Source organism: Aptenodytes patagonicus, chromosome 3 (genome assembly GCF_965638725.1).
Source record: "Aptenodytes patagonicus chromosome 3, bAptPat1.pri.cur, whole genome shotgun sequence".
Lineage (NCBI taxonomy): Eukaryota > Metazoa > Chordata > Aves > Sphenisciformes > Spheniscidae > Aptenodytes > Aptenodytes patagonicus.
In genome coordinates, this window is record NC_134951.1 from 40,545,238 (window position 1) to 40,689,416 (window position 144,179).

The 144,179-nt window shown below is 40.3% G+C and overlaps 2 protein-coding genes across 7 annotated transcripts; one reads left to right on the plus strand and one right to left on the minus strand.

Moving 5' to 3' along the window:
• Positions 1-14,359: 14,359 nt before the first annotated feature.
• On the minus strand, positions 14,360-75,670 carry IBTK (inhibitor of Bruton tyrosine kinase). 3 transcript variants are annotated; one of them, XM_076333137.1, is made up of 29 exons: positions 75,515-75,670; positions 66,638-67,305; positions 62,908-63,004; positions 61,375-61,499; positions 60,260-60,370; positions 58,853-59,023; positions 57,587-57,704; positions 55,593-55,773; positions 54,266-54,389; positions 51,750-51,927; positions 50,051-50,225; positions 48,608-49,204; positions 47,179-47,265; positions 46,126-46,208; positions 45,982-46,019; positions 44,142-44,238; positions 43,649-43,750; positions 42,578-42,695; positions 40,870-40,930; positions 40,006-40,133; positions 38,094-38,206; positions 37,303-37,451; positions 36,386-36,549; positions 34,474-34,566; positions 33,141-33,293; positions 26,348-26,500; positions 18,056-18,124; positions 17,823-17,955; positions 14,360-15,747 (listed from the first exon to the last, which is right to left on the minus strand). In XM_076333137.1, exons 2-29 carry the CDS (start codon positions 66,959-66,961, stop codon positions 15,622-15,624), a joined length of 4,068 nt encoding a protein of 1,355 aa, XP_076189252.1. In that variant the 5' UTR covers positions 66,962-67,305; positions 75,515-75,670; the 3' UTR covers positions 14,360-15,621. The 3 variants fall into 3 exon arrangements, with proteins under 3 accessions (XP_076189252.1, XP_076189253.1, XP_076189251.1); XM_076333138.1 differs by having other exon boundaries at positions 33,141-33,290; positions 50,051-50,228; XM_076333136.1 differs by having other exon boundaries at positions 50,051-50,228.
• Positions 75,671-104,477: 28,807 nt separating this feature from the next.
• On the plus strand, positions 104,478-140,466 carry TPBG (trophoblast glycoprotein). 4 transcript variants are annotated; one of them, XR_012994870.1, is made up of 3 exons: positions 105,357-107,087; positions 110,506-110,566; positions 140,420-140,466. XR_012994870.1 is itself a non-coding variant. In XM_076333140.1 (2 exons), exons 1-2 carry the CDS (start codon positions 104,478-104,480, stop codon positions 106,562-106,564), a joined length of 1,329 nt encoding a protein of 442 aa, XP_076189255.1. In that variant the 3' UTR covers positions 106,565-107,266. The 4 variants fall into 4 exon arrangements, 2 of the variants coding, with proteins under 2 accessions (XP_076189255.1, XP_076189254.1); XM_076333140.1 differs by lacking the exons at positions 110,506-110,566; positions 140,420-140,466 and adding an exon at positions 104,478-104,503 and having other exon boundaries at positions 105,262-107,266; XM_076333139.1 differs by lacking the exons at positions 110,506-110,566; positions 140,420-140,466 and adding an exon at positions 104,822-104,871 and having other exon boundaries at positions 105,262-107,266.
• Positions 140,467-144,179: the final 3,713 nt, after the last annotated feature.

Genomic DNA, 144,179 nt, shown 5'->3' on the forward strand with positions numbered 1-144,179 from the left:
TTTCCTTTCTATTCAAGCAAGCTTTCTGGTACCATATAATTTATACTTACTATCCAAATATCATCAGACAACCTTAACCCAGTCCTTGGTATTGTCGTTATTACTGCAAGGCAGTGTTTCAGTCAGTCTTGCATAACGCATTAAAATACAGGCAACTTCATATTTTCCTCCCTCTCAGCCTGATCCAAAATGTGTTAAACTGATAGGAGAATGCCAGGAACGTTGTAAAGGCTCAAGCTTGACATATTGCACCTACAACCATAGCGCAGCTGAACTCTATCACAGCTGCATCACTATAGAAGAGTACACAAAGGAGCAGCCAGACTTTCTGGAGATTTTCAAGGCACAGATACTTTTAGGAAAACAAGGCAGTCAAGCTGGTATCTGATTTGAATCTGGGAAGCTACAAGAGAAATATGTGTATAACTAAATAGGATGTAGGACACTATGGATTCATTTTCCACCCCTGTCTCACACTTGAACTTCACAGAACTTCAGCTTTAGCTTCTCTCCCCATTAACTGCTCAATAAGGCTAAGAGGAATTTAACATCCAGTAACTGAAATTACTCATCATTACACTGTCAGCACTGGACTCAAAAAGATGTTATTAAAAATGTTAGAAATATTTAGACAAGAGTAAAAGTCAAAAAGCCAGTTCTTGATTCTATTGGATGTCAGCATATTGCTCCAGAGTGCAAAGCAGCATTACAAACACCCAACCCTGAGCTTAGTGATGCCACTTCTAATGAGTTAATTAAAGAAATGTTAAATACCTATTCATAAAATCTTCTTTCTTCCAGAATGGACATTGATTAATTAGTTCTCAATAAATAGAAGATCATCAGCTCTTATTCTATGATAAATCTTTCAACTGCAATGTGTTTGCACTCTCCTGTGCTACCCACTGCTATGAGCTGTTAGTAATGTTTCCGGAATGAAAACATGGAACTGTTCCTGTCTCTTCCCAAACTGACAAAAATGAAAGAGTGGCATTGCCAACAGTTTTTACCAGATCCCATCATCCTGGCTGAAAATAAGTGTACAAATAATAATAATGCAAGGCATAACTCAATCCTACTCCTACTTAAGTTAAACAAATTTTTCTCCTTTGACTGAAGTGGGAAGACTCTTCATATGCCAATACAGAACCCTAACCAGAGCAGATGGCTCTATACCTCTCATTTCTCATCTGTAACTTCATTTGGAGGGGGGAAGAAAGGGGGGGGCGGGGGGCAGGGAGGGAACAAAACAGAGCAGAACAAAACAAAGCAAACCAAAACAAACAAAGAACAGGTCATGAACCCAAAAAAACAAGTCATGATCCATACATCATAGTTTAGTGAATGTCAGTGTTATTTCTGGCCATAAGCCATCATAGGCTCTTTTGGAAGGACAGGCAGGGGAGACAAAGAGGGGGTGTCACCCTCTCTGTCAATGACCAGCTGGAGTGCGTGGAGCTCTACCTGGGGATGGATGAGGAGCCGACCGAGAGCTTATGGGTCAGAATTAAAGGGAAGGCAGGGACAGGTGACATTACAGTGGGGGTCTGCTACAGGCCACCTGACCAGGAAGACCAAGCGGATGAGGCCCTTCCATTCATCTCCCAGACAGATAGGAGCAGCCTCACGCTCACAAGCCCTGGTCCTCATGGGGGACTTCAACCACCCCAACATCTGTTCAAGGGACAACACAGCAGGGCATAAGCAATCCAGGAGGTTCCTGGAATGCGTCGATGATAACTTCCTTCTCCAAGTGGTAGAGGAGCCAATGAGGAGAGCTGCTGTGCTGGACCTTGTTCTCACCAACAAGGAGGGGCTGGTGGGGGACATGAAGCTCAAGGGCAGCCTGGGCTGCAGTGACCATGACATGATGGAGTTCAAGATCCTTAAGTCACCGAGGAGGGCGCACAGCAAGCTCACTCCCCTGGAATTCAGGAGAGTAGACTTTGGCCTCTTCAGAGATCTGCTTGGCAGAGTACCATGGGACAAAGCCCTGGAGGGAAGAGGGGCCCGAGAAAGCTGGTTAATATTCAAGGATCACCTCCTCCAAGCTCAGGAGCGATGCATCCCAACAAAGAGGAAGTCAGGCAAAAACGCCAGGAGGCCTGCAGGGATGAACAAGGAGCTCCTGGACAAACTCACACACAAAAAGGAAGCCTACAGAGGGCGGAAGCAAGGACAGGTAGCCTGGGAGGAATACAGAGAAATTGTCCGAGCAGCCAGGGATCCAGTTAGGAAAGCTAAAGCCCTGAGAGAATTAAATCTGGCCAGGGACATCAAGGGCAACAAGAAAAGATTCTATAGGTACATTGGGGATAAAAGGAAGGAGAGGAAAAATGTGGGCCCTCTCTGGAACAAAAAGGGAGACCTGGTTACCCGGGACACGGAGAAGGCGGAGGTACTCAATGAATTTCTTGCCTTGGTCTTCACCAGCAAGTGCTCGAGCCTCACCGCCCAAGACACAGAAGGCAAAGGCAGGGACTGGGAGAATGAAGAGCCGCCCACTGTGGGAGAACATCAGGTCTGAGACCATCTAAGGCACCTGAAGGTGCACAAGTCCATGGGGCCCGAGGAGATCCACCCGCGGGTCCTGAAGGAACTGGCAAATGAAGCTGCTAAGCCACTATCCGTCGTATTTGAGAAGTCGTGGCAGTCCAGTGAAGTTCCCACTGACTGGAAAAGGGGAAACACAACTGCCATTTTTAAAAAGGGAAAAAAGGAAGACCTGGGGAACTACAGGCCAGTCAGTCTCACCTCTGTGCCTGGGAAGATCATGGACCAGATCCTCCTGGCAGCTATGCTAAGGCACATGGAGGACAGGGAGGTGATTCGAGACAGCCAGCATGGCTTCACCAAGGGCAAGTCCTGCCTGGCTAACCTAGTGGCCTTCTATGATGGAGTGACTACATCAGTGGACACAGGAAGGGCTACAGATGTCATCTATCTGGACCTCTGTAAGGCCTTTGACATGGTCCCCCACAACATCCTTCTCTCTAAACTGGAGAGGTATGGATTTGACGGGTGGACTGTCCGGTGGGTGAGGAATTGGTTAGATGGTCACATCCAGAGGGTAGTGGTCAACGGCTGAATGTCCAGATAGAGATTGGTGACAAGTGGCATCCTGCAGGGGTACGTATTGGGACCGGTATTGATTAATATCTTCATCAGTGACATAGACAGTGGGATCGAGTGCACCCTCAGCAAGTTTGCAGATGACACCAAGCTGAGTGGTACGGTCAACACGCCAGAGGGACGGGATGCCATCCAGAGGGACCTGGACAAGCTCAAGAAGTTGCGACAGGACAAGGGGGAATGGCTTTAAACTAAAGGGGTAGATTCAGACTAGATATAAGGAAGAAACTTTTTATGCTGAGGGTGGTGAAACACTGGCACAGGTTGCCCAGAGAGGTGGTGGATGCCCCACCCCTGGAAACATTCCAGGTCAGGTTGGAGGGGGCTCTGAGCAACCTGATCTAGTTGAAGATGTCCCTGCCCACAGCAGGGGGGTTGGACTAGATGACCTTTAGAGGTCCCTTCCAATCCAAACTATTCTGTGATTCTATAAGCAGTCCACAGTTTACAGGTCCATGTTACACAGCAGAATTTTTAAGTTTGTTATTTCCACATAACCACGACTACCACGTAAGTTGGGGCTGATCATGATTCTTCCATGCAAAAAGCTTGTGAAGCGGTAGTCTGAAGGAGCTAGATTTTACAGAGAACTATTTTACTAAAAAAAATGGGTTTTCAAAATATTCTTCTACTTTGTAGCCAGAGACTACTAAAGCAAACAGCCTTACAGTCCTTCAGGAGAACCCAGTTAGGCAAAGCCAAAAACCCTACAAAGAAACAGCGATAAGTATGAATGTGATAAAGCAAAGCATTGATTTCCAGTCCACTAAATTGCTCCTTTCAAAGGCATCTACCTCCTTACCTTGGCTATATGGGGAGATTAAGTTCCTGTGTTTTCCTTGCCTAAAAATAGCTGATGCAGAAATCCTCTTTTCAGAGCTCCTTATCTCCAGTATACCCATCTTACAATAGTACTGGTAAGTCCTTCCTGAAGTAGATTGCCTTCAATAGCTCATAAATTAATTTCCTTTCCTATTTAACATTCAACACATTTTGTGCTAACAAAGCTTTAAGAGCTTGCTGGACTTTCATATTTCTGTCTCTGCAGTAAAGGCTTCTGAGAATCTCGTCAAGACTGCACTGCAAACACAGAATCACAGTAATAGCAATACATATTTTACAGGATTATACAATTAATGACATGGTAATCTGCTTTAAGCTACTGTTTAAGGATAATTCTGACAGTGTCAACATTCCTTAGCCACAACTCCATTAAGCAAAACTGAGAAGGACATATAAAAGCAGATGTGGGGGGAGGTGGTGAACAGAGAAAGCTCCTTTCCCACTCATGAAACAGCTGAAACATGCAAGCAAAGCCACCGGCAGTAAGTGAACTCTGACAGCTTTTCCCCTAACTAACATCTCACTAACACAGAAACATGGAGGCAAGTAGGTCGTGAGGCCTCAGGTGAATACAACCAGTAAAGACCCATTTGATCATCAGTGGTGTCCCATCCAAACTGTGGGAAAGGAAAAGGCAAGATGGTATATCCCCTCAATGGAGAGAAAAGGGAACACTCTCCTCAGCAAATGAAGTCACATGAACTAACGGTATTAGTTATATTCTACTTACCTGTTCTACTCATGTATTTCCCCAAATTTAGGACCATTCCCCTTCAAAAATCCCACTGAATGCAGTCTCTAAGCACTCAAACTGGAAAGCTTGCCCCTTAAAAGTTCCTAGACAGTCCAAAGGCATGGACATTTAAGTTTCCTTTGGCGAGATAACTAGTTTGCCAAGAGGGACCCCTAGACCACAGATGTGGCTGTTGTGACTGTCAGCACCATGTGACAGAAAGGTAATAGGAGAAGACAGCTCTACGCTGACCACTGGCAAAACAAGACACAACACAGAGGCTGGAGGCCTCAGTTCTTGCTTAGATGCAAGCAACAGAATCTGTATTACTCAGCTTACAATACAAAAAAAAAAAAAAAAAAAAAATCAAAAATCAATCTCCACAAAGGTCACAGAAATGTTCAACACACCTGGAAACAGAAGGCAAATGAGAGGTTCACCTTGAGGTTCCCAGATGATGAGGCAGAGTACGCCCTCAGCAAGGCTGCAGATGTCACAAAACAGGGAGGAGTGACTGACACAACAGAGAGCTGTGCTGCCATCCAGAGGGACCTCGACAGGCTGGAGAAATGGCCTGACAGGGACCTCATGAAGTTCAACACAGGGAATTGCAAAGTCCTGCCCCTGGGAAGGGACAACCCCGTGCACTAGGACAGGCTGGAGGCTGACAGACTGGAAAGCAGCTTGGCGGAAAAGGACCTGGGGGCCCTGGGGGACTCCAGGTTGAACGTGAGCCAGCGATGTGCCCTTGTGGCAAAGAAGGCTGACAGCCTCTTGGGCTGCATTAGGAAGAGTGTTGCCAGGGGGTCGAGGAAGGTGGTCCTTCCCCTTTACTCAGCACTGGTGAGGCCACATCTGTCATGTTCTGGGCTCCCCAGTACAAGAGAGACATGGACATACTGGAGAGAGTCCAGCCAAGGGGCTCCCAACCTCAACCACCCTGTGATTCTGTAATTTTACTCATTACCATTGCAATAGCAGGATGAGTAGCAGCTATCAGTATATCACAAATAACAATAGCATTTTGATACTACCTGAGGTTGCTCTAAGCCTGCCCATACCCTCCAATGGCATTTCTAATAGTGGCTCAGCTTACAGCAGGTGGAGGTCTCAGCTAGAAATTTCATGGTGGCTTTCTGTGTCTGCACGTGTGTGTATGCGCATGTGTGCATGCATGCAAATACTTATGCATGACAACAACGCAACAGAGATATAGGAACACAGTACTACACAAACAAGAACAGAAAAAAATATTCATTATCAAGATAATACTGACAAGAGGAAAATATTTGGTTGTTATATGTTCAAAACCAGAAAAAAGTCCTTGTAACTTGCACTTCTAACCCCCTTTTGAGCTCAGCCCAAGTTGCCACAGGTGCATCTCAGCAAGATCGGGGGTAGATAATGAAGTCTGCACCGCGGGCTGCTGCACAGGCACAGAAATACCCAAGCATTCCACAAGGTGTTAAAGGGTTAGTAAGGATGTATCTATGGGCTAACATGTTGTAAAAAGTGACTTCATGTTGTAAAAAAGTTTGCACCAGGTCAGTAGTTACCTTTATTTTACAATGGACTTAAAACCTTCGTTGCAGCATGCCACCACTACTGCATATCACTTGAGACAGAAGAAAACAGAAAAAATATTAGGTTTATAAAGCTGTCGTGGGGATGGACTCCACTATACCCAAGGTAGGAGCTGCCCCTTGATAGACCAGTATGCTTCTTGGTTGATCCCTTTGCCTCAGTCCCATCAGAGTCAGCAAGCAACTCCTGTATTTAAAACTGAAAGCATCATAGCTTTCAGAAGAAAACTACTAAAATATTCACAAATCGACAGAGCCCATTTGAAACATCTGGGACTGCAGCCGTTGTGCAGAGGCTATCAGCACTACAGTCACAAGGAGAAAGGCACGTTTGAGAGCCAGTACGTAGCTACGATGCCTCTGCTCCAGCCGGTTTTTTGCTACTGTGTTTTCATAAAGCCTTTTCAGTACTTAGTGTAAATCTTACTCCATATAGCTCCTTTTTGGAGGAATTTTTTAAATCTCATCCCCTTAATGAGCTAAATTTTTATCATCAAAGCAGGAGATTTGCTCATGCTCTAAGTTACATGAGGTATAAAAGCACAACCCAGGAGAAATTAAATTCAGCTTCAGAACTACATGAACTTGGACGTTACTGAAATTGAGGTGGTAATTTCAGGCTCTGAACAACGTAAAAAAATGCACAGCTTAATGACTGCTATGCAGGGAAGGCTTTTATATGGGAACATTAGGAATCTTTGGGTGCTGTTTATACCAAGTCCACTCTTCAATAAAAAACAAAACATCGCATACACATTTTGTCATTGCCACTTACGGTGAAAGCCTTACAATTTCTGCGGCAGTTGGTGCATTTCTAACATATCCAATAGCACTTCGCAGAATAAGTTTGCACTGCACAGTATTACATAAATCTTCACATCTCCTTGTCCACCAAAGCTTTATCAATACTACGCCTTCAGTTACTGCTGCTCCTTCTGAAGCTGCAAAGGAGCAGGGAGAAAAGGGCTGAGTAAAACCTGGGTTTGTTGTTTCTAGGCAAGAAGAGGTTGGAAATTGTGAGATGAAAATGAATATAGGGCAGCATAAACAATTGCAGCTTGCAACTCACAATGAGTTTTCAGAATTCCAGCCAAAACTTCCTTTTTGATGCCATCAGCCAGAAGAGAGCGCGCCCTGGGAGTACAATTTCCACCTCTGTCTGCTTGCGTCACTGCCCAGCCCTGATGGGATGCTCTGAAAGCTCACACACATCAAATAATATCATGTGCTTTGAAAAGTAACCATATAGCTCTTTTTCCCCCCGAGCAATCAACTTAGGCTCATGCTTTTTTATTTTTATTGTACTGTTTTGCCATTTCCCTGTCTCTCTGCTGGCACGAGCACAGTTCTCACAATGAAGTGCTGTGCTGCCATCAACGACATTTAGCAGAAGTGGCAGGGTCCCCTTCAGAACAAACCTGTAACATTAGGCAAAAAACAGCCCTAGAAGCTCAGTCACACTGCAAGGCAGTCACAGCTGATGAATCACAATGACTAGCGAGAGCTGAGCAGGACCAGGTAGCTTGTATTCCCCGTGCAGTGCTCGTGGCCTCTTCACCTACTATACAGGGATTATAGCCAGGCTCGTGCAGCAGGTACAGCTGCTGTGCTTAAAGCAAAGGGCACCTGGCAACCTCTTGCCTCCAGCCACATAACCTGTGAGACAGGCAGCTATTTCCTTGTAGTCAGGGTTCACTGGCTGGCAAACGTACGTGACATATTCCTGCGGAATTACAGGACCCTGAAATGACTAGATGGGAAAGCAAGACTCATCTTCTACTTTAATGGCACTTCAGTCTGAGGAGACAGAGATCTATAAATGGTTTACCACTGTGAGAAATTAGTTGAGAATCCAGCCTCAGGTGTTGTATTCTCTGTATCTTCCTGGAATAAACATTTAAGGGATAGGAAGAAAAAAGAAAAAAAAAAAAGGTAAGAAACCTTAAAGTATTGAGAACCATAAAAAAAGCTTTTAGGTCAATTTTCCCTGCTTACCTTCTTATTTGAGAATGTTTCATGAAAATTATGATTTTTTTATTAGGAGAGGAGAGAGAGCTGACTTTCAGCTTTCCCCCAGCTGTACATTATTACTTCAGAGCAAATGCAGCGGGCCTGTTTAAGTGTGCTCTTACATAAACTTGCTTTTTGTTTGCTTGTTTGCTTGCTTATCTGGTTTTTATGTGTGCGATATCCTGCATGCAAATGAAATAAGAAGAAAAACCCGAAACCATAGGCAGGCTTTTAACAGTTTCATTCCCTTTGATACCTGAAAAGCTCATGCAAGATTTGGAAGAATTGACCACTAATATTACAAGTATGTATTTTTAAAGTGATTCTATAGATCAGTAAAGAACTCATTTAAATGGAGAACAAGGATGAGAGTGTGGTTATCTGTTCTGAACCATCACTTAACTGAGACCACGTGACCTTCCTGGATCACGTTTCCCCTCAAAACCCTTAGCTGCAGTTGAACAAGAACACTATTCTCCCACTCTGTGAGATTACTGATCCTGTAGAGGAGCTTGATTTTGACTGGATTTTTCCAGTGAAAAGCATCCTCCAAGAAGGGTCACCCAAAGACAACGCACTCGCACAAAGCTTATGCTTTTCACAAACTCCTGGTGTTCCCATGAAAACATGAACCAAGAAGTTCTCCTCCCTCTTTGTCAAGGTTGAGACATGCAAGTTCAGGCATGTGCTCTGGGAAATGGTCTTCCCTTGCTGGGGAAGAGCCAGCCAAGGCAGGCACCGGAGCCTGGAGAGAACTTCACTGACCAGTCTTCAGGAGCCCAATCCAGGATCTTCACACTCCCTTGACTCAACAGCCTGACTCCTTACTGTCTATAACAGCAGCTTAGTCACATAGCACCTACCCCGAGGCCCAATTTCAGGTTTCAGGCTCTCGCTGAAATCTATACACACCACATCAAAAGAGAAAACTGTTAGCATTTCAGGAAATAAAACGTGTTTTAAGCAACACCTTGATAAACTTAGTTAAATTCTTCAAGGCTGACCTACAGGGCAGTTTCAACTTGTATTAGCATTATGTATTAGTACTAGTTACTGTTAATCCTTATCTGAAGCCCTTGCAAGAGTTTGCTCAATTTCTTTTCTCATTTTATTCAAGTGATGAGAGAGAAAAAAGGGGAAAAAAGACAGGCCACGCTAAAGAAATAGCATTCTATATGTGCTTCTGGGGGGGGGGGGGGAGGGGAAAGTCAGAATCTTTGCTGGAAGAACGAAGATAGCTCACCTGAGGGGTAGCTCCATCTCTAGGAGATTCTCATTTGTTCACACCCAACTCCCTTCCTCCAGGCAAGGCCTTCAAGGCTCCTGGTGCTGCAGCGCTAGTGCAACATGAGTAGTAGTGCAACATGCAGGCAGGTATCTGAAGGCTGCTACAAAAATGGGGGGGGTTTGGTGCCTTTGTATATACCATAGTGCAGGAAATAGTTGCTTGGAAAATAAAAACTTTCTAGGCAGAGTTTGTGTCAGACACCACTCTCCCATCCAGGAAAAATCTCACCCAAGCCATTTGAGTTACTCCCCGAACTTGGGAGAATTCCTTTGCTGCACCATTACTAAAGACTTTTTCATTTAAAACATATAATGTATGTGTGTGAATTTGTTGGCCTTCCACAATTAGTAAGTCCTTTCTCAAAGTTAGACACCTAAAACAACACTGCAAAAATAGTTCCAGAAGGAGCACAAGTATTCCAGGCTACTTTAACCTAAAAAGCAGGTAACAGGGTGGTGGGGAGGAAAAAGCATACGAGATGGCAGTGGAACATGTCTTTTGTTAGGCATGGTTTCTCGCAGCTCCTGTACGAAAACCTTTGTCTAGATAGCAATGTGAATGAGAGCAAAGAGTAGCCATTCAAGACGACATGGCAATTACTACTTTGGACAGATACGCTGTTCCACTGCCTACTCGCAGTGCAGGCGTAGGCACCCAACTTACCACTGGAATCACCACTGTGAGACTCTAGAAAGATCCTTTTCTAAGAAAGTTTACGCTCTGAGGCTCGGAACTCGCTTGGCTGTCACAGGCACCCTTCTGATCCTGAATCTACAGATCCTGCCTGTAGCATTCCTTCAAGAGCATTCATAGAAACATTCTCTACATTGCTCTCATTGGGTTTAAGCATTTGCAGACACATGAGTACAGTAAAAAACAGAGTTTTGGATTCTACAGTACTGGTCAGTGGTCAGAAAGATTTCTGTATTCCAGTGCACAACTGGCCAGATACGTCAGGTTCCTTCCCTCTTGGCAGTTCTGAGGTTTGCCACAGCTAGAACCTTGACAGGAGGGACTCACCTTTTGGATGCCTCATCAAGATCTCACTTGACCAGGGTGAAGTGCATAGGATTTTAGAGAGGGAAGAATTTCCCTTCAGTTAAACTAACAGGCTCTTTGGTGGAGTTCTACAGACTTTTCTTGGAGTACAATGGGAGGAATCCATTCTGAGATCATTTGATACCTTCATTAACCAGCTTCCCCATACTGCAAAGGTCTTCAAAAAAGACCTTGCCATTCTCTGATGGCATCATGCAAGTCAAGGGTTAAGGGTTAAAGTTACTTTATTCCAATATACATTTTTTACCTTTATATTTAGAACAAGATCTAATAATCCAGTATCTCTTTTGACTTAAGTTGTCATTACATTAGAGCAAGCGATTCTTCAGGCATGGGAGAGTTCAGATTGCTAGGGGGCTGCAGAACATTATTCCAATAATAGAACAATCGATGAACATCTCAAGTTGACTACTGTCAAGAGAGCTCGAGGAGTCACTTTCTGTATCTTTTCCTTATTGTAAGCATTTTAAAAAAAAGGGGGGGGGGGGGAGGAAGGGGGACAAAAAATCATTTAAAGTGCAAAAACTTAAAGAAGTTCAGTTCCATAATTTCACCATAGCAGAAAACTACAGTGGAGCCTTTGTGAATACTTTCATTCCAGAATCTGTAACTGAAATTTCCTGTTGCCACCTGTAAATGACTTACCCAATTGGGGGCAGGGGGATTCAGTTAAAATGCATATGGTAGGAAGGTATCATCAAGATTTGTACCACAAGCTAAATTAGTAATTTAGTAGTTTTTTGTCAATGCTTTTCCATGAAGAGTTGCAAAATCAGTCCTTATACAAAGATTCCACTCAATGATACTCTACAGTCAATTTATTCACTAAAAATAGCCTCTCTTCTTCGGGAACAAAGGCAGTTACAGGTTCTCTAATTGGCTGAAGTCATCTACTTTTCCTGCATTTGCATTTCAGTACACAACGCAGAAAAGTTATATATTCCTCAAATGCCTTGACACAGTGCCTATAACAGCAAGTGCTGAAGACACTGCAGTATTATCGAAATACTAGGTGTAATTTTGTCTCCATTTTAATGTGAAAACATTTTCAAGTTTTACTTGTCCCTCCCATTTTTTGAAAAGTGACTGAAGCTTGAGATAATGAATGACAAAGGAGAAAAGACAAAATGCTTACCGTTGTTCAAGAAACCTGGTTTGGAGGTTGGTCGGTTGGTTTGTCTTTGAGATATAACAAATATTTCACTAGAAACCTTTTGTTAACTTTATATTTCTTAAGCCAGCTAGCTCTAATACATACATCTCCTTGAAATTATATACCAATATGCTAAATATTGTTTTCACCGCAAACTCTGAGGTGTTGCTTTATGTTCATTAGGACCTGGGAATTCCACCCTTGACTTCACAACAAGTTTTGTTAGAGACACTGTTTTGGTGCATGTTAAAGGAGTTAACAAGCCCAGAAATAACAAGACTTTGTTAGAGCTAATCGAGCAAAGATGGAATTAATGTTTAGCATTTCACGAAAGGCCACAAACTCGGGCATCTGAGCTACAAAATGCCCGATTTTTCGTGTTGATGCAAGGTTAACATATGCACTAGGTGGCTGGATTTCTGGATGCTGTTGCCCAAACCCTGAATATGTTCCTCACGCAGACTGGATGCAAAAGAGGAGTTGCACAGACAACTAAAACGTGATGTTACTTTGTATGCAAAGTTTGGGTACGGATACCTGACAATAACAACTTAAACTATGATTTCAGCATATCACTGTTTCACGTAAAAACAATTCTAGCAAGTTTCAATACCTAGAAAATCCTCCCCGTGGGATTTTTATTTTTCTAGGAAAAATAACCAGAAGAAATCAAACTACAAATATTCACTCAGCTGACATATATAAGATCTCTAGCCAGATTAATGGTTATACTTTTATCTCCCTATACGGTTATTAATAGATATACTTATTTCCTTGGTCTTAGGAATTCTGATAGACTAAAACAAAAAAGTAGGATTATAAAAAGAAAAGAGTCACATCATTTTGAAGGCAGTCTCATAAAAATCCATTAAGAGAAAAAGCCAGTGTAATGTCCACAGGCACATTTCCAAAGATCATTAAAACCAGCAGACACCCACTTACCATTGAATGTAGTGAGTCACAAGTCTCAACTCATTTCACTAGATGAATACCGATCGACTACTATATAGTAAACAGGGATAAACAGAATTGTTTAGGCTTTAAAACTCTTAAAATACCCCTAAATATTTTTCCAGAAGACATCTGGTAAAATAACGCTCATGGTGAGCATGGACATACTGGAGAGCCCAGCGAAGGACCACAAAGATAACTGGAGCATTGACATATGAGAGGCAGAGAGAGCTGGGACTGTTCAGCCTGGAGAAGGCAAGGTTCGGGGGGATCTTACAATGTGTGTAAGTACCTGATGGAGGGGCAGGGAAGAAGATGGGAGACAGACTCTTCTCAGTGGTGCCTAGTGACAGGACAAGAGTCAAGAAAGGGCACAAACTGACATACAGGAAATTCTGTTTAAATATAAAAATGCCTTTTTACTGTGAGGATGGTCAAACACTAGAACAGGTTGCCCAGAGAGCTTGTGGAGCCTCTGTTACTTTGGAGATACTCAAAATCTGAGTGGACAGGGCCTAAGAAACCTGCTCTGACTGAGCCTGCTTGAGCAGGGGGGGTTGGACTGGGCAATCTCCAGAGGTTGCTTTCAATCTTGATGATGATGCAATTGTCAAGTCTATACAAAAAAAAAAAAAAAAAAAAAGATTGACCTCACATTAGTACTGGGAAATGATAGTTTTCCATCAAAGCAAAGTATGGAACTGAAGGAAATTTAACGTTCTACCACTTCCACAGAAAGACATTTACATCTGTCGATGCAACTGCCTTGTTCTCAATTTTTGTTTGGGTTTTCCTGTGTACCGTAAAGCTATCCCCAGAGCATATATCCAAGGATTTAGAAATTTTTGTTTCTGTTTCCACTATTATTTGAAATTTTTAAGTATGCTTCAGACATTTTAAATTCCGTTAATTTCCAAGTTTTAAGGAAGTCAAATAAAAATGGAATCTGTACGTTTACAGAGCTTTGTGTGACACATTTTAGCCTTAAGCTGTTCTAACACAACAGTTTAAAAAATGTTCTCAATTTCAGAAGAGTGGTACGCTGATCATCTTTCACTTTGTTTTGTGAATATTAAGTATAACCAATGACAACCTATAAGCAAACTGCAGCAATAAACCCAGAACTTAAAAGTAGCCAGGCTCCTTGGCACTGTGGAAGCACGAATCCTCTTATAATGACAGGAGAATGACGTTTTAAACAGCATATTCTAATCAATTTGGGGGAAAAAAAAATGAAAATGCAAATTAGCAACTTCACAATAATTTTATATTGGAGAACAAATTGGGTTCACACCTGGAAAGGCCCACTGCTTTTACAGCTATTTCTCACAGTACATAAGCTTTCTTTTAATTCAGAAGGATAGTTTCAGCAGGCCCTAAGGCCCTGCAGTGCACCAAGTAAAGCACTTAATGCAAGTATTCTCATCAGTATAGTGAATGAATCACTAGTAGAACTTAAAATAGAATTAAAAGCTACATCTTCCTTTGCCTGTGTAACTTCAAAATGCCTACAGTTCTTGTTTCATACACAAAGAAATACTTCTGGATTACTCTATAGTTACCTAAAGTGTTGATTATATATAGACAGCACATAAAAGTATACTAACTTTGTGTAAATCAAGATTTTATGGTTTATTGCATTTGTTTACAATTTTTGTGGGGCATTTTTTGGTGTAGCTTGACCTGAAACCATTGGAGACATATCTACATAGGTTTTTTTCAAGATTCTTTTATCACACAGTGATCAATTCTCTACATTCATTTTCTGTAGCTCTCTCAATTCCAGTTTTCCAGAGTTCGTGAGTACTGACACTACTGAAAAAGTACAAGTTCAAACACACCTATACAAACAGACAAACTAGACAGAATACTGCAGATAAGGCTACTTTTTTTTTTCTTTTCTTTTTTTTTTTATATATATATATAAATTTGTTTAAACCAGGCACAGAGAACTTTGGAACACACAATACTGAAAGCCACCTATGATAATCTTTGAAGGTTAGGTGTTTGCAAATTCCAGTCAAGCATTCGTCCCTATAGCTTTAACAATGAATACACAGATCTTTTAGTTCCTCAGCACTTCAAGTGAATTGTATCTTAAACACAGTGGTTCTAAAACTGTACCATATTTACCAGAATAAGACTATAGATCAGCTAATTAAGTGCCACCACGTTCTACTAAACTGTGTGCTTTACTTCACAACAGAGCTGACTGCTCAAAGGCCAGTCTCACAACAGTGAAAAAACATGCACAACTGAACTGAGAGCAGGCAACGGCAGGGCACTTAGGTACAGCATAGAGGTTCATCGTGGAGCACGACAGTAAAAAGTACCGGCCACAGCAATCGGAGAACCAGTACTTACACACATAACTTAAGGAAAACTGCATTATCAAACTGTACTTTTACATGAAGTTCAAGCACAAGCTTTTTCCAATAATCCCAATTTGCCAGAAAGCTCTGAAGAACATACCCACCCCCCAAACTTTAAAGATGTATAATTCTGCACACTCAATTCCACATTAAATCACAAAATAAGCACTTGCTTTTCAGCCACCTGTGAATTTAACAAAAACCCCTCATAATTTAAGATTAGCAAATGCATTTCCAATCTGCAGCTTCATGTAATGTTACTAATAATATGTCTTGTTAAACAAATTCTCTCAAAACATACATACAATATGTGGGTAAAGGACACAGTGCACACGTTATTTCCATTCTCTCTAACAAATACCTAGTGATTATGTGCAGTGTTTTAATGCTGATGTTAAAAATTACATGTGATTCCTGTTCTTCCAGTCCCATTTTACTTATAACAAGAATTAGAACTTCAGAAGTGCACATACAACACGGACTGTGAAGAGTACAAATTAGTGCTTGTTCCACATAGGTGCTGCTATAGGTCCCTGCGGAGCCCTTTCAACAGTCACAAATTCATCAGGGTTGTTAAAAGCTTCATAGTGGATTAATAAATCTTGAATAGCACACTCCTCGATCTGGAAGGAAAAAAGAACATGTATGTCAGTGTCAGATCTACATTTAAACCTGTAGCACAGCTATGAACTGGCTTTACTGGTCCTGAATTCATGACTTCTTCAGACCTCCTAATCAGGAAGAAGTAGTAGATGAGGTCTTCTTCAGACAATTTGAAGAAACCTCATGTTTGCAGTCCCTGCTCCTCATAGGAAACTTGAGCCACCCTGATATCTGCTGGAAAGGCAACACAGCAGGGCACAAGCACTCCAGCAGGTTTGCATTGGTGAAAACTTCCTAACACAGACGATCAAGGAGCTGATGAAGGGAGACACTCTGCTGGATCTCATACTTACAAAGAAGGACTGGTCAGGGATGAGAAGGTCAAGGGCAGCCTTGGCTGCAATGACCATGAGAAGGTGAGGCTCAGGATCCCAAGAGATGGGAACAAGACAAATAACAGGATAACAACCGGGGACTTCAGAAGAGAAAGCTATGATTTGTTCAGGGATCTGCTTGAAAAAAATCATGGGATATGGGCCTGGAAAGAAGAGGGGTCCAAGACAGCGGGTTGATTTTAAGGATCACCTCCTCCAAGCTCAAGAATGGTCCATGCCAATGAGCAGGAAGCCAAGCAAGAGTGGCAGGAGGCCTGCATGGATGAAAAAAGACCTCCTGACAAAACTCAAACAAAAAGGAAGCATACAAGAGGTGGAAGCAGAGAAAGGTGACCCAGAAGGAAAACAAAGACACTGTCTGAGCACGCAGGAACAGAATGAGGAAGTCAAAGTCCATCTGGAGTTGAATCTGGCAAGGGACATGAAGGGCAACAAGAAAGGCTTCTACAGCAGCAAAAAGACAACATAGGCCCACTGCTGAATGACAAAGGACATGGAAAACACTGGGGAACTAACAGCCGCCTTCATCTTGGTCTTTAGTGGTAAGATCAGCCTTCAGTAATCCCAGGCCCCTGAGATCAGAGCTGGCCGATACGACTGCAAGCCCACTCTCAAAAAAAAGAAGAAAGAAAAAAAAAAAAAAAATCTTTGAAAGGTTGTGGTGATAAGGGTTGGTTCCTGAGGACTGGAAGGAAACAAATGTCTTTCCTACCTTCAAGAAGGGCAAGGAGGCTCTGGATGACTACTTACCAGTCACAGACTGGACTGGTAAGCAGACTTACCAGTCCGACAGACTGGAAAGCAGCTTAGCATAAAAGGATCTGGGGTCCTGGTGGACAAGTTGACTATTAGGCAGCAATGTGCTCGTGTGGCAAAGAAGGGTGACAGCCTCCTTGCTCTACGAGGGACAGTATTGCCAGCAGATTGAGACAGGTGATCCCTCCCCTTTACTCAGCACTGGTGAGACGCATTTGGAGTGGTGGGTCCACTTCTGGACTCGGGACTTGCCAGTACAAGAGAGACATGGCCATACTGGAGACAGTCCAGTGAAGGGACACAAAAATGATTAAGAGCTTGGAGCATCTGACGTATGAGGAGATGCTGACCACACTGCAGTAGTTTAGCGTGGAGAAGAGAAGGCTTAGGGAGGTCTCATCAAAGTGTATAAATTTCTGATGGGAGAGAATAAAGACGACTGAGCCACGCTCTTCTCAGTGGTGCCCAGTGACAGGAGAAGAGGCAATGGGCACAGACTGAAATACAGAAAATTGCATTTAAATATAAAAATCTTTTTTACTGTGAGAGTGGTTAGACGCTGGAACAGGTTTCCCAGAGAGGCGATGGAGTCTCCATCCTTGCAGATATTCAAAAGCTGCCTGCACACGGCTTTGAGCAACCTGCTCTAACTGACCCGGCTCTGAGCAGGGGTTTGGATTAGACAATTTCCAGAGGTTCCTTCCAACCTCAACCATTCTCTGATGCTGTGAACACATTAATCATGGACTCAGTAGTCAATCTGACTTTAATATAGGCCAACCTTATCAAACAGCAATGTGAAGTTATTATTAAATTACATTTAATATCATTATGTAAACGATACTAAGTGTACCAATACATAATTAATCCTAAAAACTGATCTCTGAAACATCCATTGGAAACTCCTTGTGTTACTTCACAGCTGCTGTAACTTAGCACTTTACCTGGATCAAAGCCAAAGGTTTTTCTCTGCTCCTAATAAGAGCAGCTTCTTGCTGGAGCTCTTCCTCTACAATAGCTGAAAACATGACAGGTGCTATCACAGGAGAGCTAGTTGGTGATGCTGCTAACCAAGGACTGCAAAAAAACCAAATGACATTATGAGGCAACATCAAGAACGAGGTCAGCACAACACACAGAAAACAAGCTCCAGACTCTAAGCCACTGTCAAACTTACTTATGACTCTCCAGCTGCGGAGAATCCAGAACATGGTCTTCCAGACCTGGGCTACTTCTAGTGGTGCACCTGGAAAAAGGTAGGAAAGCAGAGTGAAAGTCACTTCTCCTACATCATACCGTGAATTACAAATTTACAGTAGGAAATTACAAATGTGTAGGGTTTTTCCAGAAGAAAAGCATTAGGATGCAATGTTGAATTTGTCTTTACGTGTGATACTGTGACTGGAGCAGACACTAATGCTCATTTCTGACTACCAGAACTTAATGGATTTTCAGCTTGGGCATTATTTCTGGCATTTCCTAACATTTGAGCATTTGAACAAAGGCGCTTTTTTTAAAAAAAAAACTCTTTTTTACATGTAAAATAGTCAACTGAGTTATGCGCTAATAGCATTGACTATAAATGTTTGCAATTAATATTAAAAGAATACGGCTTCAAGATAAAAAAGAAAAACCAAAAAAACCCTGTCCTGTATTCAAATTAAGCATTTCATGTAAAAGAACCAGTGCTACAATAGCACTAGTAAATTATTTCCTCGAGCGTAAGCCCAGAAATTATGGACTTTCAGTACATATCCTGCAACCACCTCCCACATTCATAAGAATAGCATAAAACCAGAATTAACAGAATTGAAAAAAAAAAAAAAAAATCCTGAAATATCAACAGAGTTCCCAACAGGAAGATATTTTATTCAGTTCAAAATGTTAACCTCTCAACAAAAATAAGTCACATTTGATATACTGTATGCCTTAAGAGACAAGTATATTTGTCAGAAAAATCCTACATCAGTAGGAAGGGAGGGACTTATTCTCATTATTTAATACCTATCTTTGGCAACTTTTGCAATTTCCAGAACTCTAAAAAAGTGTTGCAGCATATTATGAAATGCTAGAAGACTTTTTTTTAATTATTCTATGGCACTGTAAAAAACTCTAAGAGTGTTGGTATTTCAACAAATCAATCTCAATTTTCTTTAAGGCTTTGGTAATCCTCTGTAAGTGGCCACAAACTCTTGGAAAAGAGGAAAAATCTATAGAAAGCTAAGAGAATTCCAGTAACTGCTAAGTTCTCTGCCTGGAATATTTTCCCCAGAACACAATTCCAAGGACAACAAGAACCACGATCCCTACTGCTAAGCAATGAGGGCAAGATCTCAAAAAATCTAAAATGCAACATCCATCATCAAAAATGGCATTTGAATGAACCATGCCCAGCTTTTTGTCACAAAACGTATTTTTGCCCAGCAAACAGCTAACTACTCAAAGAACAGAATGAACACAAATTTAACTGCTCAGGGAAAAATATCTATCTATCTATCTATCTATCTATCTATATTTCTGCAGCAACAGCTGCAGGGCATAACACTGGACTTCAAAAGAGGCTTTCTACAGTGTCGCTCCTTTGAATCAAACCCAGCAGATACACCTTCTACAAGGTGATATTGCTCCTGTGTTTCAATTGGGAAAGCACAGTTTGTGTTAGTCAAGATGATCCTTCCCCTCCATTTTCAGTAATGGTGATCATATCAGACACTGAGAGGACAGCCAGTGGTACACTGTGTGGAGAGGAAACCAAAAAGGTGTGGTACTCTCCAAACTGGACATTTCTGGATAACCACTATTCCAGAGCTTTGAAAGAACTGACACATGAAACAACAGCTCCATGGCAAGAGTGGTCAAATCTGCTGTACCATTCTCCAGATTGAGTATCTATATAGCTGCAGTTCCTCTACTTTGACCTCATTAATATGCAATGCTTTTTCCATAGGTGTGAAGAATAGTTAAAAATGGAAAAAAGATAGAAAAAAATCAGTATCTTGTAAATTTTTTTCTGTTTTATCTTTGGTAAAAGAAAATCAATGGCAGGTTAAAGAATCCTATTTTATTTAAGAAAGGTAACGGGTCATGCCAGGTAAGTGTGATAAATGAATATGGGAATTCTGTAAGACACTGAGTCAAATGCCACAAAACCATTTATTTTTTTTAAACAAGTTTCTCATACCTCTCCTACCTAGCTAATTCCTTACTCACTTTACAGCTGGGTTAATCATTATTTTAGAGAATAAGTTAACTAAAAGAAATATAACTAAGCTAACGTTAGTGGACACAATAAGCAGCAAAGCTCAAACCAGTACACAATATTAAGAGATGCTATTAATTTAGCAAAGGATAAAAATGAACAGTATGACTGTGGAACAAAGCAATGGGAAAGGAAATTCAGAAGTACGAAACCAAAGACTGTGTGAAGTGAAGGCTGTAGTAGCTATAAGCTGGGAGTTTTTTAGCTTGAAGAGAAAAAGGAGAGTCCAGGGTATACTGATCATGATAACAAATCAGAAGTATGTGGCTGGGAAAAAAACAAAGTTGATTCCACTTGAAACAAATACTTTTGCCAACACATACCACACTGGACAAAGCTTATTTGGACGAGCTTTCAGTTTTGGTCTCTTAGGTTCAAGGAAGAATAATCTAAACTGTCATAGGTGCAGAGAAGAATAACTGATATTGAGTCTTCCACTGATCATCTTCTGAGAGGAGAGTAACAATTATCTCTAACCTTGCAAAGGAAAAAACGAGAGAGAATGACTACACTTCATATAGACAGTATCTGGTCTGATTTCTGATACACAAGCCTCCTCCAAACACAAAACCAGATCATTTCAATGTGCCTTAAGTCAAGCAAGCATAGCAGAAGGTTGGCAGGAATGAACAGGCAACTCTACGTGGACTTCAAATTCAAAAAGGACACATATAAACAGTGGAAGCAGGGACAGTCTACACCAGAGGAAAACAGAAATATTACTTCTGTGTACAGGGACAGAGTTGTAAGAGCCAATGCTCAGCTGGAGCTGAAACAACTGAGGGATGTGCAGGACAAAAGCAAGGGCTTCTATATTAGCAAGAAGAAAAACAAACCAACCAGCCACAGAGGTTTCCTGATAACTAGAACAAGCTGAATGTTACACCCATTTTCAAGAAGGAGGATATGGGCAACTACAAACCGATCAGTCTCACCTCAATCCTGGGCAAGGCTGTGGAGCAAATCCTTCTGGAAGTAACTTCTGAGCACATGTAGGACAAGAAGATGACTGGGAACAGCCAGCATGGATTTATGACACAAGGCAAATTTTGTCTGACCAACCTGATTGCTTTCTGTGACAGCACGACAGGCTCTGCAGACAGCCAGAGAGCAGTGGATGTCATGTTCTTTGGCTTCAGTAAGGCCTTTGACATGTTCTGTTATCGTATCCTTATACGCAGTCTTAAAAATATGGACTGAGTAAACGGACTACAAGATGGGTGGAAAACAGGCTGGATTGAAGGGCTTCAGGGGTTGTGGATTAGCTGTACAAAGTCCAACTGGAAACCAAGTACTAGTGGTGGTCCTCAGGACTGATACTGGGACCAATCCTGTTTAGTGTCTTTGGTAAAACGGAGCACACTCTCAACAAGGCCACAGATGGATGGGGAGAGGGTGGGGACGGTACAGCAGTCCACATTCTGGATGCCAGGCTGCCATTCAGAAGGCCCTCAAGAGGCTGGAGAAACGGGCAACTGAAAACTCATGAATTTCAAAGGCAAGTGCAGAGTCCTGTATTTGGAAGAGAATAGCCCCACACAGCAGTGCAGGCCAGGGGCTGACTGGCTAGAAAGCAGCTCTGCAGAGAAGGACCTGCAGAGTCCTGGCTGGCAGCAAGTCAAAGATGAATCGGCACGTGCCCTTGCAGCAAAGGCGGCCAACTGCATACTGGGCTGTACTAGGAAGAGTGTAGCCAGGCAGTCAAAAGGAAGTGATTCTTCCCCTCTATGCTGTATTTGTTAGACTACATACAGAGTATCATACCCAGTTTTGGTCTCCTCAATACAAGAAGGATGCTGTCAGGCTGGAACAAGTCCAGTGGAGGGCCACCAAGATTAGGGGCTGGAGCACATGGCAGGAAGAACTGTGTTTTGTTAATCCTAAAAGAAGGCAGCAAAGGGGAGATCTCATTGCTGCATTCAACTACCTAACTGGAGGGTAGAGAAAAGATGCAGCCAGAATCTTCTTAGAGGTGCACAGTGATGGAATAAGAGGCAACATACACAAGCTGCAAAATAGGAAATCCCACTTAAATATAAGGAAACAAAAAAAAAAAATCCCACTATGGGGATGATCATACACTGGAACATGTTGCCCAGAAAGACTGGGGTATCTTCATACTTGGAAGCGGTCACAAATCAACTGGACCAGACCCTGAGCAACATGATCTGGTTTGACTTATTTTGAGCAGGAGGCTGAACTAGAGAATCTAAATTATTCTATGATTTCAACAGCAGGGGACTACTTTTTAGCTGAAGTCAGATAAATCAGCTTCCAGCTTTTACTGCACTTAAGAAAGATAGTAACATAATAAAAAGCAGGAAAGAACCAGAGAAAAGGAAGGAAGGAGAAGAGGAGATGAAGGCAGTTTTTTTGCCTGCTGGTTTGTTTAATTAAGAGCATGTTTGTACAACTTACTAAATGCCTTTATTCTGGTGTCATCTCTCAACTTCATCTCTTTTTCCGCCTGCTTTAATAATGCTCAGCTTCCTGCACATTTGACAGTAACCAACACCTATCCAGCCCATTTGACAGCTACGCTCTTCTTCCCACTCACAATCCAAAGAACTCACAGCACTACTATAAACGAATCCAAGTAGATTGTTTCAGTACAGATAAAAAGTTCTTTCCAGAGTAAGACTTCTAAACAAACCAACCAACCAAATAACCGAAAAAAACACCACAACAGAAATTTCCAAAAACTGGCATTAATAGTTCCAGTGTCACAGCACACTCTAGCGATCAATTAAAAGATAAGTTTAAATACCTGTGTCATCTCCCTCAATTTAAATGTGGCTTTAAAATGCAGGAAGCAGTTCAGATATTTTGAAGCTGTTTGTACATATGTACATCTGTGTTTCTTGCTAGCAAGACAGTCCAGATATTAAATCAACTGCAGATATTTTAACATGCTAGATTAATTCCCCAGCTGGCATCAAAATAACTAGGAGAAATGGAACAGACGGGAAACGGGAAGCTAGCATATACAGAAAAATGGAAAAAAAGCCTCAAAAATATAGAACTTGGAAGCCTGGAAGTCTTGAAAATTAAAGACTGATGCAGAGACATAAGTGGTTCTGCATGGAAACAAACCAGCCAAGTATCATCAGTACTGAACCAACCTGATTAACTCAGTTGGCTGAACTTGCCATGACTCCTGCACAGCCACCAAGATGTCCCAGCACTCAGCTCCCCAGTGTTTCTTGAGGATTTGTTCATTTGAAGCCAGTTCAGGTCCAGTGCCTCCCTGATCTAATGACTGCTCTCAGAAAAGGAACACAAAGCCTGGTCTCCTGCAGAACCTCTTGGGTTTTGCTGTACCATTTGAGTCATGTACTACTTATTAGCTCATTATTAGCCATGCCAGAACTAGGCGATTCCCACGCGAAGCCACAAAGACTTGTTTCCACCAAGACTCTTCACTGCTCCCTGGAGTAACACAGTGAAGACAACCCAGGCTGCCACAACAAAGTTAAGTCATGTCAGGCCTATGTTTTTAGCTTGGACTATGAGCTACACATGCACAGCTGCACAGCTAACTCCCAAGGCTGAGCTGTCCCTGGAAACAATGCAGCCACATCCACACAGCCCAGCTTTTAGGCTGATTTGCCTCTGGACTGAATCCAGTTCACATCTCCACATTCATGACATGGTTCATCTACAGAAAATTTCTGGGCTGCACAAATTGGAAGGTGACAGTTTATGGAATAGTGTTTATGCAACCACCAAAAAACCCTCATCCAGAGACTTAAGAAAATGGTCAGTTTAATTACTGCACAGTTTATCCAAAGAAAAAAAGACAAAGCAGGAACAGTAGCCATGCATGTATCTTCAGTGTCCCATCAGTAAGTCTGATATCAACAAATGAGGATTACTTATGCTCTACGCACGTGCAATTTCCTTTCCTTAAAAAGGAAGAGGTAGGGGTGTGGATAATTAATCTTCACAGAAATAGCCCTTGAATGCCGCAGGCAAAAATCAGAGCCTACTGTGACAGGAACTGTACAGTCAAAGAATAAAATTACCTCAAACTAGGAACTCAACTCCTAACTTTCAGATGGATGAACTAGTCACCTAGGCTCTTTATACCTAATAGAGAGAAATAAGCATCTTCAGACACAATTCAGAACAACCTGAAATAGCTCTGGAAGTGCCGTCTTTTCCAACTGATTATAGTCAATCTAATCATCTAGACTCCCACTAGCTTAATGTATCATTTTCAGACAGCTAACGTATTAGGCCAGCTCAAATAATCCACCTGGAGAGCATGCAGACTGGCCAGACTGTACAGACTAGACAGAGCAATGCAAAAGGAAAAGAAATTACTTTATGAAGATCACAGAGCAGGTGTGACAAAGCTAGTAATAGCATCCAGTGCAAATTCTCTTATCACCAGCCCCTACCATCTCCCATATGATGAAAAGCTTTATTATTTTGCTAGCAACAAAATTAATGATACCTGTTTTTCCTGCAGATTTGTGCTTTGTGTCCCTACATCTCCACTCACCACAATAACTTCAGCTTTATCCCTCTGCTCCTGAAGAATGCCCACCCATCACACACACTCTCCAAATCCTTCCTCCCTCTCTCCTCTAACACCATCCCACACACAATGTTCTATATTTCTACCCTCATTTTGTTCTTTATCTACCAACAGGACACATACTACTTCTGTCCTAGGAAAACAAGCTGAGCAACCAACAGGGAGGCCCAGCAGAACTTTCTTTTCCTCATGGAAGGGACAGTTTTTGGAGGGGGATGGAACAGGAGTTCATAAGGAAAACTGGGAGGTAATGGGTGTCAGGGCTCCCTGTGCACCAACAGGCTCTGCAAACTCTTCTCCCTCAGCACAGCTGTGTAAACTTGACTCAGGCTGCTACGAACAGAGTTGAGTTGTAAGGAAGAGCTGTGCGAAGGCTCACAGGGACTCCCCCTCTTTACTCAGGAGCTGCATTTAAGCTCAGTCCCTCAGTCTTAGGCCTTTCTTGAGCTATGCTGCAGCTATGCCCAAGCCCAGCCTTGCTGTTCCTGACCCTGACTTGACCTGCAGGTTTGACCTCAAACCTGCCTCATCCCAACGGACTTGTCTGCGCTCACTGACTGCCGCTCACCCTGATTTCCATCACGGAGCCTGCCCTGCTCACTTCACTCCGGCACAGTGGGGCTGTGCCCTTGCCAAGGAGGCCACCGCCCGGGGGCCGGTCCTGCTGTCACCCTTGGCTCCCCTACTACTGTGGGGCAGCTGGCCTGTGCTGCTTCCAGATGGTGGGTAGGAAAGTCTGCAAAATTTTCAGGTCCTCTGTCTCGTAAATATATTTGAAATGCATAACATTTGAAGTTACTGATGACAGGGGGAAGAGATGCAGGTGGGTGGGCAGCTCAGTCATACAGACCTTCAGGAATAAGGCTGAGATTTCTTTCTTCAGCTTAGACAGTTATTTTAACCCAAAACAGAGGTTTTACTGGAGGTAGAAAGAGGATGCGTGGCTAAAACAACTTGACCAAAGAGCAACACTGTCTAGTAACTAGACATATAATTCACGTGCACCTCAGAACAAGTTATTTTTGTCCTTAGAATTGTAGTCCCCCAGTAATTATAATACACAGACATAACCAATCAATCAATATTTCAGTAAGCCCTCTTAATCCATGAAAAATTACACCTAAACAATTAAGTCAGCTTATAAGAAAACTCAGATCAGGAAATGCCAGAATAGTGTTTGAATAAACTGACTTTATCCACTCAGTGGTTACACAGAAATACTCCTAAGCAAACTCTGTTCCATGCATGCCATATTTGAATGCTAAAGAATATCTAATTTCTACAGAAGTTAGAAAATATAGGTTTATCATTTTTATACATATGTATATAAATGTACACACACACACACGTATTTTGTTGGAGCCTGAAATGTTTGTGTCCATGTACACACACACAAACACGTGTCCATATATACAGACACAAACACTTCAAACCTCAAACAAAATATTAGCAGTGGCATTAAATTGCTTTAGTCTTCAAGCTTCCTATTCATAAGAGTATTCCGTTCATAAAATCCTATTAACAGAATCATTAAAAGAATGCTTACAGGATTTTTTTTTTTTTATTTTAAATGACAATTTTATTCTTTCTTATTTCAGCAGAATGTAAACAGGTTATTGTGGTTCTTGTATAATGGTTGATCAATTAGGAAAAGACTGCTCTCTTACCTTATGGTGTTTTGGACTGATGAATCCTCAGTTCCTTTATATCCAGCTCTTTTGATACCAATACCAGGTGAATTATTCGCACTCATACATTTTTCTTCTTCCATTACAAGATCACGGAATGACTTTGGCAAAGCAGAATGTAATGAAGATGACCTTTAAAAAAAAAAAAAAAGAACAACTAATTTTATACTTGCACTTTCCAAGACTCCATATTGTTCCACGATTCAGATAGTAAAGAGGGCCTTTTCAGTTACTAACAATAAAAATACACTATTACTTAGTTTTTGCATCTCACCATTATGCCTGCTAGACCCCATTCACTAAAATAAGTCACTTTGGGTCAAACAGGTAAACATCAGAAAATAAATACCTATGAGAACAGAATAAGCCAGTAGTATGGAAATGTCATTAGAAGGAGGGGAAAAAAGAAAAAAACAAAACCAAAAACCAAAAACCACCCCTCCATCTATTCCCCCCCTAACCCATCCTCTTAAAAAGCAATTTTATTTTCACAGATACTTTGTTTTAGACAAGTTGTACCTTTTCTAGCAGTATTATTCGTTGAAAAGTATTCTCATAAATCACACAACGCTTTAGTACTTTTGTTCTAACACTGTTAGTTTACCACCAAGTCAAGTATAGCTGATCTTCTTTCCCCAAGATATTGAATGAGTTATTCATACCTGCTGGAGGCTCTAAAAATCACTTAATCCACAGTGAAATTCGTAAAAGTGATATGTTTCATTTTCTTTTACTTGCCCAAGTATAATGCGCACGGTTACTAAACTAGAGCCTGCATATTATCTTTCAAAAATAAACCAGTATGAAAATACAGCAATTTAGAATCATAGCTATTCTGAACACTTTGTGATCCAAAAGCCTTTTTATTTACAGAATTCAAGGCAGTTACCATCAGTCTTTTCCTTACCCATCAAGACTTTGGAATTAATTCTTCATACATTTGCTACATTTAACTTTACTAAGCGTAGCAGTCCCACTCGTCAAATATACAAAATACATATTATAAGAATAGCTCTGCTCATTTTCTACTCAGAGATCAATTATAAACATTACTGAAGTAAAACAAGCTTTCTATACAATGCTAATTGTTTGTGCAGCTCCCACAAGAAGGGAAGCATTTGAAGCCAAAGACTTCCAAACAAACATGAGGGAATTAAAACATTGCAACATTGTATCTGAAATCTTACAACAAAAGCATCTGAAAGCTATATATGATGTCTGACCCCCATGCTAGACCACCCGGGCCTAAGTTTGAGAGGGGTTTTGGGTTTTTTTCGGGGTTGTTTTTTTTTTTTTTAATATTGCATGAGCAGCACAGAAGGTGTAGAAAGCAGAATGGGAACCTCCAGATGCAGGGGCTCAGAGTGATTTTGCACATCCACTATTCCTACTACCAGCTGGCACACAAGAGTCCAGGCAAGTGTTTGACCAGAACTTCCCCAAACTTGTTATACCCAGTAGGCAAATGGTTCCCTTGGCATCTGCTGTCACAGAAGCTTCGTCTGCTACTCACAGTTTAAGCAGCCTACCCATTTTCATGAAAATTCTGTACTACAATCAGATCCACGTGCAACACAGCACCAAAAAAAAAAAAAACCCAAAACAACCCCCCAAAAAAACCCCAACCCTGCGTCATTCTCAGCTTGTGAACCTATCCAAAACAATTACCGGTGGTTTAAAATGGTTCAGCTTAAACTGGTACAAATTTTCCTAACAGTAACAACTCTAAATTTCAGCTTGTCCTGCCTGATACATTGTCATTTCTATCTAATCTGTAGCATTAGAAAAACTAATGTATACATCCTTTTTAAGAAAGTGGAATACGACTAAGTTTCTCTAAGCTGTAACTGCAAAACATCAAAGCATGACATTCCAAAACAGATGTTGATGTTTCAGTATAAGCTGGAATACTGACAAACTGACAACCCAGACATTAAAATACGCAATTGTTAATTCTCAAGAGAGACTTCAAATTTCTTTATGCCTCCACTCTTGAAAAGCCATAGGCTCTCCTGAGCTTAACAAAAACAAAACAAATAAACAACACCCCCTCCCTCGATCAAAATTGGTTTGGAGAACTAATAAAGTTAACACCTAGCTTCTTGCATGACATACTCTCAAAGTATTACTAGTGTGATTTCCAATCCCCCCCCCCGCCTTCTAATTTTGACTTTTCTTCAAAGGAGGAAACATAGGTTCAGTCCCCCCAAAACTATGAAACTGGAGGTTTCTTTTGGTGGAAAAGGTAGGACATTGTGTATGATAGACTCTGTCTTTTAGTCAACCAAAAAAGAGCCGGAAGGTCCCACACCCTTCTGGCAAGTGTGCTCACTGCACATCCAAGATGAGTATCTTATTTCATTGGAACACAAGTTCTACGCCTTTGACTACATTGCATGCGTGGAAAGCTCAATCTATTGCCAAATACACTCTAATAGTCCATTGTGAATTTACAGAATATAACTTTGCAAATGTAATATTAGAGCAGAAGAGTAACACTTACCATTCTACCTTACATACAAAAAATACTTTGAACAACTAGCAGGGGCAATCAAATAATTGATGGCTTGCCTAAAGCAGCTTAAAGTTTATTCAACAAATGCTCTCTTCCAGCAGTTAGGCATAATTTTAAATATTCATATACCTCCCACTAGTTCTTTGCTTGAACTCTTGAGCTACCAGCATTTTCCAGACCAGCAGCCAGAGGAACGCTGCAGAGGAACGTACAGAATCATGTGTGGTGACCACATGAGCGTTAGACTGGATTCCATCCTCCTGAAGTATACCCTGGCCTTTCCATTTAAGATGGTTTGTGTAACACAGTAGAGCCCAGCTACTTTCAAGAACTGTTTAATCAGAACCTTAAGAGCACAATATATTTTCTAGAGACAGTTATCTAAGTGTATTCAAAAATCAGTCCATACTTGCTTTTTAAATGCAAGGAACAGTTCATAGGCAGTTGGTAGTTTAAAATTAAATAACACCCAATAGGTGTTATGGTGTTATTATCTATCTCTGATAGATAATTATCTATCAGAGAGTAGATGAATAGCATGAATAGTCAAACTATTCAGATGTCAGATCAAGGAAGTTATGCCCTATGTTTCTATATGCCTTTTATCAGAGCTTCTCTTAATATCTTATTTCCTGTATTAAGAAGTAAATCATTTACCTAGAGGCATCTAGCTCATGTACTTAAATCAACCAGTACAAATACTTCTAAACAGTCATTTATCTTACACTGAAAAATAGGACTTCAGGAGCAAAAAAACCCCACACTTCTGAAGAAGACCAGATAACTAGATGAGCTACACAATGTCCTCCAAAACCTGCTTCAGGCTTTGTTGTATCTAGAAGTTGCGTATGAAGGGGAGAAGGGAAAGACCAAGCTGGAGAAAGACAGATACCCTATACAAACATCCTCCTGCGGAGGAGTTCTCACAGCCCCTTCCCCTGATACCCAAAGTCTGTCAGAGACAAGTACATAAAACTGCAGCTTGGAAATGGCTAGTAAAACAAAAAGGGAAATTAACTGATGATATTTAAGATGACTGGTTGAAAATACCCATGAAATGCCTACACCAGTGATCACTAACATCAGCCCAAGCCACGCCATGGCAGGTCCGGGGAAGTCCCTTTGAAGACTCCAGAGAAGACCCACTTGTTACCACTGATCACAGAAAGGCCCCTGACTTTGTTGGGTGCCTGAGGAAAAGCATTGACTTCATGAAGGCCCCAGTCCACCTCATTAGCAGCACCCCTGGCCAGCTGCAGCTGTTCTCCTGCATCAGCATGGACACCCCTCTGAGCCACCCATCGGGTAGTGCACAAAAGCATGGCTTCCCTGGTGCCGCCACGCTGAGTCACTGATGGGTAGAAAGGTGGCGGGTTTGTAATGACGCATAAATTAGTGTGTGAATGAGCCCGTGTGATATGTGTATGTAAGACTGCGTACATCATCACTGTAGATGTTAGGTTACATACTGTTTATGCATAATTATAACATTAGTAGTAGGATTAAAAATAGTAGATAGAATTTTATTCTTTTTAAATGTAATAAAAGATAGCGTAACTCAGTATTTCCTGTGTTGGTCACCATCTGATTCAACTGTCAGTCTCTTCCAGCAAATTTTAAGCCTCAGAGGTATAATTGCCCTGTGACACCTCCATTAGCTAAGGCAAATAGCTAACTTGCTGCTTGACCTGCAGTATCACCTCTGTAAAGCAGGTAGTGTGTTCTTTGGAGCATTTGAGAGGATCAGTGTTAAGGATTCTGAAATTTATCCACTCATTAGTATTCAGAAGATGAATCTTGGAAACCTTGTTTCTCCTACGGTGAAGGTCCCAGTGACAGTTCAGAGGTCAGGTAGAGTCTGAATCCTTAGGTGCAAAGCAACTCATTCTATTTCCTCTTTAAGACAAAATTGTGGGCTTTGCCCAATGTTATATCAGAGTAACTTTTGGGGGCTAGGGGAGTAAATGAGACCCTAAATTTTGGTATTAGGTGTACACGGTTAAAAACAAATTGAGAAGACAGATATTCAAGTCCTGCTTGTATAAATCAAAACAAAAGAACTCAACCTTTTCTTAGATTCCCTTGAAATACTGTGTGCTGGATATTTTTAAAACCAGGTCATCTTAGGCAGTTCATTTTTGTAAATAACTACTGTAGTAACATACCTCTATAGCTTGTAAGCTGGACACTAGAAATACATGGCATATAACTATTTTTTTTAGTTATAATCAACCCATGATATACAGATGCCTACAGAGAAGATTTCTTGTCCCTGCTTTCACTGACCCTTGGAGGAATCCCAGCCATCACTATCAGAATCACTACTTGAAGGACACGTCATGCCACACTACCTTGAATTCACCAGACAACTGCCCATTTCACATCAGACTGACGTGATCCTTGACAGGCCCTGTAAAATACTAAAGCCCTTTAACCATAAGGCTGAACGTACTGCATGGTGTCCACTAGAGAAGCAAAGCTTGTTCTGGTGTCATAACTGGAAATAGAATACCATTTTAGAATCAATTATTATCTGATTTATAATGCATGATTTTAGGATGATTACAACATACTCTTACAGTTTTTCCCATATGTTACTGATAAATATTTTCAACACCAGCTCTATTTTACCATTGTTATGTTCTAGGATATTACTGTTATTACTATGGTCTTAAACTAAGACAATAGCATACCAACAGACCTATGCAGAATCTCAAATAAATCTAAAGGCACTTCAAACTCAAGGTGCTGATTGTAACAGCATCCATCCAAAAAAGAAAGATGATATGTTTCATGTAACAGATACATGAAACGGAGCAGAGAAGCAAGCAGTTCTAGATATTACACTAAACCTTTTGACACAGAACACCTTTCAGGAAGCAACTACTGCCAGGAAGCAGCCTACCTTTTCCTCAGCCAGCTAGTGATGTGATTTTTTTCTCTCCATACACTCATTAAATAGCTAACAGGCTACATGTCTGTTTTGAACTTACGGGAGCATAGCAGAAAGGCAAAGATTTCAGCAGATGCTTACTACTCTTATTTCTGAAAGGAGCAACCAATTCATATAAAGGATCAAAGGAAAGAGAGCCAAAAGACACAAGAGGGAGATGGCTCTAACTGTGGAAAATAAACCTATCCTTTGAAAGACAGACTCCTATTTTAGTTTGAAATCTATCCAATAAAAAAGGAAAACTACTACAATAGCATTTTAAACAGCTAAATTGTCTAAAAAAGACTTCATTTAAAATAGGGTGACTGTGATGGGTATGCAGCAAGCTTTGTTCCCACTGAGGGGACACCAAACAGGTAAGCTCTAGAGAGAGGAGACTGACTCACAATTCTTCTAGGGTACCACTACAGAAACAAGCTGCAATAAAAGTCTAGACCTTCTTGAACAGGGAAAGGGGGAGAACTGCCCAACATTTACCTCGTTAAGAGCATGCACATAGGTATTTATTCTGTAGTAATGAAACACATTAAATTTACATAGCTTGCAACTTTTACAGTTATGCCTCTATGCTTTCATCCAGTACCAACTGTAAATGTGAAGAAAAAAGCATGAATCGGGCTAGCACCTCATTACATTCATTGTTGTAAACCTAGTTCACTGAACAGATGATAAACCATTTTTCTATTTGATACAGTGATATTAACTTGAACATTTAAATTGTGTGTAATCAGCATTAAAAGTCATTTTAAACCCATTACGCATCCTTCCACCATAAGAATTCTTAGCAGCATCCATCACTCCCTCCAGCTCCTAGCCACCTAGATAACTTTGTTATCTATAATTTTGGTCTATCTTTGCTCTACTCCAAAGTCATTCCAGCCCTTTCCCCCACGAAGGGCTAACATTTTTCTTTATGTTTTTGACAGAGAAAAAACAGCATTCATAATGGTTTTCAATAACCTCTTCCTGACTAAGTTTCAGAGCTTGTGCTCAACCTTCTTTTTCTATACTTCACTTTGATACCATCTGCAAATACCACATCACACACAGGCAAGAACCAGATGGGATGCAGTCTTCTGACTCACCATAGCAAAATTTCAAAGAACTGTTAAACTGCAACCACTGCATTTCCCTGACCCCTTTGAATTTCTAGATTACTACCAAATGTAGATACAAATAGTTCAATGCTAGTCTTTTTAATGAACAGAACCTAGGCCGTTTTTATTTAAGAAACTGTTTCTAAGAGACTATTCAAGGTAAAAACCCTCCAAAGAAAAGTAAGCAATATCTGATTTGTAACATACCATGCATTCCCTAGCTTTGCAACTTTCGTAGGTGGCGTGGTTATTAGCGTAGTAGGCTCTGTGCTGCTAGTGACTGATCCATTGTCTTTTGCTGCCAGGGCAATCATTTTCCTTTGCTTCTGAGAAAGCTTGATTCCATGAGATGCCATTCTGCTGTGAATTGATATTGCAAAGACAGAAGATGTAAAATCAGTGTTCTTTGAGATGACTCGCCCTTAATCTTGCAAATTAAACTGAGAAATACTTCTTTCCTAGACCAACATACTTTGTCTAGAGTGCCAAAAGGGGAGTATAGGTGGGCGGGAGGGGTTGGATGGCTGGGGAGCAAAAGGAGGATCAATGAATATCAAGAGTGACAGAAAGAAAAGCATCATAAAACTATTCTTCACATAGATGTCTACAAATGAAAACATGCAGAGTTTGAATCAAGTCTCCAAAAGAGATGAACTAGCACCAGATGGAGACTATTTTCTAATTTTGTGATTTTTTTAGACACTGTCAGAAGCTTTGCTCCCTTAAACCAAAAATATTCATGCATAAGAAATGTATACAACATAATATAGCCGTTTTTCCTATTTGTAATAATTTGTTTTCTAAGTCACTTGGATTCATCAGCATTGGCTGTTTTGTTCACAGCTTCTGAATCTACCTAGCCAGCAACCCTTTACTAGGCTCCAGGACTACTGTCCTAGCTCTCCTTTACAAGAATGCTATGCTTCAAAGGTCATGAAAGTCATCTCCAGTTCTCTTCTGTATGTCTCCAGTTAAGAAACACTAGGTTTAATCCACTGCCTCCTGAAGTCTCCTGAAGACGTACATTTATCTCCCTGTGTCTTTGGGATGCTTCTCTGAGCAAGAACCACTCTTGCTTCTGTCTGAGGAAGAACTGTCAGTATCAACACATAGGTGTTGGGGAAGGTCAGAGAATGCAAGACAAAAAACAAACTTCAGGATCAATTACAGTACTGGTCCACAAGTAATTTACAAAGCGCTAGGGACAAGAATTAATTCTTTTTGGTTGGAAATAGGAAAGCTCAGCAGAGCAGGCCACTGATTTAAGATACTAGTTTACTAGCTCTTTCTTCCACATTTCAACAGCCAAGATGCTTTTGCAGTAGTTGACCAAATAAGACTATAGTAAAATAAAGGGATAAATTTTGTACGCTCACAGAAAAACACCATAATGAACTGAAGTAAACAAAGCCATTCAAAAACAAATAGGACTTCTTTTCTCCTGCTTGTTTTAAACTCTGAACTGCCTGAACCACTAAGTCAATTCATAATAGCCCGGTCTATCACACTTTTCTTTTATAGATTTTGGTTTTTTACCAACCCTGAATTTGCCTTTGGCATGGTTCTACATTTCTGCATACTTTCTTCAATTTCCATGATGGTTCTTAGATCCATAGCAGGAGGGCTGGCCGGGCTAAATGAAAAATAAAAAAAGTTACCTTACAAGGCACTCATTTTTACTTACATTCCACAGTTCCAGCCTTCACTGAAATCCTCTAAATCATACATAAGATTGGTAACCGGATGTATAATTTATGTCTGTTTCCTCAATTATGGCAAACCTCAAATAGAATGTTTCTGACAAAACTTTTATAAATATATACATATTTAAGAGCACACTATAAAAATACTTTCAAGACTCATTATACTATGAAACAAAAAGATGTGAACTATGATTACTTTAAAAAAATTAGATACCTAAATCCAGGATACTTATTTAGTAGTCAAGTGCTCATGCTAAGTATTAGAGAGGCATTGCTCACAGCTCTTTCATGAAGATTGAATTAGATCTTTCTTTGAATAACAGGATTAAAATTATTTCACATGGCAAACATAACACTCTTTGCAAAGTTAGAGCTCTGTACAAACACCAGTACCATTCTCAAACTTTAGGAATCAGTTTCTTTTTCATAAATGACCTAATTTTAAACTTCCACAGAAATGAACATGAATTAAATCCAGACATTTCCAAGCTTTACATAAAACTATAAATTAAAACCTGTGTACTTAAAGGCATTTGTAAACTAAGCTGTGTTACAACTAGATTCAAGGACACGCTTCGAAATAAAATGTAAGCAGCACTCCCTCTGTCTCTCCCTACATAAATCCAACTGCCATAGACTAACTAGCGAACCAAACCCTGTCGTCACTGCTCCTCCACAGTAGTTCAACCAAATACACTACAGTATTAATACTTTAAACATTCTACACAACGGTGCTGCCTGCTTTTTCTTGACATCATACCAGCAATACTAGAAAAAGTGAAGAAAGAGTACAAGGGAAACCCATAAAGGCACAGTGACGTTACAACAAAGTCCTATGGTTTTATTTGTTCCCCTTCCATGCAATCCTCTAAAAAACGTCTGAAAAGAACTCTTAAGATAGCAGATGAAGGTGGAGCTTCTTCCAACCAAAGACCAAAGAATTGGTTGTGGGATATGTTACTCTCTCTGCATAGACAAGGCTTGCACAAATACATAGTGAGACAAAACACAGATTCCTAGTGGACCCTGCTCACCAAACAATATACTTCAGAGCTGCAACTTCTAATTTCTACAGCTGTATCACCTGTATTAACAAAGCCCATCAGCCACAAACCAACAGAGCCTGGGAAAACTGTGGGAAATTATCACTATATGATTCCCTAAATCCTTAAACTCTTCTCTATTCAACCTTTATTGACAACTGTCAGAGACAGGACACCAGGCAAGACAGAACTTCAGTCTATCACAGTACTGCTCCTTTTTCATACGCAGATACTGCTACAGATAAAAAATTGATTATTATTTTTTATTATTATTTTATTGTATCAGTTAAACCTGTGGTGTTGATTTTCACAGACTGTTTAAGTCTAAAGGCATGCCTTTAAAAATGTCAAAGTACAATGGTGCTTCTAATGGCTTCAAGCATGGTCTGATTCTACAAAAAACTGCCAAGTATTTTACAAAGTGTTCACTAAGCAGGCCTTCTAAAAAAAGATATTAGAAGTCCAGACTGGTAGCACTTAAAAAAAAAATTTAAAAAAGTATCTAGCAATTGCTTTTTTCAAAGAATAATTAAAAAAAGTTACCAGTTTTATTAAACTACCAAAATCTTTCATTTACATGTCAAGTAATGTATGATCATTTTGAAGAGCAGAGAGTTGTTCAGTCTGAAGAGAATATTATTAGCATTCACTACCAAGTGTAGAACAGTGACTTTAAGTTAGGCAGGCACCACAACTATTACTCCACCTGAAACTGGTTGCTACCCAATTGGGGGAGCTTGCAGAGTTGTTTTTGGCACTGGGAATGGACTGTGGAACAGACTGTGTCAATACTGATGATCCTTTGCATGACTTCATCTCCTTGTTAGGTTGAGAGGGTTTCATACCCTGACTGCATGTTTTGTCCTTCATCTAAAAAAAGACAGAAAAATGTTGAATAAATATTCTTACATCTTTTCATTCAGAAAAAAAAAAGAGTGATGCTACAAACAACTTGAATGACATGTGTAAGTGAAAAGATTTTAAAGGATACAACAAAAATAGCAATAACTTAGTGAATCCCTGATCAGTCTACTATTTGTACCTCTTTTTTTTTTTTCCCCGCCTGCTTCACACTTCACCCTGAATCATTTAAGTCCAAATATGCATCTTGATAGTGGAAAATTCACTCAGAGATGTTCACTTCTAAAGCTTTAATGCTTAACATAGGCACAATTCTCTCAAACTTATTTCTCTTTGCCAGTTATGCCTCAGTTATCCTGGACCATACTTCTGTCCAACTACAGTAGTCAAAGAACAGCAGGATTTTCCTGGAGTTTTTTGGCTTCTGTTTTTGTTATTTTGGCTTCTGAACTTCAGATTTGCTTTGCATTTTAAATGAAGTAGATGAAGTCTTTACATAATTGCTCTTTCAGTTTGAAATTTTAGGAAGACTACAGCATATAAAAATTCTTACTATGGTACCACATTAATAAATTACCCTTAGAAGATTTAATAAGGAATACTAATTTTTATTTGCTTTATTGGACAAACAGTAACTACCTAAAGTTGTCTACTGCATTTTAAGGACAACAGCTTCTCAGAAACACTCCAAAATACAAACTCTGCTTTTGATGGATTAGATAAACACAAACAAATAAATTGCTAGGAACAAAGAAATCCAACCTCAGTCCTCTCTGGATGAAATCCTTTCGTGAAGTCAGGGGACTGCAAGTCTCTGGGGCTACCCACTCCTGCATAACTACCTTCAGAGTCAGATGTTAAGAGTTCTGGAAGCGATTCTACAGAGTTAGTTTTATCCAGTTTTACTGAACCTAAGAAATAAGAAAAGAGAGTAGAACTATTAAATCATGAGAGCTGGACTAAACAATGCTTGAAAAAACCCAAAAGTTATTCACTCCATATGACGAATACAAAATAACCAGAAGTTTACCTAGTCCAGTGTACTAGACTGCAATAAGCATAAACAAATTTAAGACTATATTAAATATTTTTTCAGAATAAGAGAACTCCGAGTTTTCTTTCTCTGTCTCACAATATACAGTTTTAGGAAGTAACACTGACACTTTTCTGTTGAAAATGAAGGCTTCTACCATCTTTCCAATAAACAGTGACTAATTTATTTTTTAAATTCCAGGAAAAAAAAAAAATCCACCACATTAGCAGAAATGTTCCACTTATTAAAACCACATGGGAAAGTGTTCGTTAACGTTATTTAAAGTTAAAACTACATGCTTTTACAGAATCTGAACTCTGGGCACAAGCTTAATATGACAAACATCCTTTCAAACAAAACTTAATCTTAAGAATTCACTATTCATATTCAATTATGGTGTTCACTAGAAAAGAAATAATCTTTGCAAGATTTTCTTATTGAAGTATAGAAATCGCATTGCATTGCATATTAAACTTTATGTTCTGTTTTTATACCTGAAAGGAACCTCTTTCCCACTGACCTGTAGAGGCTGGACTCTGAATAATATCTGATAGATTATATCCTCCAGAGCTGTCGGACCGTTTTCGTGGCTTCTTTTTTGCCTTAGTTTTTGCTCTTTTGAAAAGGGCTTCCCTATTAAAAACAAAAAAAAAAAAAGATGGATTAAAGCCAAAGAAATCGAGCCTCAAAACTATCAGTGTCAATGTCAAGTTCTTCAGTCAGCAACAGCGGTTATACTTCAAGCGGTAATACCTGGTCCCACCAGCTGTCACTAGCTGCTTCTTCCTGCTCTGCTTATGCACTGGCACAACTATTTAGTAAACGATTTGGGGGAACAAAAAAAATCCAGGAGGAAGAGAAAAAATTCTTTCCAGTGTAGATCTAGTCTCCGGCCTAGTACACCGCACAAAGACTTCTGCTGAGACAGTGGAAGATACAGCAGCTGCATAGGCTGGCACTGCCACCTAGGTCAGATTAAACCTGCTACACATCGCAGCAACTGACATAAAGCAAACTCCATCCAAGTCTCCACTTTTTTCTCTCTTGACTTCTCCTAAATTAGTGAAGTTCAACAAACTCCACAGCTGGTCTCATTTTTCCCCCAACACAAATACTGCCACCAAGATAATACTACTTCTACAATAAAGCAGGTACACTGTCATGTTACCAAAATGTCACATGTTCCTATATATGATATTAGGAAGAGTGGAATCAAATAAAAGGCATCTTTCATTTTAATGAGACTACTAGAAATTCAGAATTATATGAACCACAGCTACAGTAACCCTATTTCAAAAAGTTTCTTTGAGAAGCTTTTTGTGGAATAACTATATATGTACTTATTCATTCCTGCATCAATACTGTAACCTTGCAACGGTTGGGTTTTGTTTTTAATCCTTGGATTGCCCTATCCGCTAAAGGCTATCATCTAGCCTTTAAAAACACTGAAAGGCTTGAAGTCTGATACAAAATAGCCTCTCAGTTCCCTTTATCTGCTAGTCCTTATCTGTACTAGTTCATTTAGCATAACTTTTCTTGACACAAGTGGTCAGAACAGTACACAATACCGCAGGTGAGGTCTCATCTGCACCATGACATCATATTTCACTATCCATGTTTGAAGGATGTTACCAGGTCATCCTATCAAATTAACTTTTCATACTTGTGATGTCATAGCCAATTTCTCCAGCCTAAAAACTGTACCAAAAAAAGCAGTTTTAATTTTATTATTTGCTCATCAGAGAAAAGCAGCATATTAAGTTAGTCTGACAAGACTTCACAGATTGTATTGCTCTCACCTGTGTGTCTTCAGAACAAATGTTCAAAGACAAAATACCAGAAGTCCACAAAACCACCGAGGCCAGACTACCTGATCTACGGTTGTTTGGATCACATTTTCTAACACCTCTTAAACACAGGTTGCTTGTTTTGTTATTCTACAGCCAGACAGTAGCCACTTTAAATCAACAGATTAAAAACTCATGCTACAAAACTTCCTATTTCGCACGAGAATTCTGTTAATATTAAGAAATGTAGATTATCACAATTTTCCAGACAGATCTATAGTACATTAAGTCTGGTGTTTTCTCTTTTGATTTCTCCTAATTCAGTGAAGTTCAATGAACTCCACAGTTGGTCTCATAAACACATAGATACTCTCATCACATGCACAACTCCCAAACGTTACTGTGAATGCTTGTTTTGCTACCTTTACTCACATGCTACTTAGAAATCAAAAAAAGTGCTCCACTGCAGTTCTGCAACATTGTAAAATACTTAAGGGGACCGAGAACAACCTTTTAAATCTTCATTTGTCCTATTTCTTAGTATTTCAATTTTGAACCCAAAGGGAGTCAGGCACCATCCAAAGGGGGATAAATACTATATACAGCTCACCTAGTTAAAAATGTGGATGAAAAATGGATACTTACTGAGAATTTTGTTCTGTATTCATTTCTTCCCTTAAAAAGACAAAGTTCTCTCCATCTTCAGGCTCAAAAGAACTTATGTCAGGTCCATCTGGATATGGAGTAATTACTCTCCTGACCATAGCCGGAATCTATAGTTGGAAAAGCTGTTACACTAAGTTTCTCTTAAGTTGTATGCTAGCAAATATATGATCTGTTGTAAAAGGACCAAAACTGACTGCCATTTAAAACACTTTTACAGAGCAAGTAATTAATTACTTAACTAGCTTATAAACTTAAGTTACATCTTTAAGCAAAACAGAAGGAGAATTATTTTAAGTGACAGACTCAGAATGCACGTTTCAGCTGCCTATAACTCCTGACAAAAAAACGCTTCAAGGTTTTGCAAACATTCATCTTTTACTACTTTACAGTTAAAGAATACTGGATTACAATGTGTCTTGGTTTTCCCCTTTGCATTAAAGTTCAACTTTCACATTATTTTTCTTACTGCTTTTAAGATCTGTATGATCACCCTGAACTTTACACTGGAGAAGTCTGATTTGCTTTCTTCTCCTTTCTTCTAAGTAACAGATGCTCTTTTCCATAGGTTTTGCTTATGTTTTTTCATGCAACAATTGTTAATTACAGAACATTAATACGTTTAATGTGTATAATTAATTAAAGGACACAATACTGTTGCAGCAGTGGCTAGTGAATAATGAAATATGAGTTCCATGAGAGTGATAATAGCAGCAGCTAACCTTAGCTTTGGAGTCAGATGCTCCACATTCAGCCTGTTATCTACAGCCCCTGCAGGTATGTATTTATTACTCATCTGTTCTCATTTTAAACCTAATCAGCTTACACTCAAGTTGTATGACTTACCATTTTCCTGTAATAAACAGAAAGATCTTTTACAACTTCATCACTTAAGACATCCAGAGTCCTAAAAAAATAAATACAAATTTATCTTACCAGCTTGGGGGGGGGGGAAATCACATTAATGAAAAATTCAAATGATTGTTTTATACAAATCTCACCTACATGCATTATTACCTATTAATGATGGTCACAGAGTCAGAAGGAAGAAAATGAACACGAAATATGAACTAGTCAATGCCCTTGTAAGGCAGGATTAAACCCACAACCTTTCCAGATAACGTACCTTTACTTAAGGCCACAGCCAACGTAGACCTATATAGTTAAGTTAGCATGAACTAGTCACTACTTTACCTATTTCTGCATACTTTCAAGTCTTCCTAACATGCATCTAATACTCCAAGTCTATGCAAATTCTTCTATAAAACTCAGCCACAACATCCATTGACATTCATGCCAAAAAATAATACTACAGCAACAAACTTTACTCAACAGAACTGTCTTGCCCGCATGAGCAGCTCTCCTTGCACAAAGCTGTCATGACTAAATTCTCTCTCTCAGGTGTCTCAGATTAAGTCTTGCTACCCAGTAATGAAATTTTCAGATTTTCACTAAAATGTAGATACAGTCTTAAGAATGTTGCATGTCTTTTCCAGGCTTAAGATGAAACAAATCTGAATTCAGAATAATACTTAAGACAATGTTATTAGATTTCTACTCTTCTCTCCAAAATCAAAGGTTAAAATGTTTATACTTTATAAAGATATGAAGAGGAAAATTGCTAATATGAATGAACTCCTGTATCTGTGATACAAGCAGAGCAGTTGTGTGACATAGCAATGAAGTGCTGGCATTCTGAACCAGCTCAGATCTCTAAGAACTTCTATAGGTAAAACGAAGCATGACAAAAAGCTAGGAGTGGACAGAGTGGACCAATAATCGAGATGTGGTTTTTTTCTTTTGTTGGTTTTTTTGGAGGGGGTTGGGTTTTTTTAAGTCTTTGCTAGAAAAGAATTTCAATCGGTGCTGATAAGGCTTGCTCTCAGAAGATGAAATGTACTCTGGAAGCAACCTGAAGCCCTGTCCAAAAGCATCAAGAGAAGGAAGCCTTCGATTTCTTAGAACCCTAGCTGAATCATTGTGGAAAGCAAGGGTAAGTAATTAATTTGTTCAGCCCTCACTGCAGACAGTTAAAGCAAAGAGACTACCAGAAGGTAGGCCTATCCTCTTTGGAAAATGCACCAGCTATAATAAACCTACTTAAAATAAATTCAATTTACATGGTAACCATCATGTTAAAAAAAAGAAAGAAAAACAAACAATAAAAAAACCACAGCAGTTTTATGCATCTTCAAAAACAATTTAAAAAAAACAAACAAGATTAGGCCTAATGTCAAAGCCCACTGAATTCAAGAGAGGTTTTTCCTCTTAATTCAGACTCTTCATGCCAGATTGTAACATAGGGTTTTGTACTGTAAAATGTACAGTATGTACAGGTATTTAACTAGATATTTACCTAGTTTCTCTCTCCCTGTTTGGCAAAAATGAGCCTCTCTTTAAACTAGCAGCATTCAGTTGGATTTTAACATTTAACTGCTCCTATTAGTTCTTCCAACCCTTTTGCCTTTTTGGGATGTTTGAATTTTGGGAATTTTTTGAATTTTTTGGGAAGTTTGAACAGCTGGTACCTGAACACGTTTGCATTCCTCCTTACCTTGCTTCAAGCAAAGCTGCCATATTGAGTCCTATGAACTGCAAGCAGGACAGTTTTAACTGTTCAGCATTATACATTGCTGAGAACTCCAACAGCTCAGCAGCATTCTTCAAAGTAACTGCAAAGAAGAAACACAACAAACTCAATTGGATAACGTGCTGCAGTATCATGCAGCAGTTTTTAAGACTTACTGCACAGCATGATCTAGTTACTGAAACATATCATATACTTCTCCATTCCTAGAAAAAATGCTAATGCTCAAATGGCCATAAACTACAGCAAGCTCCACGTAACTTTGTAGCAGCTTGAATGCAATGGCTGCTTCACAGAAATAGAAAGGCCCTACCTACAAACGTATCAGTTTCAATATATTGAAACTCAGCAGTCCAAAACAAAGGAGAAAAATAAAGTTTAAAATAGCAAGTGTCATACACAGCGTAAACAGTTCTTAAAGCTCCAAATGTTCCTTTAGCAGGGTGAAAGAAAAACAAAGGGGGTGAAGGGTTAGGGGGCAGGGGGGAGAGAGAAAAATAGAAGTCACTAAAGAAATGCCAAGCAAAAATTGTATGCTGACTTCTTGTATGAAGCTAAGCAACAATGCTTAGTGTTTTCTAGAGGAGACAGATCTTCATAGCCATCTAGAAACAGCACTGTATCAAACAACAGAAGAACTAGCAGAACTAAATACAAGGAAAATAGAAACATAGAATTCATTTTATCGTGTTTTAAAGACAAGAAGTTTGAATTCAATGAAATAAAGGTTTTATAAAAGTTTGGTTTATTTGCTGTAGTGGTTTGGGTTTTTTTGCTTTTTTTTTTACTTTTTTTTTTTCTTTTATTAAAGAGCGTGAGATGAAAACAACGATGCATAAGGAATGGAAGATTATGCTAACCTGGAACATCACTCAGACTAAAGAAGCAACTGTTAACAGCTATGCAATGAACAGCAAAGGTAATCGGAGCAAAGGAATATAAACAAATAATTCTATGCTGAAATAGGCAAGAACATTAACATCTAAAAAAAGCAATTTTTATTCTCTAACCCTTTATAATACAAGTGGAAGAACTCACGTTTTTCTGCAATGGCTACTTCACAGATTTCTTTGAGTCTGGATATAAGAAGTTGGTCTGCTACCACAAGAACATTACATATGAATTCCACATTTTGAGAATCTGGAAAACAAAGCATCACGTAAACACTGTAGGCAAGTCAAAAGCAACTATAACACATACAGCTTCAATGAGATTTTTCCAAAAGACATGAAATGGCTTTGCAAATTTTGATGGGATTTTCACAGCACAAGGAATAGCTTAGAAGAGCACAAACAGTCTTTTTTTTGAAGCAAGAGATGGAGGGAAAAGGAAAACTGCAGTTTGACAAACTAAAGAAAAGGTACAAAATGGCCTGGGGTACAGCTATCACCTCAAATTCTAAAGCAAGATTCACGAAAATTTGGATTTTTTAAATAAAACTTCAAGGCAAGCATATTAAGTATTGAACTTCTATTTTAAAAATACAAAAATTGCAGGAGTTACAGTTGAGTTGAAGATATATTAATGGCACCTTTTATCGCAAGAGCTTCATCTGTATACAGGTAATCTACAATTATCTGTAGTATGTCAGAATGGATTGGCATTTCCAGAGCTGAACAACAGGAAGCCTAAAAGGCAAAAGGATTGAAAAAAAAACAAAAACAAACAAAAAGAGTAAATGAAGATAACTACCTGGAATAAAATACAAAATTAAGACAGCGATTATATTTAGCAAATGACTCAGACTGAGGGTCACACTTTCAAAGTTAAACAATTATTTAAGCATTTGCACAAAATCTGTTCCAAGTTCTTCAATTAAGAATTGATTGTAGCACAGCAATTAAAATCTGCCCAAACTTCTGAATAAATATCCATGAAACAGTTCAGTGTTTCATCAGTTTGAGCGTCTTCTCTAACAATCCTCCTTGATTATATTACTTTACCCACAATTGTCTAAAAGTAGAACTACAGGAATCCCCCATGCAAGTACTGAACTGCTTTCCTTTCAAGGTAAAATATCTAGTGAAATCACAAGTTCCCATTCAAGAATAAAATGCAAGTAGCCATTCCTGTTAATCCCTCAGAAAACAAGATCCTCAGCAAACCCTCCATTTGAAGAACCGTCTTAACCATTAAGGCAAAGCATTTGTATGAGCAAACATTAGCCATGTAATTGTCACCATTCAAGTTTATGCAACATCACTGCTTAAGAACCTTGGTTTATTTCAGGTGGCACTGAAGCAAAGCTTTATACTAAAAGATTTCTTTTGCTTTAGAACATGCTACTGGTACTGACGTATTTCCCGTCAGAAGTTTAAAAACCTCTTACAGACATTTAAGATTTTTATACAACTTCTAGAGCACTTGATTCACAAAATATTTACTTATGAATTTAGCATGATTTAGATTTACTTATGAAATAGTAGATAACTTACGAACTACATACAGCTGATATAGAAATCAACAATACAAATGGACATTCAACACTTAAAAAAAAAAAAAAATAAATCAATCACTTGTCTCACAGTGTTTCAGATACGTTTCCTCAGGGATAACCGGACAGGTAAAGTTCTGTTACACAGTAGAAGAGAACTGCCAGTACCTTGCCAGGTTCTTAGATTTACATATTGCCAAAAAGCTACGAAAGTTGAGAAAACTCTTGCACACTGCTTCAGCTTTCAGTCTCTGAAAAATGCTTCTCCATTTAAACCTTTCCTCTCTTTCAACAAGCATTATCAATAGTATTCAGATACTTAAACAGAAGCATTTAGTGAAATTACAATGTCCAGGAATTGACACACAGATAGCAAATAGGAACCAAGACAAACAAAAGATCTACTCCTTTTGAAGCAGCAGCCAGTGACTAAGTGGAATAGTCCTTGATAGCCTCTATTTCATTAACAGTAAAAGTCAACTAGAGATTCTACACATTGACTCTCGATTCTGCTGCATCTCTCACTCAGTACATATGAAAAGCTATTCCATACTGCATACTATTTAAACTGTAAGATCTTTTACAGAAAGAAAATGAAAATTCATCCAAAGCAGTATCCCATAAGAACAGTCCAGCAGCTTTTATAAATCCATGAACTAGCTCAAAATAAACCTCTAAAACAAAAGTAATACTTTAATTTCATTTGATACACCTTATTATATTTATTAGTCTCATTTAATACACAATCTCAATAGTACAAATATAGAGTAACCAAAAACGTGTGTGTGTGTTTTTTTTTTCTTGCAAACAGGATCCAAGAATCCAGCCTTTCCTTTTCCCCAGTATTTAAGATATGCTGTTCTAGGAAAAACTGAAAAGCTGTCACTTATTTGATGCAACAAAACATACCACCACACATGTTTATTGGCAAGCTTACCTCAATCCATGAGCTGCTTAACATGCTGTGAAAATAATCTGTAAAGAAAGGCATTTCAGTTCAAGATGCAATAAAATTTCAGTTAAAAAAGACAATACGACATATTTTTTATATATATATATATATAAAAATACACACACATACCAAGTCTTGCACAAAGTACACACTTATGACACGGGAATTCTTTTCCATCTAAAGATTTCAGGGTCACATCGCAGAGGTATGAACTAGAAGATATTTCATAGGATCAGAACTGTGACTATTCAGAAGAGCTACAAGTTGTAAACTCTACAAATAAATGCTTACTTTAGCAAGTTATGATTTATCCTCTCAAATAAAACACACCTGAACTTTAATAATATCATATAAAATGAACCTAAAAGTACAGGCATGATAGTTTCAAGAGAGAAATTTTTTGTCCAAAGCTGAGCTCTCAAAATTCCATCTGAAGTATTTCCTTCAAAACACAATCAATTACTGTTTCAAAACTACTATGCCCAAATAAATTAATTATGGCTAATTTTAGTCTATCTTAAATGGTCTATGTTAAGTTAGTTATTTCTTTTACATTAGTAGCTACTATAAGCTTTGACAATGCATTTTAAGACAATGCACTTTAAGAGTGAAGTAATTCAAATTCTGTGAAAACGCTACATTTTATGCAATGTAGCTTTTACCATATAAGTAGACTATTCGAGCCTTTGGGTATAAATAACCCAATCACACCAATGGAATTAAAAAACAAACATCACTGATAAAAGCGTAAGGAATTTTTCTATTGAAAGATATTCCAGAGATTTTCTTAATTAGAAAAAATATTATATATTTGCTTATTTCCAATCCATGTAGTCTTATTGTCACAGCAAGCTTATTTGCAAAAGTCAAACTGCTTTTGACTGGATTACCCACATTTCTCCTGGCATTAGTATTCTATGACACAGTTAATCCACAGAACACATTAATGTACAGCAAAAAGAAGCAAAAATATACCATACATAATCTATCCCAGATTACTAATTCATAGAGCAGTCTATAAGCATCTACAGAGAACTTCCAAACATGAGTTACCATGAAAGAGACAAGTGTACAACAGAAGTTAAGATACAGCTGATCAACCTTAGCCTACACTTAACAGATAAAGAGATGACGTAAGAGGAAGATGGTGGGGGTAGGGGAAGCTTGATTTAAAAAGTTTACCATTTCTTCTGATTTAACTTTGGTTTGTTCCCATTCTTCTTGTTGACAACATTAATTTTTCCATTTTCTAACCTGACTCCATCCAACCTGCAAATCATTAACATTAGTAGTAAGTAATACAATTAGTATACAGTTCAAACCATTAAGAACAGTTTCACAAAGTACAGCACTTCAGTGGGCTCGTATCGTGAATATGAAAAAGGATCAAAATCAATCATCACAGAAAACTAGAAAGGGCCAGTTGTTACTTGAAAGTCTTCACTGCAGATGTAAAATGTAACTGACATTCTTTCCACATCTTACCTATCTTATTTATTGCCTTAGATGAAAGCTATACTGTTATAGTTAAGGCCAAAGTCCGACATCACAGGGTCAAAGATCTAGGAGTTATGTATACTGCTACCAGTCAGTTATCTGAGCAAAGACAGTGGTTTGGAAGAGATGTGTGTTTCAGCACAGGCTTCTTTAGCACCCTAATTCATCAAGGAGGCTTGTGCACGGGATGGTAAAGACACAGGAGTGCTGCCGGTGGATTACAAAGCAATACACTTTCAAAGGGAAAGTGCTTTAACATCAAAATTTTACTTGGGAACTCAGTTTTAGCAGCAGCATCACATCTTTGCTGATTAATTTTAGTGTTTGCAAAAAATACGGTGAAGGAAACTGCCCTGAAAAAGCTCATTCACTCCTTTGAAAGGAAAAGACAAATGAAGAAAAAAAAAAAAAAAAACAAACCTGAGTAATACAGTTCTACAGAGACATTTGGTCTCAATTCCGTTAGTTTCACCACATAACGTTAAAAATGCATCAGTCAAACAAGAATTTAACTTTGCTTTGTTTTGTTTTACGCTAAATATGTTCACTGTCTATGGAAAAACTGGTAGACTATGGACGACAGCATAGAAATTCATCAATCCAAAACTCAATTAGATCAGCTGTCTCTAACAAAACAAGTATTGATGGTTTATGACAGTCATTCTGGAAAGTCAGATGATTTGCATCAGATGTCAAGTCTCAGAGAGCTCATGCCTTAAAAGATACACAGGACAGATGTTTTAAATGCAAATGTCCAACAGGTTCTAGGACACAGTAAGGGCCAACAGCACATTTCCATCCTATAGAAGCCTATTGAAAAATGATGCTTAAGTACATAAGCATGCTACGAAAGTCTGCTTCTGACGTTATTCGAAAAGGTCATACATGCCTTCTCTTAGCAAAGAGCATCAGAACAAACTGATGTTGCTTTAAAGAGATGACATGGTGTGTGCTGTAAACTTTTATACTTACAAACAATAAAACCAGCAAAAAAAGGCAAACTTATCAACCCCAACTAGCCTTCTACTTTAGTAACAACTAAAGTTAGATCAGCTTATAGAAAAACACTCTGCGAAGAGCTTGCCAGAATATGAATGCATTTCCTTTCACCTACCTTCCACTTAAATTGCTGAGTCCAAACTTCTTCGCAGCACTTTGCAACATTTTTATGAGGTTAGCTTCTTCACCAGCAACTTTGCCTTTTTTAGATTTGCTCTTCTGTTTTTCATTTATAACTTGCACTTGATTATTTCTGTAAATCTCAAATGCAGACTTTCCATTAACATTTTCATCAAAACTCATTTTGCTCAGGTTAGAAATTAAAGTCTCTTGATATTCTTCTGATTTTCCTTTATGCAGGATTTTTGGTTTATAACCATGAGTCAAAAGATCACAAGTATCAGTATATATGAACTGCAGAAGGTATGCAAACAGATCTGGATGAACTCTCTCTATTACATAAAGATCACATCCAACAGCATCTTCATCTTTACGGCAGACGTCTGGAGTGTCTAGCTGGTTGTCACTGGAAACAAACAGCTTCTTGAAGAAGTCAGAGCGTACAGCCAGGATGTATTTGTGCACGGGGTAAGTTCTTGTGCCAATCTGAAAAGTCACATCATGGATGCTGTCCATTTCATCTGTTTCAGCTAACAGTTTGCCAAAATCCTCTCCAAAACTTGATAATGACACACTTGGAATTTCATAGAGACTAGAACAAAATGAAATCCATCAAAAAACCCACTACTTACAAGCTCCATAAAATTTTACATAGTATGTTTAATGAAAAGGGTGAGGTTGTTTCCATTTGGTTTGTTTGGATTTTTTCTTACATTGCTGAACTACTCAACTTGTCCTATTCTTCACAAAAAGAACTAATAATATGGTATTTAGGCAATTAAACCACATACGTAAGATCTATCTAGCTCCAGAATATCAAATATAGTATTTTGTCTTCATAATGTAGCCAGTAAATATGTATCATCAGAACTATCTTATCTTCATCTCATTTTCCCAACAAGAAAACACAGAAAAGTTTTCTGTATTTCATATTACAATCCAAAGCAATAAGGAAAAAAAGCTAATATTTACTTATTTGTCAGATATATTGAGAACTATTATGAGAGTGCAAGGAACATGATTCAGTATTCTACTTACTCATTTTACTTTATTTGTTTGGAAAAGCAGTAAAATGAATTAAAGATCCACTTTTCACTTTTATTTAAAAGCTGATTATTGGTGATTACAGAAGGGGTGAATTTCTACAGTATTTAGAGCTTGGAGTGTGTTAAGAAATATATCGCACAAATGCTTGCCTTAAACACTTTAGATAAAACATCAACACTATCTATACTAATCATGCAAATATATAAGCTGAGGTCTTCGGGTAACTTCAACACAGCTGTTTACTAGTAAGTGCTATTCTCTAGCAGTATGGATAACCATATTTACTGTGACTGCTGTATGAGCCAAAAAATGGTTTTGAAAAGCAGAATTATTTAATTGCAATCACACACAAAAAAGAGAAAAATTACAGTTGTTGATATTTTAAATATACCTTGTTTTAGGATCTGACTGTAAAACAGCAAAATTGCAACCATTAGGATCGGTGGCAATACTAACAGCTCGGTGGACAAAAGTAAGCTTCTGAAGTCGAATTCTTTCATACACACTGTTTGTATCATGTTCACAAGACACATCACATGGAGAATTCTGAAGGCTCGATACAAGTTCTGCTAAAAAAAAAAAAAAGATTTGGGGAAAAAAAAAACCACACAGAAAGGTCCAGCTAATTAAAATGCAACTAATACAACAAAAAGGCAAGATTTATGACATCTGTAAGTCCATTGATGGAGTCACTGAATAAGGCTAAACTATGCTGAAGATTTCATCTTGCTTAACTGAAATGCAGGAAGACGTTTTAAGAACAAGACTTTACATTACATATAGGAGAGTTTTTATCCAGAACTACTTGTGGAAGTGTTTTGCCACTTCTTCATATAAGGGAAAACACTCCATCTAGCATTCAATGCAACCTCTTGTGGAATGAAACAAGCTGTGCATCAGTGTACAGTAGTGCAAGATCGTTTTCTTTTCCTGTCATACCAATTACAGCAGATATAATACAATTGCCTTCAGACTTCATCTTATATCTGTTTAAATTATACCCTAACTAACAAAATACTATTGAAAAAACATGATATTCTCTGAATACTGGATTATTTTTCAAGAACTGGATAACCGAATACATGCACACCATTCGCCACATTCATTAAAACCTCTCAAAAAACCAGAAGCTCTCATTCATTACAAATCAGTGATGAACATCAACTAGACATTCAACTAGTCAACAGGTCTGGATTCTGAAGTTTCCTTGAAGATACTAAAACTACAAAAAGAACAGCAATAAGCAGAAAGAAGAGAGTGCCTACAGACACGTACCAGCACCAGGACAAACAGAGCGAAAAGGAGATACGCTTGGTGCCTCTGTAATGAGGGAACTACAATGTGATGTGTAGAATAAAAGAAAGTAGCAACAGAGTAAAACTAGTATGCACTCTGCATTGAGCAACAGAGGAAAGTTTTTTGCTGTGAAAGAATGCAAAAATGGAGTGATAAAACTAAAGATGGAATTTTGGTATCAAAGGAAGTAGAACTGTAACATAAAGTTATAAAGTTCAAATACATCCCAGGTTGGAAGTAAATCCCTTTCTATCCACAGAGTTTTAAGACCCCTACATGAACAGAGCTGACAGTTTCAATTAAAATCTTGTCCTATAGTAGACAGGTATCTTCCTCGCAGAAAAACAGTCCATCAGGACCTACTCTCAGCAATGTGAGCCAAGTTAATAAGGCAGAAATTGCTCTGGACCCTGTATTATGGCCAGATAAGGGTCTGGGAAACATGGTAAGGTTTCACAGACTTAGCAGTGCAAGCAAGTACATGCTCCTTCATGTACGGTCTCTTAGGACTGGTCATCTAATATGTGACAAGATCGTTACGCTGGACCCTTGTGCTACTATTGCTCTTCAGAAGTGCTGCTCTTCCTGGAAATCTCCACCTGAAGGTTAACTGAAGGCTGCAAAGTAAATAAATCTTGGTATTGTTGAGGAAAGAGAACAGTAGTGGTCAATGCTACCAACCGTCAGCCACTGAGGAAAGAAGAAACTCAGCACATAATACTGTTAGAGACTGTAAAGATTCAATTAAACTTCTATATTGAAGTACTTAAAAACAATTAAGAATCACAACTAACCTTTCTTTTCTGAGATTTTTTTCCCTTCTTCCAGCCATTTCCCTGTAAAGGCTTCACCATCCTGTGACACAAACATCATTTCATTCCTATTTAAAGCAACATCAGACATGAAGACTTGCCGACCATACACCCAACGACACTGCTTCATGGAGTTGTTAGATGACTTCCAGCAAGACACCTATAATATCATTTTTTCAGAGAAAGGGGAAATCCTTATATCATATAAAAGCAGTTACATATTACACACTACTTTTTTTAAACACAAGAACATGCCATCTTAAAGTAGCATACAAAAGGAGAAAGACAGTCTTCAAAATTATATCCTGAAGTGTTATGAGCATCTATTACAAAGAACCCACAAGTAAAACAGGGAAAACCTATTATGATATCAAGATCCATTTGCCCATGAAGGGCATTTGAAAAGCTTCTCTGAATATTCAAACATCTTCACAACAGTCATCTATAGGACAGTTTTTACTGACATTTCAACAAGGACAGCAAAAGGTGTCATCAAGTCAAGAAACAAGCTTAATCTAGTTCTTAATTTACAGATTTGTCCAACTGGTTTGCTTATAAATCAGGTAAAATTCAAAGCTAGCACACCAAAAATTTAAACCATTTCCCGCTAATCATTTGACAAAAATCTCAAGTTTTTCTGTACCAGCCAAGGTTTTGGAATAGAGATCATGACCAAACACAAACTTCAAAACATTCAACAAAATGTGAAGAACTGCATGCACAGCAGGACCCCAACAAGGTATACTGTAGATGTCTGAAAGAAGCAAGCATGAAGCAACAATCCCATGCAAGTTAAAGCCCAGATGTGGCATTAGCGGTGCTAAAGATGGGCTTTCATCTTCTCCCACTGAAGGACTTGCGCAGGTCTGTTAACACCTACATAAGGAGGGGACAAAAGAATTTGAGTAACCTATTTCCTTTCCCCCCCTCAAGTCCTACAGAATCACAGAATGGTTGAGGTTAGAAGGGACCTCTGGAGGTTGTCTAGTCCAGCCCCCCTGCTCAAGGAGGGCCACCCAGAGCCAGTTGCCCAGGACCACGTCCAGACAGCTTTTGAGTATCTCCAAGGATGGAGACTCCACAATTACAATGGGCAACCTGTGCCAGTGCTCGATCACCCTCACAGTAAAAAAATGCTTCCTGATACTCAGACAGAGCTTCCTTCGTTTCAGTTTGTGCCCATTGCCTCTGGTTCTGTCACTGGGCAACACTGAAAAGACTGGCTCTATCTTCTTTACAACTTCCCTTCAAGTATGTATATACATTGATAAGATCCCCCTTGAGCCTTCTCTTTTCTAGGCTAAACAGTACTCTCTTAAAGAGAGTACAATCAAGCCAGACCAGGAAGTGCTCATTCGGGAAACAGAAGTATTAAGATTTCTTCCATCTCCTTACTCAATAATTTATATTGCCTAAAAGCACTAAAGATCCCAGCACTTGCCAGTATTCAGCATGGAAAGACATTAAATGTAGGTTGACGTAGTTCCACTGATACAGGAAGACAAAGTAGTTTCTTACTGCTAGAGCAGTGTCCCAAAGATGTTGAAGGGGCACCACCAATACTACAGATGCTAGAGGCTAAGCCTCCCATGAACAAATACTGAACTGGAAGGTTATAATCTCTGAGACAACTAATGACCTAATAAACAGATAAGATCTTCCCAAAACATAATTCAGTCAAATGCAAGGAAAAAAAAGGAAATACCCACACTGCTCCCTACTTTGGCATAAAAGCTCAGCTTTCAACATTCTTTAAGAAGGCAGCATTTCAGTAACAAAACCTTTTTGTAAACACCACTAGATGGCACTGAAGGTTTACATCTCCCAGTGAGCAGGTCTAGAAAAGGCTGGGGTTTTGAAGGGTCCTATGAACTGTTACTCTATCAAAGAATGAGGGAAGAAACCAATAAAACCACCATAGTATTCCAGTTCTAAGACAACAGAGTGTCTACACTTAACTAGAAATACTAAGCCACTCACAAGGTTTAGCTGCAACTTTTCAACAATAAAAGGGACATCTCATCTACAGAACAACCGCTTTTCAACAAAGGCTCTAAAAATTCAAGTCCAGAGACTACTTCTGAGACTATTTCTGGAGGGCGTAAAGGTGACTGGGTAAGTGGGGTGAGGGGAGAGACGGGGGAAAAAAAAAAAAACAGACCATGTAAGCTGTATAACCACTTATGTATGTAAAAGTAAAGGAATTTACACCTTCACTGAAAAACCATTAGATATTCACAGATTTAAAAATAAACTACTGCACATTACTTTGGTAGTCTTCCCACAGCCCTTTAAAAAAAAAAAAAAACCACACACAAAAAAAACCAACCAACAAAAAAACAACAAAAAAAACCAAAAACCAAACCACTAGCAGCTCTACACAAATGAATTGGGTACTTCCTATGCATGATTTTGACCTGTCAACTTCTTATGTTTAAAGTTTGATTAATCAGTATGCAGCTTGCTATATAATTATGATTTCTAGGGACACAACTTACTCTTCCAGCTTCATCCAGCACTAGAATGGAAATCTTCTGACCCCCATTTTCTTTAAGATGCTGGGTATCTACCTTATATTCCAAATATCCCCCATTAACAAGAACTTTTTTAAGGTTCAGCTGTCTGAAAGAACACAAAAGGTTAAATTAGTATTTCTTCATTGTGTATTGACGTTGCTTCTATGACAGTTACCTTTTTCATTTAGAGAAGTAGAAAAAAAAATACAGTTGAGGTAGTGACACTGAAAATTACTTAAGTTTAGTTTCTCCCCACTGGTATTACTAACCTAACTGCTAATAAAATACTATTAGTAGATTGTAATTTTTGCTTTGCTTTTAAGTAAGTCACATCAAATCCACAGGTTCTTCATAAAATTCCATAAGTGAAAACCAGTATATGATTTAGCTTTGATCTTCAGCATTACAAAAATTATAGTTGTATAAATTTCATTTTAAAAGACCTATCCTATCCCAGTAGGCTGTTTCTCAGGTTTTTTGGTGGGTTTTGTTTTTCACCTAATCAAAACCATGCAAGCTCTCTCTTTTCAGTTTCTTAGTATAAGAGTGCAATACATGGTATTTTCTCCAAGTACCAGCACCTTCACTTACAACCATAGAAATGAAGTATAAAATAATCATTAAGCTATAACATGTCAATAAACACTGCTAGAATTTGAAGTGAAGCTGAAAAGCTAACTGGGAGTTAGTTGTGCAAAAATGCTAATTATCCCTTCTAATCTGTTATTGCAAACTAAGTAAGAGAGAATAGGATCAAATAATTTCCTAAATTTACGAGTCACGGGCCCAGTTTCTTCAACAGGTTTTACATCCAGGTTTTAGCGTATGGACCAGATGATGTCACAAGGTTCCCCTTGCAACCTAAATTACCCTTTATAACATACTATATCCATGAAATTCAGACCCCAAATTACTGATTCAAAATCATAACAACATAACTAAATAGAATAGCAGATCTTCAACACCTCTACCAAGATGCATTTATAAAAATTCAGGCTAACAGATGAACAAAAAATACCAGTTAAATACTTTTACACCTGTGACACAAAATATTTCCTCTTGGTATGTTTTTTTAAATGTCTTTGGTAAACAACGAGTGGCACCTTAGCCTCATCCAATAACAAATAAACAAACAAACAAGATGCAAGCCGCAGTTCATATGAAAGAACTGCAAATGAAAAAAACTCTGGGGAGCACTGTATTTTCTGTACTTTATGCACAAAAATCTTTAAAATAGCTTGCAAGTATAAGACTACAATGAAATCTTCACCTATTGTTCTTCATGACAAATAAGGAAAGTAACACATACTTCGAAGCCATCTTTTTGCACTGATAGTCTGCAAGTAAATAAATATCTCCTCTTTCAGTAACACACACTGTAGCGCCATCGCTTGCAGAGACCAAGGACACAGAGATATCTTTATGGTGTAAAGCAGAAACTTGGCGAGGTGTAGTTACACATTTTTCTCCATTAGGATCCAGCAGATAACCTAGAAAATACAAAACACCCCAAAAATATTATTTTCCATTCCACACATTGTGCATTTAAAGGACACTTTGCTACACTACTTTGAAGAACCTTTAAATTCTAAAAGGTTTTTTAGGTAGTTAGATAATTCATCTTCAAAATAATTAGACAGATAAGAGACCCACCACACATGCTTGTTAATTCACCACAAACACCAGAAAATATTCAAGATTTGATACACAAAAAATGAAGTAGGGCATATTCTACAGGGAAAGCTATTTAATGTGGTTCGACTCTGCAGTGGTACTGCCTTTGATTCCAAAGAAAGAACATTTATTTGATCATATTACAGCTCAAGACACTAAAAATACTATCACACTGGCATAAACTATAGATTATTTCATCCATTGGAAGATACTAAACAAGCTTGTCATAAAAATTACTGTAAGTGCACACAGGCATGAAAGCAGGCAGTTACATGAAACAATGGACAAGGTTGGAGCTGTAATGTAAGGACTCTGAAAACTTTAAAAAAAAAAAAAACAGGCCATTGCTGCTCTGCTGCATCAAGAAACCTAACATGAAGAATCTCACGCATAACATAACGCTGCTCTGTGTGCACTTATGTCTGCACCACAAAGTGGATCAGGATACAAATATCCAGGAACAAGCAGAAGAGCTACCTCTAAAGCTGAAAGCAACCCTGTCATATGACAGTGTAGTGCGATGCCCAAACATCTTAAAAAGGCAAGGTTTATTACCACAGGTCTATCACAGTGCCCAGCTGACACAACTATACCGCTTACGATCCAATTACTGCCTCCATATGGTACTGCACTGGGCCATGTGCACACCAGAATAATCTCAACAACACAAGCAACCACGAAAAAAATGTTGTATGATGGGTGCATATAAAAACCCAAAAACAAACAAACAAAAATATTCATTAGTAAGATACTTCTCTGACAAAGACAAGTTTTTTCACATACCTTTGCAATCTTAAATAGGAATACAAAAAAGTGTCTGAACCTGATGCCAGAACTGATGCAGATTAACTGTAAGTATGAGAGCTAGCTAACAGTTTGGTTTGCACACAGATACAGAACTGCAGAAATGCAAATCCAAACCAATATTGCAATACTGTTTATTAAAAAAGACAAAAGCAATTAAAATATCCCATTCATACAACAAATCAAGAAGTTCACTAGTTGGTAACACATTTTTTATTAGGTTCTTTCTTGACTTCAGAATAATACTGATTTAAGTGAAGATTGTGGTAATGGCATTGTTGAAAAAAATTCTAGGTATGGGCAAGCATTTCAGTTTAAAAAGTTAGTATGGAAAAAGTTATCAGTAGCATGTTTACAGTGCATGGTGAAAGAAGGACACAGGCAGGAGAGCTGAATGCTAGTTTATAATTTATTAAGGGCAGTACCAGCCAGACTGCTGGAAGGAGACAACCACGCCTTGGGGTAATTTGCAACACAAACAGCAACATTCTGTTTCCTGAAAGTCTTCAGTAGCAGGACCACACAAGATACATGGAAGGCGAAAGAATTATAAAGAGTTCAAATAAATAACAGAGCTAAGTCTGACTAGCTCCCATCATCTCAAAATGTGAAAGCGACTGGCAGTAACGAAAAATATTTATCAAAAGAAGTGTGAAGGGATGATGTCATCAGACTGGTTTAAAAAAAAAAAAAAAGGGAAAAAAAAAAAGAGAGAGAGAAGAGAAAGCTTTAACCAGGCTTCTGTTGTAAGCAGCAGATGACAGCTTTAGTACAAATAACATCTTTTAATGGCTGGGTTTTACTTTCAGAACGTTTCTACCTTACCTAGTTGGCCGCCATTCAGCCCCATGGTATACACTGCTTCCTTAGTCCATAGCACTGTATGGAATCTGCCTGCAGCCACTCCAATCACCATTCTACCTTTCAGGTTTTTTGCCTGAACCTAAGCACAAATCCAAAGTACATGTTAATATTAAGCAGCAACAGGTGAGTTTCACATGTACAAACTTCTGACAACATTTAACTCCTAAAGTTGTTAAGAATGAAGCATCAATCTACATACAGTCTAATAAGTCAGGATTATTTCAGAAGTTTGTCAAGTGGGGCACTATTGCAGTAGTGACAAAAAGAAGTAAACTTTTTGCATTATCTAATCATAACTAGAACCAAATCTCCTTAGGCTGTCTTCATATGTAAGATGTTGAAAAAGACTGCAGAGGACATGTATAAGATAGCCAAAGAAAACCCAGGTGCTGCAAAAGTGTCAACTAAAAAGTTTCAGCTTGTAAGTCCTAACACCCTAAACACACTGCAGAACACTATACTACTAATGCCACACTTCAAATCTAAATTGATTTTCCAAATCATCAAAGCAAATACTGTGGATACACAGGTATCATTACACTATTGAAGAGCATCCCATTGTACCCCAAAACACTACCCTGTTGCACTTCGGCCAATTATTCTTTCCTACTTTTATAACACTGGTAGTGAATGTTGTTCTACTCCGGATGAAGCTTCCTTTCAATAAAAGGTAATGTAACTCTTATTTACTTAGGGAAAAAAAAATTAGAAAAAGTTATAGATTGAGCATGGAAGTATAGTCAAGTTGCTGATGCCCATACCCTCTCTTCCCTATCGCTATTCTTCCCAACACATTATGATTCCAGAATCAACAGTGCTTCCAGCAAAGGACACAACCATCAAACCCTGAGATCCATCATCCAGTGAGATTCAAAAGGAGTAAAGAGCATGAATCTCAAGCATTACATACCTATTACTTTTACATCATTTCAGCTACGGAATAATTTAAGGAACAAAAGGGTTTTGGCAATTGTACCTTGTATCATACTTAGCACTACAAACTTTCGTACAGTTCAGGTTACAAACTAAGACGTTTATCAGGACACAGGTAAATATTTAAGACTGAAATGTATGATAACACAGAATCGAGATTTTATCTGAACTCACATTCAACTTTATTGTCCTGAAAAAGTTTAAAAGTTATTTCCACAATCTTCACATTTTACTTTCTGTTAAAAGAACAACCAACCAACCAAACAACTAAGCTTTGACTGATGTTATTTTTACCTGTCTAGGAACATTGCAGTTAGTAGGAGGAGGAAGAATACCCAATTGATGGAAAGTATTTAAACCAAACGTGTAAACATATCCATCTTCTGTTAAAACAACAGTGTGATCCTTCGCGGCAGCTATCTGAGAGCATTGATGGCCAGCTAAGCCTTCCACGAGTCTTGGAACCTGAACAAGGAAAAAAAAAAGAAAAAGTTTGATATTAACCAGTGGCCATCTATGAAACTAAAGTTACAGCAACAGAAAGTCATGACCAAATATTGAACTACAGCTGAAAATGCATTTGAACATACAACACACTCATTAACATAATTACCACATCCAATGCAACAAGATGAACTACTTTCACTTGAAATGCATCCTCTGCTATCAGGGGAGATGATTTCTAAACTACCTGCTCTGAAATTAGTCTGGAAACTATATCTTCAGGGCAGCCAGACAAATATTAACTATTATCTCTTTTGTTTTTCTTTTTAAATTACCATGAGCGAAAGATTTCTCCCTTCCTCCAAAACACAGGATAATCCTAAGAAAATCCCACAGAATAAGGAAGCAGTTCTGTATCTTTGACTCTTCATGCATTCTAACGCGAGTTCTCCTTTATTCAGCTGGGTAACATCCCAATTTCAAAACAGCAATTTGCAAAGTATTCTCATTTCATAGAACTCCATTTTTTTTAAAAAGCATTAAAAATTGAGCTCCAGTCTTCACTATAACATCCAGCAACATAATATCAAGTTCTACCAGATACTTACCATTAGAAATTTTACAAAAATTATTGTGCTGCAAACTAGATGCCAGGTAGTGTGCACAGGATAAGATACTGAAGTCTAAGAATTGTATTGTCGTCATATCTTAGTCTTCTCAAATTTTGTTTTTGCATATTGCAACAATGTACTATTCAAACGAAAATGATAGGTGAGTTTTCACTTAATTGCTGTGCAAGTCTAGTAAGAAGCAACCCTACCATCACTTTTCATGCCACTACAGCTCCACAGTACTGCTCTTGCCTTTGTGCCAGCCCTGACAGTTATCAGACGGCATCACAAACCTATTTAAGAAGGCAGCCCAGCCAAAAACCATTTGCTACCATTTGCTTCCACTTACCTGGCATCAGCTAGCCTTTAAAATGACTCAGCTATAACACAGTGATGACCACAGTACCTAGCTATCTTAAATTAAAATATATTTTAATGCACATTCTTCTACTCTGCCACCTCACTAGTAGTACTGGAGAGGGTGTTTTTCTGTTATTTGGTGGGAAGCAAGGGGGTTGGTTTGAAATCAACAGCAAACTCGTTTTGAAAGTACATTCACAGAAACTCTAATTCACTTTTTAGACTTGCTGTTTGAAATAAAAGAAGTATCATGCTAGACTACACAAGACAGCATAAGATAGCATACCAGGCATGTTTGTTCATCACCATGACCCAAGCGTCCTCCTTGTCCATGTCCACATGTATATACTTGACCTTTGTGGGAAAGGAACACAGAGTGGAATTTGCAGAGTACCACCTGAAAGAAAAAGGGCAAAACAGGGGTGGGGAAGAGGCAGTATAGGATAAATTAATTTTCTTGGATAATCTGAAAACACCTGCCAAAACTACTTTGTGAAGAAGTTCAGCTTTAATAAAGATCTGTTCGTGAAAATACGAGTAAGATACTAGTATTAAGCACAGAACTGCCAAATCAAGACACAAGGAACACAAAATATTTGCTTTAAATTTATTATGTACTGCTTTAACCTACTTGAAGAGACCTACAGTTTGTATTTGTTAAAAGAAGTTCAAGCAAGGCCCTACAGGCTAACAGAAGCTCAAAAGATTGAGCTTTAAGGGCAACAATACTGCCTCAGAAGAGCTGAAGGAAACATGTTAAGACTGCAGCACAGATTGTCTGCCCTGAATGCTTGTTCAAGTTGTACTTTAAACTTTCAAACATTCTTAAACTGAAGTCCCAAGAAGTTACTAGGAACAAAACTACTCTTACAGGAAGAGCGCTTAACAGCACGTGCTGCTTTCAACACAAGAATTTTAATTCAACGTGTATCAAACAGATTCATTGTCCCACTTCAGTTCACTATGGGAGTTGCACAAGAGGTCAGAAACTCAAAACAGTTACAGAAGTATCATGCTTCTGAATTTATTTAATGATATACAAGCCATATATCCAAGGTAAGTAATAACAAAAAACATTCTCCCCACCAAAACAGAGAACCATGATTTAAATGAGGGTGATCGGGGAGGGGGGAAGCAGCAAGAATATAATACAGCAGGCCTACTCTAGTACTCCTTAGCTGCTCTAAGCTGCTTGCCAGATCAATGGAAACTGCTTGCTGAGAAATAACTGGGAAGAAAGAAAGAGAGGGGAAACAAAAACAAACACAACAGAAAACCCACAGACCCAACTTTTTTTTAATGCGAATTTTCAAAACTCGATAACATCTTCGATAGTTGTTCCCCCAGACCCCCCCCTCCAAGTTCACTGAGAAACGTGCCTAAGTAATACTTTCAGAATACCTGTTTGATATACATGCCATTCCGAGGAAAAAGGTCCACCAATTCAGGATGATGTTTACCCTGTTGACCACCATGACCCAAAGTAAAATTTATATTGTTTCCCCACGTGTAGACTTCTGTGGGATCTGCAATGAAAAAAATTCTCTCTGCAGACTGTAAATTTACCAGTCTCGCGCATACTGACTTTGAAAATCAACTCCTGCTGTTTCTGTTTAAAATTTGAAGAGGAAAGCTGTTTTTTACCTAAAATTGAACTTTTAAAAGTTTTATTCTTATGAGAAGGAAGGTGCTATGACAAAATATTTTAACATCAATGTGCAGAATATGATCAACATTAATTATATGTATTTTCCAGTTGCAGAATATGCAAGCATTCCTCAGCAGCAAATGCATTTATGTTTTCAGAAGACAACTACTACTACCTTAGATTATACATGTTTTGTTTCAATTTAGTAAAAAGCCTTTCCCAAAAAAAGGTTACGCTGTCATGTATGAAAACCATAAACACTTTCAAATCAGAGGTGTGTCCAAAAACTAACATTTTTTAAATAACCTCTCAGTTACAATGATACCTGAACACCATTTTCTCATGAGCAAGAAACTGAAATCAATGTATATTTGATCATGTTGAGCTACTACTAAAAAGATTAAATAATTTTAACATATTTTACAAGGTAAAATTAAAAATACCCAAAACTCAGGGTTTGTGTAACCAAAAATACTTAAACTGACTGGAAACAAGCTGAAAAGAACAAATTTCACTGTGCAACAAGACTGAACTTGGGGACATGGAGAAAAGGGGAAAGAAGGGGGTAGAAAAGTACAAAACAGCATAAAAGTAAGTAAAAGCCACTAGAAAAACTACTCCCCTGTCAAAGAAAAACTTGTGTGCTCAGAGTTATTCTTACATACTCATTTCCTATTTGGAGAAACTGTACTTAGAGTGAATGTAACTAGCTTGTATCAAGCTATCTTGTCTAAAAATATTTTGAAGATTCAAGAACATATTCCCCCTCTTTTCACAAAAGACACATTAGTGATGTAAACTATCAAATTCAAAGACAGTGTAGTCTCTCTGATAAAATGAATTGAGATAAAAGAGAAAAAAACATCACAGAATAATTGAGGTTGAAAGGCACCTCCGGAAATCATCTAGTCCAACACCTCTGCTCAAGCAGGGTCAGCTAGAGCAGGCTGCCCGGGACCACGTTCTCTCAGGTTTTGAATATCTCCAAGGCTGGAGTCTCCACAACCTCTTTGGGTTACCTATTATACCACTTGCCTTTTTTTTTTCCCCTACCTCTAAGTCAGTCATTATTCCTTCATTTTTGCTACACATGTGCATCCTGTGCCTACTGCCAAGATTCTGCATCTGCTGTCTTATGAAATTAGTGACTCCACATCTTCAGATCTCTCATCACTTATACAGTCCTAATTAGAAACAGGAAATATTGTCTACGCTGGTACATACATTAATACATTGTTGAAACATACCTCCTTGTAAAATACAATTTAAGCTACTTGATTTCCTACCAGTTTTCTTGAAGACCACATGGACTGGCCTATCTTTCATCACAAGATCCAGGGCTGATAAGCCTTCTTTATCCTGAACATACAGACTAACGCCATGCTGAAAGAGAAGGAAAGGAGGGGAAGAGAACAACAAAGTTAAAATTAAACTTCACAGCTTTAAGTATGCCAGGTAAACGCTTAAGAAGCTAAACAAATCTTTAATTGAAATTTAATATTGATAAAAGAAAATCCTCAGATTCTTTCAAGTAAATTATAAGCAGATCTGAAAAAAAACAGTGCAGTTCTGTTCAACTACATATACATCATGTTGATCTATTAACTGGGATTTTATTGTATGAATACTGATTGAGCAATAAGACGTAATCAGGGAAACACAAAGGAAAAACACTTAAAGATAAAGCACTGCCATCTAGGAAGGGCAAGTATTTACCAAAAATGCATTTACCAGCTTTGAAGAATACATTTTCTTCTATCGGCATGTTTACAGAATCAGTGGCTATGATCGCTACGGCTTTGAAAACAAGCAGGGAACAGTGGTTCACAGCTGCTGAGAAAGGGCAAGAAGACACAAACAGCCAGACAAGACAGCAGCAAGGAAGCTTCAGAAGCACAAAGCATGAACAGGTCATTGCTTTAGAACTTTGAGAGAGGTAGATATTCTCTGTAAATACCATTTTCTCAATACAAAAAAGTGCTGCTATACCAGCACTGGTTTTAAGGAAGTCAAGTGTCATCAATCAGATCCCTGAAGGGAAGAACTGCGGATGTCCCCAAGCAGAACCTAATGGGCAATACGGCTGTACCACAGCTCATGGCTAATATAAAGAAAACCTTACAGAATTTCACACTTAAGAGGTAAACACATGAAATACAAAAATCAAGGGCGCACAGTCCATTCAAGCATGACAGAAGGACAGATTAGGACAAAAGGAAATGGCCTCAAGTTGCGCCAGGGGAGGTTTAGATTGGACACGAGGAAAAATTTCTTTACTGAAAGAGTGGTTAAACATTGGAAGAGGCTGCCCAGGGAAGTGGTTGAGTCCCCATCCCTGGAAGTATTTAAAAGACATGTAGACAAGGCGCTTAGGGACATGGTTTAGTGGGCATGGTGGTGTTGGGTTGATGGTTGGACTCGATGATCTTAGAGGTCTTTTCCAACCTTAATGATTCTATGATTCTATGACAGCTAGCCACATCTGCAGTAGGATTTTAACCTGTAACTTCATTTGGAAAAACACTAGCCAGAACAACAACATACATTCTCCAAATTATAAAGGCAACTCTACTAGCAACAGTGCTGGTATTAATTCACTATATGACAGAAAGACCGACCTATTTTTATGATTTAACAGGTAGCTGGATAGTCTTCTCTTTGGCAGCTGCATAGGTCATTTACAAGCAGAACAGAGGCTGCAGTGATATTTACATGGTCTGAATTTGTAAAAACAAGCCCGAATTGCTGAGTGGCAAGACTTGTAGTTAGATACAGTCTGAGACTAAGTCATGACTGCATCCAGCCCACAACAGAAGTCTGTCATCCACACTAGTTGAGTACCCCAGGGGTTGATGCTGGGGCCATTACTGTTTAACATCTTCACTAACGACCTGGATGACAGGACAGAGTGCACCCTCAGCAAGGCTGATGATGATACAAGACCAGGAGGAGTGGCTGATAAGCCAGAGGGTTGTGCTGCTATTCAGAGGCACCTTGACAGACTGGAGCAATGGGCGGACAGGAACCTCCTGAAGCTCAACAAAGGGAAATGCAAATCCTGGCCCTAGGAGGGAACAGCCCAGTGTACCAATACAGCTGGAAGCTGACTGGCTGGAAAGCAGCTTGGCAGAAAAGGACCTGGGGCTCCTGGTGGACAACCAGTTGACCACAAGCCAGCAATGTGTCCTCACAGCTAAGAATGGTGAAAGCATCCAGGACTGCATGAGGGAGTGTTGCCAGCAGGCATTACTCAGCACTGGCAAGCCACAGCTGGAGTGCTAGGTTCAGGTCTGGATTCCCCAGTACAAGACAGACATGGACATACAGGAGCAAGTCCAGCAAAAGACCATGAAAATAATAACTGAGGCACCTGACATACAAGGAGAGGCTGAGAGCTGGGATGCTTAGCCTAGAGAAGGTTCAGGGGGGATGGGGGAGGATGTGTCTTATCAACGTGTATAATAAATACCTGATTGGAGGCAGGGGGTGGGGATCCCAGTGTTATCCAGTGGCAGGACAAGTGGCAATGGGCACAAATTGAAATATAAGAAATTCTGTTTAAACCTAAAAACTATTTTTACTGGACTAGTATTAAAACACTGAAGAGAGATGTTTGACTCTCTGTCCCTGGAGACATTCAAAATCCAACTGGACACAGTCCTGGGCAACCTGCTCTAGCTGACCTTGCTTAAGCATGGGGGTTGGACTAGACAATCTTCAGAGATCTCTTTCTAGCTCAGCTATTTCATAATTCTATTCTATAATCCCTTCCTGTTGTCACTATAATACCTTTCTATAATGCAGTACAGCAGAGAGACTCCAGTTAAGGAACTGGGAGGCAGAGCACTCTCCATGAGCTGTTTCATTCTGCTTCTTAGAGGCATATCAGCAGAGCTAGCTATCAGAAAAACCTCACTCATTTATGCAACTGATAGAAAAGTAAAATATGTGTGGGGAAACCTGTATAGGCCTCCTGTAAGCAAATATCAAAGCTACAAATATACACACACACTAGAGGACTGAATACTTTTTCATACATCACACACACAGTTTCCAGTTTTCTATAGAACAGAATCATGTACAATTCTCACACAAACACCTACTTTTGTGAAGTTTAATGAAAACCTTCTCACTACGTAAGGGTACAGCACATGAAATCCATATTTAACAGTTACCAGATCGTCAAGAATTAAAAACTACTGGATCCACAACCATTTTGCTTGAACTGCTTGTTGAAAGCAGAGAGTTTAATGCTGACAAATGGCCAGTCACTGCAATTTAAAAAGGCTGAACTCAAAATGGGAAATTCTCTGCCTTAGAAGGTTTGCTTTTAAGTAACCCTGAACCACAAATATTTCATTTTCTTACATGGTTAAAGGGACCCTGAACATGTCAACCATATGTAGCTCTTCCCTTTGCTGTATTTTGGAACAGGAGGAACAGAAGAGCAATTGAAAAATATACACAACTTGCTAAGTGGTAGGAAAGAAACAGTAATTGCAAGAAAGGATCGAGGGGGACTGAGCAAAAGCCCTGGTTAAAATATGAATGAAATGGGGATTCACTTAATAAAATGCTCCATATCTTGAAGTGCTTATCTCTCAAATGTAAGATTCATTTCTAATTATAACTCCATTTAAGCTTTTAATATTTTATGTTCTCTAAAAACAGTAATTGGTATAAGCGCTGAAGAGTCTATTTTTAGAGTATCTTTAGTCTGATCACTCTCCACTTTTAAGATCCTGACCCTGATATCATCCACACAAACCAGTCTTCAGGGAAGTCCACAATTAATCAGGGATCCTTACTCAGTGCTGATTTCCAAATGGGCAAAGGCAGACATCTTTTATGAAGAGAGAGACAACTTTCAAGTAAATCAATGCACTGCAATCTAAACGCAGTATTAACACAAGTCTCAAGAGGCTTTCAGGCAAGTTTAAAAACCCACATTTACATAATGAATACAACTTGAAAAATTGTAGGTACCAAGGAAAACTACAGTTGTAAATCACTCACCTTCAGTAATGACAAAACACAATCAATGTATCCATAAAATATACTTCTGTGCAAAGCTGTCCATCCAGACTCTTTGTCTTTTGCCAAGAGATCTACTCCTTTGGTCTCAGCCAACCAGTCTAGGACACCTTTTTTGCCACAAGATGAAGCAAGATGTATAACATTTCTACCAAAGGCATCCTTTATAGTTGCAGCATTGTAGCAGTAAGAAGAGAGAAAGGCCTTGATCTGGCCTTCACTTCCTCTGGTTACCACAGAAATAACATCCAAAGCATGCTGTAGAGATCGACACTTTGAAGTGCAATCTGGCATGAGAGAACTCATCTTCACTTCTGAAGCTGCTCTTCTCCTTAAGGGGAACAACCCTTAAGTGTATCAAGGCACTCCAATTCAGTACACAACACAGTGCCTTAAAAGACTTGTAATTCCAAGGACGTAAATCCAGTTTTATTGAGCTGCCATTAGAAATCTTTGTACTGCTATGTTTGGCACTTGATCCAAGTAAATATTTATAAATATATATTTTTAGAAGTCTTATTTCACCATCTTATATAACAAATATTCTTGTCCATAGGAAATTCCAAAAGTGAACTACCTCAAGTGTGGAGGGGGAATCCCCCTCTCCACACTACTTTATTCTTCTAAAACTCCATAATTGCAAGGGAGACCTGAAAGAGAACAAACCAGAACAGATTAGTCAACAAAAATTTTTTTCCCCAGCAACTGTACCAATTTAAATGCATATCAAACTAGCACTTGCAAGTACAGAAGCAATGTGGCAAGGGTTAGCTCACCTGCCCCATGCCATCTGAGCTTATACTCAGGCATCCAGTCAGTTTAAAAAGACACGACCCCATTCCCCACCCCAGCCTCCAAAGGCACCTCCTCCCATTCTTTGACATAAATCTTTGAGGCTACACAGTGAACTGGATCTAAAAAAGTCATCAGAAGAGGGAAAAAAAAAAAATGTTTGCTTTCCCAGCCTTAGGGTCCTTAGGACCCTCATAGTTTACTGCCTAATTATATCAATACTTTGTGATCAGAAAGCAAGGACAAAATTAAAGGACTGCTGGGGAAAAAAAAAAAAAACCAAAAACTAAAACCAAAAAACACCCACCCACCAAAAAAATCCCCACAGCTGTTGAGAAGATCTTGGCTGACAGAAGCTTTGTCAATCATATCCAGAAAGAGGGAGGGACCACCACAGTTTCCCTTAGCCACTGAAAAAAAAGGATTTTTTCTTTTTTTGCTTTCTCTTCCCTGGCCTGAATGCCTACCCATCTCCCTGCTAAGTATCTCCTGCAGAATCAACAGGAAGGCTCCTCTCCACCAGTCCTGGAGCCACTGACAAATGTGAGAGGAAGGATGGCAACAGAGTGAAGAAAAAAACTTGTACAAGATCTGTGAATTCAGACTGTTAGCACTCATGCAGGGCAAAGGTCTAAAGCTCCCGAACTAGGCAGGAAGAAATTAAGGTCTAGGTTGGAAGGGGTAAGGGAGGAAGAAGAAGGAAAAGGAGGCAAAGATACAAATTCTTATTCATGAAAATATATTCAAAGTCTGGTCCATACAGCATTTCTGCTTATCTGTGCATACTTATCTTCAGCATATCCATCTTTCTCTGGCATCCACTTTCTCAGAAATAAAGAAGGCCTGACAGAAGCACTCATCTTGCCTATTAAATGCATGCAGTTGTATTTAAAAGGGTTACAGTACAAGAAATGCAGACAGCAGTATAAAAATCACACATAAACCCATTTAAAACAGAAAAGGTGAACTATACACATCACTGATACACTGCATAATTTAATGTGAACTGCTATTCAGTCCCAAAAAACTTCACACTTCAATCTTTTCAAGCATAAGTTGCAAATTGAGTGAAGTAGCATCCAATCATGTTAAACTCCTTGATGTTTTTGCTTGCTATGCAAAGTGTAGTTTAAGATTGTTCTACCAATGAGTAAAATATTCCAAAAGAAGTTGGACAATGCTATCATGAAAGATGAATAAATAAAACTAAGTATGTTAGCAAATCCTCAGGAAAAACAAACAAACAAACAAAAACTGCTATCTTTCCAGCTCAGCAGTCATTATACATGTAACCATGTGCACACCCCACTCCTTGCCCCCCCACCCCAGCCTGTTGATCTTAGCTTCCATTGCTTTTCAGGCACTGAATGCATAAACATATTTTGTTAATGTCTCTATCTGCAAAGACATGTCAGGGAAAGATTAATTTGTTTGGAAGAGAAAACAGAAATCCCAGTCCTCCTTCTATTTCAAGAATTATCTTCAAGATTGCCACTATGTTGAAAGCAATCAGTTTACAGTAAACGCTAATAATAGAATCTAAACTTTCAAGAAAAAAAAAAAATTCTAAGCCAAGAGTATTCATTTAAACATTTCATGACAAAGCCTTTAACAATTATTTTTCCACCTCATTCAGAAGGGATTAAATACTTGGAACGGATATCTATAAATCAAAGTTGTTCAGTATGTGCCTTCAAAACAATTTCAAACAGCAGGCACATGAAAAACAAAAAAGTATTTTTTATTCATTACAATTTAGTCCCTCATCCCTGTCCAGAAGTAACATTCAGAAATATTTCAGAGACCAAAATTGACCACAACCATTTAGCTTACATTTGTGACAGTGAGCTTGAGTTCAATCTACAGGGCATTTTACAACCAATATACAAACTTCTGCAGTAACACAAGAAGTTTAACACATACCTGTGTGGACTCTTCTCCGTTCACCTTCTCTAAAGCCTCAGACTATAAAGAAAAGTGAACCACTGTTGCAAGCTTGGGAAAAAGCTCTAGTTTCAAGAACGCAGCCTGACTTGCTGCTCCAAGGAATCAACACGCGACAGGTGACTGCTATCAGCAGACTCAGATAGCCAGTGCATCAAACACTCTTCTAAATAGTAATAATTTAAAAAAAAAATATTTGGAGATCTATAGGAAAAACATCAGAAGTGCTATTATCCTCAAACCAATTTGTCATATTTCATCAATATGCCATAAGGCAGTAAAATTATGCTGTGAAAGAAGTATTAATTTTACATATGTCTTGTAAAGCATATCTTAAATATAATTCGTTGTTAAGACACTGCTATTAGTGCTACAAAGAAACAAAAATAACAAAGAAAAATTACTCAGGGGAGTCATAAAATAAAGTTGACTGATCTGTTAGGTAAACTGGTACGAAATGGTACCACCACCCAAGGAAGCAGTCCTGCCGTGCCCCATGCCATACCTTCCCTTGTGCAGTACACACCTATTTAAGACACTGAATTGCATGAGAAAATGATTCAGAAGGAAGTAAATCCTGGTTCCAAAGAAGCTTGTGCCATTACAAGAAAGGAACAGAGAGGCCAAAGAAAAACTTATTTAAAGCATCTGAGCTCTAGCCTCACCAAACACCAAAATACTGTGGACAACAAACCACACATTAAAAGAGTAAGAAGTCTGCTATTAGATAGAAATACAACCCTGCCTACCTCACACTAACTTCATTATGGTGACATTTACTGCAGCTATGTGAAACATGACTCTGCTGAATTATTTCTTTAGAAGTCATTCTAACCCAGCCCTCCTTTACTATAAACATTACAACACTAGATACTATATTAGTACATTGATATATACACCTTGAGTTTCGAGACAGAAGGCTGTAGATCAAGGTTTCACCCCTCCGCAATAAAGACTGGCACACCAATAACACACACTATCATTTTATCACAACATCTGGAAAGGGTTAATAATCAGATCTGACAATTTTTAAACACAAAGTAGGTCCTTAAATGAAACCTTAAAACTTTAAAATTGTGAATTGACGCTCACATCCGTGTGAAGACCTTCTGATTGCTGTCCAAATGCTTACTTCTAGTATATAGAGTCGCAGCTGAATGATCAGCACCTAATATAAGCACAAAATAGGAACAGCACCAGCATTTTTTAAACTTTGAATTTAACTGTCTAGAATACGGTGCCCTCTTGATTATGTGTCTCTGCTTTTATTTGCAGATATTTCTGTAGGCTTCTTAGCACTAATCATATTCATGTTATAATACCAGTGTCTTCCTCATGCTGTAATTATTGAAAGACATAAATAACTAAATAAGATTATCATCTTTTAAACATTTTAATGATACAATGGGTATCATTTGGAATTCAAATTCTTTTTAAAAACTGATTCCTAATTAACATTTTCATGATAGAAAAACGTCACAAAAAAATGGAGGAATTGGAGCAGTATTCAGAGTATCCCAAAGACGTTTTATTTCAGTAGCAAGCAGGTTTCTAAATTTTCCCTTAGAGACATGAGCTACTTATTATACACATTCACAGCCCAGGAAAATCTAAAAGACTACAACCAACTTGAGAGCAATTCCTAAGTAACAAGAAAGTGTTTGTGGTATCTTGCCTCCTGGAAGCGAGCAGGTAGAACCCTCTCATTCAGCTCTTCCCCTCAGAGAGGGCAAAGCACCACCGCACAACAGCTGCCAAACACCCTCCAAGAAGGAGTGTGTCAGATATGTCATCTAACCTTATGGAGTCAGAACTCCTACAGCTGAAAAAGAACCTTTCTACCTACTGTGGTTGTCTCAAAACTCTCTGCTTCTTTCAAGAAGTCAGTACAAATAGGCAAAGATTTGGCACTTTTTTTGTGAAAAAGTCTAAAATCAAAGCTGCCACACCTCTTGAGTATGAAATTAACTACGATTCTACATATCTGTAAGACTAAGCTAACAAACACCTTAATGACTAAGGATGATGATGATTTCCTACAAACAGCAGAGGGCAGATGTGAAATCTTGAGATTCTGTTCAGTCATTGGGAAAAATGAACAGTTGGCAGAAGCTTCCAACTGTGGAGTTCCAGAAATCTCTCTGCGTATCAAAGCTGCTTACAAGGGACTTCTGGAGGGTTAGTGGTCTTCACGTCCAAGGGTTCTGTTTACCTATTTTTGTTATCCAAGATGCTTCCCAGAATAGATATAAAAATATATAATCAATTGTATTCTGGTAGTATGAAATCTCACAAAAATTAAGCCAGAAGAAAGGGGTGATGATACCAAGGCAGCTTTAGGACCTCCTACTACGTATCTGTTTCTTAGTCACTATCTTTCAGAAGGCAAACCCAGTGAAGGCAGAGCATATTAAGCACAAATTTTTGTGATGCCTAGAACACTGACATTTAGCACAGAGGCATCACAAGCTACTGGATGAAGGAAAATACCAGACTGCTTGTTTCCACATCTGTAGGATCATGTTCTCCATCAACACATTCCCAATTTTCATTTTTTCTAGAAAGTATTTCCACAGAGGTTGTGTGCTCTTGGCTTAAAGGTACAAGGGTGCTATCAGAAGAGAAACAGCAACCAACCCTTGCCACATGGGTGGATGCCAGAAACATATATTGAAACTGCCAACCTGGAAGGCACATATTTGATACTAGAAATCATATCTGTGATCTTTCAGATTCGTCCTGATGAAAGCCTATACTCAGTATTAGATCTAGCAAAATCTGGCTAACATGGATGTGGATACCAGTAACAAGGCAGTGGCTAGTAGCTGCTGTTGCAGTTTTTTTCATCTTAATAGAGACAATGGTCTCACATGGAAGTGAAAGAGAAAACAGAAAAGATTCAGATAGTTAGAATTCAGTGCCACTTGAAGACAGATTGCTAGTTTTGCATCTTCCATGTGCACTGCATTAAAGTAACTCAATTGCCAAATTAGTGACATGGCCTTGAAACCCAGCTTTAGGCTGCTTTACTAACAACATATTTCTCAAGACATTATTTGATCTTTAAATTGGCATAACGTCATTCCATTCACTGTTTTTCTGTTGGGCTTTTTTATTTTTTTTTTAAGTGGTACTAATTTTTTTCTACATACCAGTTGCATCTAGGATGCACTTGGTGAAAAACCACCTAGTATTTGGCTCTCCTAAAACAGAACTAAATAATGGTTTCTATTTTCCCTATGAAAGAAGCCTAGAGTTTTCCTTGTCAATCCTAATACCACTCCTTTAAAAAAAAAATAGTGTAAGTAATATGGCTTTTCAGAAGGTGCAAAATTCATTTGATCTTCCTTTTGTTAGTAAGTTCCTAAATGAAGAGAACTACGACTTGCAATATCATACACTTCGGGAAGGTTAAGTCTATCCTTAAAAGAGGACTGCGAGTTCTTAAAGATTTCCAGGGTGGAGTGGGAGGGGAGCTTCAGAGGGGGGTTGTTTTTTAAACAAGCATGCTGACATTTAATAATATTCTCCAAGTTGGTCCATTCGCACCTGTTTCATAGCATCACAAAAGACCTGTAACCATAACAGCATGGAAATCCTGAAAATATTTGTACCCAAAACAAACTTCACCATGCAGACTACTTGATTAGTAAGCTAATCAAAAAAACAAATCTAAAGCTTACAGAATTAAAGCCATGGGAATTTGCTACCACATTACTGATTTTCCAGGATTTTCTGTTGACTGTAGTCTTACCTAAAGCCAACTTTCACTAACACATATTAAAGTAGTAGTTTAGAATCTGACAAAGGTGACTAACAAATTGAAGCTGTGTAGTAATATAATAAATGCAGCACTGGCATTAAGCAACATATCCTCAAGGAAACACATATGAATTCCGAGATAAATAACAGCAAACACACCCTTCAGCTATAAGCAGCACATTGTCCAAGGCTTTAAAGAACAGCTACACTCCTAATTTCTACTCAGAAGATTACATATCCAAAGATAGTTTAATCTGTTCAGAAACTCCCTGCACATTTATTGAAGTCTGGGTATAAATCTAGGCTTTTCAACCCCTTGAACGATATTATTTGAATACACAATATATATTATGGGGGGAAAAGTGATTAAATATACAAGGAAGAAAGGGTAAATCTAAGCCATGCAGCAGCTTACAGTGGTTTGGCAGTCAGAAATTCCCACACAGAGTCTTTTAAAAAAAGTAGCTTCTTCTCAACTATATTACAGGAGCATTGCAATACAAGGCACAGAAAGCAAGGGTTCTGTCCTTCTCAATACACAAAACATCAGGTAGAGTGCTGCCTCTAGTTCACATAACAAGTTTTAAGAGAAGTAGGTAAGTAGAAGTAAACTTTGGAAAGAGGAACTAGGATTCAGAAGGTTTACAAAACAACCCGTGAGTACAGGCTGAGCAAATTGGATCTATTTTCTCCTTCAGCTGTGTTTTCTACAGACCACCCAGAACCTTTGAGTAAGGCGGCTGTTTTAAAGAAGAAAAATAAAAAAACTCTAGTCCATTTTGCCCCTGACAGTGGGATAAGTAGTCATTTGTTCAAATTTCATAAGAGATTAAGATATGTCAGGAAGCACTTTCAAATTATAAACTGAATGCTAATGAGGCTCTCAAAATGGACTAGACAACAAGCAACCTGCTCAAGTTTTAAACAAATGTGACCTGCCTAGAAGTAAAGCTATGGAGAAAAACCAACTTGCTTTAAAAAACACCATGTTCCACCACGCCCGCTATGTTCCCTGGGCCATGGCAGATCCAAGCTGCTTCATTTACTGGGCTGGGGCCCCTGTGCACAGGTACACCCCTGACCTTTAGAGGTTCTCTCCAGAGTTTCTACAACTTCCACCTTCACAGCGACAACAGCATTATCCTTATCAGGATGAGACATTCAGTGACCCAGCAACTGTAATCCATTTGCTCCTAACAGTGCTAATAAGCACTACCAATTAAAAGCAGACACATCTGTCAAAAAACATGAAAGTACCATTGGTAGCTAAATTCACCTACAACGCGTCAGAGCAGATCTATTAGTCAGGAATCATAGTACATAAATAGTAATATGTGCTTGGCTTATCTGGAAATAGTCAAAACTACTTACGTTTAATAACTTAACACTATCCAACAAACTAAAACACACAGAAAGTGGTGTAGACAAAAGTACAGTGAGTGCAGTTATAGGCATTTCCACAATATACTGGGACCTTGCTCTAGATATCTTTATTGAAAGAGATAACCTGGAGATAAGTCAAGAGCAACGAACCACAAATGTGTTCTAGAATTTTACCACGCTTAAAACTATATCAGATAAATACATCAAGTGTTAGGAAAAACTTGCTTTTCTGAATGAACTCTGAACTTTTGGTACAGTATTATTGAAGAGTACCCACATCAGATGTCGTTGGGTGATTATCATTTTTTCGTAAACCACAAATTGTGCTCAGTTTCCATGAAGACAGACAACCACACTGACCACGTCAGCAAAAAAAGGGGCCGGATTTCAGAGATCAGGTGGCTGGCCCCTAAGAAGACTGCACGGAAATATCCTTTTAAGCCAACTACGAGATTTCAGCTCCCTGGTGCTTACGCTGCTGCTCAAAGCCAGCAACACTGTGAGCTGCTACCAAAAGCGACAAACAAGTATCACCAAGAAGGCCAGAAACACGACAGGCTTCCCGGGAATCTCCAGCTAAGGAAATCTGGCAGAAGCTGCTGCCAGTGTCAAGGGGGGGAAGGTCTGAAGTGTTTCAAAGAGCCAGCCACAGGCGAGGGGCAGGCAGGGGGGAAGGTGGCTCTTTTGGCTCTCACTACACAAGTCCACGTAGCCGGGAAGCGACGAGCGACAGTAGAGACTTATCAAAACAGGCGGCCGAGCCACTTTTCTTCCGCCTCGAAGCCGGTCCCCTCCCATCCTACGTGGCCGGCTTCCCTTTACCCTCCCTGACTCGGACTCTCCCCCTTCCCACAGCCCCCCGCCGCCGCCGCCGCCGCCCCATCCCGTCCCCTCCGGCAGGGCCAGCCGTGACACTGCCCCTCCCCAAGGCCCGGCTCCCCCTCCGGACACATCAGCAGGTCGCGGCCCGCCCCTCACCAGTCGCTAGATGAATGGACTCGGGCGGGCAGGACGGGACGCGCGCTGGGCAGCGCGGGGGCTCATCCTCAGTGACACCGGGGCAGGGCCAGGCTGCTGCGGCTACCGCGACACCTCAGGCGGCGACGGCGACAGCCGGTGACAGCAGCTCACAGCGGGACGCACAGACAGCGGCCGCCGCACCCCCGAAGAAGCAAGCAGCCGATTGGCCGCGGCGCCGCCGCACCTCGCACGCCGATTGGCTGCGACTGCCGCCTCGGCTCCGCCCCCCGCGGCGGAGCCCGGATTGACTGACAGGCCGGGTCAGGTGGCCGAAGGGGTGCGAGGGGGCTGGTCTAGTGGGCGGGGCCTGTCATGACGGGCCGTCCCGCGGTGTGCAAACGTTAAATCAAAATGGCCGCCGCAGGTGCGAAGGGCCGGCGACGGCGACGGCCGTCGTGTCGCGAGCGATGAAAGGGGCTGGAAATGATGGGGAGAGAGCAGGTGAAGGGGAGAAAGCTGAGGTGTTTCAGAGCCTTTTTCTATCAGTCTTCACGAGAGGCGCAGCATGGCCGGCTGTGAAGAAGGAGGATGGGTTTCTGGCAGGGCAACACCTCTCCAGGAGAACTCGAAAGCAAATAGTTAAATAATCAACCTGCAGGTCTCTGGAAAATAATGAAGTGAGAGAAAGTATCGAGAAAGCTGTGTCAAGGCAGATTGTTTTAAGCCAATGTAATTTCTCTCTGATAGAGCAAGTGGCCTAATTTATATGATAGAGCTTGATTTTTGTGTGACTTTTGAAACCAACTTGGGGCAGTCTCGTAGCAAACTTGGCATGTGCACAAGGATTTGAAAAACTGCTCTTGTAAAGCAATTACCTATGGTTCACTTAATGTGTGTTTCAGGTAAACTTCACAAGGGCTCAATTCAATTTTACTTTTTAATTAATGTCTTGGATGATGTAATAGGTGGTACAAATTAGAGATTAATCTGGAACAGGATTATGGTGTAGCATTTTAGGGTGGGAAGCTAGGAACCGAGACAAGCAGTACCTAACATAAAATACAGAGTAAAAAAATCACGCATCACTTTTTCCAACATACAGAAATACACTAATGATGTATGAATATTAATGCCAATGGCCAGAGTTTCTATGTATTTCTTTAAAGCCACAGTTTTATCCCCTGTGTGGTGCAAGCATTAAAAGACTTTAAAACAGCCTCGCTATTTTTTTAAACCACAAAACATTTGAAGTTGAAAAACATGATGTGTGTTCTTCAGCAGCAGTTCAATTCGGGGAACATTGAGTAGAAGTAGTATGTAGGTGAATCTCAAGCATTTTTACCCATGCCATCTGACCCAGTTAATGTGAATTGTGTAATCTGCTTTCTGTATTTCACTGTATAAATGTTTGGTTTGCCAGCAGTCACTCGCCAATATAACTAACCCTGAATGCTATGTGAAATTTATTTATGCATTCTTTTCCTAGTGATAGCTTCTTTCTGCCTTGCTCCAAGTACGCTGCCAGCTGGCCTAAGAACAATAATGACCATCTGGGGAGATAAGGAGGTCCAAGTACAGCTGAAGTCAGTCATAAACAATGCTTTGTTGTGCAATAATGAATTCAAGTGAATAGCTGGGACAGGCATCCTTTGGAGGGGTAAACAGCACGGTGGAAAGATCAAGAGGCTTAAAGTAGAACAAGGCCCAAGACAACATGAATAGATTCTATATGAGAAAAATAATTTCTAAGAAGCTGGACTGCCCCTCAGGTCTTTCATACAAAATACTACTGTAAAGAATAGAAAACTACAGCAAAGGACACAGAAAAGTTGGAAAACAATACTGAGTCATGAATAGGACCTGCTGGAGTCTGAGTCAGTCAAAACCTTAACAATAACCAAAGGCTTTTAGCAATGGGTTTCTGTGCAAGAGTTTGATCTCCTTTGCAGGACTTTCAGTATTTTCATGGAAAAACAAGGTATTAACTACTTTACCTATCGTTTATTGTTCAGGCTTTCCTAATTGTCCCCAGATCACAGGTCTGTAATAGAAATTCCTGCCCTCTTGTGCTGCCTCTGCAAAAGCAGCAAACTAATGAATACCATTCACAGAATCAGGATGATATAGTTTGATTTGCAGAGATATGTTGAGGTGATAAGATAAGGTAAAACAAAAATAGCTCAAACAGGTTAACTTGAGCCTCTGTTTAAATTACTGGTTTTGATTTGGCTTTTTTTACCAGTGGAAAATGACAGCATTGTTGTGGAAAAATACAGTATTTTAAGCCTTCCAGAAGAAATTACTGGCAGTGGAGATGAAAAGCCAGTAACAAGTCACTGAAGAGTCTTTTTTAATTGGGTAGTCCAACAGCCAGATTTGTGAGTTCCTGAAGCATGTAGTACGTGCCTGACAGTTAGGAGCTGTTCATCTGTTTTTTTATCAGTCTGTGGTGAAAAGGTCTGACTTACCACAAATAAACATGTAATTAAAGGGAAAAAAAAAGTGTCTCTGACCACCGTTGTTACTTTTTATAGCAGCTCTAGACTTTAAGTCAAAAATACTTCAAAAAATTGAAAGAGCAGCACTTAAAAAGGAAAACCAGTATACTGGTTTATATACCATCTTCAGAATTTGAGGAGGAACATCAATTCCGAGAGGCTTAATTAGCCTACAGAGTGTATTTTTTGTCTTAGTATGCATCTCAGTTCATTGACTGTTGAAGGGTTATAGATTGACTATGCTCCAAATGTGTATACTCATTTAAGGTTAGGGGATATAAATCTAGGCTATAGGGAGGACACTACCCCATTAGGCAGCTTTCTGGCGACCTATGGATCCTATGGATCCTATCCATTCATCCAGAGTAGTCTGCAGAAATATTGTGGTAAAGTTCCGTGCCTTGTCTGCTGCACCAGACTTAGGCTAATGGAGGAACTGGAGGAGATGTAAGTGACAGTAAGGAAAAAATGTGCTCTGCACTTTATGCTATCACTGTAACGATCTCATAACAGATTTCTGAAATTGATTCTGAACATTGAAAAAGATAGTAATTATCAGACAGTAACAAAAAGTTCAGTCGATACATCAAAAATGAAAATACTTAATTTTTTCCTTTTCAGCTATACTAAGTGTCGAGTGACAGATTTCCCCCTTCACATTTCTATTTATGTGCCTTAGCTGGCCTAATTATTACCGGTGCCCTCTGGAGCCTTGAGTAATAATTCTTATTGGCAGCAGTATTACTCTCTGCTGAAGCAAAAATTAATCTGCTCCAGGCTTACCTTCTGCTGATACTAAATAAGTTCCTCATGATCTTTCTCTTTTATGAACTTGAAAAAAAGATTATAAAATACTGGGAAATTTGTATTACAGAACTAAGAGAGGAAGATTCAGTGTAACACCTCTTAGCAGGGAAGGCTTGCAAAAAAACCAGACTACTATTTATTTGTCAAATAGCCACACACTCAAAAGAAGCATTTTGATACCAGTAAAGTATCTCCAAATTTATTAAAAATATGTGCATCTTGCTTTAAGAAAGCCTATCCTCTTACTCAAAGAGACCGGGATACTCAATTCCATATACCAGTACCGTCTGAGAAAAACGTGGGGAAGAAGTCCAAGGATCAAATAGCATTGAAAGGAGGATGGTGAAATATGGTGACTCCCTGAAGGCTGCTCAGTCTGCTTGAGGGTTCCCCTGTGAAGGTAAAGTGGGAAATGTAGATGCAGTGAGCAGCCAGGCGCTTTCACTCAACAAACCATGGCTTCAGCCAAGCAGGTTCTTCATCTCACAAGATTGGAAATACTTCCACGTAGCTGTGTCACATCACATACTCTGACATCTCTTCTTTAACTCATAAGATTTCCAACTTGTCTAATTAGACCTTGGGAGCATTTCTGATGTCCAAGGTGTATTTTCTGTTATTATAGTAGTCCAGATACCCAAAAAGGATAGTTTGTCACCAGTGATACGAGTTGTATGTGATGAGAAAGCATTGTCCCATGTTTGTACAGATTTGCCACATTTAAAAAAAAAATAAAGTTTTGCAAAAACTTGTGGAAAAGGGCACGACATACATAAAACAAAATGGTAGTAAAAGACAATCATTTGTGGGAGCTATTCAAGGGACAGCTACTTGCAGTGACTGGAGTATAATCTTCAATACAATCAGAAACTGCAGTACATGTGAAGTGGATGTTATCTGTTGTGATGTTAAATATTTTGCAGAAAAGTAAACAAAGTGTTTTCTTCTTCTGTGGAAAGTTTATTGTATAAGTGCAGCAAGAAAATTCAATTTGTAGTTTGCTTTTCCTGCACATCTTCCACCCTGATCTTCCTGAATAGAAGGCACAGGGCTGCAGGCTACCTCAGAACATCAGCCTCCTCTGGAAGGGAGAGGATGGATGGAAAGACGTGAGAATCAAGGATGTTCTCTTGGGCTTCCTAAGGACTTCCCAGTGCACATCTCGGGCTCCATAGCCACTGTAAATAACACTGGTGGTCTTCTGGCCGTCTCACAGATGGGGGAGAGGCAAGAACGTGGTTGTTAGGAGGCATGGAGGATCTGTTTATAGCTTCTGAACTTGTGGGAACAGAGAGGAACTGCCTTTCTTGCCTTGTTCTGATGATAGGAAAAAAGAGGTTATTTTTAAAAACTTTTTGTAAAGAGTAGGTAAACATCCAGTTTACAGTACAGCTGATTTTTTCTGGCCGTTGCATGCCCAGATGCAGCTATTTGGGCTATGTTGGTACTATCCCTGAACAAGGCATCTGACACGCTTTGTCTGGCACACTGAGAGCCAGACATCCCCAAAGCTGCTGCCAGTACGGTCCAGCTGCGCTCAGTCTGGGTGGCAGAGGGTGCCCACCTACTGCCACGTGCCATGCAACGTGCCATGGGTCAGGATGTACTTCACAGCACTGGGCACAGTGGGATGCAGCCTGTCTCTCCGAGTCTACCACTGTGCTCTCTGCAGGAGTTCATGGCCCAGCTGAAGTGGCGCCTGGGGACCTGGGTTGTCTTGCTCCAGCTGCGTGACCCAGTGATGCCAGGAGCAGATGGAGTCACCACTCCTGTCCATCTCTGCAGTGACCCACCACTGTTGTGGGAGGTGTAGGTTCCCAAAATGGGATAGCCCTGCATGAAATAGTATGTTGGCAAAGATGGCATGGCATTCCCTTTACATCACCTCCAGACAGGTCTCCTCTGGCCTTACCTTACTTCTTTCTAGGTCTTCTCTGGGTCTTAAAAACCTCTCTTGAGGTTTTTTAATCTTCCAAACACTGATTGCAGAGTGTTTGGGAGATAAAAAACCTCAAGAGAATAAAATCTCCACAGCTAGTAGACACACCTTTGCACTTACCTTGCAGTGCCATCTACAGTCAAAAAACTCTTTTGACGCTCAGATGACACCACAGTATTGTTTGGTTAGCAGCTCGCAGGCTTAGCAGAGCAATTCCGCAACAAAAACTATAGCACCACAGTTTTCTTCACACGCGGAGCTTGTCGAGTGCAGGCTCAGGACTCAAGGCAGTTCTCTTGAGCTAGTCTCAGCTGTGCCAGCGGCTCGCTGAATGTTGCGTCAGGCAGTGGGGAGAATATTCATCCTTCCTCGCTCCCAGCATGGTCTGTCTCCATGCAGAATCAGAACAAGCTCCTCTACTAGCGCTGCTGAAAACAGGAACTTAACTAACCTCCTTTAAATTGTCCCTTGTATGAAGCTGTTTCTGACCATTGACTCCCCTGCAAAATAGGGGGGAACAGGGCTATCTAAAGTGTGTTGAAACCTATGAATGAAAGGCTGTATAAGAAATGCTAAATATTTCAGTACTTAAAATTTGAGATTCAGTTTTGTTTTAGTGTATGATGAAATTACAAATGAAGATGCAAGTGAAACTGTAAAAGGCATGAGTAGAGTCTCTTTTTCTTAATTTTTAAAACAAAGATACGCCAAATTGTAGGGGGGGGGGGGAAACCTTAAAAACTGAAAAGGTTCATTTTTTTCTCTCAAGTAATTCCAACCTACCCAGCTATCATTTAGGCCCACTTTAAAAAGATCATGCATATGTAAATTGTATTCCAGACAGAATGTATCAGGAAATGTATAGAATATTTTTTTACAAAGAAAAGCTTTAGGGATTTTTTATTAATAGCTTTCAATGTTAATTCTAGCAACTTTGATACATCTCTGCATTTCTTCTAAGGATTCTAATAGCAAAAGCCAAGCAGCAGCATATCTATGAACTGCCATTCTAATGGGCATAAATACTGGTTTTTTTATGACCTATCACCATAGAACTGTGGTCATAGCCTTTAAGGATCCTGAAGATTTAGGAGCATTTTTCCATTATAAAAAATTGCATCTTCATATGCTATTCAATGTTTATTGAAGATAAAATTAGGTGTAGTGGTTGATTAGCAGTCGTGATGGAAATGATCATTTGTATGATTTGTTCTGGTTTCACAAAGAGGATGCATAATATTTGACGGATTTCATACACTCTGCTGATTTGTAAGTTTTAATAAAGTAATCCCAAGTTTGATGTAATTGTTTCTGATTAATTATTTAATTTTTTCTACTTCCAGGTATGAAGACTGAAGTGGACTTCTGTCTCCTCTACCAGCACTAGTTGCTGCAGTGTGAACACCCAGTATCAGACTGCAGGTACAAAGGGGTGTTTTAGTAGAACTGTAGGCCAAAAGATGAAAAATGCCTGTGAGAGAGCATGGATTGCACAACAGTAGTACAAAAACCACTCGGCTCTCTTCTGCTTTCTTTCCCAAATGGACAGTAAATTCAATGACCTGGTTCTAGGGCCTGAGACTTAAGACCTCCAAAAAAGGGAGCCCAAGGAATACAATATACTGCACTCATAGTTGTATCTCATTTTCATAAAAGTTTGCCCTCAAGAATCAAGCCAGCTCCTATACTTACATTCATTCTAAACTCTTCAGTGCTGCTGGGCAACCATGTGTGCTGTGTATAGGTACGCTCCTCTCTCCTCTTCTGACTGAGTGGATATATCTCATGCTGCCAGGTGACAAATCAAGATGATGATCCACATCTTCATGACTGGTAGGCTGAATTTTTGCAATGTAGTGAACACACCAGAGCACAGTAGCACTAACAAAGTGAAGCTATTTGGAAAACAGAAAAAGGAAAAAAAAAATGGGTTTTTTTCCTGTCTTTTTTAAAATATCCCAGTGGTTGAATAGTTCTATTAGCTCTGCTAACCGAGACAACATTCTTCTCCACTCTCTATACCAGTTCCCCACAAAGCACAAATTCATAGTCCTTGTGCTCATGTAGTTTGACTTTCTGTGTCAGGCTAGCTTAAAGAACACTTCTTTCTTGGAAGATACCAATCATCTCCCTTTATGGTTTCACTACACAGGCAATATTTTTAGGTGTGCAAAGGGCAAATCTTTCTCAGCAACTGAACTAAAAGCATGGACCTCTTCCCCAGAGCAACACAGATGGCCTCATCATCTCCTGTGCAAACTGCTTGAAGTACTCTCTCATCTGTTCTGGATGGAAAAAGTCTTCAAGTCGCCTGCAGGGAGGCCTCCCAAAGAAGTACAAATCTGTGGATCAGTCATTAATCGGTGTGTAAAAGAAGGTGCTGGCTTGCTGTCCAGCTCAGCTCAGCTGCTGCTGTTCTCTCAAGGGCCTCGTTTGTATTTTGCCACTAGATGACACTGTCGAGACACATTTGTTCTCCTTTCATCCTGCTTCTCCAAAGGTATTCAGGAAAACCAAATTTTGAAAATGGCAAGAAATAGTTGTTAGTAGCATTTTGGAAAGTCTTATTCTTAAAACATGAGGGGGAAATACAATTGAAGAAGCTAAAATTTCTAGCGAATATGGTATAGTTTCCTGAAATAGAACCAGGGAAAAATCTTTTCAGACTATTGCAAGTAAATGAGTTAATTTTGTATTTAGTGGTTTTAAATAGTTATGGTACCATTTAGAGACAGAGTGAATTTCTTTCACCTAATCACAAGCCTATTCAAATATAGAATCAAAATTAGGGAGAGAAGGTGGCGTGTGAGATTTCTATTTAATTTGGCCAGGAAAAAATACTAGTTCTTCCCTAGTTTTGCCAAAGTCCTCTTATCTGGAATATATGCTTTCCTCACTCAGCTGAGAAACCTCTATTCCTTCTCACATGAAAGACAGCTAATAACCAACAGCCAGGAGAAAAAGAAAGGAACCCATAAGCTGGACCATTCTTCCCCCTTCTTTTCCCAATAGGGAAGAAAATAAGAAATCTCCCATTACCCTGAAGGTATTGTGTGGAGTAGGAGGACTCCATCCAGCTAGTTGATTGGCACTAGAGCAAATTTGCAATCCTATTTCTAGACCTTGAAAACTGAAATCATCCCTTCGTCATGTGCAGTTCTCCTGACGCAGAACGTGTCCACACGCTCCCACATTTGTTTGGTCTGGTGGTTATCTGAACAGCTATCCTTGTGCTAAATATTGCTCAGCTCCTGCCAGGGTACCTGCAGGCAGCGGGACCGTTTCCAGGCTCGGGCAGGCTAGCAGAACAGGGAGACTGACCTGAAGTGCTGACTGAGAAACAGTGACACTGCTGTCATTCCGATGCAGTTTTGAGCAAACATGAGACTGTTTTAATTTGGCATCATTTGGAAGGGAAATAAAAGGACTTGTGCTCAGAATCTGTAAGTGGCAATTCAGTGAATGTTCAGTACTTCGAAAAATGAAATAAAACCTATAGTATTTGAAATTCAAAAAGATGTTAAAAATGCAGAGACATTAATTCATTCTTCATTTTTAAAAGTCTTTTTTTACCATGCATACATCTTCCCTAGCTGTTGCTGCTTGAGAGTTTGGTCAGCAGTAAATTGCTTCCAGAACATGTGGCTGCTAATTCTTGAAAAAGTCTTATCAGCTTGGTGCTTTTTAAAATCTTTTTTAAACAGAATAAACCTGTCAGGGCAGATTACATACAGGATTGGATTAAGTTTTTACCAAGCCAGTAAGTATTTGCTCAGGTCAGTGACGATATTGTAGACCCACATCACTAGATCTACGCTACATCCTGAAGTGGTGTGGATTTCAGAAATACTCCTCTTTTTAACCCAGATCAGACCAGCTCTTGTTTTCAGCAGAGCCTCCCAAACCTGCTTGAGCACAACTGAGCAAACTGCAGCACAGACATGGGAATGAATGTCTAGGGGCAGAGGATAGGATGGAGAGGCAGGAATTTTGTGGGCCAGCTTTGCCAACAAAGAAAATATTGCAGACTACACCATAGTGTATTACACAGCTCACAGCACCCTTCCGACACCTTTCTTACCAGCAGTAACACTGGAATACTAGCATAATACTGCCCAGACCACAAATGGATGTTTTAGCAGAGGTATGTAACAATTTCTGGATAAGTGGTAAAATACTTCAAAATCACTATGACAGCCAGGAAGCTCCAAGTTGGCTCACCATACTAATTCTATTTCAGCCGCTTCACATAATGACAGTGTAAATGTAATAGGAACCACCAAGAGTACAGACTCCTTGTCCTGCAAAATAGTACAGAAAAAGATTAGATAAGAAAAATTCACAGATGAAAATGGTTTCTAAAAAAAAGGAAGACCAGAGGCAACTCTCAGCTATAAGTGCTGGGTATCAGTTCACCCACCGATGACGTGGTTAAGAAAACCCCAGGGGCCTGCCCTGCTCGCTGGCTGGGGCGGTGGGATCCCTGGCCCCTGCCCACCCCAGGGGAGCCCCTGCCACTCTGGCCCCCAGCCCCACTGTGCCCTGACATTTGCTTTATCTCGAGGAAGGGGTTCGGGAGAGAAGGAAGAGCTATTTTGCCACTTTTTATTACCCACTAACGGTCGTCTCTCTCTGAACATACCCATTTGTTTGCCAGGTACCCTTCCTTGCTTCCTCAGCTCTATTTTTATAGAAAATAGTAGGAAGAAAGAAATAAAGATCATTTTTCATGCCAAAGCTCATTAAGCAAATTTGGTTCAACTCCCAAAAAAGGAGAAAAGGAAAGGCAAAAAGTAACTCAGGAGCCTGTTTTTCCTTGTACTTCAGTAGCTTCCTTAATGAGCTGACCTGCGAGAAATTATTTTTGTCTGCCTTTTAGTTGCCTTAGTAAAGAGTTCGCAGCAATGTCTCACCTCAGCATTGTCTTATATCTTGGCTCAGCTATACGGCAGCACAACAAAATCTTTATGATGTTCTTACCAGTGCAGGCACATTTTATACTAAGTGGCATTATGTTATCCTTCCACCAAAGCACATAAAAACAAGGCTGGGGCAAAAGATACTCAGAGGTGGTATTCTGAGATTAGAGACCCATTAAGGAATTTTCAAGTGACGGGTGTTGCACAGCTGTGAAAGGGATGAGACACAATACACAATTTTTATAATAAACAGGTCCAAATAGATGGGGTTTAATGATATCATGTAGTCAATGTGATGATTCACTGGTTACTCTGTAGGACATTGCTGTTACAAGCCCTCCTCAGGGTCCTTTTCTTTCTGCAGCCTGCTTTTATATGACTTAAAGCTTTGTGCTCAACCTTTTTCAGCCGGAGCAGATTATAGCCAGCTTTTTCTCAACTCCTTCCAACAAAGAGCTCTGTATTACCAGTACAGGCAATATCCTTGCACAACCGCATTTTCCCTGTCTCACACGTAGCCAAACACCAAAGCTGGCATAGCTTTATGCAAAGGACAGGCTGAAGGGAAAGAAAATAACAGAAAACTTCTTTTATAAAGGCAGCTTCTGAAAAGTAAGAAGCTTATTCTGTCTGCTCCAGTCTCTTACGGAGTATCTCCCTTTAACAGCTAGTAAATCTCTGATCTGGGACTCAGCTGCTCCTCGCATAAAAATGGCATATGCCGCTGAACTTTCAGATGCCTCAGCACCTACAGATATTTTAAACTCGTAAGCACTCACAAAAAGTCGTGTCCAGATGGTATAAGACTTAAACATAGTTTCTCTCTCTCCCTGGGACTTGATTATCTCCTATCTTGCTCTTTATATTGCTTGTACTGCTTGTACCTTCTAATTTATATCTCTGTAAAGCATTGCCATTTTGGTAAGGTGGCACTATACGCACACCTGTAAGTGGCTGCATGGGATATAAAGTAGGAGAAGATTAGGCCTGTGGTTCCAATCTGTCCTGCAGAGGGAAAAAACAATCTAGAGAGAAAAGGAGAAAAGGAATTACCAGCTGCCTAGGAAAGCAGAAGATAAACAAAACTATTATTCTCCCATCAGTCAAGGAAGCAGAAAAAAAAATTCTGCAGTGAACTCAGACATTTCATCTAGGATTGCTTTTCTCAGATCCCAAAATGTAGGTATGTAATGAAAGAAAGTCCATAAAAATGTTTTCAGGAGTTTTTCCTGAAAGCGTATGAACCAATGTCATCCGGTTACCTTCAACCGAGTGCTCGGTCACTCTAACAAACAGCAGTAATTCATTCTATAGGACGCTTACATGGCACTTACCAGTATTTACCTATGGACAGCAAGCACAGCAATGCCTATAACAATATAGCTGAAATGCTAGGCATCTGCCTCATGCACCTGAAAAACTGGTAGGGAGGTAATTTCTTCTCTCAACGCAAGAGAGAATACTCCCAGTGCACCTCTCATGCTGCAGGAGGAGTACTGAAAAGATTCATGCTTCTGAATAAGGAAGCCAGGCTATCAACAGCTGCCCGTGCCGCTTGCGCGAGGAAAGAGGAAAGCATTCCTTTGCTCTCCTTTGCCTCCTGGGGGACATGACAGCTTCCCTGTAAGACTCCAGCTGCTGGAAAAAGTTCAAGTCTGTGACTCTGTAATGTGTCTAATTGGTCTTTTTTACCAGTATGTGTACTAAAATCATGCAGCAGTAGGTATTTATAGTGTTTGTGTATAGTTCAGACATACATACATACGTACAGCTTATAATATAATCGTATACACCAATGCTAGTCAGACTTTCTACATGCAGTTAAGCAAACGGGGCTGACTCAAAGTACTACAGCTGTGACCCCTTCACAAGCCATTTTACCTCGGAATACTTTTTTGCTTTGCATTAGATCTATCCCCCATGCCCAATTATATCAACATTTTAATTCTCTAAAGTAGAGAGAAACACATAAATCCCAATACTCCTTATGAAGGATTTAGATAAAAATGAAGGAAAGAAAAAAAATTTGCACAAGGTTATAACTGTCAGCTTGTTCCAAATGTAAGTTTTGAAGCTATCCTGTGAGAAATGCTGATAATAACAAAAACTGATTCAGCTGGGTTCATAAATCTGTTGGTTACTGTGAAACACTAATACTTAATGCATCTGTTACACTGTCTAGAGGCTGCTCTTTATGGTGAGTTAAAGAAAAGCATTGGACATCTCCAGGATGCTCTACACATCGTCACAGAAGCTTTTTAACAGCTGAAGAGCTACTTTGCCCGTAAGGGGAGTATCAGAGAGCCATGAAAATTGTAGACACATTTATGATACCAAAGTACCAAAAAGGAATGACATCAGTAATAAACTGGTGTGTCCTAAGCAATGCAATCTGGTGAATAGCTTTAATCAGGCTCCCAGAAAAGTCCAGAAATGGAAGGGAGAAACTAGTAAGGGACAGGAATGGGTTAAAAGAGCTCAGCACTAACTCTGCTTGAATGGAAATCAGTGCCTTCCAGAGGAACAAAACAGGATAGTTTTTGTAAAAAAACAGTACCTGTAGTCCTTTCTTATTCATTATCTGTTTTCCTGAAGTAAAATTTTCTCCTGGGGTGAGAAATAAGCACTGCATTATCCCAAGGATCTCGATTTCTGTTACCATCACACTGAATAACAGGCAAGTAGAAATATTTTAGTTGATACAAATGCTAGTACAGGGCTGATCTTCTTTCTGCCTCTGTATAGACGGTGCCCAGTTTGGAGTGCAGCTCACTTCATGGGACTCAGCTAGGAACAGAAATATAACATATGGAGCTGTTTGTAGAATCAGCACTGAAATTTAGTCAAGCAGCTTCTATAATTTTAAATCCATTCTGACCCAGCAGAGTTATTCCCTTTCTATAATCAAGTCTATCATAACTGTAATAGGAGCCATATCTGAGGTTGGAGAAATGCTACTTTAGCAAAAAAGAACATGACAAAAACTGCCTCATCAAAAGTGGAAAATATTCAAAGATACTAACTTTTCAAAAAGAAACAGTAAACAAGTCATTTAAGCTGTCAAAATAATCCTTTTCCTTATTTTCACATTATTGTGTTTATACAAGGACCATCTTGTAAGCAAAATAATATATTCTATAATTTGCATTTAACATTGCACCTGAAATAATTTCCACCCATTGCAACAAAAGCAGGTTTTTTACTTCTGCTCCACCTAATGCATCTCTGGGATTCTCAAGCTGTCAGGTATTTTATATGACATGCTTATAGCAAAAAAGAAAAAATTATACTCCATTCCTATAAAAATAGTTATTAACGCAGTCAAAGCACTCTGGTATGCAAAAGAAATGAAAACAGCTACAGCAGGTCGATAAGGAACAAACAGTATAGGAAACAAAAGAAGCCAACATAAGTGATGAATTTTGAATAAAATTAAAAGTTCTGGTTGACTTAAAACTTGCAGAGTGTGGTCACCTCGTTGATTGCCAAAGCTATTTGACAGTGCGTGGAACAGCCCAACGTAACTTATAGATAGGGAAAAACAACATTTCCATGTTACACATCAGGACCGGTTTCAGGTAGGCAAATGTCACTGCCAGTGAGGAAATGGTTAGTACAAAAAAAGGAACTTGTGCAGTGGCTGAGGTTACAGCCCAAGATATCCACATGCAAAGGATAGCATTTCTGCTATGGATCTCCTCTCTTCCCATGCTCATATACACAGAGGCGGCATAGATCCATGAGAAAGTAGTTTTGTACTAATCAAAAATATAAACGAGCCTGATTGTATAAATATAAGACAGGTTCATTTTCCAAGCCCAGAAATGTTTTATTACTGCAGGTGAACAAGCCATCCACTGAGACACAGAAATTCAATTGTAGGCTTAACAAACTAAAAACACTCCTCTCAAAACTCACTTGACATCTCTGCTTAAAAAATGTTTCAGCCTTTAGCAAACATCATTTAAACAAAGAAAAGATGATTTGTTCAAATCTACTCCAAGCTTTGAGCTAAGATGATTTTTTTAATTAATTGAATGAAAAACTATTTCTCTTCCCCATCCAACTAAACCTCTGCTATACACAATTAACGTGCCTAGACATATTTAGCTCTCTTTTATTCTGAAGCTCAACATTTTACCTTTTCACACACTCAGTACTGCTTTCTACAAATTATCTTTATTTTTAGATTAAATAATTACAGCACCTTTTTTCTTTTTTCCTCCAAGATGAAGCTGACATTAAAAAGTAATTACGGGATACATTCTCCCCATTCATGTTTCACTATTAAAGTCATTGCCTGAACAATGAATAAACCTGCTTTGAGACTACATTTGACAAGGTAAGACATGAGATTTAATAAGTGTAACCCAATTTATATTTTTTTTGCCTTATAGACTGAATAGTAAAATTTAGGCAACAACAAGAAATGCTAATTCCATTTTTTCCCTATTCCCAAGGGAGATATTTTGATATTATACATAGAACCTTCATTTTTAAGTAGTGCTATTCTACGCACCAGGAGTCTGCAAACAGTATAAATTTACCCTGTAGAGGCACCGAATGTGAGTATTGGGGACGAGAATCTCTCTGTAACCAAGAAATAGCTAGAAGTCCTAAAAAGTGCCCTGACTTGAGAATTTAGTTACTTACAATGAATAAATTAAATGCATGGAACCACAACAAGGTTAGCATTTACTAAAGTGGGTTGGGTTTTTTTCTGAATAAAGGAATTCATCTTCACACAGAATCAGAACCTGAATTCACATGCTGATGGATTATTCACTAGCCTATTATCAATTAACCTGAAGAAAACAAACAAAGGCCTTACCTGAGGAAGAAATAATGAGAAGAGTTAACATGATTTTGAGAAAGCTGAAAAAGCTTTGAGATAACAAAATGATTGTTCTAGCTTTCGTGTTCTGTATCGCTACCAGTGTAAATGGCAACTATAAAACCTGGGAATTACTTTGTCCTATCTGAATTGGAAAACTGTTTAATTCTGAGCCTGCAACATAAGTAATTGAGTACTGCGTTCAGCTCTGGGGCCCCCAGCGTAAGACGGACACGGACCTGTTGGAGCGAGTCCAGAGGAGGGCCACAAAGATGATCAGAGGGCTGGAGCACCTCTCCTATGAAGACAGGCTGAGAGAGTTGGGGTTTGTCCTGGTTTCGGCTGGGGTAGAGTTAATTTTCTTCCTAGTAGCTGGTACAGTGCTGTGTTTTGGATTTACCATGAGAATAACGTTGTTGATAACACACTGATGTTTTAGTTGTTGCTCAGTAGTGCTTACACTAGTCAAGGACTTTTCAGCTCCTCATGCCCTGCCAGCGAGAAGCTGGGAGGGGGCACAGCCCAAACTGGCCAAAGGGACATTCCATACCATGTGACGTCATGCTCAGTACATAAACTGGGAGGAGTTGCCTGGGAGGGGTGGCCGCTGCTCAGGGACTGGCTGGGCATCGGTCAGCGGGTGGTGAGGAATTGCATTGTGCATCACTTATTTTGTATATTCTTTCATCATTATTATTTTCCTTTCCTTTTCTGTCCTATTAAACTGTCTTTATTTCAACCCGCGAATTTTACCTTTTTTTCCTCCAATTCTCTCCCCCATCCCACTGTGGGGCAGGGGGAGTGAGCGAATGGCTCTGTGGTCTTTAGCTGCCTGCCGGGTTAAACCACAACAGGGTTGTTCAGCCTGGAGAAGAGAAGGCTCCAGGGAGACCTTAAAGCAGCCTTCCAGTACCTGAAGGGGCCTACAAGAAAGCTGGAGAGGGACTTTTTACAAGGGCATGTAGTGATAGGACAAGGGGTAATGGCTTTAAACTGAAAGAGGGTAGATTTAGATTAGATATAAGGAAGAAATTCTTCACTCTGAGGATGATGGGACATGGGAACAGGTTGCCCGAAGTTGTGGATGCCCCATCCCTGGAAGTGTTCAAGGCCAGGTTGGATGGGGCTTTGAGCAACCTGGTCTAGTGGAAGGTGTTCCTGCCCATGGCGGGAGGGTGGAACCAGATGATCTTTAAGGTCCCTTCCAACCCAAACCATTCTATGATTCTATAATTATAATTGTGTAATCAGATTAAAACATTTCTACAAAGCTTCTGCTCCCATTAAAAACATCTGCAGAGTGTCACATTACCTGTGGCTTTCATGACTTTACAGCAGATCTGTCTCGTGCACATCTTGGTTAATGACAGTCCTAGCCTTTCTTGAGAGTTCTGCAACATATGTTTTCCTTCTCTACTTACACAGGCTCATTTTCTACACCAGTCAACACTTTGTAAAAATAATCACACACCATCCAGGGCGAATATATAAGTAAGTAACATTCCATCAGCGGGCACCATACAGCCAGGGTTTATTTGGGTTTCTCAGAGAGATTTAGGAGACTCCGAATGAAGTGCTGAGAGTTAAGGCAAAGCACAAGCTTCAGTGATCCATCTGATTTTGGGGAACTGTTACTGCCTACCAAGTCACTAAAATTTTTGGCTCATGAAACTGTGGCCAATAGTCCTGGCAGTCATCCTGTGCTCCTGGAAGGTGGTAACATGCTGTCACTGAAAAGGAGTGTGATTTTAAGAGCATCCTTGAAAACGCCAAACCCTTTGTTCAGCCTGAAAGATAAAAGTAATTAAAGGCACCTCTAGGTGGGCATAAAAGAAAAGTCAAGCTGTGATCTGAGACACGTTCATGGGACAGACAGCACATACACAACCTAAGGAGTCAGTTATGGCCATGAAGGTGTCTGTATGTGAAGAAGCAGAAGAAAAAAGAGTTGAACGTCCTGGTGGGAAGCTGAGAGGCCCTCAGAGCTTTCAGGGGATGCAAGGGATGGATGCCACATTATGGTTGTCAAATTGTCCAAGGAGCTCCATGCTTCTCAGGCAGTCTGTGAAACCTCAGAGTTAGTCAACGGGGCTGACAAAGGGTTGCAAGCCATATTTGATCGCTGTCACAAGTTCACTAAAACAGACAAGACTTGTCCAGAAAGGTCCATGATGACATGGTCAATGTTTCTCCTCTTTGCTGTAATGAAGAAAGATTTTGGCTCTGTTGATCACGAATGATGTTAATGACACTTGAAGTTCTTCATTGATTCCAGAAGACCCAAGTTTGATTCTCTGTCTGCTTCTGAAGCCCTTTATTAACTTTAGATAGGAGAAAGGAATTTTTTGAATTATGCTAAGTATCTGCAAAATCGGAGAGATGTATGCATGAAGGAGAGTTTTGAAAAGACATGTCCCATGAGAGTGATGGATGTGCTCAGGAAATATCAGTGTATGTTTGTATCTTAAGTATTTTCCAAAGCATACATCTTGTTTGCATGCTTAAAGATCAGCTAAAAATCAGCCTGTCATTTATTTTCCAAAACCATTTTCTCCATCAACTTTCAATCATGTTTGCCCTCAAAAAGTAAGGGGTGGGGAGAGGCGACAGAGCATCTAAGAATGTCCATTAATATTAATGTGTGCATTATTGTCCCAAGTGCCAATACCCTCTGTAGAGATTACATACCAACTAACAGGCATGCTTTTTGGTAGGTTTGCTAGAATATGGGTACAATTTTCAAAAACATGAAAAAGACTTAGAGACTGGGAAACTTGGGCTTCTTAATATCAGTCACTTCTGAAGGCAAAACTTAGGAGAGCCTTTATCTTTACTGCAGATTTCACTGTAAGGATAAAGATACCTGAATTATCTCAGAGCAGGTTAACTGAGATACTTGTAGCTCTAGCCACAGCTAAAAAGAACAGCATCTGGCAGTGTGCGCATTATATAGTTAGTTTTCCATTGGGTGGCTCCACTGGGTTTGAGGTACACGAACATATTATTTCCTGAAGGAAGAGCAGAAGAATACAGGCTTTTGAAACAGTTCTAGCCAGCACTAGAGCTCCTAGCAGCATTAAATGGAACCTTGTCCAAGGCCAGTCTTTCTTCTCTTTTATTTTTCCAGCTATTCAATTTGCCTTTGTTCTCTCATGACTCTGAACTGTGACTTGGCAACGTGAGATTGGCAAAGTGAAGGCATTTTTCAAACTGATACTATATGCTGGACAAAATGCCAACTGACTGGAGATTCAGCTGTCACGGCATATATAAAAGCTACATCTACTTTATGTAAAAGCAATAGATGATTATCTTTGTAATACTATTTGAGTTTCAGTTGAAAACACAGTGAAGAACAAATGGATGCATCCTGCCCTTTTTTCTTTTCTATCTCGTCTTGTTCCGTTTCCTGGCTTGCAGCAGTTCTGTAAAGGTACATGAGTTTGCAGTTTGTCTAAGCACGCTGGAAAGAACAAGTTGACTGGAAGGAATAAATGAAATACTGAAAGTGCAAAACAGTGAGCAAGCTACTTTTCTGTCACTGTAGAATGGTAAAATTTTAAAAAAAGTTTTACTTGCAGCCTCAAAAATACCAAGGTATTATGCAGTTCCTATTCATTGGAATAGGAATATAGAAATGTAACAAGCCGTGCCCCTGTATTTTTGCAAATACTAAAAATTGGCTTTTTCACATTAAATTTAAATTAAATTTTAAATTTAATTAACATTAAATTGCAGCCCAGAAGGCCAACCATATCCTGGGCTGCATCAAAAGAAGCGTGGCCAGCAGGTCGAGGGAGGTGATTCTGCCCCTCTACTCTGCTCTGGTGAGACCCCACCGGGAGTACTGCGTCCAGCTCTGGAGCCCTCAGCAGAAGAAAGACACGGACCTGTTGGAGCAGGTCCAGAAGAGGGCCACAAAAATGATCAGGGGGATGGAACACCTCTCCTGTGAATAAAGGCTGAGAGAGTTGGGGTTGTTCAGCCTAGAGAAGAGAAGGCTTTGGGGAGACCTTATTGCAGCCTTTCAGTACTTAAAGGGGGCTTATAAGAAAGATGGGGACAAACTTTTTAGCAGGGCCTGTTGCGACAGGATGAGGTAATGGTTTTAAACTAAAAGGGGGTAGATGTAGACTAGATCTAAGGAAGAAACTTTTTATGCTGAGGGTGGTGAAAGACTGGCACAGGTTGCCCAGAGAGGTGGTGGATGCCCCATCCCTGGAAACCTTCAAGGTCAGGTTAGACGGGGCTCTGAGCAACGTGATCTAGTTGAAGATGTCTCTGCCCACGGCAGGGGGGTTGGACTAGATGACCTTTAGAGGTCCCTTCCAACCCAAACCGTTCTATGATTCTGTGATTTTATGAAATTTACTATTAAAATACTGAAACTGTTTTCCATTCAAGAAAGCACTCACGCCCTAGTATCATTTAGCCCAAGTTAAATGCACCCAAGACCGCCACACCCAGTGTGATCAGTTCCCAGTTATGGTAATAACTATCATCAGCAAATTCATATTAGAAGCAATAAAACATATCCAGCACTGAAAACTTCAGTGGGATTTTTTTTTCCAGTATGACCTAAAGATGATTTAACCATCTTAACTGCTTTCTGGCCATTTTCCTTGGCACCACATTAATTTTAAAATGTCATGTTTATTTAGTTGGTATCAGCATCCTGAACTTCTGAATATTTCGACCTAGTTATAAAAGAAGCAACTTCTGCCAGCCTGGACCTAATTTCATGTCATAAATCTCTTCAAGCAGAAAAACCTCAGCAAGAACACCTTTGTTACGTTGTCTTGCATCACCTCCTTCGGTGGCTTGGCCAGGCTGGCAGTTGTGACACTGCCACCTACACCCCACTCTGCTGTGTTTCAAGTGTGCATCTGGGGTTTTTGCGTTTCCACATCGCATAACAAAAATATTTTAATTCTGTCTTTCAAAAAAGTGTGTCACTTATAGAATCAGATTTCTTCCACTGAGGGCAACCCCTATATCTGTCTGTTCCTATTGCCTTGAGCTTATCAGCGACTGGAAGCTGTTTTTTCACTTACTTCTTTTACCTTGTTCTTCCTTTTACCTTTTTGGGGTATGAATAGTAGGGAAAAGGACATGGGGACCAAGAGCCTTAGTCTGTGCTGTAGGCCGTGACTGTTCTGTCCCAAATGTGAGTCAGAGCAGTCTCAGTTAATTTCTGCTCTCCTCAGTCCCCATGAAATAAATTGCGGGTATATATGGTGCACCCTGAAACTAGTACAACCCTTCAATGTGCTCCATGTCCGTATAGCACTTCCGTGGACGTCATCTGCACCCAGAGAAGGGAAGGAGTTTCAGAAAGCCATTTTACCCCCTTCAAGGCATTTTTTCCTCTGTGAATACGGCACAAGGAGGCCCTAATAAAACAAAGAAACAAGGCAACAACTTTATTTGCAGGACTCTGCAGGACCTATATTGTGCAAGTGTGTTTCTAAGAGTTTATTCAACAACATCAAGCATACACTGTGGTGCTGAAGTGCATTACAAATATATCAAAATCTAAAATTAACGTGTTTAGCATTAGGGCATCTGTTGAATTTTAAGAGTAGGAAGTTTTGAATTCCTTAATAAATATTTTTAATAATTTTTTGTTAATAAGTATATTCAGGTGACCAGAGAATTTCATAACTACAATTGGTCAAAAAAAATTTCTCCCAGAAAAATATTAAAATACTTTTCCTTGTCACCTGTTAGTTATATTGTAGGGAAAGAGAGATCAAAAATAGATTAAAAAAAGTCAAATGTTTTCTGTTTCTCTGTATGTTCAGAAATTTAAATATTTTAGAATTTTGCCCCCTTCATTCTCATGTCTCTCCCTCTATCTGGCCACAGAGTGTAACTGATTTAATTAGGTCTGCTGCTTCACTTCCATCTTTTCCATTCTTTTGGCCTCCTACGATTGAAATCTTTCAGAGCTAGAAAATGAAGAGAGATGCTGGAAACTTTTAACTGTTTTACTTTTTTTAAAACATTCAAAATATTAAGGATGCATAATTTTGTTTTGAGATTTCAGGTTAAAAGAGAAGAATATTTCAACAAAGGGAGAATCTTTTGGTGGGAAAATCTTTCAAGTGAAAAAATTCAGCTAACAGTGCTCATGTTCATGGTACTGAAGTTTTTCTAGCTCTTGCTTGGGAAGTCCCTCAGCCACAAATCACTGGAGGTTGGGAAAAATATTGGGGAGTTCATGCTTGCATGGAATTTAATGTCTTTCTTCAGCAACCTGTGTTGGCCACTGTAAGAGACACAGTGCTGGACTAGGCGGACTTTTGCTCCAATGCCATAACAGGACTTTGGCTCTTTTTCTGGCACTGAAGTTCTTTCCAGCTTATATTCAGGAATAATAAACCTAATGGGGCAGACCTCAAACCATTTATGACATCAAACTGATAATTGTAACAGACTTTATAATGTAAAATGCACGTAATACCCATAAAGGATACTAAAATAGTTCAGTAAGCCCAGTAGCATTAATTTTCAATGGCTAGCTGGTGATGACACACATCATGCTCCATCATTGCATTAAGTCCTTAAAACTAGCGTATTTTTAAGCATGCAAACTTGGACAGGGAAAGCTGAGGAATTTTGATCCTGACATTAATTTTATTAGAAAGAGAGTGCCAGAACAGACTCTTCTTCTACATATAATTGCAGAGGACCTTGTGATTCTTGGCCACGATGCCACAGCAACAGAGAAAGGAAAAATTAAGGACACGCATTCCTTTCAAAACACTCAGTCACTCCATTAACTCCCTTTGCTTTTCCATCTCTCACCATAATGGACTTATAGATAGATAGTGGACTTCCAAGGGACACAAAGATTGGACCTGAGTGAGAGGTTCTTGTATTGAAGCAATAGTGAGAAATTGCACAAAACCCGTAAGTGTTCACAACCATGGACTAAGGGAACGAGATTCCCAAAGCTGCAAGAAGCGGTCAGGAAAAGTCAAAGGTTTGCCTTTCATACATGCAGATTTACATACACCCACCTGCCACTGTGGTCTTTGAGATTCTTTTCAAGCATGGCAGAAATATAAGTCTCTATTAGAGTCGTGTCTTAACTAGTTTATTCAACTGATTACAGCACAGGGAACCTACTATGAATTCTGAAGTACCTTCTTTAACTAGGTACGGTAAACCACCGCTAATATAGAATATTAAGGAGACAGTTCTATAGTGTAGGCAAGCTTATTTTTTATACCAAGCATGCATTTTTCTTTTCTGCATTTTATCCCATCATCTCTACCCACCTTGAATTACTGTAACCAACCATCCTCTTCACTCAGTTTTACAGTCTGCTTTCAGACAGCGGTATCTTCTGTGGCTTTTTGCTTGGGCAAGCCATACCTTTTTAAAGTTAATTTGGTCTTTCCATGTAAGTCAGTATATATCTAGCCTCCAAATCACTTTTACTGGTCTTTTCTTTCTCTCTTCTTTCTTTCTTGTCATTTTTTCCTAGTTGTAGCATGCCAGAACGGAATGCAGTATTTCAGGTGTAGTCACCGGTGCTAATGGGGAGGGAAAGTATCACCTTCCTCCTTTGCTGACAGAATGTGCAACCCCCACAAAAAAATCACTGTCCTCCTTGTTCGTCCCACCCCCTTCCAATTTCTAAATACACATTCCTTTCAAAACACCTGGGATGTAGTAACCCAGAAAGATGCAAAGACTTTAGATAAAGCAGGAGAAGGCTGGGAAGGCAAAGCAAAAGAGGAAGAGTTCAGTAGAGGAGGACTATATAAACCTACATGTGTCACTGTGGTCAAAAGCAGGTAACACAGGAACAATGATCATGGAGGAAAAGAAGCAGGGAACTGATTCACCAGGCTTTTTAATCTTGTGTATTCAATCGTACTTGTAACTAAGTGGAGTCAAATCCTAACCAGGCAGCGAGGTTGCATTTTACATCTGCTTTGTCAGATCGTAAACAATGGCACAATGTGTAAGACAGTGGAGAATCAAACCCCATATGTTCTCAAATCTGCTGAGCCTTTTATATGCCTTTTTTTTTTAAATGGGGAATTCATCAAATTCAACTCTTCCCTACAAAGACTTTCAGTTTCAGCAGATGAACGTGTTTTCATGAAAAAGGCTTTACATGGAAATACTCCCAACTCGCAGTCCTCTGCGGTTAGAGCTCCCGCAGCCCTGTGTGCTGAAGCCAGCCACTCTCACCCGCCGGGGAAGCAGGGCAAACCGGGAAACACCCTCGGCACCACGAGCGGCGGCACAACCTTGGCACTGCACAGCCTGCGGAGTGAGGAATGAGTGGGACTGTCGTCTGAAGTGTGAGGAACACATTGGCCCAGATTCCCCGCAGATCTGGGTTTCTGTTTTGTGGAGCCAGCAGGGAAAACAACGTGTTTCAGCTCTCCCTTCCCTTCCCCCACCGTAGCTAGGCGACCACCCTAACCTATGCCATCTTTTAAAAGCCCCCTAGATACCAGTAGCAGATGTCAGCTGGAACCCAGCACCTCAATCCAACCAGGTGCCTTCCCCACACACTATAACTAAGACAAAATTGCAAGTTGGCCCAAAAAACGGGACTTCAAACAGGAGTTCGGCATCCACTGAGAGGGATGGTATGCAGCGAGGCAGGTCACTGTGGTAGACAGCAACACTAATCCAACAGATAATCTGCTCTGCCGACTTCCCAGCGTTGCTGTCAGACTTCTAGATTGCTGCTCCTTGAAAGGACATCCCGAGTGGACATGAACAATATACAAGTTTGCCTGCTGAAGCCTGCTCACATAAGCCGCCCTGCAGTGAGAATCGGAGGAATAAGGAGCAATCAGAAGGCAGGTCCTTTTGGTCCTTCAAAAAGGACTAAAATCAGAAGGCTTATTTTGCAGAAGGAAGAGTTTTACTGGCTGTAGTGATTTACTCTAATCTAAGTAGAATTTACATGGAACTTAGTTTAGGTCATAGAACTAAACCTTAAATTGTTAAAATTAAACTAATGAAAAAAAATACCATTTTAAAATCCATATAGCAATCTATCAAAGGTAGCTTGAAAGTAAAAGACATGCATTGTTCCTGAGCAAGGAAAGAATAAAAGCAGAAGTGAAAGTTTAGCCTGACCTGTTTAAGCATGTCAAAGTCTCAGTTACATTCTGATGAACCTGTAAGCAGTTATTCAACTTGGCTCCTGTTGCAGATTCTCTACCTGTCAGAGCATGCAGAGCTGGAGTACGGACAGAGGGATGCGCACACAACAGCAGCACCTGGAGTACAGCAGGTCCTCTTCCCAAGTCGTTTTTCCTAGTGTATTCTTGACCCCAGATCTGGTAGCCAGCTTCGCTGGAGGAAGTCACCATTGTTTCCTTCTCATTTGAGTAACAGGTTTTAACAATAAACCACTACCGGGTGTAGAGATGGACTTTTTGGAAACACGGTGAGCAGGTAAAGAGTCTGTCTTTACAGTTTCACCAGTTCTCAGTGTTGCTCATATTCAGGTGGGGGCACTTTGCCTCCTATCACCCCTTCAGTCTTCCACCTAAGGCATGCAGGAGTCCCCAGAATTTACAACAGTGCATTATTACACATACCCAGTTAACATATTTTTAAAGACCCCAAAAAAAGGTTACTTTTAGCTAAAATAATTTTCTGTTAGTACTGGAAAAGCTTAATATGTTTCCACGGTATTAAAAATCAACATTCTTTGTATTAGACTGACTTTTGATATTTCAATATAAAAATGGATAGCATATAAGAAAATGCAAACATGGTCTTATCTTGTATAGCGATTAATGGCTGCATGATTTCCACGTAGATGCATAGATAATCATAGGATTTATCCTGCATTCATCATATAGACGGTGAAAACCAGAACAGACCAGCAGATCATTTGGACAGGGTGTTTTTGTGTTAAGTGCTAAGTTAAAAAAAAAAAATTACTTGAAGATTGTCTTCTGTATTGCTTCAATTTATATAAAAATGAATAACTATATACATAAGCTTAAGTTCACCTAAAAAGAAAACCGGAACATGAATGTTTATGGGTGTGAGCATGTGAATGCTGAATAAAACACTCAAACAAGAATTCAAGGCAGCATTTGGTTGCCTAAGTATTTTTATGGCACCATTTTAAGAATTCTGATGGTGTTTCTTCAAATGAAGCCGAGTCCCGAGGGAAACAGAAGGTGTCCACCTGCTGGATCTCTCCATGTGAGGAAGCAGATGGAACTTGCAGCTTGTTCTTCCACTTTTGTGGGATGATATTTTTGGTAAAAAAGAATAATTCTGGTCTCTGCACTACTACTCACTTGGTGTATAATCTTCAGCACATCATAAATACCCGTCCAAGGCCACTTCCTATGAAGTGCTGAGTATCTTCATGCAATATTGAGACAACGTAGAAACATTTCACAGAAGAAACATAAATTTCCCTGTCAGTAAAGAAAAAAAAATACTAAAAAAATATGATAGCTATTGCATGGAGTCCTACTCCACACTATTCCAACTCCATCAGCTGGAGTCACGCCACTCAGAATCTCATAAAAGGCATCCAGCATTGTTTATTATCTGGGCAAAGGGCTTTGTGAAGATTATTTAGGATGGGATTCATCTCAATTAACTAACAGCCTTAAATTTCGGCATCTAAAATAATCTTCCAGGTTTTCCTAAGGACAGTGGAGTGACATGAGCACCTACAAATGCCACTTTATTCCTTGCTAAGGTGAGAGCCTTAAAAGGGGTCTAGCGACTCCAAAAATGTCAAGCAGTATAGTTATCACAGGTTGTCCCTATGACTCTGCATTTCTTTAGGTAGGTGTCACTTTTTCACCTTGGGGGAGCTGAAATACTGGGGTACTGATTTTCAAAAGCAAGCAGTTCTCATCACTGTCACATGAAGCAAGCTTTAATCTTCTGGAGGAGGACGGTCAGAAGTTTCCTTCATGATTCCAGATACCAGCACGTCACCCAGCCTCAGCCTGGAGCAGCAGAACCACCAAGAGCCTCAACCCCATCGCCTGCTTAACATGAGCTTCTCAGTCAACCCGTAGGAATATCAGCCACAGGAACAGTTTCCTTATGGTAAACTCTCTTCCAGTTTGAGTCCTTTAGTCAAGACGATATATTTTCGAGTACTATATTTTAACTCAGTCAGAAGTTTTGCATAAACTTTATGCGAAAAACTATGAGATGAGATTCTGTGGGCTGTGCAATGCAAATTCACAAATCAATCAATCAATCGTAATAGCCAAAACTGACCTGAAAATACATCAGGGTTTTTTTCTTCATTTTCCTAGTACCGATTACAAACACATCCAGGAAACCCACTCAGTATAAGTGTATTCACCGGAAAGTACTGTTTCCTTTTTGGAGCATGCCTCTGAGAAAAGTTGTTTTATTTAAACAAGAAGAGAAGAGAGTAGATTAACAAGTGTTTTTCTTCCTCTTGCAAGCTTAAGCAGGCTTAGCAGGTGTGATTTACTACTGGAATAATAGGAAACAATAGGAAAATATTTGTTCTTTATTATTTGTATTACTGCAGCACATGCAAGCACCTGTCAGGGAGCACTCCACAAACATGGAACAAAACCATGTTCCCTGCCCAAAGAGCTAAGCCTGCTGTGCAGGGCAAGAGGCACAGACCCACCTAGACAGTCACAGAGAGCCAGGAGCTGCTAGGACAACTTTGGTCAGCACGATGAGCAGATCAGTGCAATTGCTCTTAATTGTATTATTCCATTAAAAATGACATTGTATCTAAAATGTTTATAAAAAATGATTATGGGTATGCTCAGTAAGTATTTTTTCTATGATTTATCTCAGATTTTTTGTTAATATTTTCAGTTACCTATTTTTAAAAGCTGTCTCCTTTTGGAAACTATCTCTTACTGGTCACTGAATTTCACTGTTGTCTAGTAGACCAATTTTGGCGTGTTTTTTTTCTTTGACTTTTTCAAGGAATTTTAATAGATTTAGAGGATGGAACACCTCTCCTATGAAGAAAGGCTGAGAGAGTTGGGGTTGTTTAGCCTAGAGAAGAGAAGGCTTCGGGGAGACCTTATAGCAGCCTATCAGTACTTAAAGGGGGCTTCTAAAAAAGATGGGGACAAACTTTTTAGCAGGGCCTGTTGCGACAGGACAAGGGGGAATGGCTTTAAACTAAAGCGGGGTAGATTGAGACTAGATAGAAGGAAGAAATTTCTTATGCTGAGGGTGGTGAAGCACTGGCACAGGTTGCCCAGAGAGGTGGTGGATGCCCCATCGCTGGAAACCTTCAAGGTCAGGTTGGACGGGGCTCTGAGCAACCCGATCTAGTTGAAGATGTCCCTGCCCACGGCAGGGGGGTTGGACTAGATGACCTTTAGAGGTCCCTTCCAACCCAGACTATTCTATGATTCTAAGAGAACATGTCTTTCTCTTACAAAATGCAGGATACCTTTACCTATCTACTTTTCTAAGCATTATACTAAGACAGGCATTTGGATCTGGAATGCAAATACCTTTTAACAAACTAAAAACTCCTGCAGCGTAGTGCCACTGTTTTTCTAACTCAACAGCAAAGCACTAACTTCCCAAACTTCTGAAACTGCTTGCAAGTCCAAGATCTCACGTGTATCACTATTACTTCAGCCGCTCCGTATTTCCTTTTCTCCATCATCTTCATGTAAAGAGCATGCTGGTCTATCAGCTGAGCAGCCCCTGCCTGCCACCCCAACCCGACTTTTCTGCACCGTAATACCACTGTCAGACCAGAGAGGGAGAACAATCCTACAGAAATAGTGTTTTAGCTCATTATTCCCCAGATTCTGGGGCCAATTTTCTCGAGACTTCATACGGGATTCATCTGTTCATTTCCCCTATGGCTTTTGACAGCTGTAAGATTTCTGCTGACTATACCAAAAAAAGGAACCTAGTTGATCAGGAAAGCAGGAGCGTAACTCTGACATACGGGCAGAAGGAAATCTTCTGTAAGCAGTCATCAGAAGGGTAAGGAAAGCCCAAAGGAGTCACAGACCCAAAGCGTTCGGATTCACATTGCTGAAACTGGTTATTTCAATATACTGGTATGTCTTCTGCATTAGTTAGATGTTATTTAACTATCTCAATCACTTCATAGGGACCAGTGGCCCAATACAGCCCCCATGATAGCTCCCACCATTCACCTCGTCCTCAAATACCTCCTCCGTGGAGTAACCCAATTGAGTTACTCATCTACAAAACAGCATTTGTACCACCCGCATTGTTCAGCCATGCCTGAGCGGTTCTGGGACAGCCATAGCGACTGAAACTGGTAAATATTTTACATACAGATAGGTATTTATGCTTTTTCCTCACCATAATGAAGTTTAAATCTCAGACTTAAGCTGTCAATTTGCGGCTTTTTTTTTTTAATGATTATTATTATTTATTGTAGGACCTCTGAAGATCCCGGCGGGTTTTGGGGGTTCTTTTTTGCTTTAGTTTTGAAGCTTGTTCGGTGTATTTTGTTGCTGGTGTTGCTCCCCGCTCCCCCGAAACGCTTTCCCTGGATAGACGGGTCGGGGCAGCGGCCGCTCTCGCCCCCGCCTCCACGCCAAGACCCGCCGGGGCCCGCGGACCCCCCTCGCCTCCTCCCCGCACCCGGGCTCAGGGCGGGCTTCGGGGGGGGGCCGCGCCGGGCGGCGGGATTTCCCAATCCTTCGGGATTTCCCAATCCTGCCGGCCTGAGCGCGCCGATCGGTGAAACTGCCGATCGGTGAAACTGCGGAAAACGGCACCCAGCAGCCAGGCTCCGGCGCGACGCCCGCGGCCCCGGCCGCCGCGTCGAGGCGAGACACAGGTACGGCGCTGCCAAGGCTGGGAGCGGAGCACGGGGCTCTGGCAGCGCTCGCCGCCACCGGCTCTCCCCTCGCGGGGTGGCCGGGAGTCGCTCCGTGCCGAGCCGTGCCGTGCCGTGCCGAGCCGAGCCGAGCCGAGCCACCCGCCCCCTCCGCCGCGCTGAGGGGAGCTCCACATGGAGCGACTCCGCTCGGCGGCAAGGTGAGCCTCCGGCAGCACCACCTGGGCCGGGAGACGAGGGGAGCGGGAGCGGGAGCGGGAGCGGGGGCGGGACACCCTCCCGGCAAGCTCCCGGGCGCGGCCGCCCAGTGGCGGCGGCGGCGAAGAGGGGGCGCGGGGGTGGCGGGCGAGAGCCGGGCGGGGCGCGGGCGGCGGCGGAGCCTCCCCTCGGGGCAGGCGCGGCCGGCGGCTCCCCCCGGCCGGGGCGGCGGTTGGTTTCTCCTGTCAGCGGAGGCAGGGCTAGGCGCGGCGAGGGTGGGCGCGGAGTTGGCGGCGGGGCTGGGGGCAGTCGGCGGCGGCTGGCTCCGGCGGAGTTTGCTTCGGACGCGGGGCAGAAGCGGCGGCGGGAGGTGAGGGACCGGGACCGGACGGGCTCGGCTCCGCTCCGCTCCGGGTTTTGCGGGCGGGAGTTTGCACCGGTCGTGGCGCGGAGCGGAGGGGAGAGCCCCGGGGCGAGGGCGGCAGGCGGGGAGGTGGGCGGCGGGTTAGACCCTTCAGTCCCCTCCGTGCTCCGCCAGCGGAGCCGCCGGCCGGGTGGGGAGGAGGCGGCATGAGCTGGAAGCGGGGAAAAACTTGTTCCTCGGCGGGTTCTCCCGCGCTGCCTCGGGGCCGGGCCGCCCGGGCGAGCCACGTGTCGGGGGCGGGGGGCGAGACGCGGGGCCGGGGGAAGGCGGGTGGGCGCGGGCGAGCGGAGCCCTGCCGCCCCGCTACTGCCCTCTCCTTTTCGTCCCCTGCCGCAGGTCTCGCTGCGGGAAGCGGAGCGGAGCCTGCCCCGGAGGGGAAGCGCCTGCCCCCGGAGAAGGGACTGCCCGAAGCGGGCAGCGCCCCGGCGGGAGCCGCCCCCGGCCTCGCCTCGCCGCCCGGAGCCGAAGGCGCCCGGAGGGGAAAGTTGTGTGCGGGGCCGGGCCGGGCGCGATGCCGGGGCGCGGCGCGCTCTGCCTGGGGCTGCTGCTGCACGTCCTGCTGGGCTGCGGCTCGGCGCAGCAGCCCGGCAGCTGCCCGGCCCTCTGCGAGTGCTCCGAGGCGGCCAAGACGGTGAAGTGCGTGAACAGGAACCTGACGGCGGTGCCGCCCGACCTGCCGTCCTACGTGCGCAACCTCTTCATCACCGGCAACCGCCTAGCCCGCCTGCCGGCCGGCGCCTTCCCCGCCCAGCGCCTGCCCGACCTCAGCGCCCTCAACCTCAGCGGCAACCACCTGCGGGCCGTGGAGGCCGGCGCCCTCGCGGCCCTGCCCGCCCTGCGGCAGCTGGACCTCAGCGGCAACCCCCTGGTCTCCCTCAGCCCGCAGGCCTTCGGGGAGGGCGGCAGCCCGCTGGAGGAGCTGGCCCTCCACGGGGCCCTGCGCAACCACAGCGTCCTCCTCAGCCTGGCCGCCATGCTTCAGTCCGGGGCCCTGCGCAACCTCAGCCGCCTGGAGCTGGCCGACAACGGGCTGCTGCTGCTGCCCGCCGGCATGTTCACGGCCCTGCCCGCCCTGCGGCAGCTGGACCTCAGCAACAACTCCCTGGTGGGCCTGCGAAACGTCTCCTTCCAGGGGCTGGGCCAGCTGCAGAGCCTCAACCTCAGCGACAACTCCCTGGGCGTGCTGAGGAACAGCACCCTGGCCCAGTTCCGTGGCCTGCCCGCCCTCCAGCGCGTCGGCCTGGGCCGCAACGCCTGGGTCTGTGACTGCGCCATCGAGGACCTGGTGGCCTGGCTCAAGGAGAGCGACCAGGTGGAGGGCAAAGAAGCCCTGACCTGCGCCTACCCTGACAAGATGCTGGGCAAAGCCCTGCTGAAGATCAACGGCTCGGAACTGAACTGCTCCGTGCCCGTAGACCTGCCTTCCCAGCTACAGACTTCGTACGTCTTCCTAGGGATAGTCTTGGCTCTCATCGGGGCCATTTTCCTCCTTGTTTTGTACTTGAACCGAAAAGGAATCAAAAAGTGGATGCACAATATCAGAGATGCCTGTAGGGATCACATGGAGGGCTACCACTACAGATACGAGATCAATGCAGACCCCAGGTTAACAAACCTCAGCTCCAACTCGGATGTCTGACGAAGCGCTGCGGACATGGGGCAGCGCACAGAAGCTATGCATGAAAAGTAGACTTACGCTTTACCCTCGTGCTTGCTCCCCTCTCCCCGGAGAAATCTCAGACGTGCTTGTAACATGAGGGGGATATGCCTCCCTGTGACGTCAAGTTCAATTTTGTTTTGAGACGCTGAGCAGCTGCGCATGGCATTGGGCTGTATGTAAGAAACAAGCTGCTACTTCTCTCCCTCCTTACCTGTCTGTACTTGTGGGGAATTTTTTGCAAGATCTCAAAAGAAAAAAAGGATTCTGTCCGATGCTCCAAAGCCACCAGAGTTTATAAAAAAAATTTACTGATGCAGACACCATTCAACAAAAGCTGCCTCAACTTTTTGGGAAAAAAAAGTTACGTTCCTCTGTGCCAGTTTTGATCTTGTATATCTGAATTGTGATGACAACGATTCCATTTCATAGACTACCTTGAGATTTAAAAAAACAAAGAAACTCCTTTTAACAACTCCTCTGTTACAAAGAAGGAAATCAAATAGTGAGCATGCACAAATACTTTATAGTTTTACATGTTAGGAAACTAATGATCTCAGTAAGTCTCTTACTATTTTGTAAAGTTATTTTTGATTGCAGTTTACATGAAAAGGGGTTTTTTTAATACAAACTGCATCTAAACTCCATCTGAACTATTAAATTCAATAAACAGTCTTACAAGAACTGTTGTGTTGAAGTTTGCTGTTCGATGAGAAATGTATGGACATCTAAGAATGTGGATAGCTTTATAGTCTCTGAAGTAATAGCCCTGTAGTAGTAATCTGAGTAAAATTTTATACAAATGTGTAGCTTAGAGACAAATGTCTGATAATTTTGTGAAATATGCTAGGAGAATTACACTGATCAATGATGACAGCATTTTCACTTGGCACAAAACCCCCAGTCTGCTCTCTCAAAACAACTGCAAAATGTCAAGACGGATGCTAGTGTCCACCTTGCTGGGAAGGTACAAGCTGGTAGAATTTACGTAAGGTCTTCTCCACCAAATTAAAAAAAAATAATTCAAATTAAGTTGTGGAGTTTGTAGGCTAAAGAAAATTTTACCTGAACGGAATTGTTTATTATAAAAAAACCCATACTTTCATGTCCTGAACTAAATTAAATGCAGCTCAGTCGTGTACTCGGTGAGCTTCAGGCTTGTAAATCAGTGCAGCACTTATTAAATTAAGTGCTTACTGTTCCATTTTAAGCTGTCGGTACTCGTGAAGTTCTGTAGTGATCTACATCGAGTAACTTGATGGAACTTCACATTTATCTTAAAGCTTATAACAGGTGCATTTCAGTATTGTATGTTGGTCATGCTTATTAACTTGCTTGGGAATGCATTTTCTTGTAAATAGATAAAGCATGCAAAGAAAAACTTCAAAAATGCATCATTTAATACGCAACTCTGATGACATATGAAAAGTAAGAATCTTCCAATAGCCACCAATAATTAATGCACTTTTTCTAATCCATTTGTAGATTCTTAATGAAAAAAATACACCAACTGTAAAAGTGTGATGTGAATGGGTATCTATCAGTATATCTGCGGAGCTTTTTCCATGGTCACTGTTACTTGAAGCTCTTGAGCATCTCTAAAATTTTATGAATTACTGGCTAATTCCCTTTGCTTTCAAAAGTGACAGTTTTCTCATAGATATATGCCTTTGGTAAGAGCTCATAAATATAAAATAGTCCTTAAAGTATCAGAAGAAATATAATCTATTTTGGGCATCAGTATTATTCAAATGCATTTTTCTCTCCTTGCAACTTCAGACAAAGCAAGTAGCACAAGTTGGTTCAGACTAATTATCTGTTGCTTTAAACTGGCTTTATTTAATAGCAGTGATTTTTTTTTTAATGTAGTTTTGTACATTTGCCCTCAAAAGTAAAAACAAGAATTGATATTAAATACAATTAATGTTTTGATAAATCAGTGTATTTTACAATTAGTGTAAGTTAAGTGATAGCCTATTTCTCCTGCTGTAATTTAAATATATGAGCAATATCAGGTTAACAGCGTATGAATTTAAGTTTGTGGATTCTTAAAAAGCAGACTGCTGGCCTGAATGTTAGCTGCCCATATTTTAAGAATAGTGTAAAAACCCCGGTGTGAATAACTATTACTGTGCAACTATGCAAACCGTTCATACTTGGTATACATACGATAGTTTATGTATGAAGCTAGAATTTACAGTAGCTATGCAGTGTGCTGTGTTGTGTTGGTCGTTTCGGAGATTATCAACTTACACTTATTTGTACAGTGCCAAGAGGGGCAGAGCGTCGTCCTTGCTTAAGATGCTCCTGTAATATAATAGATAAAATATGTACAAACCAAGCCATTTCTTGGGCAATTCCTTGGTTTTTGTTAACAGATACTTTAAAGTAACTACAGTAAAAGCAATTATCCGTGATGTGTTAATGTAACAGCCACGCATTTATAGAGCTGTGTAAGGATAGGCAACGACTTTAATCGCAGTCTCTCACCAATGGACTGAGTATTTGTATAGTGAGCAAGTGTAACTGTTGTATTACACCTATTATTCTAGAGATTATTATTATTATTATTTTTGTATCATAGGAAGTCATTGTAATAGAATTTTATTAGACCTGGTGACAGCTACTTTAAAATACTTTTTGCCATTTGCTTACATGTGTATTTATTAGGATGTAACAAGTTAGCATGTGTCAGTATTGTGTTGGATAACGTTCTCCTGCAGTGTTTGACCAACAGTGAATGCTTTGGTGTTTTGTACGATGCATTATTTGATCTTAAATCCCCTTCCATAAACAGTGCTTGAAATTTGTTTTCCTTTCCTTTTACAAAATAGTTAACAGTGGTACTCAGAAGACATTTAAAAAGTAGCTCCCAGAGTGCTTCAGAACTCGGTTAAAAACTATACATTTAAAATAACATTGGTTTAAGGGTTCTTCTGAAGCACGTTTTATAACCTTACTCTGCTTTGACACCTGAAATTCCAATTGATTACCATTTCCAGAGCAGCTTAATTAGCAAGGCTGTTTTATTCATTCATTCTTCAATAAAACACGTGCAGCACTAAATGCCTCTAAAATGTGTTTTGTATACCTAAACCCCCAAAGTTCTGCATGACACGCTTTCTATGAAACTGATGTTTCATAGAAAACATCTAAAGTAGTGGGCAAATCTTCAGGGAAGGCTGCGCAGCTAAGAAGCAGAAAGGATGGTTTGTCCAAGGTTCAACTGCTTGCTTAAAACTGGTTTTCCTTGCAATAAGCTTAACGTTTTCTTAGAAGAATGGCACAAGGAATTGACATAGCTTTAATATATTTTCCTAAAGTACTTTGGATAAGCGCTGTTGCCAGGTAAGAAACAGAAAATTCCCAAAATCTTTCTTTATCCAAGGTAGCTTTATATTAGATCATCCGAGGTTTTTTTTTTATTCTCAGCAAGCCATAATATTACCAGTAATTTTGACATCCAAGAAGTGATTTGAAGTTTTGCACAACTACTTTAAATCTTTTCGTTCAAGGTAATTTACCTTTTAAGCACTGGTGACAATCCCCAGTGATGTGCCAGCTAGCGAAGCAGTCTGTTCAGACCTGTATTCGGTTGTTGACTGAGATGTCACTGAAGACAGGCATGGCAATATATGCAAAATATGACTGCGCTAGGATCCCAACTGTCATTATTCTACCAGCATTTTCCCTGTGGTATACTCTGCTCTTTATGCATCTGCATAATTTCTTCTTCGCCTCATTTTCTCCAGAAATCCGTTAAAAGGAGTATCATGAATCTGCACAGGTAGAGAAATCGGTCCGACTGCACCTATATTTTGAGGTTTAGCGTCTTCATTTCCCTTTAAGCCTTAACGTGAAAAAGAGCCTTTGTCAAAGTGGACAGAATGAAAATTTGATATGCACTTTTTCTTTCTCTTTAGCAGCTGAATGTTCAAGAAGAGCCATTCATTCTCAGCATATGATGAAGGAAAATAGCATTTGGTAAGAAAAACATTTCGGTTTCAAGCTTCCAAATGACATTTATATTCTATGGGAGAAGGTTGAAGGGAGAAGCTCATGAAGGAAACGGAGATATCCCTTTGTAATGGCATTCCAGCACTGGAATTCACAACACTAGCAGTAGGAACAATTGCTGATTGGTTCTCTGTTACGTTCTGGTCATATTTTATGGATACAGCTCTAATTTCTTCCTGTTGCTATAAATAGAAACATTTTGCTAACAAGTGGAGTCACGTCCTATAATATTTGTAATGCAGGTGTTTCCTCTGTGAGATTTTTGTGGGATATAATAGAAGATTTAATTCAATTCAGCGCCTGCTGATTTAATAATGACTAGATCAGGCCCATAACTTAATGTTCCTTTTTTGCTTACTAGTTGCAAAGACCTTGGCTTGAAATCAAACAATGAAAGCCCACCAAGGAAGAGAGAAAGCAGTCCGTTTGGGGAGTGTAACATTTATTAGATATTTCACACATGCTTTAAAAAGAGACATAAACCGTGTGGGAGCAGAGGATCCTTTGCTGGTACAGAAGTAAGTGTACTCTGCTAGCTTCCTGAGTCAATACAGCAGTAGCAGAAAAGTGGTGCTTTGTACCAATGCAATAAACCTCACAGCACCCCTCTCCCACTGTGGAAAAAAACCCACCGAGCTTTTAGAAGTAAGAATACAGGTTTGCAGTATAAGTATGTCCTTAAAAAGGGCTTTTGCTTTCTCAACGGTGTTATAATTTACATGTTGTCACATCCTTGGAAAACCTTGCTATGCCAGAAGTCATCTGTCGCGTAGGCAAAGCTTGAAATCGGGCCTTGCCTTTCCAATGTTAACCTAAATAGAAAAAGGGAACTATTACGAAAATTAAGATGGTACTTTAGACAGTGTATTCATGTTGCAGTTAATAATTTAATACTTGCAATTATTTTATATTTTTCAAAGTATTCACTAGATAGCTTTTCCTTTCTGATGATAGACTAACAGAATAACAGATTTGTGTTTTCTAGTAATTATGCATAATTAGCAATGTTGTTTGAGTACATACAGTGGTGAAAATGTTAGAAATCTCTTTCACTATTCTAGAAATTTTAGATGTGCAAGAAACTGCTGTAACTTTTTCAGATTGAAGTTTTTTTCTTAATTAAAAAGTATTCTTGAAGAAAAACACAATAAAATATTTACCAGACTGCGTATAAATGTTATATGTTCACCCTGTTGATTTAGTTACTGTAAATCCGTGCAGATATTGAGGTCTTTGCTAAAGGTGTAGTATTCTTTATGGCTCAAATTGATGAATGTGCTGTGAATTTGCATGATAGAATAGTGAAAAAGCAAATTCCATCTATATAGCCTGATTAATTTCTTTAGAAAGAAATTTGGTCAGTGAATATAAGGGATTGTGTTTTAATCGTTCTTGTTATTTTGGACATAATTTGATAGCTTTTCAGTTTTTAATATGTGGTATTGGTTTTCAAGTTAGGTGCTGATTCTAAATTTAACAGTAATGGATTTTCAGGTTTTTAATGACTAGATCAGACTGTGTTTTAAAGTCTTCAAATACATATTTACATAGTGAAATATAGAGGCACTGTGATTACTGATGGTATGAATTTTCTTACTGTGAAGGAACTATTAAAGAAAAGTACTGCTGAAACAGAGAATGAACGGTAAACTCCAGAGAAAAAAGCATTCTGATGGCAAACTCTTTTATTCTTAAAACTTTTTAAATGCAGATATTTAGATTGGAAATTCAAAGGGAAGGATGAAATTTCATCTTCTCACAGATAGCTTGTGCAGACGTCTGAAATTTTAATAGGACGGAGTGATTCTTTGGGGCTGTCCCAGGAGCATAGCTGATAACTTGGTTAGTCTTGTGTCTAAGTTGTTTGCTGTTATTGTTTTTTTCACATTCTTGGGACACCTAACACGGAAGGATGTTTGGCTTTACACGTGACGGATTAATTTGTCCTAGATTTTATCTTAGGACTGATCTGTCTTAGTATCTGTCCACAGTCTACTTCACATATTGCATTTGTTCTAGTAGAAATTTTATCTATGGCATAGCCCAGGGTAGCTTTACATGAAATCATGGGCATTTATGCAATAAAGAACTCTTTTTGTCAAATTGACATTATCAAATGTCAAATAGACATTTTAACAGAATGCAGTATATACTTCATGCTGGCAATGTAAAAGCATCAAGTAATGGTAGTGAAATATTAAAATAAGAAAAAATACCATTTATTGCAAGAACGCTGTAAGCAGCCATGAACTGACACGACTTTGTGGCATTTGAGCAATTTAAGCTTGCTTTGAAGAAGGAAAAAGAAGTAGTTACTACATTGACAGTTTTCTTCTTCAGGTAGGTGTCTTCATTCGTTCTCCTTAACAGCTTATGAACAAACTAACCGAATCCTGCAGATACCTACACATTTGAATCCATTTAAGTCAGTGGCTTTTCCCCAGTGCTTTTATGTTTCCCTATTTTCAGAGGTGGGTGCTTTTGTTACCCTGGAGCGGGCTAAGAGAGAGCTCTTAAACATCAGAAAACAAGAATTTTTGTTTTATATATACATATATGCATTTTACACGCACACACACATATATATAAAATGTAAAACTAGGAGACTGAAGAGGAGTAGAGTCCGAGGCACACCAGTCTCTCCAGTACCTTCTGTTGGCTAGCTTAGGGGCCTGTTTTTTCCCACACGTTGGAAAGGAGACGTAAGTGCCTAAATGGAGTAGGCATGTCTCTGAGAAGCACTTAAGGCATGCGTCATGTTGCTGCACACCTAGTGCGGCCGTTAGCAGCAAGTTAACAGAAACTGGTGCTGAGCGGCCAAGATTTTCCAAAGTGGCCACAATTTGGGGTTCTGCTTTTAAAGTAGCTTAAAGGGGCTTCATTTTCAAAAGTTGGTGAACACCTTTTGGAAAATTACAGTGTTTTAAGATGAATTGAACTAAACGTGGAAAAAACAGTTTTCAGTGTGAAAAGGCATGTGTCCAGAATATACTTGAGAGAGAATATAAATACTTGTAAGAGCTTTTGAAATTCCCCAGTCTTTGCTCTCTCTGTTGTTTCTCAGGTTCATTGAGATCTCTGTAACACCGTCTATGCAGAATATGCTTCCTCTTCTCCAGCTCACTTACTTAATCATCCATAATCCAGATGCCTTTTTTCCATCACCTTTGTATTGTGACCAAGCTTGATTACTTCACATTGGTAAGCAAGGGTAGAATTTCTATGAAACAAGTAACGCATAAAATCAAATCTTGAATGTTTATCGCTAAGCAGATTAATTAATAAGGTTATATCTGTTGTTAGAGTTTCATTCAGGTTTTCTCTTTTCCTGTTTGTCCCTTTCTGTTTAGTTTTCCAGCATACCAGAAAGGTTCTGTGGTAGCCCAGAGGAACTCTCTGATTCCAATTTCCAGTAATGAAAAAGGAGATCTTACTTTGAGGCGATAGTCTAGAAAAAAACTTGCAGAAACAGTGCTCAAACTTTTCTGACAGGATAGTAAAATGTCACCGAAAATAGCTCTGCTAACATATTCTTCATTTGTCAGAAATGCTACATATGCAGAAAGAACTGGAATGCTGAATTCGTGATACTGATGTATGTGCTGTTTAACAAGACCAGGAGATTTCTATTACAATAGCTTATGGTACCTCTGCTCCGATTTCTCCGCCCTGGAGCCCCGCACACATCCCAATATGCTTGAAGAGGACTCAGATGAGTTTAGGACATGCATTCATTTGTAGTAATTACTACAAACTGTAGTAATTTGTTTAGATTATTAATCATATGTGAAGGCCCTTATTTTCAGGCACATAAAGAAATAAGTTCTAGTACTTGTAATTTTTAATGCAGAAACAAACTAGCTAGCATAGGCCTGGTTTCACAACTTATCTGTAAATACAAAAAAAATGCTCTGAATTTGAATTTGCAAGGAACAGATGTCTTTCAGCAAGCTTGAGTGTAAATTCAGCAGGATTTTCAATTTAATCCAGGAAATGATGACACTGAAATTTATTGCAAGCAGAGGAATGACTTGTCCTTCATCGTGGTTAGGCGGGCTATGCCTTTTCCATGAAGCAGTACAAGGTGTTTTAGGTTTCCAGGGAGACAGTCACAATCCAGTAGGGGTTACTGTTGTTCTTAATAAAGCTCTTTAGTTGTTGTAGTTTTAGCAATTTTTCTGATCAAAATCGCAGAGATAGCAGGTAGGATTTGATAAATGACATTGAGTAATGTGAATTGATGTGACCTATTTCAAAGACACACAGATGATGCTGTGGTGCACCAGCTTAGAGCAGATGGTACTGGTGCTTTCACCAGCTAGAATCGTTGTTTTAATGGGCAGGAGAAGACTCAAAAGTGAGTATTAGTCACTGTAGAGAGCTATACAAACTGTCCTTATCATTTAGCAGTTGATAAAATATATAGGATATCCAAAAGTTTTTGGATATAGGTGTGAAGCACCACCTCCACCACAGCAATTCTAGGTTTGTTCGTATACGAGTTGTGTAAGAGTTCACAGAAAACGGTGTGTCTCCTCTGTGGTTTAGAAGAAAAATTGGAGCAAACAACAACTGGTTAATGTAAATCAAATTAATAGGCAAAAATTTTATCTCTCAAAATAGTAATAGTTACTGATCTCATTATTGATGAGAATTCAAGAAATTTTGATCACAGAAATATATTGGCTTCACATAGTTCTTCATTATTATACTTTCAACACCATTATTATAAATTAGACACTGTAAACACAGAAACTTGCAGAGGCAGTGTTCAGTGCAAAGAGACCAATGAGTAGTACAGAAATGCTACTGAGGACCCTCCCAATCTAGTTTTCCATTATTCTACCATGCAAAGGGGAGAAGTAGAAAAGGGAAGATCTTTGACAGAACAAACTGTTTAAGAAAGAAATGTGGTAGAGCCAAAAATCTCCTGTAATGACAGTCCTTTTTGCCGTTTGCCCTCACGGAAGAACGATGTGGCAACGTTAGCGATGCTGAAGTAGAGGAAGGTATGGTTTCTTTCAGAAGTTTTGGGTTATTTAGGTTTATTCAGGGTTTTGCGTTGTTGGAGCCACAGCTAATTCACGCATCAACATTTAATCTAGGTCACCAGAAAATATCAATGCCAGAATGTGCTACACATTTTCTTCCCATAATTTTTATGCTGCACTCTGTGCCTTCCAGTAATGCATGAATGTTGTTCTCTCCTTCCCTCCTGAGGGAAGCGTGTACACTGGCTGAGGGACAGTGTATGCGCTGTCTTGCCTAATGTTTCTGAGAGAAGTCATAAGCAAGGTAAAGCATATTGTACTTAAAGCAGAAGGTTGATTAGCTTTGTGATATTCCCTAATTCCTGGACGAATAAGTTCCTTTGGAAAGCCTGCTGCTTGGAGAGTTTTGTCTCCTGTGCAAAAAGACTTTTGTCTGCTTCAGGAGAAAATGTTAGGTACATTCTTCTTCACTTTAATTTAGTCCTAAATGTTCATCTTTCCCAAGGAATATAATAGTCTTAAAATTTTCTTTTGCATCAGGAAGTAGAACATAAGCTGTGCATAAATTTGGGAGCAAGATGAAATCCATAGGAAAATTATTGTTTAGAAACAGTGAAAACATAAAGAGTAAAGATCCTACCAATTAAATTTTTTAACTACATCACAGTAAATAAACTCCCTCCGTTAAGCATCCTGCTTAAGCTTACACCATTGCAGGCACCCCCACTGCTCCTAGTAACAGGAGCAATGCTCCAAGCAGAAACCTCGGTGTTATGATATAGTCAGCTCTCAGGGCAAAGTGTTTCAGGAGCAAAATGAGGTTTTCACTTCTGTATTGGGTCCGTTCTGTGAGTTTGCTGCCATATTGATTTTTGCGAGAGGCCGGACCATATGCAAAGCTCTCAAATGTGGGTGCCCTAATAGCCTGTGGGGTGGTCTCCTCTTCCTCTCCTCTTCCTCTCCTCTTCCTCTCCTCTCCCAAAAACAACTCTCCCAACCTGCCAAATCCTTATCTCAGGGTGCAGAAGACAAGAACTCTCTAACCTGAAACTGCCAGTCAGCTACGTCTCCCCCTCATTTCATTGCAGGTACAGTTGTATTGCACACAGAGGGTTTATTCCTGACTGTAATTTTGGTGTATCGATGCAGACAGTACTGCCGTAGCCTGCCTTACCCTGACTGAGCAGTGTCCCGCCCTCCAGCTAAAAGGACATGAATTTCGTCCTCTTACCTTCCTGGACGCACAATATTTGCACCTCAGGGTTGGTTTTAATGTCTTTTCTGCATCAGCCAAAATTTAGCATGTGCTGATCTGAGCTTTGCAGTTTAAGTGCGTAAGGAATACGAGGTAAACTGGGGATGTGCAGGCAACTTAGGCATCTTGTGAATTGCCCTCACTACCTTTAAAAGAAAAGGGGAAACATCCCCATACACTTTTGTTCTTCATATCTTCACCTCATAATGACACAAATAAATAAAATTCACTTTATACATTTTCAATTTATATATGTACATGTGTGTATATGCACACACATTTATATAATGCATTTTAAAATTTAAAAATTCATATTGTTTTTATATATGTATGAAAACGCATGCTCCCTGTATACAGGAGGGGCTAGACATGCAGTTCTTGCTGGAAACTAATATTTCAGTTTTATCTCATGCAGGCTTTTACAAACAATGCTAATTAAAAGCTATTTATATTCTGTTCACTGGTTTTGGGGGGGGGTTTTTTAGGTAAAAGAAATGAGTCTAATGTTTTAGAACTAATTATTGCAGTAAAGTTTTGCAATAAACACTTTCGATAACAGGAATGATAGCGCAGGTTAGCATGGCAATTTTTAGCATCTATTAAGTCTTGTGAGTAGCTTTAGAATTCATAACTTGTAAAACAGTCAGACAGAAGCCTATCCTGGGTGAATAGTTTAGCACAAAATACTCCCTTGGCTCCACTTTGTTTTTATTGCTTCTTCAGCATGAGGATGCTGCCAATATTTTGACACTTTTTTTTTCTCCTTAAAATCTGTGTAGCTCTGTCTCTGACAGTATGCCTTCAGAGAAAAAGAGCAAGGGACTGGGATATTCTTGAATTTTCTTGTCAAAACAATGACAGGATAATTACCAAGAGACAATACAATTTGGCAACGGGAGAGTAGGTGTTTATGCTTTGTGAGAGGGTGCCGGTATGGTTAGTGCATTGCCCAGCTGTCACGGCCTGCTTCTGTAACACGAAGGGGTCTCCATCTTCAAATGCAGTTGGGGAGCGAGGGCACCTCTGTGAAAGGTGACTTAAGACCCGGTGTTGCTGTTGTCCCGGATTGCCCGTTTGCTGGGCTGTAAAGGAGAGAGGCCTCTGCATTACGCCAACACCTCGCAACTCTCAAGAGCCATCAGAGTGAAGGAGGCCATGTCGGACGTCGTGTAATGGCTCTTTGGCCTTCCTGCATCTGGGGCCATGGCACTGTCTGTGGGCTAGCAAAGGAACAATTTTGGATATTGGAGGGTCTCTCTACACTGCCGGTGATCCTTTTGCAGCCAGTTATCCTGGCTTTGTGGCTGTTTTGTCACTTGACAAAGTGACATAAACCAGACTGATTACAGGGGAGGACTAGAGCTCCATCCTTATTCCAAAATCACAAAAATGCCTGACTTGCGGTGTGACCTGGGGCACTCCAAAAAGGAGAACAGGAGCTTCAGAGGTATTTCCTCGAGCCCTGGGGATAAATCATTCTTGGCAGAGATAATTTAGATTTGCTCGGGGAGGCAGAGCTCTAGTGGTGACAGGGAAAATGTTCCATGGTGTTATCTTTACTAGGCACTCATGGGAGCTCTCTTCAGCCCATCAGTTGCCAGTTTCCTGGTAGCACAAAGTAGTAACATGTAGGACTGCCTTTGAAAAAGGGGAGGAAAAAGGCACTATACTTACCCTGATTTCATTTGCAACTTTGTTTTTACTAGTGGATACTGCAAAATAGAACTTGTGAATACTGCAAAAACTAGGAGTTTGTGGAGGTCAAATGGTAACTTTATGACTCAACAATAAAGTGTTGTAGAGTAGGAATAGGTAGATGTTCTACATACATTAGGAATAATGTTTTTAGAAGCGTGCCGTCATCTTTTATTGTGAAGTATTGGAGTACTACTATTGTATTGTGGAGTACTCCCTACTGGAGTAGGGAGTAGCTTTGTTCTGTATTTCCACGTTGCCTGGCACATTGGGTTGCTATTCTCTGTCAGGAGCATCCAAATGCTCCTGCAAAATAAATAATGGTAGTGCTGTGCAGACTGATATGCTACCCTTTCTTTGCTAGCTCCCCAATAACACTTCCTGCTTTAACAGCACCAATGCTTTTGGAATAGTGTAGCAAATCCCCCAAATCCCTGAGCCTCCTCCTTCAACACTTAGCATGGAGCAAATAGCACCTTCTAGGCACAAAGTACTCAACGTTACAATAGGGCTCTGCCAGGAAAGAGGTTTTTAAATGAGATAAGTTGAGACAGGCCTAAGAATTCTTCTTCAGACAGCTAAATACTGCATGCTAAACTGGGGGAAAGCCTCCAGTTTAATGCAGAGATACCCAAGTTGGCTTTAAACGCGTTGCTTTGTGTACAAGAAGTCTAGCTGTAGCAATACAGAACTCTTTGCAGGAGAATTTACTCTGCCAGAGAGACTGCCTCTTTCAAGAGCAACAACAACAACAATAAAAATATACCTTCTTTTTTGCCATAACAATTCTTCAAGAAAATATTAAAAAACTAATACAGGACAGAACTCTGGTACAAAAATACTTTTAAAAAAAGTCCTATTTAGTGACAAGAATGAGGTTGTGAAAAGACTGCAGTGAAAGAGGATGAAAGCATTCCAGATGCTTTAGATTATACCAGAAGTAGGCTTTCTGCTGGAATCCATGCCCCTTTGAACATCATTGGCCCCTGCCTGAGGCTCCTTGGCAAAGTCCAGCCCAGCTGTGCCATCTTTCCTGGGGACAGTCAGGTGTGCCCAGTCCCTCAGCCATCACAGTGCCTGTGCTTATAGCGAACTCCCTGTGGAGGAGGACGGCAGTGAAGTGGATTGTGAGCTTTCTTTTAATAAATAAATTGATAAAAAGATCTGTGCAAGAGATTTTGCATAAACCTCTGAGAGATGCTCTAGCCCAGTAAGTCTTAAGGGCTGTGGCTAGTTTGCTTTGAAGTATTTGTATCAAAGTAACAGAAACACTGTACTGCTTCTCTTTCATTTATTTTCTTTCACCTGCTTCCAAATGTGCTAATTTTATGCAAAGATGTCTGTTAGCTGTAACAAATATTTATCCTCTACAGGAGCTGAGCTCTTTTGAGTACGCAGCAGCACGTGTAAGCAGGCATTTGAGTGAGGCAGGTGTGCAGCTGCTCCATTCCTCCCTTTTTTTTCCAGCTGGCCACCTTACGTTACCCTCCTCAAAAGAGCTGAATTTCCTAAGGTCTGGATCTGTGTATGGAACTGTAATAGGCATCAGTGGGAACTGCGCATTGAAGTATCTGAAGGTAGCTGAGAGCTCAGAAAGGTATATGCAATACTTAAAGCAGGTGATTTCTCTGAGCAAACTATTCATATTCCTGGCCAGCAAAATAAGCTTGTCCTGAACTTTGGAGCAACACAAGCACAAAGTAATGCATTGTTTTTACAAGTAAAATAGCCTTAACACACAGCAGCAGGAGGTAGAGGATGGTTTTCCCAAGCCTTTTTTATTTTGTCTTGTAAATTTTAAATCCACTCCAAAGGAAAACAACTAGACATGCTTTCTTTGGACACTGCGCCTCGATTATCTTGAAATAGCTCAAGTACATTCTGCTTATGATCACGTCGCATCAATGATACTTTTTAATTCGTGAGGGGGGAGGAAGGCTTGGAGAGAGCAGGTGATTCACTTACATTACTTTCTGTTCAGCAAGAGCAGATCGTAATTTGTCTCATAATTCTTCTGACTCATCACTAGAAAAGATGTTTAATACAATGAGCTGCTAAACCCAATTGTTAGTACTTTTTTAGTAAAATGAGATTAGTATACTCCTCTAACGGTGTGATTTATGTCACATTTTTAGACATTCATCTCATCCAAAGGCCCCAGTAAGTCCTAAGGCTCATCTTGCACTACAGCTAAACGTCCTTAAAAATTCCATCACCAAGGTGAATATGATTCGCTCATCAAATTATGACACAAATTTGCTTTCCATATATGTGTTTCAAATTTATGTCAGATATATATAATTAAACACACACACACACCCTTTAGGAAAGACTGAAATAATTCCGGACATTGTGACTTAGAGGACAACTAAAGCAGTTTGGGGATTGTTTTACCTGTTGGTTCAGGAAGTAGGCAAACTGAAATTCAAGCGACTACGACCCTCTGCTTGCCAAGTTGTTCTCTTGGAAAATTCATCCCTGTGAATGTCTTGCCCCACGTTTGCTCCTATAGACACAATTTTTTGCTGTCCTTTGGAGGAAGAGGCTGGACACTTAAGCAGGAGGGCTATGCCGTGGGATCTTGAATAGCAGAGGCGAAGGGAGGAGCGGTTGGAGAACGCTCACAGTTTTTTAAGATCATGAGGACGTCAGCTTCCTAAATGCCTGAAGCCAAATGACTTTGCCTGGTCCATATGCAGATCTGCTGGTTAAAACCATGAAGTGAGGTAGTGGTTGGTCTGTGGTGGTGCTTAATCACAGACTGGCTCTATGTGCCCTCTGTGGCTTGGAGAGACATGGCTCGTCCCTTCTGGAGAGTGTCTTCAGGTAAGAATTTCTCTTTTTCTTGCTCGTGCAGAGAGGGAAGCATTTGGGTCAGTCCAACAGCTCCAGTGAGCTGCCAGATCATACACTCGGCAGTATGTGGATTTTGGTAATGGGAAGTCTTCACTGGGGACTGTCCCAGCGTTCCTGTAGCCCATATGTGTGCTTTATTGCTCTGCACTGTCAGAGCAGCCTCTCAGGGCGTTCCCAGAGCAGAAGTCTAGAACAAATAGCAATTTCAGTTCCAAAATACTATACAAAAACCTTTCTTAAATGGTGAAATAGGTGATGGACAGGAGCCATCAGTTCACTTTCTTCTGGGCGTACCACCCTATGGAAAAATTTGATTTTATGAGTAGTGGCACAGATGCTGTTCAGAAGCCAATGACCACCTAGGTAATCAGCATGGTTTTCAGTATAGTTATTTAGTAACACCTCAAGTTGTCCTTCTTCATGAAAATGATCACACCAGTTCCAAGTTGTTTGCTTCATCCAATGAAAAGATGTTTTTACAAAGCTACGTGAAACAGCACTTCATGCTGTAAAATACAGTTCATGTTTCATCAGAGCGTATTCTCATTGAGTTTTTCATTGGTAACATTTGAAAAGTACTTGTTAAATGAAACTGTAAAAGCTGTATTTTTATTTATATAAATATGAAATTGTTATTACTCATCTATATGTATTTTTTTGTACAAGGTTTGTTGATTAAACCAAACATTATTAAAGAAATTATATTATGAAATGCGATAAATTTCTCCATCCCTTTTCATCAACAAGAGCTGCCTATAATCTGGTGACCTAAGCCTGTTTACACAAGTCAGAGCCCAATGTTTAATGCAGTAATACAACCACAATATGTAGTTCCACAACTCCTTTTAAGCTCCTGCATAATTAGCTTCCATGAATTAGTTAATGAATTAGCTTTCATTAATACCTCACCTCTACAGTTAACAGAGGTCACGTTCAAATGCAGACGGGAGTTTCTGAGCAGTAATTCTAAGAGATGGGAACTCTCCTCATTAGTAGCTGTAGATGTTAACTCTGAAGCTTAACAAAGACTATTAAAATTTGAACAATAATATCAAATTACTTTTTACCTGTCACTTTCAGAGCAGTGAAAGTTCTCCCTACCATGATCACAGCTGTGTCCAGGATGTATTTAAAACCATTCAGTTCCTTATTGACTGCCACGGGTCGCAAATATCATGGCCGAAATCTGTGCCAGCCCTCTACAATGTAATTGTTTTTCTGATAATAAAAATATCAGCACAGAGCCTAACGTGGCAAAAGTGAGAGGGATCTGGAGACTGTGCTGCACAGTTAGGTCTCACATGAGGAGGAGAGCTGCCTATTGGGATCACATGGGGCCAGGCAAGGGCAGCCCTGGGTTTTCCAGAGGGAACTGTTAGGCTGACACAGGAGATGAGTCCTCTGCCACGCGTGCCTCCACTTGCATGGTGGGCATCACTCATAAACTCAGAGCTTGGTACGCTCACGCGGAGTTCTCTTTTTTGCTCGAGAAAGAGCTGTGGCGTCAGTCCCAGTGTAGCCAGAGGTAGAGCGTTAAAAAGAAAAAAAAAGTGAAGAAAAATTAAAAAAATATTTTCTTCTAAGACCTGACCAATGCATAATGTGCTTGGCCATTTTGGTGTAAAACTACTAGCATTTTTGTGTCTGTAAAGAGAGAGAGTGAAAGACAGACCTTCAGGGAGAAGAAGAGGTTCACTAGTTTATAAAATTGTTTCTTTTTAAAATACAATAACCATAGAAAAAGACCCTTAGGACGGAAATAGGAGTTCTCTGTAAAGACTCCATGCTGATCAGCAGCGACGAGATGTAAAAAAAATACCGGTGACAGAAAGATCACTTCATTTGCAAATATAATAGTCTCTAAGAGAGGTGTTCGTACAGCCAAAGACATTACTCTCCTTGCCACTCATTACTGCGTGGTTAGTGTAAGGAACATTATGGTCATGCAGACAGTAAATGAGGAAGCAGGTAACTAACCTACAACACTTCGAGAGTTGTGTATTGAAGACTTGGCCTCCTGGGGAAACAGCATAATACCCTGAGATGCAATATAAAACATTTATAACATCCCTTCTAAAAGGCTTCCAGAGGCAAAGTTTCAGCTTTTCCGTTTTGTTGCAGAATGCTTTGCTGGAAGAAATACACTGGAAGAAAGGGGCAAGCAGAGAAATTTAGCAGTAAGTATCTTGCTTTAGGGTTTTTTGTTTGTTAGCAGCTTTCTTGGTCATTTCTACAAACTAAAATATTTCCAAGCGATAAAATACGTAGAAACAGTCATTCCCATTTAAAACAGGAATGGAAGATATATTGTTAAAAATATGTTTAAAACTTCATCATATGCAGCTGTCTGATTTCAAACTGAGTAGCGCAACCAACAGACAGACAAAGCCTCGTGTTTCAAGTGCAGAGCCTAATGACATATAAACAAGCAGTTAGAACATCTGATATACGTTTGCAGCCATGAAAGCATCTCTTTTCATTTATTTTCCAGTAAAATCTGTATTTAAACAGCTGAATAACATACAGTGCATGAATTTCCTCACTTGGTACTGAAATCTGTGACGCATGACAGGACGTCCACTTTATTTAATTTTGCTAGGAAAAGTTAATCAAATCTAGTAAAATAGTGTAAAAGTAAAAAAAGAAAAACCTAATAGAAAATGGAATTATTTTCATTTAGTTCCACCCGGCATCCCGAGGAGAGAGTTTCATATCCCATCTTCAATTTATGTTGAGTTTTACCATCTGAAGACACGTATTTAAAAGGAATAGTTTTAAAAGAGAAATCCCATTTTAATTACATTTTACTCCTCCCACAGAGATGCTGCATTTTATTGATTTGATTAGCCGATGGCCGTTCGTCTTGTGTACTCACAAATGCAAATTTTTGAGTATCATTGGGCAATTCCAGTTAGCCAATTCAAATACGTAGATACATACATTGAACAGAGCATAAACCAAAAATCCTTCCTCTCCCTCCAGCCTGCTCTCGTTCTTTCTAAGAACAAGTTATCATTACTCTGAGCCACATTTGCGCATCCTACCTCCGCAGAGAGGAGAAGGGTCACTAAAAGGAGACGTTCTAACTGCTACTTGTCTCCGTTTCATACCAGAAATCATTTTTAATGAGCAGGTTCACTCGTTTCAGGGCAATCCCCACCATATTGCATCGCTCTGAGCCAGAACACCTGGGAGTCTTCGGTAAGGTTGTGTGCGTTGCGAGCAGACCAAAAATAGGCCTGTGACAGATCCCATGATAAATTGCTAGCTGGTGTGAGTCACCTTTGAAACATGAACTGGTGTGCTTTGTTATTCGGTTTGCAGTGTTTGTATGAGAAAGTTCAGCAAACTTGGCCATAAAAATTTATGACCAGTTTGAATGTGTACAAAAGAAGCACATTCATGTGTTTCCTGATGCAGATGGTGATGGAAACCAAGAGCAAGTAGTACTCCAAGCACAAAAACCCACAGAGCTTTATTTAGTGTGACCTGTCACTGTCCCCCTACACATTTCTACCAAGGCAGCGGCATTGGCCAGTGCACTGCACGGTGAACTGCTTCAGCTTGAAAAAATAACAGAGAGGATATTTCTTATATTCATGAGCACAAACTGTAATACTAGGTACTGCTGGGAATTTAAGTAAGAAAAATCTCAACAAAAAGTTAGAAAGATTTAATTCTGCTTTCCCTATAATATAGGCTGCAGATCCACTGTTCCCCATCCGCCCTTTAATTCTGGATCCTTTTACACCCAGAAAGCCACCTTTAATTTCCCCCCACGAGTTTGCAGATCCCAGCACAGGGTTGGCCAGACAGAGTAGCAGCGGGAATACCTGGTCCCAGTCTAGAGGAGCCCTACTGCCATTGTCGCAGCGGACACTGGCTGGTGCTGGTGCAACGGTGGGAGATTTCCTGTACAGTATTAGTCTCACTCTTCTGGTATCACACGGAGTGAATTAGCCCTCTAGCATGCATTTTCCTCTTATGCCCTCCAACGCTCTTCTATACTAATCATAGGAGTGAGGCAAGCCTGCTGCTGGAGCATAAGGCCCATATATTGTGTTTCTCAGGAAAAATGAAAAAAAAATGGAATTTATCATTCCTGTGAAATAATGTGTGTTTTATTATCACCTTTTACAATTAAGCCAATGCAGTAGTCTTCAGAAACAGGGTAAACTGCCCTTCCAGATGGCATAGCTCATTTCTCAGCAGTGACAGAAATGCTCAAGGAAAGATTTGCTGCACATGGCTGAGCAGGACATGGTACAGGAAACCTTAATATTAGGCAGTGCTTCTGCTCCGTCTCAGACTAAATAAATCTAGCAGAGACGCAAACAAGCATGATTTTACCCTGCCCATGCTTCTAACTGAAGAAATGGAGTTTGGAGACCTCACATTTCTTCTCCAGAGTCTCCAAACTTGGATGTGATACTGCAGTCCCTTTCAATAAAAAGTGACGTGGCATTGCAGTAGAGGAACTTCAGAGCAGCTTAGGGCAGCCCTGGTCTTTACTTACTGCACTGTTTTTTTGTTCGGTGATGAGTTCCCTCCCACTTGTTATTTTGAATGTGTTTCAATATTAATCTGTTTTATATAAGGTGAAGTATTATATTCCTCAAAAGAACTAAGAGCAGTAGCAAAGCTTGTTTTGTTTGATACTGAGGAGAGAGAAATCAGAAACTCAGATTCATAATGAGGAATTTATTGCTACCTGATAATGGCTCACTGTCTCCTCAGTCTGAGGATGACAATCTAGCTACCCTTTTTCTTTGGTCGTATGAACAGCCTATTGATTCAAAGACTAACTGTTTCAAATGAGATATCAAAGCAAAGATAAAGCAGCCATAGGGTAAAAATTACAATATAACTAATACAAGTCTGAAAAAGCAAGGTTAAAAAAAAAACCCCTAACTTCACTGGGAATTCAATAATATGCATTAAAAAACTTGATCCTTCTAAACTTGAAGATACAATTGCATCTGCAATAATTTTCTACAATTTTTAAGTCATTCATGTATTAAATTTTGAGGTGGAGACATTAAAGGAGAGTAGACCCGAGGGAATTCTTCAGGTTGCTCTGGGAATTTGAGAGAGAACATCTGAACTCCTCTGGGAGCCTAATGCTCTGTAGTAAATGTAACTGCCGAATTATTCATCAAAAGAGCATATACTCTCATAAATGGTAAGCAACAGCTGAGGAAGTGACCAGAAGACTATTTTCTAGGAAGCCTGGAGAGTGATGCTCAGAATTTCATTGTTTGAACTGTCTGAGATAGATATAGCTGCTCTGATTCAGTAGCCTTAGGACAACACACTCAACTCTGAGTGCTTTCCTGCACTCACATGGGCTATATCCTCTATCCCCCATGCTCAGAGATGGGTGACGTGTAGCAAGTACCACCCTGTCTCATTTTTTAGCCAAAGAGTGTCATTTGGAACAAGCAGCCTGCTTCACAATGCCAGGAGGCATTGCGCCAAGGCAAGGTACAGCTACTGGACCGCGCTGAGCCAGGCAATGCTTCCCAGCAGGTTCCTCCAAGGCCACTGCAGACGGCTGGTGTGTGAGCCATCGGCCCAGCGAGGCGAGCTTCTGCCAGTTGGCTGACCCGTGGTGTCTTGCCAGAGCGCCTGCAGGAAGGCAGCGAGAGCCAGGAACCACTGCTTTGCCCAGAGCTGTTGATGGGTAGGATGTTACCCAAAGGGAAGCAACAGCTTCCAGCCTTGAATCCGGTTCCTCGCTTCTTTTACCCTCTTTTGAGCACTCTCCAGCTCTAACCGAGAACTGCTACCTAAAAAGCCAGGGGCCTGGCTGCTGTGTTAAAGAAAATGTCAAATCCTGAACGTGATGCCTCTTTCTGCAGTTATTGAGAAATGCCTAAAATCAATACTGTGGTCCTGAAAAACATTTCAACATTTTAAGTGTGTTTCAAAAATGGGAATAGGAGTACTAGGGCTTGAACTGATATGCAAGTAAAGGGAATAAATGTGGGATAACAGTATCCAGATCAGTCTCCAGAAGGTAGGGCAGCAGTTATTTTTACCTGCCTTGAGATTGTGAGAAGGGATAAGGTCTTGCTGTTTCTAACATCTAAAGAAACAGAGGGGAAAGACCGGAGCAGACACGCCAAAGAAACTACAATATCCATATGAGGAACTGTACACATTGCTGGAGATGTGCATTAACTAATCTCTTACAGCAAGTGTGGGAAAGAGGTGACCGGAGGCACCATAGCTTATATTATTCTCTTTCTAGAAGGTAATTGCCTATAATACCAGAAGATTTCTTGTGCACCCCCAGCCTACTTGCTGGTGGGGTGGTGTGAGATGCAGAAAAGGTCTTCGCTCTGTGTAAGCACTGCTCAGCAATAATGAAAGCATCCCTGTGTTATCAGTACTGTTTTCAGCACAAATCCAAAACATAGCCCCATACTAGCTGCTATGAAGAAAATTAACTCTACCCCAGCAAAACCAGCACACCCAGGAAGTAATGGTGAGGAGCTGTTTAGTTGTCTGATTAAATATTTTAATAATGCACAACCTTAGGTAGATTATTCTGAGAATCCAGCACAACTGCCTATAAATTGCCCATTGGCAGTCAAAAAATGAAGAGGCAATTTCTACTCCATTTCTATCAGTCTTTTTGCAGTGATTTTGCCTGCCTTTCTATGGAGGCAGCGCACCAAGAAGGGAGGTAGGAGCTAATGTTTCTTCAACCACTTGTGGCATCTTTGTTATCTGCTGGCTATTCTAGACTTCTCATCATATCAACAGGGATGGACACCTTCAGAGGGCAGCTCTGAGCATCTAACTATCGCGCTCTCTGGCTACATCTCCACTGCTAAAGGCTTTTGTCCAAGAAAGCAGTGCTTGTTCTCAGACCAAACCAGGGTACGGGTTGGCTGGTGCCCTAACTGCTTGGGACTGGCTCCTGCTAGAGCAGACTGACCATACCCATGCTGCACATTCATTTCACCGAGTCTCCTCTGGATGCCCCTCTAGCACCGAGACCTAACAGCTGCTTTTCAATGGAAAGCACCTGAAATACTGCAACACCAAGTCCTGTGGCCACTGGTCCAAGCACAAGCAGTAGGTGCAAGGCCTGGCCATCTGTGTATTAAGCAGGGAAGTAGGCAGACAGAGTGACCAGCAATTGCTCTCTGTATATAATGCAGTAACAGGAGAAGAGCTGAGGAGGAAGCAGGTGCTGCCCATGTCTCAGACCCCTGTTTTAGAACAGCACCACAGTGCCCAGCTTTGTTAAATACAGCCTTACTGCAAACGTGGTATCTCTTCATCATGTAAATGTGAAATAGTGCTTCTGCTACTGGTTAAAGTACAGCCTCCTTGTGAAAAGATCCAGCTTATGCTTGTGGCTATATATATGCACACACACACCCCCCTCTATATCTCTGTATCTATAGATATACGTCTCTAATCTGGAATTACATTTTTTTTGCTTTTGTCCTGTCTGGTTGTCCTTTGGTCCCGCACTACTATGATTTCCACATAGCAACTGGAAGATCTGTACTGCAGTGCACGGGAAAGGTGTGTGTATAATACAGTGCCAATGGTACATGTTACACTGCCCAGGTGTGGAAAGGGGATCGACCAGTGTTCCCAGTGCTTGCTGGGATGATGTTACAAGGCTGTCATGAATGAACGGAGCCAAACTTGGTGTGATTTATACCCAAACGTTCTGGCCTGGAGTAGACTGTGGGATGAAATGATCTGTTCATGGTTTTTCTTTTAGAGAGAACTAACTGGTTTGCTTCAGAAATAAGCTCAGAATTTTCAAAAAAAGACACACACAGACACGTGCATGCGCACTCTTCAAAAAAAAAAAAACCAAAAAAAACTAGTTTATATGTAGTGTGGCTGCAAGGGTCCAGGAATGAACTGAGGAGCTAAGTGATTTAACAGCTCAGCATTCCTCACATGCCTCTCCATCTTCAGCCCTCTTTGAAGTAGAGACATGGTCCCACAGAGTGACTGATTGAGGAGGGCGGGTTTTGGGAACAGAAACCCCAGCTACAGCAGCTTCTGACTCTGAATGCCACTGTTTGTTTCAGTGCTTAACAAATGACATAGACATGACATACACTAAAAATGATTGATGGTCTCAATGAGGCAGGGAAGCCTGAAATGCAAGCCTTGTGTCCTTCAATGTGGAGAAGCAGCACAGGTTTGTTCTGCTTCTGGAAGGGGAGGAAGGGGAAATTTCTCCACCTATTGGGACTCCTGTTATTCCTTGTAGGACAATTCCTCCTGAGTAGGTATCCGAAATATAGAAACATAATTATCGATTCTCTAAGCTGTGCTAAGGAGCAGTGCTTCTGGTACTAAAATCATAAAGTGCACTGTCCCAGAGCAGCAGACACTCATACCATTTCCCAGGACCTGCTGGCTCTGAGTCCCAGTGTATGGTAGAGAGCATGGAGAGCTTGGGACAGGCTTGGGAAGGGATGCAATATCCCCTGGGGCCATGAAAGAATGGACATGAGGCAGCCTGATGGAGAGCTGGGTGCCCTCCCTAGGCTTCCCTACCAATTGTATGAAAAACCCATCATGCTGGGTGTTCACCACTGCGATACACAGCTAAGTGCACAGCCTTGCCCCTTGCTCACGCTCCAGCCTCTGCCCACTGCAGCAGAGATAGGAGTTCGCCCATCGCCAGGGCTGAGCACTGTGCCTGCAGCTACCTGCCAGGAAGGAAGGTTTGTGGTGTGTGAATCCTCAGTGAAGCTACATTTTTCTCCACCTCTGAGTCAGGCATGTGAGCTCCAAAAAGGGGAGATGCTCTCCTTCCCTGTTTTCTTGTCAGGTAGGTTTTCTGCTCAGTATGTAAGCTGTTTTCGAACACTACTTTGAAGCCCTTCACTACCTCTCTATATGTAGCCTAAAGTTTCCTCCTGCAGCCAAGCAAGGAGGTAGTTACTCAGTTCTGCTTCCAGGACAAAGGTTGTTGGCTCCTTCTCTGTATTCCTAATTTAGGCAAAGGTAGAGCTTTTAACTGCCTCAAACCATTTTCTTCCTTCTCATAGCCAGTAAGAAAGAGATTTCTTCCCTTCTCCAATGTTCCTTTGTGTTTGTGACAGCTTGAGTCCCAAGGTTACACTCTTCCAAATACACAGTAGGAAGAAAAACCACCCTCTTGAAGAAATTGCCTACTTTGCACCAGAAGGTCAACATTTTAACACTAAGCTATGCAGCATCTACTTACAGTTTGCAAATTTAAGTCACCAAATGATTCACCAAAGCATGCGTATGGTCTTTTCTTTTCTTTTTAGGAACAAAAAATGCGTTGTTTTCATTGCAAAATCAAATACAAGAATAAAAAAAATTGACAAAAAAATAGCATTCTAATTCAGATTATCATCCTTGTACAAAGCATACACAGTTTCAATCAAACGTTTTTTTTTTCCTTTGACCAAAAAAGATGGTGAACCATCTGTTATTTTGTTTATTTTTTAATGTAATAGAAGTAAAAGCTGTCCTCAAAGAAATGAGGTAATGATGTTCATCAATAATTTACTTTCAATGGCTATAATATTTAAAGGTAATCATCCACGGGGCCATTTATTAGCCCTGACAGAGTGACTACAGTGCCAGATATCATTGAAAGGCCTGGAGGATTAAGGCACCAACCCTGCAAACTCTGACACTCTTGCCAGTCAAACTAGTCTCCAGGATATAGTTAAACCAGGTCATAACCCTTTGCTTGAAGTAAATGCATTTAAGTCTGTTCGTGCTTTGGATCATTGTCTTTCTGGCCGCAGGGAAAGTGTGAGAGTTAGCTCAGCACTGGAGGAAGAGTTTTATATAAATGTAATATACCATTTTTTTTCTTGATACATCATATAACATAACTGATAGTCTGTATCATTGTCTGTAAAACTGTAATTATATACTCTGTAAAGTATTGTAAAAACTAGAAGTAAAAAAAAATATTAGACTGATGGGCTCTTTCAGTGAAGTTAGGAATTTCAGTAAGCAGATACCTCTCAGCAATTCTTTTAAATCCTTCAGTGATGTGCAGGAAAGAAAAAACTTTTGCTTCAGATACTTGAATCATATTTGCTTATATAAAAATAACAACTTTTCTTCCTTGTATTCTGGTTTAAAGAGCGTCATAAAATAACATTGTGATGTTATAGCAGCAGATGCATTTTATTCATTTAGTAACTATGATGTCCATGATTTTCTGCACATCCAAGGAAGAAAAAAAAAACAACTCACCAACATTGTTTTTTCCCTAATTTAACACCTTTTCATATTGGGCTAATCGATAATATATTATGATTAGAAGCAGTGCTGCTAAAGGAGGAGGAGAGAAATGAAAGACTGAGTATCAAATCTGATCCACACATCCAAGTCAATGTTGCTGCCTCATGTAGCAAATACTATTTTATTGGCATTATCCGCCCCTTTCTCCGATCTGCCATATCGAACCACGCACTAGTTGACAAGCGTACATTAGTCATATTCAACATCCTTTGTCCTGGAACAGCAAACAGGACGATAATTGGGTTGGGCTGTGTTTGGAGAAAAGCCCTGTTACCGACCGCACTCGGCCAATGACTCCTTCCAGCTGTCCGTGCCTTGGTGCCCGTCCGCTTCCCGAGGGGAGCAAAGAGCCCGGCAGCAGCAGCACCGCCCCTGACCTAATGCGCCGACCTGTCGGTGCCCAACACCCAAACAGAAACAACCCAGCCTGGAGGAGGAGAGCTGTCACAGTCTCCTACCCAGCTGGTGTTTCACGAGCTGCCCTGCTGCGCCCCGTGGAGCCGTCTCGCCGCCGCCTCTGCCATGGGATGGCTTTATCTTCCCTTTGCAGCCACCGGCTCCCCGCTCCCTCCCTGGAGGGCAAGAAGTCCGGGCAGCTCCTGCCAGCAGTACGACAGCCACTTTATTGCCGCATCAACGCTATAAACTGCTGGAGCAGAGCCACGGAAACGTCTTCTAAATGAAAAATGAAACTTTTCTGAGCAAAATGGGAAAAACCAGTCGTGTTCTTTGCTGCAGCAGTGTGTAGTGCAAACCATGACCCACGGTGATGCACTGCGCAGGTAAAGCAAGCCTGAATGCCTCTAGCTCAGGTGCAAAGCAGGCTAGGCTTTTCTTGCTTAGGCTACGCTTAGCTTATACTCATCCATTTCATGATTAAAATATGCATATTTAGTCCTAGAAAAACCCTTCTACCATGGAAGTAAGACCTCAGTAAGTTTTTCTTCTTGCTGATTTTCACACTTTTGCCAGAGTAAAGAATCTGATTTCTCTTTTTCCTCTGGATATAATTTACATTTACCTTAGAGCTGCAACTTCTCATATGCAATAAGCGTTCTTTGCTTCCTCAAAGTACAGTTTCCATGAGCTCTGCTGGAGCTGAAAGAAAGTATGGATAGTATCTGAAATTTGAGAAGAAGTGAGAAGAGAGTAAGGGAACATTTGTTTTTATTCTTTTTTTGGTAGAGAATCAATAATGTCAGATTATGACAGAAAGACCCGTATTATGAACTAATAAAACCCAGCCAGTTATTACATGACAGTTGCTGAAGGCAATTAATGTGCTGGGTACCTTCTCATCATATTTGAAATAAATGAGCCTATTAATCGAATATAAAGAAACTTTTGCACACTGTAACTGATTCAAGTTTTATTGTATTGCCATCAAGACCAGAAATGCCTTAAAATTCAGTGCAAAAAAAATGCTGAAAATTAATACAACCGCCTAAGTTTTACCATGAAAGTTGAAGTAGCATTTAGCACTATCCGAAACCAGCAGATTTGTGTATTGCAGCACTTCAGAGGTCCTGTTTCCAGAGGCTGTCTGCCAGGTGGATTCTCAGCTGTCTAATAATGCAGCTGAGCATTGCAGCCTTTTCCTCCGTGGAGGAACTAATTTGGGTATTTCATGGGGGGAAAAGGAGCCAGGGAGAAGTAGTTTGCAAGCACGTAATACCTTTGAGATCCCTACCCTTTTGGTCAAATATAGCTGAAATTAGCTGACATATGAACAACTGTAAAGAAAGACTTGAAAAACAGATCATGTAAGCCCAACTTCCTTCAGAAAGTAAGCAATAAAGGCAGAATGAACCAATTCAGCTTTTTTGCTTCCCTTATACACTTAGAAAAGCAAACTCATACTAACCAACCAAAACCAGAAAAAGCAGCTAGGATGGCTGGTAGAGGGTGGCAGGGGAAAAAAGTACACAAATGATGTAAAGTTTACAAAACATTAGCCCTTACTGTCAGTCTTTAACCCCAGCAGTTTAAGCCAAATAGCATTATTTTCAATGGCAGAAGCAGAGATTTCAAGACAGAAGAGGAATTCCTTCAATAAAGGCAAAGTTTGAAGGGCCAAGACTCTGCTACTGTGCTTCTATGTCAGAAGGAAAAACTTCAATAGAAAAACGACGAGTCAAATTTATCTTTGGTGCGGCTCTCAGGTAATTACAACGACCCCAACAGAATTATATCCCTCAGCCAGGGATGTTTTCTGATTTTTGGTAAAAGTGCAGCATACGAAGAGATTTGCTGTCTCTGCCTCTGGGTTGCCACACTAGGAGCCCAATTTAACCACCAGCTTGAAGACCATGCCTAACTGCACTCAATGTTAGTTGTATTTTCAAGTCTTTTGCTGAGACTGGACCTCCGTGTGTTTCAATTTTTGGTGAGGTGGCCACTGTGCCGGTAGTAGAGAATTACTATGTAGACTTAACAGCTGTTTTCAAACATGTTTCCAAATTTGTAGCTTGGTTCACATGTTGAGCTGTTATCAGATTGCTGTGCCGAGCAGTATCAGTACAGCGTGCTTTAAATATCTAGACTGAGACAGCCACAGAAAGTGATCAGCAAATGGCATGAAACAGATGTACAGTAGCTATAGAAACCACAGCTTACACAAAACAAATAAGCATGGACCATTACCTACAATTTGGTTCACGTTCCTTCAACTGCGTCATAACATCTGTTGTAAGGAACCTTGTAGGGAACGCTGAGAAAATATGTTGAACACAAATACTGCTGAACGAAGAATAAAGCCATTTCAGACTTAATGGTGCTAAAAGGGTATTTAAATGTACTAATAAAGAAACTAATGAGGGATGCTGTTGGTGCCAAAGCAAAACACTAGAGAAAATTAGCCTCAGCAACTTGCCTGTGGAGCAACACACATTACATCACATTGGCACAGGCTATAGCAAGACAGTGTCATAATTGCTTTAAGCATCAATTAAAAAAACCCAACAAACTGTTAAAAAGCTTGCACTATTTTTATTACTTGATAGCATACAACTATCACCCTTGAAGATTTTGGTTTTCCCCTCAAAAAATCTGACTCTCACTTCAAAAGTAGATTTGAAATAAGAGGATTTGAAATGAGGAGTGGATTTCATCTGACAGCAGCACCCACAACCTTCTTTGCCTCTTTCTGGGCCTCCAAGAGTCCGCCAAGAAAATATCTGTCTTGTTTCATGCAAGAAAAATTGAAAAAACATAAGAAGATGTAAAAGCAGACACAAGAAGTAATGATGTATTACGTATCCATCCTAAGGCACAGATTAAATTCTCACTTGCAGCTCACCCCTTCAGGATCTCTTTGCTTTAATTGTGGGCTGATGCCCTGGAGAGCACTCGGATGTCAGGAAAGTGCTTTCAGACTCTAAGTCAAAATGCTGAGTTTGAAAAGTAGATAAGTGCATGAGAAAGCAAAGAGAAAAATTATTTGGGAGCAAATACTGTGGGTGGTTGTGAGGCTTTGTCCACTGACAGGGCCACAGCCTTTCTCAAGAATGAGAGGTGGGAATAGCCACTGGTCAGCAGCAACACTGAGCCCCTAGTCTGAAAAATGCTCTAATTACTCCCTGGAAAAGCATGTTGCACTTCTATTTCGTAAAGAGGTTTGGCTGACTCTGTGCCGTTAACTGCCGTCAACCCGCTGTTAGCATCTGTGCCCAGCTTTGAAGAGGATCCTTTATAGAGGATTGAAAAGGAAAGCTAGGAGGGATGAGCAGCCATATGCACTCTAAATCCTGGAGTCTTCATGCATCAACCAGCAAAACAAGAAATGAATATCAGGGGATTAACTAGTTTCATATCAAAATATATCAAGTAGACAGCTCCACTGCATCATCTCTTGCAAATCCCATACTAAGTCATCCCTCGAAGACAATCATCAAATCTCAAGTGTTTATTCAAAGACCAATGTCAGGTTCTAGACTATGCTGTTTTAGTTTGTAATACTGTCAGGTTTATGATAGATAATACTAATTTTCATTGCATTGTTTAGGAGTTCACTCTGGTAATACCCAGTTAAATATGATAGCATCCAGAGGCTCCATTCCACTAGGTGATATACAAACATATAGAAAAGAGGCAGTCCTTGTCCTCGAGATGTTGCAGTTTTAATAGATGAGAGAAAAGGACTGTAGAAAGGAAGGGCTGTTGAGGGTGTTTTACAGATTAAAAACCTGACATATAGGGAGATCAAGACTTCAAAACACAGAATCTTCAAGTGCACTTAAATGAGTATTCCTGCTTTTTCTGGCTCCAGAAAGTATGCCCTCAGTCTGTCAATAGCCCATAATACTAAACTAAGAAGAATTAGAATTTTCCAGGATTTGAGACTGGGAGATCTTTCCAACAGCTGTGACAAAGTTTAGGTATTCACGGCTAATTTTACAAGAATACTGGGAAGAGAGGTAGGAATGACCACTCAGTATAATACTCTGCCAGTATGCACGATGCTAAGAAAAGAAATTCTCTCCTTCAGGGAGCATGGGGCCTCTTTTTCCTAGAATCATCACCTGTAATAGTTGTTACTGACCTATCTTTTTGTCCAGTGGGGTATTCTGAGGTAACAGCCTCAAATATGGCATCTAAAGATTTGATTGGTGTGTGGAAAGCAGGCGTATGTGAGGTTAGAAGCTTGGCATGTGGGGCACTTTCTTTTCCCTAAGGATTATTGAATTATATTCCTCAAATAAGTCACTCAATGCATTTAATGATATTTTTTCCCATACACTATTCATTTTTTCATTACTTTCATATCTTGTAGAAGGAAATTTTTCCCCAAAAGTTTGAATAAAATATTTGCAATTTAGTTTGTTTCATTATTCATTGATCTCTAGCTTGCGCTTTCTTTTTCATAAACACAGTTCATCAAAACCAAAAAAGTTTGAGAAGAAGGTGGGCAGTGATATAACAGACACAGAATGGAACTAAAGAAAAAAATCCCACAGATTTTTGTGTTTTACCACCTGGAAGGTAGGACTCAGAAGGGGAATGACATGAGTTTCTCTGTGAACAAATATCAAGTGTGGAGAGGAAGGGAATGACGGAGAACACTCTCAGGGCTGCCACTAGAGAGGTGAAAATAACCCTTTTCCATGAAAGGGAGTTACATGTGCCTCTCCGACAGAGCAGGACATGCTGAACTATCCAGGCTTGCTAATCCTTTTAAAATTATTTGGTATTGGTTTTGTACCAGCTTGTATTCATTTCTGGTGAGTGGCTGGAAAAGGTCACTTGTGCATTGTGAAGAATTGGGAGGCATCTGAGCACAGCCTGTCGCCAGAATTTAACAAGGTGGTCCACTCTGTGCATGTGCTTGTAACACGTCACAGCAATGCTAATGAAAAGCATATGTATTTTCCTTTTGTTTTCTTCTTCCCTTGACAGATATAGGAGTTAAAAATGGGATAGATAAGCTATTAGGAGAAAGAGGAAGGAAAGTTAATAGTTCATCCCATGTTTCTCATTCTGTAAGTAACAAGGTGTCATTTTCAAGATATCTTGTCTCTGGTTATCTGAATGCATACACTGAATCACTGACCTGCTGGGAATTTAACAAGCAAAATCCAAGTTTAAACTGTGGCTCTAAGCCAAATTTCCATATTTTCCCAAGGGTGGGCTGTCAGCTCTTACTCTGTATAATACTTTTCACATTACAAGTGTTGCATTAGGCATAATGCATCTTCCCTGCCTGAAACCTGTCTAATTGGTGTTGACTAGAAAGTTCCACATGAAAATCTGTGGTGAGCAAGTTAGAGGGACATGATGTTAAAAACAAACAGAAAATTGCTTAAACTATATTTTACATTATTTATTATGAAACATTAAAAACGTGCCAGGAGACAATTGGGTGATCATTGCCTCGCTAGTCCTGTACAGGAGCCTCCAGAGTAGGAATCACAGGGTCATCGTCCAACCCCCACTGCTCAAGCAGGGTCACCTAGAGCAGGTTGCACAGGGCCATGTCCAGTCAGGTTTTGAGTATCTCCAAGGACAGAGACTCCACAACCTCCCTGGGCAACCTGTTCCTGTGTTTGACCATCCTCACAGTAAAAAAAGGTTTTTCTTACATTTAAATAAATTTTCCTGTATTTCAGTTTGTGCCCATTGTCTGTCCTGTCAATGCACCACTGAAAAAAGCCTGTCTCCATCATTTTTCCACCTTCCATCAGGTATTTGTATATATTGTTAAGATCCCCCTGAGCCTTCTCTTCTCCAGGCTGAACAGGCCCAGCTCTCTCAGCCTCTTTGCATGTCAGATGCTCCAGGCCCTTCATCATCTTCATGGCCCTTCTCTGGACTCTCTCCAGTATGTCCATGTCTCTCTCGTACTGGGGAGCCCAGAACTGGACCCAGCTCTCCAGATGTATCTCACTAGTAATGAAGAGAGGGGAAGGATCACCTCCCTTGACCTGTTGGAAATGCTTCTCCTAATGCAACCCAGCAGGCTGTTGGCCATCCTTGCTGTGAGGATGCGTTGCTGACTCATGGTCAACTGGTTGCCCACCAGGACCCCCGGGTCTTTTTACAACAAGCTGCCTTCCAGCCAGTTGGCCCGAAGCCTGTATTAGTACACTGGGTTATTCCTCCCGAGGGGCAGGACTTCGCATTTGCCCTTGTTAAACTTCATAAAATTCTTCTCAGCTCGTTTCTCCAGCCTGTTAAGGTCCCTCTGAATGGCAGCACAACTCTAAACTAAGATGCAGTTTCTCAAGGCATCAAGCCTGTAACTCCTATTTAGCTTTTCAGTAAGAGCTAAAAGCCTAAGTACTTTGGTGGATCTGGTGTCAACTTCCTGCAGTATTTTCCCAAACAGGTTGGCGGGGAAAACCATCCCAGTCATTTGAAGATACTCCTGGGATGTGGGAGGTCGAGGCCCAAGATCCTGCTCTGCCTCACTCACAAGAATTGGCTTTAAGCTTTGGTGTAGGCTCCTGCTGGAGTTGTTTCAGTTCATGTTAACTTATTGTCACAGGTCTGCTTTATCCCAAATGCACAAATCAGTCACTCAGTTTTCATTCATTCTTCTACAGCTGTATCAATATCCTCTTAACTTCCATTTTTTTCTCAGAAGAGCCGTGAGCATGGCAGTTTACACCCTTTAGACTCAGTCTGACTTTGTAGAAGATTCTTGGCGGAGGCAGGTGACAGTTCCAACATTTATGTTTTGTGTCTACCTAGAAATGAGAGAGCACTACTGAGTGTATATTCACCTGGGGTTAGAGCTTCTCAAAGTTCTTCTATACCTGCTCTTTATTCCTTATTTTAGCCTATAACTCAGCCACCAGAAGCAGGTGCAATCAAAATAACTTTTTAGTCCTATAAAGAGGATCAGATAAGCACTGAAAAAGCCAAAATTCTTCAGTGTGTGCAACACAGACAGGATCTATCTAATTAAAAAAAATTCTGATTTTCTCCTCAGAGGGTGACATTTTCTCAAGAAAACATCATCTAGCATGCCAGCTGGGTTAGAGATACTACCCATTGTCACTAGTATGCAATATTTTTGTCCTCCTACATGACATTGAGTCTGGCAGTGGAAAAAAATGGTTAATGGGCAGAGAGAGACCAATTCTAGTTAAAAAAAATTGCCTGTAAAAATCAAATTAAAAGGGGGAACAAATTTTCATTTCCATGACAATAGTTCTTCAAAAAATACAACCATGTAAAAATGTGGAAGTGAATATGAAATACCTAAAATAAATTAGTTGGACCTACGTAGTTCTGTATGCCAGTTAGTCCTGTGTAGGGAACAGTAAAGTTGGCATATTTATACACAGTGGTAATTATTTCTTATCAGTTCAAATCCAAGTTACATTTAAATCAGTTACCTAGATTTTCTAGGCCTTACTTTATAATCCTTTCCTCCAAGAACCTCAGGGAACATGGGCTTAATCGACATTGCTTTAGAAGTGGACTTCATAGTGGTGTTCATTATCTGTACTTTAACATCTTTAACAATCATTTTGCAGAGAAATCTGCAAAAGTTGCTCTACCAAAAAGGATTTCCACAATGTAGCCTACTGCAGACTTTCATATCTTTGACTTCATTGCCATTGTTTGCATTCTTGATACTTTACGTATTATTAGAGCAGCTAGTAACTCAGTGCAATTGTAACAATTAATTTAGAGTTGATTCAAATGAGTTTACAAAGGGAATCACAGACTCCTGTTGCCTCCACTTCTGTTTTTTAAACTAGAAGCTAGCAGCACTGCAGGCTTAAAGCCTGATCTTATCGATTGCTCCATGCTATTACCTTCATAGGTCGTGCTGATGACAATAATGTAGGCACGGATACTCAGGAAAAATACATGAAAAGGGAGAATATATTTCACGTAACTCTACACTTAGCTCAGACTTTTCAGCCTTTTGAAGGAAAACTTGTTAATACTTTTCAGACTATAAATGGTAGAAGAATGAAGCTTCTGAAATCCATTTGTATATTTCTAGAAAATTTTGTAATATCTAATGGTGTATGAGATATGCTATTACTCAAAGAAAAACAATATTAAAAAAGTCCTTGTCTGTGGAAAGAAGTAGAATTACTTTCTGGAGATACAGACACTCAGTATATCATCCTGAACTCATCTTGAGTTCACTCTGTTCTGCTTCTCACTAACTTGTGTATTTCCCATGGAAGATTTGTGGTTTAAACATATTTACAGGCCAGGAAAGTTAAGCCAGTGTGTTCTGTAACGCATACCTTATGTGTTTTCGGTCTGGTTTCCCAGGGGAATGCAGCTTACGTGATCTTGCTGTCTCTGTCCATCCATCTATCATGTGCTGACTACAAGCCCACCTGACAGAAAGGTAAAGTATCAATGACAAATAATTTCCTACAAATTTCATGAAAGTCTGTGGCCGGGCAGATGAGAGAGATCTAAATTAATGTCCTGCACGGAGGGACAGGTTGCAGAGTGAGTGTAACAGCAATTGCCAGCAACCTGGTCAGAACAAATTCGTCATGTGCATTGGCTGGCTGATGAGTCGGCACACGTGCAACTCCAACCCACGCATGGCCCCTTGCCTAGCCATGGGGAAAGGGACACAACCGAGACATAGGCGTATCATGAGCGTGGAATGATGGGCCATTTGGGGTCCCCTCTGTGCCCAAAGGAAGAGGGAAGATGGATACAATGCAGGGGAAGCCGGGCAATGACCCGAGAGGACAGCTGGTGGGTTATCGTGGCAGGGGGTAGGGAAGGTGCCAGGTTATTGTTGTGAAGAAATGAAGCAATGCAGAAAACAAATCCCTACGATGGCATCTGCATTAGTTCCACTGTTTCCAAGGCAATTTGTTTGCTTGGAATAATAATGGGAATTACTCGTGTTTGCTGTTTTAACATGACATTCTTGAGTGTGTCAGGGCATTAGAGGCAGAATCCAAAACAATTGTATCTATTAGCATGAATTTTGCTGAAGGACTTGAAATGCTGAGATTGGAACCAATATTAGATTCAAGCCTCTTGAGGGGAAGTAAAGTCATGTTTGAAAATGTATTTTATATGTGCTATTTATTTATTTATTATACTGCAGTTTCTCAGACACATTTCCTCCCACAGTCACTGTTGAAAAAAATCAAAACCCAAACAAAATTACATTTAGTATTTTACGGAAAAAGAAATGGGAACAAAATCTGTAGATAGTGTATTGTTCTGGAACCTTAGTGACTGAAAAGATTTAATACTCCTATTAACAACAGCAAATAAAGAGTGATTGATTATATTAAGCCAAATAACTTGTGTTCTGCTAAAGTATATCTTCCATCCAGTCATAATTTGAAGTTATCTAAAAATTAAGAATCTGCTACCAACCCTGGTAATTTGTTTCTCATTGATTACAAATAATGAATGTTCTTAATTTCTCATTTGTATTTAACAAGCCTGAGCTTACAGCCATTAGTTCTTTTTATGCCTTTGTCTGTCAGGATAAAGAACCTTTTAGGGCCTGTATTTTGTCTCCTCAAAGTACACTGTAATCATGTCACTTCCAAGTTTTCTTTTGATAAACTTAAACAGATTGAGTCTGTAACTATAACTCTCTTGGTCTTAAATCATTTCATGGCCCTCTTCTGACCAGCCTCCAACTTTTCAACATCCTGCAAGCAAACTACAAGCAGCAAAGATGGGACCCATCTCACCAGACAGCAAACCTCTAAAAGGTTCCCTTTATAATCACTTTCTGCCAGTGGATAATTCACCTCGACCCAGCTTGCATATCTATTTCTGGATGAGACAAATCTCTTCTAAGCTAGTGCTGATGAACCCCAGTCTGTTATTCCAATGTTGGGCTCACCAGTACAGTGGACGGAGGTAGAACTACATCCTACTTCGACTCACAACTTCTTTGCTTGCATAGCCAAAGGCTGCCTTAATCCTTTCTGCTCCAGCACCACTCTGGAATTTCACGCTGAATTGTCTGTTCACTCTGATCCCTAAATCCTTTTCAGACTTGTGTATTCAGGATTCAGTATCAGACCCTATGACTTTTCTTAGGTCGAATTATCAAGTTAGTTACTGCCATCTGAAGGGTTTTCAAAAGATTCAGCTCTATTGTGGCACTGAGCTATGTAACAGGTATACGTGCCACTCACAAAACCAGATGCAAAACAAACAGATTGGTGCAACAAAGTCTGGGTCCAAAAGTAGCTAAAGACAGGTTACTCCCAAACATGAGGTAGCATGAGCTCTCCAATACGCCATGCTTCGTCCTTTCATTTCCTTCACAGCTTCCAACTGCTTCATTCCTGGGGTGAAGACTAAAGGAGTTAACCTGTTCTTATTGCTGTCTCCATCCAGCTCTGGATCAAAATATTAATATTTCATCTTAGCTCTATAAACTAGCATTTTTAAACAGCAGTCCCCAGCTCTTGTGGGACTTGCCAAAACCAGAACACTCCCCAGTAGGGGGACAAGGAGTAGAATTTATCTGCCTACATCCCTTACTACACCTGTAACTCATACAGTCAGGTATATATATTATTACAGTTCCTCATATTTACTTGAGAGTGTGCTGGCTTACAGCCATAAAAAAAAAATTCCGCTTTTCCTACTGCGATTCCTGTTAAAATACACTCCGTCTCTCTTTATTATTATTACCTAGGACTCAGCTGAAAGCCAGGATCTTGATTCTTTAGTCTGGTACACTCATGAGCACTGTCAGCCCATATGCATTGAGCTGTGATACAGTTCTTTACCTGACGTAGGTATAAGAATAGTCAAGGAATCCCTTAGGCTACACTTCTTAAAAAAATAAGTAGATATCCTTGTCCAAGATTACGTGTTTTTCTTCGTTGTAGTGTGTAAAGAAGAGAAGGCTGTAAAATCAAGCCATCAAAACAATATCCAAAACCATACAGTTTATACATATCACAAACATAAGTGTATATTCCTGCTTCTCAGTGATCCAGTTAGTCACAAAGGTTTGTCTTTATCTGTAACTTGTACATTACCTGTTATATACACGTATGGTAAAACCAGACACAGATGGTAAACACTTACATAGTTAGATGTACTCTGCTGCAGAAGAAACCTCAGTGAGAGTGAAAATGCACATGAGATTTGGAAAGGTGAGAGTCTGTCTTTGCTGATGTTTGAAAAACATACAAATTCATCAGGCCTGAAATAAGGTTGTATTATGAAGTATTTTGGGTTTAGGCACCTGGTAGCACTTGTGTAACAGCAAGTCTGTCAGCCTTTTCAATATGAAACTACAAACACTTGATAAAACAAGACCTAGGAGCTCAAATAGTGTACATAGTGTACAAGCTGGCAAGCCTGTCTAGTTTTTCTCCTGTTGAGACAGTAAGTAAATAAAAGACTCCGATTTTTTTTCCTTTTTGAATTGCTCTGAAAGCAGTTGTCTTTCTATAAAAGAATAATGGGGACATTTAATTTGTTTCCTTATGACAGGCAAACTAATCCTTAAAATTGCTAATTTTTTTTTATTATATTTAATATATAACTGTGGTGCTGTAGCTTAAATAAATCCTGTGTGACATAATTTTTTGCCTGTGCAGTTTTCCTCTTTTATTTAATATTCTTAAGTTCTTTAAAACAACACGTTTTTTTCCTCTCTCTCCTTGAGATATTATTTGGCATCTGAAAAACATAGGTCATTTCAAAGCGACGTCTTCTTGCCTGCTGTCGGCTCTGCTGGTGGCTCTCCTTTAGGTGCTCATCTCCCTTCCTGCTCCACACCTGCTCCACAGCCCAGTGCCCAAGGTACCCTCGTGCCTTAGCCCTAGTAATGCTGAGGGCATGCTAGGTGCAATAGTGTATGTGCAGACGCTTAACTAACAATCAATGTGCAGCATTTGCATCTGATTAGCACACTCCCATCAGCACTAATAACATCACTAACAGGAACAACCAGTAGGGATTTTGGGCAGGTCCTGTTAAAAAATATGTAGTTCTAGGGAAAAAGCATGGCAAAAATCCTCCGCCTCCTCTTTGCCATCTTCATCCTTGACACTGGCTGCACTGGAGACAG

Excerpts from the sequence above, each read along its gene's own strand:
- IBTK (XM_076333136.1), bottom strand. The coding sequence starts at position 66,961 with ATGAGTTCTCTCATGCCAGATTGCACTTCAAAGTGTCGATCTCTACAG. Across the intron at positions 46,020-46,125 it reads TGTACTTTGTGCAAGACTTG|ATTATTTTCACAGCATGTTA; the intron begins GTATGTGTGTGT and ends CTTTCTTTACAG. Across the intron at positions 34,567-36,385 it reads TGGGTAGCAACCAGTTTCAG|CCCGGCCAGCCCTCCTGCTA; the intron begins GTGGAGTAATAG and ends TTTTTCATTTAG.
- TPBG (XM_076333140.1), top strand. The coding sequence starts at position 104,478 with ATGGAGCGACTCCGCTCGGCGGCAAG. Across the intron at positions 104,504-105,261 it reads CGACTCCGCTCGGCGGCAAG|GTCTCGCTGCGGGAAGCGGA; the intron begins GTGAGCCTCCGG and ends CCCCTGCCGCAG.